The 144,179-nt window shown below is 41.7% G+C and overlaps 2 protein-coding genes and 1 long non-coding RNA gene across 16 annotated transcripts; 2 read left to right on the plus strand and 1 right to left on the minus strand.

Moving 5' to 3' along the window:
- The first annotated feature begins 11,350 nt into the window (after positions 1 to 11,350).
- On the plus strand, positions 11,351 to 47,502 carry NCAPG (non-SMC condensin I complex subunit G). 3 transcript variants are annotated; one of them, XM_083630191.1, is made up of 22 exons: positions 11,351 to 11,473; positions 13,930 to 14,036; positions 16,197 to 16,406; positions 17,290 to 17,518; positions 18,817 to 18,962; positions 20,153 to 20,237; positions 21,271 to 21,463; positions 22,490 to 22,630; positions 23,290 to 23,430; positions 25,184 to 25,307; positions 27,299 to 27,388; positions 33,700 to 33,879; positions 34,225 to 34,335; positions 36,021 to 36,140; positions 36,908 to 37,156; positions 38,361 to 38,542; positions 39,421 to 39,595; positions 40,948 to 41,109; positions 41,666 to 41,861; positions 44,001 to 44,087; positions 45,858 to 45,930; positions 46,937 to 47,502. In XM_083630191.1, exons 2-22 carry the CDS (start codon positions 13,932 to 13,934, stop codon positions 47,040 to 47,042), a joined length of 3,105 nt encoding a protein of 1,034 aa, XP_083486317.1. In that variant the 5' UTR covers positions 11,351 to 11,473; positions 13,930 to 13,931; the 3' UTR covers positions 47,043 to 47,502. The 3 variants fall into 3 exon arrangements, with proteins under 3 accessions (XP_083486317.1, XP_083486319.1, XP_083486318.1); XM_083630193.1 differs by having other exon boundaries at positions 44,004 to 44,087; XM_083630192.1 differs by having other exon boundaries at positions 11,455 to 11,493.
- A 797-nt stretch (positions 47,503 to 48,299) lies between these two features.
- On the minus strand, positions 48,300 to 111,138 carry LCORL (ligand dependent nuclear receptor corepressor like). 12 transcript variants are annotated; one of them, XR_014551925.1, is made up of 9 exons: positions 110,455 to 110,612; positions 91,953 to 92,018; positions 86,880 to 86,959; positions 84,836 to 84,965; positions 82,158 to 82,412; positions 78,175 to 78,265; positions 63,998 to 68,727; positions 53,618 to 54,493; positions 48,300 to 49,097 (listed from the first exon to the last, which is right to left on the minus strand). XR_014551925.1 is itself a non-coding variant. In XM_083629978.1 (9 exons), the coding sequence occupies exons 3-9, from the start codon at positions 86,925 to 86,927 to the stop codon at positions 60,237 to 60,239; spliced, it is 5,367 nt and encodes a 1,788-aa protein (XP_083486104.1). In that variant the 5' UTR covers positions 86,928 to 86,959; positions 91,953 to 92,018; positions 110,459 to 110,587; the 3' UTR covers positions 59,940 to 60,236. The 12 variants fall into 12 exon arrangements, 10 of the variants coding, with proteins under 10 accessions (XP_083486103.1, XP_083486100.1, XP_083486099.1 ...); XR_014551926.1 differs by having other exon boundaries at positions 53,096 to 54,493; XM_083629978.1 differs by lacking the exons at positions 48,300 to 49,097; positions 53,618 to 54,493 and adding exons at positions 59,940 to 60,296; positions 61,001 to 61,056 and having other exon boundaries at positions 78,175 to 78,262; positions 110,459 to 110,587.
- On the plus strand, positions 110,743 to 119,671 carry LOC310770329. The gene is made up of 3 exons (XR_014552076.1): positions 110,743 to 110,869; positions 115,970 to 116,032; positions 119,352 to 119,671. It is a non-coding gene; the product is annotated as an uncharacterized lncRNA (long non-coding RNA).
- Positions 119,672 to 144,179: the final 24,508 nt, after the last annotated feature.

Raw genomic sequence — 144,179 nt, forward strand, 5'->3', positions numbered from 1 at the left:
TGCACCTTGACGTGCTTTCGAACTGCTAGGTTGGCAGGAGCAGGGACCGAGCAACGGGAGCTCACCCCGTCGCGGGGATTCGAACCGCCAACCTTCAGATCGGCAAGTCCTAGGCTCTGTGGTTTAACCCACAGTGCCACCCACATCCCTTACCATTTGGTAGCCAAGCCCCAAACCAAAGTCCTGTTTCGATGCGTTTTGGCTTGCCTGCTGATGAAACTGAGTGTGTGATGATTGGTAATATTGTCATTTATCCATTTTAGACCCCCAAGTAGTTGCAGTTGCCAGGACATTGTCCTGTTCGCCTCTGTACAGTTCCATCCTTATTTCAGACATTGTCATAGATTGCAATATTGAACTGGTGATAACATTGCAGTGTTTATCTGGTGAGTTACCGCGATGTTGAAACCCAGATATTGCCTAGCCCTTACACACATTGTGATGCGCAATATATTGCCAGCTCAAATATTATGAATCAGTTATCATGATATGAACTTCAAACCGGTGTTGGACGATATATTGATATATTGCCCAGCATAGAATTGTGGCATTGGAAGGGACCCTGAGGGTCATCTAGTCCAGCCCCCTGCAATGCAGGAGTCTTTTGCTTGAACCCACAACCAACTGAGCTACCCTGGAAATGAATGTTGTTTAGAAAAAGAGAGAAGGTTGCACGTGTTTGAGAATTTAACTCTTCTAAAAAATAAAAATGCTAACCGTCCTCTTAAGCAAAAAGGGCTTTATTTATTTTGGAGGCGGGCTGGATTTTCCACAATAAGGAACTCAGGTGTGCTGGAAAAACACCCCCCCCCACATACACCAAGACTGGAGGATGTGAAGGTTAATGTCCATGCATCACTTTTGTCTGCAGTTGTTCAGCAGTCAATGGATTCCAACAGAGGTCCCAATGAAAAATGGGCTGTCCAATCCACGGCTGCCACATTGTCAAGTTCTTACCAGCATTGTGGACGGTTGCAGTCCCCTGTGCATCTACGTGAGCAATCTACCTGAAATATACTCAGAGTCGCAAAGTGATTTCATGCTCTTTATTCAGCTCATAGTGGTGAGGAGGAATGAATGAATGTCCCCTCAAAGTATCTGCTTTATATACATTATTTACACAATGGGCTGCACATGATTGGCTAATTCCGGAATTCTACTGTAAGCCAATCAGGTTGTGGATTCACTTCTATCTGGAGCATGATTGGGTGGTTCCTGCCAACCAATCATACTGCTGCATTGTTCTAGGACCAATCAGACTGCTGCATTCTGAATCCTATTGTTCTAGGACCAATCAGACTGCTGCAGTTTGGATCCTATTCAACTCAGTACATAACACTACCGCAGTGACCTCAGTACAGTGGTACCTTGGGTTAAGAACTTAATTCGTTCTGGAGGTCTGTTCTTAACCTGAAAATGTTCTTAACTTGAAGCACCACTTTAGCTAATGGGGCCTCCTGCTGCCACTGCGCCACTGGAGAACGATTTCTGTTCTCATCCTGAAGCAAAATTCTTAACCCGAGGTAATATTTCTGGGTTAGTGGAGTCTGTAACCTGAAGCGTATGTAACCCGAGGTACCACTGTACAACTTATTCCCACTATACACACGTAGGATTGGGTGGCATAGTGACAGACCTGTACACCCACGCACCCACCTCATACAAATTTTCTCAGAAATAGTTTCCGAGTTCATTGAACACATGCTGTAGTAAATATGCACAGAACGTCAACTTCAAAGGAAGTTTTACCTGTCCCACGTTGCAGAAAGAACGAGAAAATTGGTCAGTGGGGTGGGTAAAGGGACCCCTAACCATTAGGTCCAGTCATGACCGACTCTGGGGTTGCGGCGCTCATCTCGCTTTATTGGCCAAGGGAGCCGGCGTACAGCTTCCGGGTCATGTGGCCAGCATGACTAAGCCGCTTCTGGCGAACCAGAGCAGCGCATGGAAAAGCAGGGTGGGTAAGTGGATCTAATGCCTAGCTGGAACCCTGTATAATAGAGGAGTGATTTAGCCTTTCAAACAATATAAATTTCAAGCAAAAAATGATTGGGCATATGGCACGCCCCTCCCCACTTGGGAGGAAGTGTTGCTCAATAGTACACATTTTCCAGGTGTTGCTCAAATAACGGCACCTTGGATCACATGTGGATTTTGGTCTTTCATGTTTAGCAAATCAGAGGTACGACTGAGAAGCGGCGAACCGCTTTGCAATAAATAATAGCACAGCCTTGCAAATGCCCATGATAATTGCTATCCCACATCACTTTTGTAAGCCTGCCTACATGCATGTATAATAGTCACTATGAATTTCCCCTATCCTATTCCCCGCTGGTGACCAAATGAATGCCAGTTTATAAGTCGGAAACAATATTTCAATTATTTTTATGCAGTTATACCATAATAACCATATATTATTTTCTAAAACGAAGTCCAAAACTATTGTTACAAGTTTTGAGGGGGTCAGTCTGGATGATGTCCTGAGTTCCTTCCAATCAAAATAGGAACTGAATAAAACAAGGAACCACCTTTTCAAACAGCATGAACTTTTAGCCAGTGAGCAGTGTGCAGTGGTATCTCACTGTCTGGCGCCCTTGTTGCTTTCACACTGTGTTGTATTCTTAATTTACTGTTATTAGATGCCCCTGAGAAAGACTTTTTGCTGAAATATGATGGGCAGTGCATTTGAATCCATAAACTATCCCTCTGGCAGTTGGGGGGCTTCCTTGCCTTTTGAATCTCTGGCCAAATTAGTTCTTCCCTTCCCACTTTATTCCTGTTTGATTTGGTTTACAGCTTCACACCTCAGCTCTTTTAACCATTACAAGATTTCCCTCCAAATATTTATCAATCTCCAAATATTTACACCCCAGTGCTGAGTAACTGACCTCTGCATACTTTGAATGACCAGGGAGGGTTTTATTTCAGAGCGCATAGCCCCATGCAGGTCTGCTTTTTGGCTTCGCCTGTATTTGACAGTGTTCTGTGAATGCAATCTAAAATATTATTTAAAACCTGTAAGGTTGTAGCTTGTAGTGATACTCCCACACCACTTTGTCCTTGGCTAGATTTACTCACTGTGGGCTGTAAAATGCATTAATTCTTGCAAAACTACGTGAAATCCAAACTGGATCCTAATTGGCTTCTTCAATGGGAAGCCAGGTGATTACAAGATCCAGAGTTTGTTTTGAATACGAAGGAGACTTCTTCTTCTTCTTCTTCTTCTTCTTCTTCTTCTTCTTCTTCTTCTACTGCTGCTGCTGCTGCTGCATGCATCTGCAACAGTGGAAAGAATAAATATAGCAGATAACCAGAGTCGAGGAATGTTGGCAGCAGTTTGCCATATCTTAGTATCAGAGGCACATATACATTCCTGAAAATTATGGCTCAATAACGGTAATGGAAACCCAGTTTGATTAAAGAGTAGAAAATTACATTTCATAAAGCTTCCCATTAACTGATTAACATTAGGACAGGCATAAAGCTACCACTGTTCCATAAGTAATTTAAATAATGTTAAGACGGGAAGGATGGAGAAATAATGAAAGGGAGACTGGCAAAGGAGGCGTAAGAAAGAGGTAAGCTGCAGGGAGGAAGTAAGAAAATTCTGGGAGTTTTTGACAGAGGGGTCACTCCTAAGAGATTAACAGAGCGTGTGGGGAGTGTTTGCAGCCCCTCAATGAGAGGGGGAGTGGAGGGGGAAATAGTTTACTGTGGTGGCAGTTTGGTTCAGCTGTTCTGAGATTACATGCTCTGATAACTGGACATTTGTGGTATAAGTGTAGGATGAGTGTGGTGTGGGGGTATTGGTATCATGTTGCAAGTTATTTCTGGGAGGGGAAGATGCAGCATGGTGAATGGCAGGGATCAGAAAAACCGGGGGGGGGGGGTAGCTGCAGGCCATTCTCTCTACTGATCCAAATTTGCAAGTGACTGGTGGCTACAGAGGCTGCAAGCCGGCTGGTGCTGGTGCTCAATGCCAGATCAGTACATAATAGGACCACCCAAACCCACGATTTAATTGCAGGTGAGGAAGCTGGCTTGCATAACTGAGACCTGGGTGGGTGAATTTGGTGGCACCTCCCTTTCATTGCCCAGTAACATAGCTGTCAACTTTTCCCTTTTTTAAAGGGAAATTCCCTTATTCCGAATAGGATTTCTCCCAAGAAAAGGGAAAAGTTGACAGCTATGCCCAGTAAGGACTTTAAAAAGGAAAAGAGACCCCTGACCATTAGGTCCAGTCGTGGCCGACTCTGGGGTTGCGGCGCTCATCGCACTTTATTGCGTAAAGGTCACAGCCCAAAATGTATCTGCCTGGGTTTGCATATTTGTGTCAATAAAAGGAGGCTCCACAGAGCTGGCCGGCAGCTTGCTTGCAGCTCACCTGCATTATCAATTCCTACCTCATCCCATTGTGCCAGAAGTGGCTTAGTCATGCTGGCCACATGACCCAGAAAGCTGTCTGTGGACAAACGCTGGATCCCTTGGCCTGAAAGCGAGATGAGCGCTGTAACCCCATAATCACCTTTGACCATCCAGGGGTCCTTTACCTTTTTTTTTTCCTTATCAGCTTGTAGTGACAGGAGCTTTTTTCACTGATGTTTGTCTGCTGAAATACAAGAGCCCCATCTGTATAGAACTATAATAGTTTTGAAGGCACACTCGTTTACACAAGCATTTGCTCAGTCTCCTGACCCACCTTTCCTGCTTTAATTGCTATGTTCTTTTTAATGGGAATGTTTTATTGCATATTTTAATCACAGAAGTTTACATTTTGCTTGTTTAATCGTGTATTTTAATTATGGTGTATTTTGTTGTTATTCTGTATTTTAACAATGTTGTGTCATTGGTTTTATGTTTTTGTAAACTGCTTAGGAGCCATCTGGGTATTAGTGGTATATACATTAATTAGTTAGTTAAAGGTAAAGGGACCCCTGACCGTTAGGTCCAGTCGCGGATGACTCTGGGGTTGCGGCACTCATCTCACTTTACTGGCCGAGGGAGCCGGCGTACAGCTTCCGGGTCATGTGGCCAACATGACTAAGCCACTTCTGGTGAACCAAAGCAGCGCACGGAAACGCCATTTACCTTCCCGCCAGAGCGGTACCTATTTATCTACTTGCACTTTGACATGCTTTTGAACTGCTAGGTTGGCAGGAGCAGGGACCGAGCAACGAGAGCTCAACCTGTTGCTGGGATTCGAACCACCGACCTTCTGATCGGCAAGCCCTAGGCTCAGTGGTTTAGACCACAGCGCCACCCACTTCACAATTAGTTAGTTAGTTAAAATAATATATGCATAGATTTGTACTTTTGATAGGAAGTTTGCCACAAAGCAATGATACTTATTTCATGTGATCCAAACATGCCTGATTGAGAGCTCTTAACATAGCATAAATATTATTTGTGCGTGTATGTAATTTGCCTGGATTGCTTCCTAATGCATATATGAACAGTCCATTCGGAAATGCTGTATCTAAAAAAAGAAGGGGGAAAAAGAGTGCACCAGGAGATATATTGCAGTATTCGGTAAGCCTGGCTTTGATCCACAGCTATTTCGTCTACCTGACTTGATTAAGAGGTCAGCAAACACTACTTTCTAGCAGGCAGGGCACTGGATGCAAATCTTCTGAAGACACTCTAATCAATGCTTCTTGAAGGCTGCAGCCAAGGAGTTGACTGATCAATTGAAACTAAGAGTATATACAGGGAACTTCCTGCATTCCCCCTTCCAGGTCTGTGTGAGGAGAGTCCTGGGGCATGTTAACCAACATATTTTTGCAGTAGCAAACAGCATAAAATCAACAATAATATCACATTCGTTACACATCACAAATCAGTAGATTGGCTTAATATGTCGACATAGCAGGATTGCCCCTCAGCGAAATTGGGAACACTGGGGTCTAGTGGATATTCAAGAGTGGTTCGTTTTTTTCCCTGCAGACAGGCCAGCACCAGTGTGAGAAGCCGGTCTACCCATGAGGCAAAGTGAGGCAACCACCTCAGGTGGCAGGATCCACAGGAGCTCCTTCCCTGACTAAACTGTTTCTGGTGCAACAGAACACCGTGACGGAAACCAGAGCGCATGGAAACACTGTTTACCTTCCCGCCGCAGTGGTACCTATTGATCTACTTGCACTGGTGTACTTTCGAACTGCTAGGTTGGCAGAAGCTGGCACAGACCAACAGGAGCTCACTCCATCATGTAGATTCGAACCGCTGACCTTCCGATTGGCAAGCCCAAGAGGCTCAGTGGTTTAGACCACACCACGGTTCCACCCGCTACCCTTGTGTATATATGTAAATTACTGAATGGTGGGATTTTGTGTAATTCTTCAGGATTTGTGGACACTTGGATTAATGGTGTGGAATTCAACAGAACATCGTATTTTGCATGTGTTTTGACAACAAATGGTTACAAAAAATAAGTATGTGCATGCCATGCCACATACTTCCTGCCCTTTTATGGCATATAAAGAAAAGCAAGTTGAATTGCTTTCTTTAAGTGTTTTTCTTTATGCATTAAAGGCAGTTCTGCATATAGCCACATCTTTCAGTGCTGCAACACACAAATAATAGTGGTGTTTTGACCACAGGAGCAATGCAAATCTGCAACTTGATTGTCCCCTAGTGGCTAGTTCTTAAAATATGTTTAAAATACATTCACTCAAAGCTTAGAATCTTTTCCACATAAGAAAATGGACTGGCACAGCATCTAATGCATGATCATCTTGTTCTCTTGCTTTGCTTTCATTCTGAACTTCAGTTAGGTGGTGACAGAAGCATCTTCCATGAGTGTTAATATATTACAGTTGGAGCAGGAGACACACACAGAACACAGAATACCTGAAATTGGATTTGACATGACTTGTTTGACATGCATAGGATTGCACTATAAGCATGCCTAGAATTTGTGCAGCACTTAAATGTTACTAAACTGGTAACTGGGTATCTCTCCTGCATTTGTCCATTTGGAATGGGGTTGCCAACAACACTATCACATGTAATAAACAGTCACATATTCCAGGCACAGGGCATGTCATTTTAGAAGGTGAAACTAATTACTTCACTGAGGAGTCTTTAAAATATTATTTTTATGACTGGACAACCTTTAGCTTGGTAAGTCTACATCTGATGAAGAAGCACATAAACTGCTATTGGTAAACGAAACTATTTTAAATTTATCTTCTGAAAATGTTAGGTAATGCTAAATAATAATAACAAAGATAAATAAAAATATTCATTTATAATATAACTGCAAGTACTTGAGGGAGTGGTTGTTGTTATTAAGTTGTTATTAAGTGCTTACTTAGAAGCAAATCCTCAACATTCAATGGGGCTTGTCTTTCAGGCACATGTGGTCAAAATGTGATGAAGATCCCAACACCCGCACAATCCCACTTGGCAGGGACATGGAAAAGGGCCTTCTCGGTGGTGGCTGCTTCCAGACTCTTCAATTCCCTCTATGGAGAAGCTGGACTGGCTCCCTCCTTGCTGTCCTTTCACCGGCAGGTGAAGGACCTTGTTCCAACAGGCTTCTGGGAACTGGCTGCTTTGAATGACAGGGCTGGCACCATGCTGTTTTTATTGTCATCGTTTGTATGTTTTAAACAGATTTTATAGATGTGTAACATTTTAATTCTCTTAATGCTCAATTGTTTTTAACATTTTGTTTTTTCTTATCTGTAATTGCCTTGAGTCCTGTCAAGGGAAAAAGGCAGAGTATAAATAAATATATCATATTGATAAAAATCCTAGTTTGTGTGTGATTAAGGGCAAAGGAGGGTTTAATAATAATAATAATAATAATAATAATAATAATAATAATATTTTTATTTATACCCCGTCCTTCTTGGTTTAAAAACCGGGCTCAGGGCAGCTAACAGTAAATATAAAACATTGATTAAAATGTGACTTAGAAACAGCATAAAATACAACATAAAATGCAGCATCAATATCAATAAAATTCAAAAGTGCAGGGGTCATTTTGGGGAATAAAAAAACAAAAACAACCCAGTCTGTAGACATCAAATGATCACCAGGGCTAACTGGCCAAGTTGGTCCTACTAGGGCCAGCAGGGAGACCAGGGAAGAATTTAAATGTGGGGTCCCAGAAAGGGTTTCTTCAAAGAAGAGGAAAGGGAAAAGGGAATAGAGGATCAGGCTAATTCAAATTGAAGGCCAGGCGGAATAGCTCTGTCTTGCAGGGCCCTAGTCTCGTGGGACAGAGCAATCCACCAAGACGGAGCCGTCACTGAAAAAGCCCTGGCCCTGGTGGAGGATAGTCTGGCTTCCTTGGGGCCCGGGACCTTTAAGCTATTATTATTTGTTATTATTATTTTTGTTGTTTAGTCGTGTCCGATTCTTCGTGATCCCATGGACCAGAGCACGCTAGGCACTCCTGTCTTCCACTGCCTCCCGCAGTTTGGTCAAACTCATGCTGGTAGCTTCGAGAACACTGTCCAACCATCTCGTCCTCTGTTGTCCCCTTCTCCTTGTGCCCTCCATCTTTCCCAACATCAGGGTCTTTTCCAGGGAGTCTTCTCTTCTCATGAGGTAGCCAAAGTATTGGAGTCTCAGCTTCAGGATCTGTCCTTCCAGTGAGCACTCAGGGCTGATTTCCTTCAGAATGGAGAAGTTTGATCTTCTTGCAGTCCATGGGACTCTCAAGAGTCTCCTCCAGCACCATAATTCAAAAGCATCAATTCTTCGGCGATCCGCCTTCTTTATAGTCTAGCTCTCACTTCCATACATCACTACTGGGAAAACCATAGCTTTAACTATACGGACCTTTGTTGGCAAGGTGATGTCTCACACAGAAGTAAATAAAATGCACATCATTGAATCAGCAATCAACTGCACTGTTCGTATATAAGAACATAAGAAGACCAATGGCCCATCTAGTCCAGCATTCTGTTCTCACAGTGGAATCCATGACAAGTCTCTTCTCCTCCATGAATTTGCCCAGCCCTCTTTTAAATCTGTCCAAGTTGGTGGCCCGATATTGCCACCTCCTGCAGGAGGGAGTTCCATAGATTAACTATATGGTTCCCTCACTGCAAGAAGTGAAGATACAGGGAACCAGGCAGAGGGCCTTCTCGGTAGTGGCGCCTGCCCTGTGGAATGCCCTCCCACCAGATGTGAAGGAAATAAGCAGCTATTTAGGGAAGTTTTTAATATTTTATGCTGTAATGTTTTTAACACTCGATTGGGAGCTGCCCAGAGTGGCTGGGGAAACTCAGCGAGATGAGTGGGGTATAAAAATATTATTATTATGCTGTTGTGAAGAAGTGCTTTTTCTGTCCTAAATCTTCCAACTTTCAGCTTCATCGGGTGACCACGAGTTCTGGTGTGAGAAGGGAGAAAAACTCCTCTCTTCCTGCTCTTTCTCCATGGCTGTGTACTTTTTAGAATCAATGACTTTGGAAGGGACCCTGAGGGTCATCTAGTCCAACCCCCTGCACTGCAGGAAACTCAAGGAAAACATCCACTCGCTCAATTTCTGCTGAAAAGCCTCCAAGGTTTCTACAAACTCATGCCCTGCAGCTTCTTCTACTGGCCTTTCCTCAAACCAGGCTTCCTGAACCTCGGCCCTGCAGATGTTTTTGAGACTACAATTCGCATTGAAGGAAGGTGAGGACAGGTGACCTCACCTAGGCCCGAAGTCACCCCCTACCAAAGCAGGCTCAAAGCTTTTCAAAGCTTTTCAAAATCATTTTCTCAGCAGCTAAGCATCAGAAACATTCCGCTCTGCTGTAACAAAGGTAGAGAACAGTCCATTGTTTCTCTCTTTTTTTTTAAAAGATATTTATTAGAGTTTTACAAAAAACAAAGATTTACAGAATAAAAGAAAAACCAAGAAAAAGAAAAATTTAAAAATACATAAAGAAGAAAAAATACAAAAATACAAAAAACAAATCCCTTTTTTGATGTTTTTAAGCTCATTTGCTTGTTTCCTTGACCTCCTCACACCTCCCCTTTTTGCATTCCCATTTACATAATCAATTCAGCAAATCCTTACCCTCTATCATTTATCTTAGCTCTATATCCTAACATATTATGGCTCTATCTTTTCATCCATTTATCAATTCATTTTTGCATATTCTTATTAACTTTTGTTGCTGAATACCACTTATTGCCAATCCGAACATAATTTTAACATTCATTAATTTTACAATATTTCTGAAGATAGTCTTTAAATTTCTTCCAGTAGTCCATTGTTTCTCAGGCCTTTCTGATGCCTTCTGGCCTTGCTAAAGAACCACATTGCAACTTGCTTTCTGTCCGGGAACCATGCCAGAACAAGAGATTGAAACATATCTGAACACTCTGAAACCCCTTTCCTGGGAAGGGTGCCAAGAGTCCACAATAGTCCCAAGACAGCTTTCTGTACATGCTCAGGAACCTCAACATGGGGCAGGACTCTGGAAGAAGGGAGGAGAAAGGAGGAGGGAACTGGAAAGGGGTATATATGCTTGTGCACATGACTGTGCATTTCGTGCATGCTTTTTGTGAGTTATCACACGCTCCTTCTACCAGTTCATGGATGGTAGAAATAAAAGCCTTTTCTCCGAAACTATTCCTTGAGTGTCTGTTGACTCCCACTTCCCTTTCCCAGGCGCAATATTTTTCCCACCCGAGAGCAAAGCCTCATAAGGCTACAGCATCATCCCTGACTGTTGGTCCTGCTCGCTAGGGATCATGGGAGTTGTAGGCCAAAAACATCTGGAGGGCCGAGGTTGAGGAAGCCTACGAATCTAAACCAGTCTTTCTCAGCTGGGAGGGAGCAGCCGCCAGGTATCTGCTGGACTACAACTCCCATCATCCTCGACTGCTGAACCTGCTAACCAGGCATGATGGGAGTTGTAGTTCAACATAACCTGAGCATTCCACCCCCTCCCACCAGAGTTGGGGGGGGAAAGGTTGCGTGTAACTCGTGTAACTTTTCCTCATGGCGAAGGGCTGGCGCCGTTTCGACCCTGAAAGACATTTATGCACGCGCCGTCACTGTGGCGCGAAAGGGCCGCCGGACAACCTGAGGTACCGTTAGCGCTGACGTCATTTCTTTGCCCCGCCCCTTTCCCCTCCCTCAGTCACAACCCGGGATTCTTAACCGCGCCCCTCCTCCGTTCCTTTCTCCGCCGCGCTCCTCTTCCGCCAGGATCTCGCGAGATTTGAAGCGGAGATTGAGAGAGAGAGCGCGCGGGAGCTCCGTGGACGCGCGATAAAAGATTTCGAAGTCTTTCAGCTTGCGGTTGGCTCTCGCGGCGGCGCCTTTCACGCCGAGATCTCGCGCGAATTAGGGTGAGGGAAGAGAGCGCGCGAAAAAGAGAGCGCTCCAGCTCGGCCCCGCCCCTCGCCTCTGTGGGCGTGGCCAAATTTTGAAGGCGACGGCGGGAAGAGGGAGGCGCGCGGCAGTTGGAGCGTCGTAGCGGCCGGGTCGGCTTCCGGTGTCCTGCGCTGAGTAGTTCAGGTGACACGGGTCTTTTGAGGGCATGTGAGGAGAGGGCTGGCTTGGGAGGGCGCCGCCGCCGCCACTTTCCCTTTTTTCTGGGTGGGGCTTTTATTGGGGTTATTATTATTATGTCTATACCGCTTTATCTTTTGCAAACCGCTTTGAGGTTTTTCCACAACAGAGCGGTGTATGAAGCTTTAGGGAGTGAAAGGAAATAAAGACATACGGTCATCAGTTTCCTGCGATAGAGAAAGGCGTGCCAAGTCTATTATTACCTGCAGGAGAGGAATGAGATTGTAAGCCGCCTTGGGCGAGACAAGGCGGCCTGCAAAGTCAATACACAAGAATATAAAAGGGAAAGAGAAAGGGGCCCCTGACCGTTAGGTCCAGTCGCGGCCGACTCTGGGGTTGCGGCGCTCATCTCGCTTTATTGGCCGAGGGAGCCGGCGTACAGCTTCCGGGTCATGTGGCCAGCGTGACTAAGCCGCTTCTGGCAAACCAGAGCAGCGCACGGAAACGCCGTTTATCTTCCCACCGGAGTGGTACCTATTTATCTACTTGCACTTTGATGTGCTTTCGAACTGCTAGGTTGGCAGGAGCAGGGACCGAACAACGGGAGCTTACCCCGTCGTGGGGATTCGAACCACCGACCTTCTGATCGGCAAGTCCTAGGCTCTGTGGTTTAGACCACAGCGCCACCTGCGTCCCTCACAAGAATATAGGTACCCATAAATGAATATATCGCGACACAGGTTTGGGATGAAGCTGCTTTTTAAGCGGTTTCTTCTCCCACAAGTTCTTACAGGAATTGGGCAGAGGAGGGGGGGGGAAGCGAATGGCAAACGCGGCCAAGGACCGGTTGAAATGCTATCGCTTCAAAATACAGTCATACCTCATAGTACGCTTGCTTCATGATACGTTTTTTCAGGTGGCGACCCGGAAGTACGGGAAAGGGTTACTTCTGGGTTTTGCTGCTTGCGCATGCACAAATGTGCAAAATGACGTCATGCACAGAAGTGGCGGATTTCAACCCGCGCATGTGCAGATGCACTGCTGCAGGTTGCGTTCTATTCATGTTGCGAACGGGCCTCCAGAACGGATCCTGTTTGCAACCAGAGGTATCACTGTCCATTCAATTTTAATAAACATGATGAGGTTACCAGACGTTAGGCTATCTTTATCCAGATAGGAATGCAGCTGGGCCATCAAGCAGTTTACAAAGATAAAAATAAAACAGAGAAAAATTCACAACCATACTAAAATAAATTAAAATTACAGTCATACCTCGGGTTGAAGTAGCTCCGGGATGAATATTTTTGGGTTGTGCTCTGCGGCGACCCGGAAGTAACGGAGTGCGTTACTTCTGAGTTTCACTGCTTGCGCATGTGCAGACACTCAAAATGACGTCACGCATGCGCCGAATGGCGACCCACGGACGTGGGTTGCGTTCGCTTCTGGATGCGAACGGGGCTCCGGAATGGATCCTGTTCGCATCCAAAGGTACCACTGTACCTCAATAAAATAGTCAAAAATCAACATGGATATTTATTGCAATAGATATGCTGACTCCTGTATTCAACCACAAATCCACGAACACATCATGGACCACTTGAATGATGTTTGTGGACCATTGTTGGTCCATGAACCACAGTTTGGGAACCCCTCTTCTAGGTTGAGTCCCTGGCATCTCTGACTCCCAGGTATGGATGAGAAAGCCTCCTATCTAAAACCTGGACAGATGTGGCACATCAGAGAAGACATTGGTTTAGAATGACAAGTAGTCTGAAATGATAGAAACGGACAGTTTGCTCTTTATGTTCTTTAGATTTGGCATCAGTATGTGTAGTATTAGTGGCTCTTGTAAGACTACTATCTTCTGAGGCAAAACCACATAACCTTTCTGCTCCCCTTTGAGGGCATTTTTCCAAGGGCTGCATGTTGACCGTGGGTGGCACAGAAGCCACTGTTTGGCATGGTACCTCCTTTTCTCTCTATTACCCCATATTGCCAGGTGTGGGAAGTCCAGTAATTTTTGCCGGAGGCCTGAACTGATCACTTTCATAGGGCTTCTGAAAATGGACTGCATATTGCCCACCTGTGTGCCCTAAAGAAATGAGAGGGCATGTGCTAAAATAAAAAAGTGACATTGATTTTGAAAATATTCCACCTCTGGAAACTGCAGGTGGTTTTCTGAAGTTTTGTGCTTGTTAACTACTATGGAGACCTTTGGTGGGAAGGCAGAATATAAGTGAAATATGAAATAATTTAGAACTAGCTTTCATATAAGACTAAGAATAAAAGGGTTCGCAAAGTAATACAGGTAGAAGCTTGTGTTTAGGCAAGTTGAAAAAACTTGAAAAACTCTGGTAACTAGGCATAATGGTTGATCCATGGTGATGCGAACACCTAGTGAAGTGGGTTCCATGAATGTTCAAGGTTCAGTTAAGTTTTTAAAATGACCCATTTCTTCGCAGCTATGAAAGGGAAGAAGTTCAATATTAAGGAGACCTTTGAAAAAGCTCAAAAAGCTCACCAAAATCATGCAAAACTTGTGGCATCTTTGAAGCACATGTATAATGAGGTAAATATTATTAATTTCATGCTTTTTGACTTTAACCTCCAGGGGTGGCTAACATTCATAAAATACATTGGTCTCACTGAAAACCTTTCCCTTTACACATCAAAACCATGCAATGGTTGCTTCAAGAAATATATTGGGTGGGAAGTAAAGAGAATATGTAACAGGAAAGCTTGAGCAACTGAGCATATCTAATAGCAGGCATGTGAAAGTACCTTCACCCGCCTGCCTTCCCTAAATAAATACAACTGCAGAATATCCATATGGATTTGCAAGTAGTGAACCATGTTCAGTTTACAACAGTATATTTTGTAGCAATGAACACAGTGCTTCACTTCCATATAACAGTTTTCCTGATTGTTTAAAGTGCTTCATGTTATGTCAGTACAGAACCCTTTCAGTATTATTGTATTGCCTAAGTGGAGGAAGAAAGCGGGTTTGAAAGGGGCCTACTTTAGGTCACCTATTGAGTTCAGGAGAGGTGACATTTGTCAATGAATCCATGAAACTATTAACTATAGGAAACATTAAGTCATTCTTTTGCACGGAATGATATTGTAATCGATTGCTATGCTCTTAATATGTTATATTTCCCCAGATTATTATATGCTTCAGTCTTATTTCAGACGTTGTGATGTATTGAGATATCACAATGTTTAGCTGATGATATATATCATGATACTGAAAACCAGATATCGCCCATACCGTCATAATATGTTTTGTTGATACTGTTATGAGAAAAAAACTGCTCCTTTTCCCTTATGGGGTACCCAAGAGCCCATATAGAGTCCTTTTGTAGGTTCTCTATTGGTAGGAGAAAATAACAGAGACCAACCAGAGAATATTGAGAAGCGAAGCAGCTAGTAAGCCTGATCTTTATTAAAGCTGTTGCAACAGGGTGCTCCCACACACACACACAAGGGGGGAAGGGACCCAGAACAAATGTGTGCCCGCCCTTATATAGACTTTGAAATTGCCCATTCTCAAACTCCAGACCACCCCCAGAAACATCATACATGCATCACAGAAGGGGTGTAGCCCAGGACCACCTCCCCCAATACATCATACATACATCACAGGAGGTCGTCTAAAACAGAATCCTGAGTTCCAGTTACAGATAGGTAGCCGTGTTGGTCTGCCATAGTCAAAACAAAACAAAAAAATTCCTTCCAGTAGCACCTTAAAGACCAACTAAGTTAGTTCTTGGTATGAGCTTTCGTGTGCATGCACACTTCTTCAGATACCAGTGTATCTGAAGAAGTGTGCATGCACACGAAAGCTCATACCAAGAACTAACTTAGTTGGTCTTTAAGGTGCTACTGGAAGGAAAAAAATTTTTTTGTTTAGAATCCTGAGTGTGTTGTTTATCTCCTGTCTGCCATTCACCTGATTGCATTATCTGGGTTTTGGCCACTCTTTTGTTATTATAACTACTTAATTCCTGAATCCAAGTCACAGGCTCACCCTATTCACACCTTAAATGTGCCCTTAAGGCAGGATTTGTGAGCACAAAGACAATGGGGAGATTTCCCATTTCCTTCAACCTTGCAGAGAAATATTTGAGGTCATTTTGGGAGAGAAAGTGGTTTCAGGACTTTTCTGTGGGTTTCACACATGTGGTTTACATGTGTTTGCTTGGTACATTTATGAACATTTTGTATATATAAGACCTTAAAATTCTTATAACAGTACTAAGTCTTCTCATGTCACAGTACAGTACAATGGAGCCTTGGTTCTTGAACAGCTTAGTTGATGAACCAATTGGCTCCCGAACGTCAAAAACCTAGAAGTAAGTTTTCCGTTTTTCAGAAGCTGAACGTCCGACGTGGCTTCCGCTTGAGTGCAGGAAGCTCCTGCAGCCAATTGGAAGCTACACCTTGGTTTTCAAATGGTTTCGGGAGTCAAATTGATTAAGTTTGAGAACCAAGGTTCCACTGTACTGTGACATGAGAAGACTGTAAGTATCAACAAAACATAGATTATGACTAGTATTTCAGATTTCAAGTCTTAATCTGGAATTTTCAAGCTCTGTCCAAAGAACCAGTTCTCAGTGGAAAGGATTTTAACATATTGAATTTGCCCATTTTTAAAATTAAGGTCTGTTCCACCATTGATCAATTTTGATACTGAAATTGCATTACTTACTGTGTAACTTTGTTCTAGTTGCAGGACAAAATCTCTTTTCATGAGGAATTTGTTCATTACCTTAAATTTGCCCTGATTGTCTACAAAAGAGAACCTGCAGTAGAACAAGTGATAAATTTTGCGGCCAAGTTTGTTGTTTCATTTTATGAGCCAGAAAAAGATGACACTGAAGAAGAGGAGCAAGTGGAAAATTCTCTTCTGAATTATTTGTTCAAGTTTCTGCTTGAGGTACCTTAGCAATAATGTAATGGTGAAAAAATAACATTGGATGCATAATGCTCCTCTTTATAGTGTGATCTAATGGACACCGTATGAATCTGCATATAAATGGGGTGTATATTCCTATGCTATTTTCTTAATGGTGATGTAAAAGCAATCTTGTTATATTGGGTAGAAATCACATTGAATGCAAGGGCTGTGTTATCTTTCCTGCTCTTAAAGACATAAAGCAGGCATACTCGGCCCTCCAGATGTTTTGGGACTACAGCTCCCATCATCCCTAGTTAACAGGATCAGTGGTCAGGGATGACGGGAGTTGTAGTCTCAAAAACATCTGGAGGGCCGCATTTGCCTATGCCTGACATAAAACAATGATAAGTGGGCTTAGATTTTGTCTGAACAATCTGTGCTGCTTACCAACATTCACCTAAGGCCAGAATTTCTGAAGTGCAATTATAGGGGTCTTGGATATGCAGTTGCTAAGGCTCCAGTTTGCTCAATTGATTTCTATGGGATATGGCTGTGTTTTGGTTATAATTACAGTCTGCATTTATGTTCTATAGTCTTGCATTCAGCCACAGCTGAAGACCAGCTTCATAATTGCTGTCTTAAGCACCAAGTTTATTTTGCACAGCCGTTCAGGTTTAAACCTGGGGTCATTCATTCATGGGTTGAAGATCCTTTAAATGGAAAAATAAATAAGATTAAGACTGACTGCCAGGATTGTAAGAATAAATGAAGGGGGTGTTATACCGAAGAATACATTTGGTACTTAAATATTGGGTGAATTTATGAGATTTTTATATGTAAATACTTGAAACTATTCATATTTTTTATACATAAGAACAATAATGCAGGAATACTAAAAATCAACTCCTTGCTTCTTTTTAAGTCTCACCAAGCAAACAGCAGTGCAGTACGATTTCGGGTGTGCCAAATTATTAATAAGCTTCTGGTAAGCCTGCCGGACAATGCTCAGATTGAAGATGAGCTATTTGATCAAATTAGCAATGCCATGTTGCTCAGAGTGAAAGATAAAGTTCCAAATGTGAGAATTCAAGCTGTGCTGGCATTGTCTAGACTTCAAGATCCAAAGGACAGTGGTTGTCCTGTGGTTAATGGTACGTTGTTACTGTATCAATGATATTTATTTTAATTTAAAGATGTATTTTTATCTTTTCAGTTCTTAAAAACTGGCTATAATAGTTAAGACATTAACATTAGTATTGAATTCTGCCTGGGAGACTTGAATGTAATTATTCAAGCAACTGTAAAGTAGTTGATACTTTATAATATTGGAAAATAGATATGTATGAATATAGAACATAGGGTACAAGAACAGTTTATGGTAACGGCCTAGTTGGGGAAAAGAAAAAGTTAGAAAACTGGCCTGGTTTGGAAGTACCGTACTTTTCCTGGCTTGTTATGGTATAGTCTTGCTTGCCTTCCCCCTTCATGAAACTGAAATCTACTGAATAACCATTTGTTTCAAAATCTAATTTTTAAAATCTGTTTTTCTTTATTTTTTAAAAAAGTTTTGAACAATACATTTTTTGGGAAATAACCTGGTTTAAAATGATATCTGAATATAATGCAAACAATCTCTTAAAACTGAACTTATGACCCTCTTATAAAAGGTTGCTTTATTTGCAGTGATAATATTTTTTTGGGGGGGGGGCGCGTTTCATCAGTCATCAAATAGTTCAGTTGTTTGTGTCAGTTTATTATGACTTGTTACTGGGTTCCGGGGACTGGAAAGTTAACACAAGTGTCATCCACAAGACGGCGACCTTGTACTCCTGTGTTATGCCTAAATCATTCTGTGTCTGCTGTCAGTTCTTGAGTCAATACTCTAATCAATGGTTTATATCCAATGCTGTGGCAATGGGGTTCTCCTGGTATAGCAGGATTTTTGTTTACTTCCCGTCCCTCTACATGCCCACAAATCCTCCAGAATGGATTTTGAAGAAGCATGGGGAACTGAAGAGGAAGAGGGCATGAAGCCAACACAGCTCTTCCTACTGTGGTTAGGTCGCAGGCTACTAGTTTCTGTATCATGTTTGCCTTGGTTTGTGTCAAGTTTGCTACACTAGTGTAACAATGTTTCCTGTATCAAATATGTGAAGTGTGACTGACATGTGCTCTGCCTTTTAAGAATCAGGGGCATGTGTTAGGAAGCCCTTTGCTTGTTGTCAATTCCAGCCTATTTCCCAGAGTATTTACATCTGGTGTGGAAAACCATTGTCATATATTGGCCCATCAACTAAATGTCTGCCAAAAATGTAGAAGTTGTGCATCTAACATGAGCACCATAAAATCTTAATGCAAAGGGCGTTGGCCACTTGTTATTCATGTACATTTTCTTTATGTACATTTCCCAGTCATTAACATACTCTGTGTAATACTGTTTTTTGTTTAGTTTACAGTAATTTAATTGAGAACGACTCCAATCCGGAAGTCAGGCGCACTGTGCTGTCATGTATTGGTCCATCAGCTGAAACCCTGCCCAAGATTATAGGTCGTACTATGGATGTAAAAGAGACGGTTAGGAAATTGGCATACCAGGTAAGTCAATATCTTACTACAATTACTTACATTGCTTCTTAGTAATATATGATGTAAACATTTGGAGAAATCAACTTTATTCTCTCTGGGGAGCAAAATTATGTTTGGGGTACAGGTGTAAATTTATGTATAGGTGCATCATAGCAGTTTTTCCAATTAATCTACTGTATTCTGGCTGCCATGTGTTTTTCATCAAGATGGTCCAGAAGCAATGAATGTACATGGCAATTAATAATGATGATTGTTGTTGTTGTTGTTGTTGTTGTTGTTGTTGTTGTTGTTGTTGTTATTATTATTATTATTATTGGAATGCTCTAAATCTGTCCTAGCCTGTTCAAAACATGAGCAGAATTGAACTGCAGAGGACCATTGGGATATGCCAGGCACAGTTTTTGGTCCATTTTAATACAGCTTTTTATTGAGGATTATATGGTTGAATTTTGTTTCAAGCTCTGGTTCAGTGTTTCGGTGTTTACTGTAACTAATGTAAATGTTAGTAAAGTGCATTATATTAACTGTTAAATATTGTGGCTCAGCTCTTATAGCATTCAGCTTGCCGTAAGAAGTAATGAGCTGCACAGTTGCATCAAATAATGGATGCAGCCAGTTCAGAGGTCTGGAGGAGCATGATGCAGATGTGCATTTGTATCCATATTAACCACTGAAGTATGCTTTTTATACATGGGTATTTATTGCTGGACTGGGATTTGTGTCGATAAAACATATCACCTCTTGTGGCCATAACAGGTTCTATGTCAGTGCAGTGAATGTCTCTTTGAAAGTCTTAAGGGTTTAGTTCTGGGACAAAAGCATAGTGACTATTTGGAAGTTTTCATGGGTTTCCTTTTAGAAGGAAAACAATATATAAACAAAACAAATACAGTGGCTCTTAATTTTCAGCCTGCTTACTTGCAAATCAATCCATTACATTTTATGATGGAATTAAAATGCCAAATTATATCTCTCATTCCACCTGCCCTAGTTCATTTATTCTGAGCTTTTAAAGTGTGTTTTAGACACAGAATTTGAGATTAACTCACAAAACTCAAGTTTTCCTTCTTGCTGTTTTATTACTTACTATGGCAAGATTCCCAGTATGTAGCTGTTGTGATAGGCACATAAAGTTGCTTGCACCAATTTGTCAAAAATCATTATTAGTAAAGCCCTAAAGTCTGTGTGCTCTTTAAAAGGTTTTGGCAGAAAAGGTTCATATGAAAGCTTTGACAATAGCCCAACGCGTAAAGCTTGTTCAGCAAGGGCTTAATGATAGATCAGGTAAGACATTTTTATTTTATTTTATAGTTGCCTATATTGTGTACTTGTTCAGTGTGCCAATTCCTTATTTTTTCATTGCTAGCGAAATGCCTGAGAGCCATCTTGCTAACAATGGTAAACGAAGGCTGCAGTCCTAGGCATTCTTGGGAGTAAGTCCCGTTGCAAACTAGTGGGACATACTTTTGAATAAACAAGTAAAGGCTTATATTGTAACAGTGGGCAATCTGGTTCTTCTGCTCCTCGTGTGTGACAACATATGTAGTTCTCATGTTGGTGACAGGCTCCATCTCTTCTGCCAGGCTTTAACAGACATACCTCTGCTTCCCACATTAGCTGAAAAGCCCTCTAAAAAGGTGAAGGAGGAGTTAGGCAGCAACAATGGATAGCATTATGCAAGTATATGCATGTTGCTCTGTTGGAGAAATCTGTCTGACAGCTAGGATCTACAAACAAGCTTCACAGTGACGTGAAGAGACAGTATAAATATAATAGAAGAATATACTAAAATACATTGCATCTGAAGTATTCTTTCTGGGAAGCCCTCGTTGTTTATAGTAGCACAGCTTTCATAAGGAAATCCTGATTTAGTGAGTCAACATAGACACACTAATGCAAAGTGCCTTCATTCCTCTCTTCCTGCAAGTAGGAAAAGTTGGCGTCTGAATCCTGGCTTGTTTGGAAGCCATTTACCATAACTCAGTTTGCATGTAACAGGAAGCTGTTGTTAACTGTAGCTTCCCAGCTTGAATCTTGACTCAAGTGAAGGGAGAAGCGAAACAGAAATGAAGGTGTGTACAAAATCTTGGCTTATCAAGTCAGGAGTTGATAATGTGAACACTGCCATATATAAGTAGCTTATATACTGTTGAATGTGATATGGCAGAGACAGTCAGCTTAATCACTAAATGTGTGTGTGTGTGTGTGTGTGTGTGTGTGTGTGTGTATGTATCATAGTCATTATTCTGTAAAGGGTTTTTTACAAAATATTTATTCAGAGAAATTATATCTCAATTTAAATTTCCCTGCTTAATAGAATCTGTAAAAGAAGTGGTGCAGAAGAAACTTCTTCAGGCCTGGCTACGGCTGGTTGAGGGAAATGTACTAGAACTCCTTCATCGGCTGGATGTGGAAAGTTGTCCCGAAGTTGGTATTCCAGCACTTAATGCCATGTTTTCGCTGTCACCAGTCAATGACTTGATTAAAAACTTCTCAGACCTTGATGAAAGGTATGTACGTATGTGTTTGTTTTTTTAAAAAAACTTTATACTTGAGAGTTGAACTTGGGAAAGTAAGTTAAAGGTTTCTGCCTCATTACTTGCCTAAACTTTATCACAAGGACAAGTGAAATAGCCATGTTGGTTTCTGAACATTTCTATGACATATTACTTTCTGAAAATAGTAAACTGAACTCATATTTGCTAACATACCTATAAATAGCTAAATATCTGTAAGTAGCAGCCAGAACTTCCCGTTTTTAGGCAAATCAAAAAAGCTACTAAAAGGCATCCTATTAACTAGTGAGGAATACTTTTTGGAAAAGCCATCAATGTATTAGTGGGCAAAGTAGCACCACTAAAGAGGATGTTTGTAGTGTGCATGCTGAGTGTTTGCAGACAGTTTTCGTGCTCCCTCCAACAACCCCTAAAGGTTTAGTCAGAATTGGTTGTACGTATGAGAAGAGAAATGTCCATTAAAATAACAGATGAGAGGTGGTAGGGTATATGCACTCTACCCCCACCCCCCGGCAGTAATACTTCGGAAGATATTACCCCTCCCTCAACCTGGGCGCAGATGGCAGCCCATTTATTTTGTTCAGTAGAATGCAATGCAATTCCAAGAAACTGGGGTTAGTCTCTTAATAATGCTAAAGAGTGACACTAGGAACCAACTTTCATATACAGATATTGCATTAATTTAGGATATAGTCCTCTGTTTACTAGTATTCGCCTAGCAACTAACTATGGAATAACATTTTGCATGGAACATAATTATATTTTGCTTCAGTGAGGCATTCCTGCTGGTTGCCATGAGATAATGATCCTTAAGTCATTTTTTAAATCAATGAAATTGTCTACAACATAATTCTTGTAACAGCTGCTCTGTCTTTTTGGCTTTTAATGTGTGTGGCTTAAAATGTGAATGTCAGCTTGTATATTTGTCAAATACTGTGATTGCCTTCTTAATTGACAAAGCAAGACTCCCCCCCCCCTCCACCCGGTTGAAAATGTAACGTGTATATATTTGTTTTCAAGGAAAGTAATTCCAATAGAAAAACTAACTGCTGAGAATGCTTTGTATTGGAAGACCCTTTGTGAGTACTTGAAATCTGAAGGGGAAGAATTCTTAGAGAACATTCTGCCAGAACCTGCCATATATGCAGATTATTTGCAAAGGTAAAGTAAACAAGAAAGTTAAAGCATTAGTCAGTGCTTTTTTCCAGAAAAAGAGCTGCCTGTACTCACCATGAAGTTGTTAGAGTAAGTGGTACACATTTTAACAACAAAAAGAGGTGCTGGTACTTGCGTACCCTTGAGTGCCCCCTGGGGAAAAAAATCACTGGCATTAGATTAATTTGCTACTGCTTTTGGTCTTCACAGTTATTCTTCTTTTCATCTCCAGTTACTGGATTTGGACTTACTTCTGTGTTGTTCACAAAACAGCAATTAAACTGGTTTGCTCGAACATAAAGATTACTGTTACTAATTTATGTATCCGACTCCTTGTAGAGTGTGCAGAAGTAGCTATGTAGGCCAAAACAGGTTTGTGTGAAAAAGAATCTTTTAGCACTGGAAAGTAGGACATGCTCTTGGGAGCCTCAACTAGACACCTTCTAACTGCCAGTTTTTCTTCATGTAAGGCCCAACAAAGGAATAAAATAAAAGCAGTGATAAATGCATAGTATTGTGAAGATTGACGAGGCAGCATTGTTGTCTGTGGGTAGACTCAGTCAAATTATATTTGTAAGCCCTTTAACTGGTACAGTAACCTAAAATTCAAATAAATATCAAGATGTTGCTTGCATCATACCGAATAACCATTTTTTAAAATTAAGTTACCTTCAGAATATGCCAGTTCTCAGTCAAGAAGAGAAAGAAGATATGGCTTGTGTTGAGCAACTGATGACGAAAGAGTTTATAGGTCAGCAGCTGATCCTTATGATAGGCTGCATGGATACCGCCGAAGAAGGAGGAAGGTAAGACTTAGTTTAGCAACAAAGAGATTTTTGATGTATATGTTATTCTGTTGACTTCGAATTGACTCGGAAATGTTTCAGTAGCTCAGTCCATTTTATTCAGCGTTCTAGTCACTTGGTTTCATGTCAAAGTTCCAACTAGTGACAGCATGTCTGCGCACGCGCGCATCGCTTTTCGGCGCTTCTGTGCATGCGCACGACGTCATTTTGAGCGTCTGCGCATGCGCAAGTGGCGAAACCCGGAAGTAACGTGCTCCGTTACTTCCGGGTTGCCATGGAGCACAACTCGAACGCGCTCAACATGAAGCATATTCAACCCGAGGTATGATTGTATTAGAAAAACTAACCAACAAACTGAAACTAACACGGGGACAGACAGAAGAAAGACCCCTTCACCCCAGTTGGGTTCCCCTTTATCACATACAAAGCCCAACAAGACAACAAGAAGAACCCACCAACAGGATTCAAATCAATATGGCTAACCTGATCCAAACACACACACCACACTCACACATGAAAACAAAGTTCACCACAGCCAATCACAAACAACCAACCAAACTCTAGGCCACGGGTTGACAATTTTTTTTTCAGCAGGGGGCTGGTCCACTGTCCCTCAGATCTTGTGGGGGGCCAGACTATATTTTTTTTGGGGGGGGGGGAATGAGGGACGATGAGCGGTGTGCGAAAGGGCTCCGGAGAGGGGCTGCTTTAAATGGTGGCCGCTCGAGATGGGCGCTCAGCCAATCGCGGGTCCTGTGTCTTGCGAGCGGCAGGGGCTGGTGGTGGCGGGGGGACGATGAGTGGCATGTGAAAGGGCTCCGGAGAGGGGCTAGCAGCAACAAAGCACAGCCCCCTTACTCTAGGCAGGGCAGGGAGAAGCCAGGAGAAGGCACCACCGCAGTGTGTGTGTGTGTGTGTGTGTGTGTGTGTGTGAGAGAGAGAGAGAGAGAGAGAGAGAGGGGTGGAAATGGTGCAGCCTGAGCAATCAGAATCAGATCTACGGGGCGATTCCCGGACCGTCCGCGGGCCGGATCCAGAAGGCAATTGGGCCGGATCCAGCCCCCAGGCCTTAGTTTGCCAACCCATGCCCTAGGCCAACCCCAACCTCTCTCACCACCAAAGGAATACAAGCAAATAGTAAAGAGAACCCACACAAGTTGACGCTGACACAAAACCCCACATATACAATAAGTAGAATTAAAACATTGCCACCTCACTCCACCCCACTCACCATTTCCCCCTCCCCCTCTTTTTCCCTTTTCTTCCTAATGTAACACTAACGTCTCAACAAATGAAACTGACCTGTAGAAAGTGTAACTTGAAAAAAGAGACATTGCACATACTTTTGTAAACCAATAAATCTTCAATAAAAATATATTTTTAAAAAATTATTTTTGCTATGTTGGTTGGTGTTCTAGATTTTCATCTCTGCCCTACTTGACTCTGGTCATGTCTGAATGTTTTGTTCCCCATCAGAAATTTTAGTAAAAGTTGTGCTTTGCTTTCCACTGTGGAAGAGATTTTGAAGAGATCCCAGTTGTAATAACCAGGATCTGCAAGTGTGATGGCTGGGAAGGGAGACAGTTAAACACTTACATGTATTGGAAACACCAACATAGCTTATTCAAAGAAACTGCCTCACTTCTGAAATAGCAGTTAATTGCCAGTTCTTGGATTTTAAACGAGAATAATATTACTCATTGTTTAGGGATCATTTTATTATTATATCATCAATGTTATTATTTTTCTTAAGGAAGAGACTGCTGACAGTGTTACAAAAAATCCTTAAGATGCCCACTACTTCAGCATCCCTTGTATCATCACTTACAGAGAATCTACTCCGCATTCTCAAAGATGACGACAGAAGAATCCAGACTGTAAGTTCTAATTGCTCTTTGTCAGTTTATATTCCAGGAAAAAAGCCATAAAAAGGGTGTGTGTGTGTGTGTGTGAGAGAGAGAGAGAGAGAGAGAGAGAGAGAGAGAATCACTCCCTGCTACGTCCTAAAAACTTTGAAAAAATCAGAGATTTCAGGGAACACTGAAAAAGCCTCATGAAAATTTTTTCGTCTAGAATGAGTGTAATACCTTCAAATATATTTTTATCTCAGACATTCTGCAATATTAGAGAATAATTCTGACGCAAGCAACACTCAGATTCATTTTTCCATTCAGTCACTTCCTATGAGATATCTCAAAGCGATTTAACAAAAGCATATATAAAACAATTTTGCAATGAAAATTATTTCAAATCCAGTACAGATATAGACTGGAAAAATACATTCTAAAGGCTTTTTATGACCTTTGTTTTAGTTTGGAGATACTAGAAGTATTGTGCTTGTGCTTTCTTTCTACTTTCCTCTTGGTCAGCCTTTTCACTATTCCCCCACAAACAACAACAGGAACACCCTGCTACAGACTGGGAAACAAATAGAATCTTGCCCTGCCTTGCTGTAGGATAAAAAGGTTAAAAGAAGTTGGGACAGAAACTTCAAAAGACCTTTTGTGGCTGCCAAAACTTCAGAGGAAAAATCTGAAAGATTTTGTGAGAACTGAGTTTTAAGCAAGATGCACAGATGGAAGTCGGCTGCAACTCATATTCACAATTTTGTTTGTACAAATTGTACAGATTTAATAAACATGCTAAGTAGGCTATAAAATTGTACTAAGTTAGAGGTTACCGAACTTTTTGGACCAATTGCCAGATTTGTAAATAGAAACTTGTAGACACACCTTCCCCTGCCACTGCAATCAAGTATATACCACAATATTACGGTGCTTTTTTCAAACCTATTTCCATTGGGATTTGGGGCAGAGTAGAGAATCCTGTAGGTGTCAGGGATGGCCTTTCGGTGACCTATGAACTAAGATAAATAAATTTTGCACTTTACGTTGTTAAAGCAGAAAGATAAATTCTGGCTTGATAAAATTTTGCTTTGATAAGTATTGCACATTTAAATATTTCTTTTTTAAAAAATCCCCAAAGCTTCATAAATTTGGACATTTCCAACATGCCAGATGAAGTGCTTTTGCACTCAGTACCTCCTTGCCTCCCACATTCCATGCCGGAGTGAGAGCCAGGTACCAAGATGAACTGCAAGTGAAGCCCATTTCCCATCCCCACCCCCCATCCCTAGGGGGAATTTGCCGACAATCCCCTGCTGTCATGGCGGCTGCCTCTATTAAGGCAGGCGGGACCGGAAACCCTCATTAAGTATTTTTTCCCACACATTACAAAGAAACCTAATATAATTGCACTTGATAGCTCAGTATAGGAGCAGAGAATTTTTTGTTTGTTTGTTTCAAATGCAGTACTGTATCCTTGCTTGCAGGAAGATGGCGTTTTTATTTATTAAAGCAATTTGATCAGACACTTGGCCTTTATGCAGAAAGTAATACAGCGGTTCATCCTAATCATGATATGAAAAAGGCAGCATATTATCTTCTATATCCTTAGTGTTTATCTAGTGGCATGTGAACTTTTTTGGGGGTGGTGATGTTAAGGATATATTTAAGATGAAAAACGGGCTTTAGGGGAAAATAAATGGTCCCTAAAATCTCACATGTGCTTGTTTACTTGGTTATGCGGTGGGATTACCATTGCTAGAAAGAAGACAGGTTTGGGAGTAAAGTTATGCTAAGCAGCAGCATTTAGGAATGTTAAGGATCCTCCATCTGAAGCTTTACTTCCGTGTTAAGTTTGGAGGGTTAAGGGCTTAATGAAAGGATGTTCTAGCACTGTAAACTGTTTTGCATCGTTCCAAAAATAACTGAAAAGGCAGTATGGTGTTTTTTTGGGGGGGGGATAGAAAATATTTGCAAAATTCTTCAAAATTTGAGCTGAGTACTAACTTTTTTTGCATCACCAGGTCGCTGAAATCATAACGGAGGTTCGTGATGAAATTATTACAGTAGACAAGCCCCCAGATGCAACTGAAATAAGAAAGCAGCAGCTTAAAGTAAGTGGTGATTGCACTACATTTTTGTTTTAAAGATTTGTCGTTCAATGTAACTGTAGCACCGCTTGAATATTTTAACAGCCCTCCCCAGCTTTACCATCGTCTACTAATACGAACAGAATTATTAGGAAGGGAGAGGGGTCAAGCCCTCAACAGCTTTGAGCTATTGCAAGACAATTGCCAGTTGTTGCAAGACAGTCCAAATTGCAGTAGAGCTACTAATGCAGTATTGTCGGTCTTGTGTGACATAGAATCATAGAATTGTGGCGTTGGAAGAGACCATGAGGGTCACCTAATCCTGTCCCTGCAATGCAGGAATCTTTTGTCCAATGTGGGGCTCAAATTCATAACCCTGAGGTTAAGAGTCATGTTCCTGTAGTGAGGAGAACATCATTCATAGACAGAAAGTAAGGCTTGTGCATTTATCAGCCAGGAAAGTCACAAGTGATGCACTGTTAACATCCAGGTAACCACTCTCCAACAGTTATAGTGTAACTGTTGGCTATTGGCTGTTTAGTAGTGCTGCAGAGAGCTTGCTGGGGAGACCATGCATAACAAGGAACTCAAAATAATTTTAACAAGGTTTTAATAACAAAAACAAACAAAACAAAAACTCCTTTTACACTAAAGGTAACAAACATGACCCAACCACCAACCCATCCCCCAGGGTAATGGGAGAGCTAGGTGCTGCTCCTTATATACTATATCCAATTGCTGACACAGCTTGATTAAAACAACTCAGCAGCACCTGCTATGTTTCACAGCTGTAAGACTGGGTCTCGTTATTTGCCCTGGCCCTGGCCCTTAAAGACATACACAACTTGTGAAATAATAATGAACCTTCACATTTTAAAGTGACCATTCAACAGTAACTCATTAAGTTTTAATATCTTTAATCATAAAGACTCATGACTGAAATGTAGGAATCAATTGTAGGATGAGACTCATGACTGGAATGTAGGAACTGAGAGGTATAATCTGTTCCAGAGGAAGGGAGCAGCATTATATGTAAAGGATGTGCACACTTGTGAAGAAATCTATGACCTGGAGCATGAAAAGCAAATCAAGAGTATATGGGTAAAAATTGTAGGAGAAACAACAGTGACCTTACTGTGGGTGTCTGCTATAGACCACCAAGCCAGACTGAAGACTTGGATGGTGCCTTACTAGAGCAGATTACCAAACATCCAAAGAGAAGAAATATAGTAATCATGGGGGATTCCCTGATATCTGTTGGGACTAAAACTCTGCTAAAAATGTAAGGTCTGACAAATTCCTCCAATATCTTGCCGACAATTTCATTTCCTAGAAGGTGGAAAATCCAACAAGGGGATCATCTATCTTGGACCTGGTCCTCACCAATAGGGAGGGACTGATCGACGAAGTGGAAGTATTTGGAAACTTGGGAGGGAAGTGATCATGTTCTCCTGGGTTTCAGGATACAGAGGCAAGGGAAAACTGAGCATAGTCAGACACACACTCTGGACTTTAAGAAGGCCAATTTCAACAATAAAAATGAATGCCCTTCTAAAGATGTTTTTATTCCAGACAGCACCAATAGCCAACGATGCACAATGCTTTAAAAGGAATGGCAAAAAGATATAACTAGGTTCATATGGCAGGCGAAAAAATCCAGAATAAAATATAAGATTATGTTTTATACTAAAGAAAGAGGTGGTTTCAGACTTAAAATTATACTTTGAGGCTTGTGTTGACTAAAGGAATGGATATTACTAAAGAATACTCAACTACAGTGGTACCTCGAGTTACAAATGCCTCAGGTTACAAACACTTCAGGTTACAAACTCCGCTAACCTGGAAGAGTTACCTCGAGTTGAGAACTTTGCCCCAGGGTGAGAACGGAAATCGTGTGCCGGCGGCGCAGCGGCAGCAAGAGGCCCCATTAGTGAAAGCACACCTCTAGTTAAGAACAGTTTCAGTTTAAGAACGGACCTCCGGAACTAATTAAGTTCGTAACTAGAGGTACCACTGGAAGGGCACGGCATCAAATTCGTTTGGAATGTGTGCCTGTGCTATGATAAAGTTAAAATACACAAGGGTTTCTCAAACCATGTGATCAGAAAAGAATTATACAGGGTCTGGGAAAAACATAAAAAAATGTTAGAAAGAAAAGCACTGTTGTGGCTGTCACCAATAGAAGAGTTAACAAGGAGCACTTGCAGAGGGATATTAGACTTCTTGGGGGTGGGGTGGGGGGAAACGTAAGAAAAAAATGGAAGAGAAAAAAACTTGGTGATGGACTAGTTACAATACCATCAGCTAAATGTATTATTTAAGACGGACAAAAAATAAGGACTTGTAGGTCAAAGTTTGCAGTTTGAAAGAAAGCTTTTAGGGGCAAGAGAAGAAACACTATGTAAGATGTATAATGTGTTGCTAGAGTGGGAAACGAAGGAAATCATCTATGATTAACTGGGCTAGAGATGTAGGGCACAATATTGACAGTATAGTATTATGGGTAAGACTTCGGAAAACAGATTTGAAATTCATTGCATGCTACACATTGAAGGAAAATTACATGAAGATGATTCCCAGATGGTATTTAACACCAAGCAGATTAGCAAAGTTGTTAAAATCAGAATTAGGTAAATTCTGGAAGTGTAAGGAGACAGAAGGAGCATTCTACCATACGTGGTGGACATGTGGTGTAGTTAAGGAATATCGGGTAACCTTTCCTAAGAAACCCATAAGCTTTTATTCTGGGGATTAATTACAACCGAAGTCCCTAATAGTCAGAACGAGCTCAGGATTGCAAGATAAGTTAAAAATATTAAAAAACGTTTCTTCGGCTATGTCCGAAGTAAGAGGAAGAACAAGCAAGTGGTAGGTCCTCTGCGTGGGGAAGATGAGAAATGCTATTGGGTGAAAGAGAAAAGGCAGAACTGTTCTTAACTACTTTGCCTCCGTCTTCACCCAAAAGGAAAGTGATGCCCAACCTGGTGATAACAAAATAAATGATGTAAGGAGGGAGCTGCAGCCCAAGATAGGGAAAGAGGTACTAAGAGAACACTTAGCTACTTTAAATGAATTCAAATCTCCAGGTCCTGATGAGTTGCATCCAAGGGTACTAAAGAAGCTTGCGGATGTAAATTCAGAGCCATTGTCTATTATCTTTGAGAATTCTTGTAGAACAGTTGAGGTCCCTACAGACTGGAGGCAGGCAAATATTGTTCCCATCTTCAAAAAGAGGGAAATGGAAGATTCAGGTAACTACTGACCGGCGAGCTTGACATCAATAGCAGGGAAGGTCCTAGAACAGATACCGTACTTTTCTCTCTATAACACGCAGATTTTTTCTCCTAAAAAGTAAGGGGAAATGTCTGTTATTGAGCGAATGTGTGGTCCCTGGAGCCGACTGGCCCGAGCACAGGGGCAAAAATCAGGCAAAAATCCAATCGCGCATGCCAGGGAGGAGGGAGCTCCGTGAGAGAGGAAGCTGTTGCTTTCCTGCATTCTGCCTCAGGGTCTTACTGCCCAACCTTTTCTGTTTCGGTTGCTGTTTGCTCAAATGGAACAAAGAGCAGGCAAATCCCCTTCCCTCCAGTCAAGCAGAGGGGAAAGGAAAGGATCGCGTCCTTCCTTCTAATTCCTCTCCGTGCTCCGGTGCTGCTGCGTCCAGGGAAGCATTTTAGGGACTCGCAGGCAGCCGGAAAACATGCAGGTGGGGGAGAGAGAGAGAGAGGGCTGGCTTGGGTGTGTGTGTGTGGGAAAACTTTTGCCTTCCTTTCCTCCCTCCCGTTAAACCCCTCTCCTGCATTCTTAGCCAGCTGCTTCTCTGCACACCCCTCTCATGCTCCTTGTCCCTTCTGTGTTTTTCCTTCCCTCCCCACTTAAAACGTGGTTACAAAGCACGGATCCACATGGATCCTCAGGATCTTTGCATTGGGTCACCCCAAATTCACCATCAGATCACATTACATGTCCATGGCTACAGCCTGCACCAAAAAAATCACGCACCCACTGTTGCCTGGGGCTGCAATGGTGCAAAAACGTGGTTACAAAGCATGGATCCACATGGATCCTCAGGATCTTTGCATTGGGTCACCCCAAATTCACCATCAGATCACATTACATGTCCATGGCTATAGCCTGCACCAAAAAAATCACGCACCCACTGTTGCCTGGGGCTGCAATGGTGCAAAAACGTGGTTACAAAGCACGGATCCACATGGATCCTCAGGATCTTTGCATTGGGCTACCCCAAACTCACTGTCAGATCACATGTCTGTGGCCACAGCATGAACCACAAAAATCATACATCCACTGTTTAATTCAGAATTCCCCCCCTTGTTTTCCTGCTCTAAAAACGACGTGTGTGATATGGTCAGGTGCGTGTTATAGAGCGAAAAATATGGTAATTTAACAAGTTCGTCTATGAGCATTTAGAAAAGGATGCTGCGATTACTAAGATCTAGCATGGGTTTCTCAAAAATAAGTCATGCCAGATCAATCTGATTTCTTTTTTTGATGGAATTACAAACTTGGTGGATCGGGGAAATGTTGTGAACACAGTGTATCTTGATTTCAGTAAGGCTTTTGACAAAACCCCCCATGATATTCTTGCAAGGAAGCTGATAAAATGTGAGTTGAACGAGGTAACTGTTAGGTGGATTTGTAGCTGGTTGACTGACAACCTGAAGAGTACTCATTAATAGCCATCATCCTGGAAAAAGTGACAAGTGGGATGCCGCAGGATTCTGTCCTGGGGCCGTTGTTGTTTAATGTCTTTTTAAACAACTATCAGACTTTTAGAAGACATCTGAAGGCAGCCCTGTTTACAGAAGTTTTTAATGTTTGATGTTTTATCATATACCGTATTTAATATTCTGTTGGAAGCTGCCCGGAGTGGCTGGGGAAGCCCAGCCAGATGGGCGGGGTATAAATGAATTTGTTGTTGTTAATGACTTGGATGAATGAATTGAGGGGATGCTTGTCAAATTTGCAGACTGCATCAAACTGGGAGGGGTAGCTAATGACGCAGAAGATAGAATTCAAAATGACCGTAACAGATTGGAGAACTGGGCACAAGCTAACAAAATGAATTTCAATAGAGACAAATGTAAGGTTCTGCACTTAGACAGGAAGAACCAGATGCACAAATATAGGATGGGAGACACCTGGCATACTAGCATTACATGTGAAAAGGATTTAAGAGACTTGGTAGATCACAAGCTTAACATGAGTCAACAGTGTGTAAAAAAAAGTTAATGCTATTCTAGGCTGCATCAACAGAAGTATAGTGTCCAGACCAAGGGAAGTAATAGTACCACTCTACATACGCTTCAGGTTACAGACTCCGCTAACCCAGAAATTGTGCTTCAGGTTAAGAACTTTGCTTCAGGATGAGAATAGAAATTGTGCTCCGGCGGCGTGGCAGCAGCAGGAGGCCCCATTAGCTAAAGTGGTGCTTCAGGTTAAGAACAGTTTCAGGTTAAGTACTGACCTCCGGAACAAATTAAGTACTTAACCTGAGGTAACACTGTATTCTGCCTTGGTCAGACCACGCCTGGAATACTGTGTCCAATTCTGGGCACCATAATTTAAGAAGGATGTTGACAAGCTGGAATGTGTACAGAGGAGAACAATCAAGAGGAGATATGATAGCCATCTTCAAATATCTCAAGGGCTGTCACATGGAAGAGGGAGGAAGCTTGTTTTCTCCTCAGGTGGTCAGGGAGAACGTTCTGACAGTAAGAGCTGTTCTACAGTGGAATGTTCTCCTTCAGGAGGTTGTGGGCTCTCCTTCGCTAGAGGTTTTTAAGCAGAGATTGGATGGCCATCTGTCTTGGATGCTTTAGTTGACACTCCTGCATTGCAGACGGTTTGCATTGCAGGACTAGATGACCCTCAGAGTCCTGCTCTGAAGGGTAGGACTCGAGGCTATGGCTTCAAGTTACAAGAAAGGAGATTACGACTAAACATTCAGAAAAACCTTCTGACAGTAAGAGCTGTTTGGCAGTGGAACAGACTCCCACGAGAGGTGGTGGACTCTCCTTCCTTGGAAGTTTTTTAACAGGTTGGATGGCCATCTGTCATGGATGGTTTAGCTGAGATTCCTGCATTACAGGGAGTTGGACTAGATGGCCCTTGAGGTCGCTTCCAACTCTTAAGATTCTATGATTCTGTAAGGTGTACCTGTCAATTATTAAGTAAACTTCAGTTCCAAAGCGGTCACAAGTTAGGCATTAGTCCCTCACGTTAGATGTGGCAAGTTGAAGGCCAGGCTGTAAAATCAATTTTAGAAATAATAGAAACTACTTGTGTATTATAATTTCTGGTTTTCCTTCCAGCTGGCTGAAATTAAAGTGAAACTTATGGAAGCAAAAGATGCACTGGAGAAAAGTGTGGCTTTGCAGGATTTCAGCCAGGCATCCCTGTTGAAAGAGAGAATAATGGAACTGGAAAGCATTAAAAGTGACCTGTTAAAAGAGGCAGAGGAGCCTCCAACCAAAGAAATATGCATGGAAAAGGTGCTGACCTTTACACCAGCTACTCGGGTTCAGTTACATCGTTTTTAAATAAGCATGAATGTATTTGTGTGATTTTTTAAATTGGTACGAAGTAAACCTTAAAGAAGTATACTTCTCATGTTGATGTGTTGTAATGCTGACATCAAATAACAGTTTCTGTGTGATTATTTAGGCTTTGTACACAGTGACTATTTCTCAGTTATGAAGGACTAGAAAAACCTTGGACCTCCCTAGTATCTTAAAGGGATGGAATTGGAGATACAGTTTGTGGGATGTGAAGGTGGCATTCTACAGTGTTCAAATAATTATTATTTTCTCTCCTCCCCCCCTTTTTTTTAAAAAAAGAGTGATCCTGAAACATTACTGAAATGTCTGATGATGTGCAATGAACTTCTCAAGCAGCTGTCCCTTTCGAAAGGATTAGGCCCAACAATGGACGCAATAATTGAATCTTTGGTAGGTAACAACAAAAGAAAAGTTAGACATACCTGGGAGCTGAGAATATGTATTCTGAGCTGCTTGAATATTAATATTCCATTTCTGAACTTTGTAAATCCATATTTGGACAACCAAGTTCAGAAATCAGATGGTTAGGCTGGGCCTCAGAGACTCTCACCTCATCTCTTTGCAGAAGAATATAATATGGAGGATGAAACAATCTGCTCCAGACCTGACATAGATTGCTAAGCATCATTTTTTTGTGCCAGTTTTTAAAATTAGTTTTCCAATAATTCCCCAATAATAGTCCAATCATAACAATATCAGTTAATAAATTGTTCAAATACCAATTAATTCCCAGTTAATACATTTTGGTTAAAGTGGTTCACCACGCAGTGGATTTAATGCATTCCTGATAAATTTTTTTGCATTCCATAATCTTATTAATTTCACTTACATTACAGTTAAAATAGTACCGTAACACTTTATACGACAACTGCATTCTTAATGATTTCTCATTGTGTTATTATATTACTTAACTTTATAAAACTTCAAGTGAGGAGCTGTAACTGTTATCATTGTTCTGTCCTGCATGTGAAAACTGTTATGTCCATGGAGATTCCTTCTGATCATATATGGCAAGGGTCAGCAACCTTTTTCAGCCGTGGGCCGGTCCACCATCCCTCAGACCATGTGGGGGGCCGGACTATATTTTGGGGAAAAAAATAATGAACGAATTCCTATGCCCCACAAATAACCCAGAGATGCATTTTAAATAAAAGGACACATTCTACTCATGTAAAAACATGCTGATTCCTGGACCGTCCGCAGGCCAGATTGAGACGGCGATTGGACCGCATCTGGCCCCTGGGCCTTAGGTTGCCTACCCCTGATATATGGTGTATCTTCCACTTTTTCGGCTGTTGTCTCCCATCATAGCTTGGGGCAGAACTGTATCTCTCAACCCCTTGATTCAATGTTTCAAAAGAGAACTAAAATCCACTCTGTCCCACTGATTAAACTGTATCAGATCTTTGCCGTTTCCCCCCCTCAGTTTGGGAAGAGTGGGCTATTTTCAAACATCCAGATGATTCAGTTCTCCTTTTGAACTCCTTAGACCTCTGCATTCCTTTTTCTCCCACAGCCCGCAGTTTCTTTTCATCCTTACAGCTGAGATTTATGGCCAATTATCCTTCAACTTAGATTACATTCTGAATCATCTCAGAATAGTGATATGGGAGGTTGGATTTGCTTTGGTACACACAGCCAATCTCCATCCTTAAGGAGCTTGTTGGTCAGTTCTGCTTAGCCTGGAATGCCTGACAGCCTATCTTCCTTGCTGCTACCAACCACTGAAAAGATAGAGCAGTGAAGATTTAGGGAGGAAGAAAAGTGATTCCATTTCTAATGTAAAACTTATGAAGAATTAGTTCTGTTCTTATGAAGAATTAGTTCTGCGCTTTCAAATAAATGCAAATTAATATTCCGGGGTGGGAGTGAGGTGTTAACTAGACAGATTGCCTGTTTGAATATTCCTATGATAAGTTCCGAAAGGGTGGAAGTCAGGTGTAGACGAGAATCACCTTTCATTTTCCTGTTTAGTTGTCTGAAGGAGATTCTTACTCGCCCCAGATAAGCAATTTAATGACTGTTTGGAAGATTATGTCAAGCTTTACATGAAATGTGCATTACTGTTTGTTTAGATCATTCCAGGAGTTACTAATATCCATCCAGCTGTAAGAAATTTGGCAGTTTTATGTTTGGGTGGCTGTGGTTTGCAGAGCGAAGAATTTGCCAGCCAGCACCTTGCATTGCTGTTGCAGGTAAATATTCTACATTGTGACCTTTCTAAATTATCTCATTTAAATTAAGAAACTTTATCGCTTTGAAAAGTGGTGGGGTGTAAAGGCTCGTTTAACTTGCATATCTTTCCATGGAAAGGTGCAATAGGAAGCGATTAGCTAATTGATGAACCTGGCATATCAACAATTGACCCCCATATTAGTAAACTTGGCTTTTTTGGCTCAGTACAAGAATGCACGGGCTCTTACTGTGTCATGATGAGGCAAGTTCTCTTGCATATTGAAATCTTTCCTTCCGGTTTCCCTAATGGGACGCGGGTGGCGCTGTGGGTTAAGCCACAGAGCCTAGGACTTGCCGATCAGAAGGTCGGCGGTTCGAATACCCGCGATGGGGTGAGCTCCCGTTGCTTGGTCCCTGCTCCTGCCAACCTAGCAGTTCGAAAGCACGTCAAAGTACAAGTAGATAAATAGGTACTGCTGTGGCGGGAAGGTAAACGGCGTTTCCGTGCGCTGCTCTGGTTCACCAGAAGCGGCTTAGTCATGCTGGCCACATGACCCGGAAGCTGTACACCGGCTCCCTTGGCCAATAAAGCGAGATGAGCGCCGCAACCCCAGAGTCGGCCACGACTGGACCTAATGGTCAGGGGTCCCTTTACCCTTTACCTTTATTAGCATTTTCAGGGAGGGGGGATTAAGAGACAATAGTGTGCAAAACCGACACTGAAGGCAAGGGATTAAATTGGTCACATTTATGAATTCAGATATCCTGTTCATCTTTCTAATGCCAGGTCTTGCAAATTGATGAAATAAAGGTAAAACTAAGCGCTTTAAAGGCAGTCTTTGACCAACTGATGATGTTTGGGATGGAACCTTTCAAAGCAAAAAAAGGAAAATGTGCCCAAAGTGAAAATGAAGAGAATGAAAATGAAAAGAATGAAAATGAAGAGAATGAAAATGAGGTGACTAAGGAAACTGAAGAAGAAACTGCAACTACCCACAATCTCCTTCAGCTTCTTTCTGGGTTCTTAGACAGTGAGGTAAGGTCATGAAATCAGCTAATATTAATACATGGGGTTTTATTGTATTTTTTTAAAACAAAAGGATAGAAGTATGTTGGTTATTAAATATGAAAGCAACAACTGGTATGTTTATATTCTTGCAGCTTATTATTTCAACAGAGCTAAGTATGTAAAACTGACTTACAAAAGACATTTTTGCTGCTGCTACATGTTGTTTGTTTACATAGATTCACTGCTTTTTCTTATTTCTTGGGCTCAGGAGGAGCTCACAGTCCTAGGTAACATTAGTACGTTAAAGAGTTTTGCTTCCAAGATAAGAGGTGGAAAGACCTCATAGTTTGGAATTATTGTTAGGGGGAAAAATTGATTTCATATATTTCCTCTGTGAACTAATTCAGGTCAGTGGAGATGAAGAAAGTTAGGATAAATGATAATGGACCTTCTCTGGGGAAGATAATGTAGTTTGCAGTGGGACAGCCCTTTCGGAGGTAGTGAGAAAGAACAATTGGTTCTTGTCTTGGAGGTGTTTTCTTGGAGGTGTTGAACACATGGTATGGTGCGTTATGCTGCCATCTTGCGGCTGAAGGCAGGAAATGCAGACTGGTCTTTGTCCATTGGCCATGCCTCCATCACCTCAGTCATTTGAATGGATCAGACTAAACTCATGTAAGGAAATTAGTGCTTGAAAAGCAGTAAAATAATCAACCAAACTACAGAAACTTAGTAAAAAGGGCATTGCAGCAAACACATAGGTCCACCCAGTTGGCTGCCTTTCTGTCTAGGCTGTCTCTTCAACACCTCTGAGGAATACCTGTCCAATGGACAAAGACCAGTCTGCTTTCCCCATCTTTAGCCACAGGAGGGCAGCATAACCCACCATGCTGGGTGCTCACCATCTCTGGAGAGAGAGAAAACATTTCAAAGGGTCATCCAGTGCAATTGCCTCCATCCCCTTTAAACTCTGTTTTAGAGGCTGTATAATACGTGTGAGAGGTTTTACTTTTGCAGATGTGCTAGGGCGTCACAATTTATGATTTCTTCTTTACATTGTTGCTTTTTATAGCTCTGATATATCTACTGTGTGAGTGATCCCAGATCACAGATGACTGAGGGCTGTCAAGTGCTGTTGTATTAATCCTACTGAACGAAACCCAAATAGCTCGCTCTTTTTCCTTTCTAGGCTAAATGAACAAATGCAACCCTAAGTAAAACCTTTTTCTAGATTTCAGAACTCAGGACCGTATCTGCTGAGGGCCTAGCCAAACTCATGTTCTCTGGGCGACTGATTAGTGCTAAGCTGCTTTCTCGACTTGTTTTGTTGTGGTATAATCCGGTGACTGAAGAAGATACCTGTCTCCGACATTCCCTAGGCGTTTTCTTCCCTTTATTTGCTTACTCAAATAGGTACGACTCTCGCCACTCCACTTTCCCCCTCCTTTTCCTGCATTTTAGCCAATTTGAATTTAGCATCATTGGACAACAGGAGGAAAGAAGTTAGTTTTCATGCTTTTATGAGAAAAGTAAGGTCCACTGAGTTCAGTGGGATTTATTCCCTGGTAAATGTGCATAGGAATGCAGTCTCATCTCATTCTTTCTAACCTTGCCCTCCAGATGCCTAGCTGCCGTGAGTAGCTTATCTTGGTTTAGTGCGCTGGGCAAGGCCACTCTACATTTTTAACTGTATCTCCCTATGGTTATCTATCCAATTTGCTTGGGCAGAACCCAATATTTCATTTGTTCCTCACTTGAGTTTGGAAGAACTTCCTATAGTTTTGGTTTATTTCAAGTTTCTAGAAGTAGAATTTTGATAACAAAGAGCCCGGTTTTACAAGACTAAAAAGGTACACCGTATTTTTTGCTCTGTAAGACTCACTTTTTCCCTCCTAAAAAGTAAGGGGAAATGTGTGTGCATCTTATGGAGCGAATGCAGGCTGCACAGCTATCCCAGAAGCCAGAACAGCAAGAGGGATTGCTGCTTTCACTGCGCAGCGATCCCTCTTGCTGTTCTCGCTTCTGAGATTCAGAATATTTTTTTTCTTGTTTTCCTCCTCAAAAACTAGGTACGTCTTGTGGTCTGGTGTGTCTTATAGAGCGAAAAATACGTATTTCTCCTTGTATTGGGAATGTGCATGGGAGGCATAGATGACTTGGTCCTCCATTAATGCATAGAAATTACAAGACAAACAAGTTCCCTTGAATGTGTATTACAAGATCTGGACATACTTTCTGTAATGTTTCTTGTAACACGTTATATTAACATCTACTCCATTTAAAAAATCCAGGACAAATCAGGAATGCTTCGGAGAAGCTTTTCTTCCAACTTTAAAAATATTGTTTAATGCTCCTGCATCTTCACCATTGTCTGAAGTTGATGCAGCAAATGTTTCTGAGTTGTTTGTGGACCTGACAAGACCAAGTGGGCTGGATCACAGAGCTAAGAATTCACGGAACTACCAGGTATGCAGAGTCCTATCCTGTTTTGCTGAAGCTGAGATTGAGCAGTGCCTCCTGATACCTGGTAAATGCTACAAGATGATTGTGGCACAGGAATTTTCAATATTTGATTCTTTCCCTGTCGGCCTTCCCCCTTCTGTTCGGCAGCTTGGGAGCCGCGGAGAGGATGGGCACCATTGCCCTGTGCTCCCTCTGGGGGGGGGGGGTAGCCACGTTGCTTTGCCAGCAACCTTCCCCCCCCATCCCCCTTTTTTTGGCAGCTTGAGAGCCGCAGTCGGGAGGGGCGCCGTTGTCCCACACCCCCGACGGCCCTTGTGTTGGCATCTTGCGGGGGGAGGGTGCTCTCCATTCCGGCCTTGGAAGGCAAGGCCAGTTTTTGTAAGGTTGTGCTGCTTTGGGGAGAGGGAGCATCGTCGCTTTGCCGGCTACCTTCCCACTTCTTTTAGGTGCTTTGGGAGCTGCAGACAGGACGGGTGCCTGTGATGGCCTGGGACTCGGACTTGGAGCCAGAGGAGTCTCAGTCTGCACCGGATCCTTTGCCCCAGGTGGCATCTGAACCTAGTCTGGGGCCTGATTCTGAAGAGCCCCAGTCTGCACAGGTTCCCCTGCAACAAGCACCAGCTGGGCTGAGTCAGGGGCCTGAGTCTGCCCTGGCTCCAGATGCGGGGATTACCTTGTTGCCTTCAGCTGGGCAATCACTTACAGCTGCTCCACTACCAATTGGGTCAGGGGAGGCTGAGGCGGCCTATGGGTCTAGTATGGGTCATTATGGTTATATAATAAATAGGTAAAGGTAAACTGACCATTAGGTTCAGTCACGGACGACTCTGTGGTTGCGGTGCTCAACTTGCTTTATTGGCCGAGAGAGCCGGCTTACAGCTTCCGGGTCATGTGGCCATCATGACTAAGCCGCTTCTGGCAAACAAGAGCAGCGCACGGAAACGCCGTTTACCTTCCCACCGGAGCGGTACCTATTTATCTACTTGCACTTTGACGTGCTTTCAAACGGCTAGGTTGGCAGGAGCAGGGACCGAGCAACGGGAGCTCACCCCGTCGTGGGGATTTGAACCACCGACCTTCTGATCGGCAAGCCCTAGGCTCTGTGGTTTAACCCACAGCGCCACCCGTGTCCCCTATATAATAAATAGATAAGGGTAAAAGAGGCAGTTAATTTAATCTTAAAGATGGAATGCATAGAGGAAGGGGAGGAGGTCTGAGGGTTCGAAAGAACTCTATTTTAATGTTGGAAATCGTTTTATTTTTATACAAGTTTTTCAAAAACTCAAATTATTTTAAAAAGGAAATTCTTAAACAATATGCAGTCAGATATTATGACGTACTATTACCTTTTCCAGGGGTTGACAGTTCATGATAATTTGGCAGTGAAAATATGCCATGAAATCTTGATGGATCCAAGTGCGCCTGATGTCCGTATCTATGTAAAAGCTTTGAGTTCCTTAGAACTTAATAAAGACTTCACAAAAGACCTGCTGGTTTTATTGGATGAGATCCTTGGGGTAGGTAATCACTTTTTAAATTTGGAGTGTGTGTGTGGAATAGTGCTTAAATGGTAGCCTCTTAGCTTCATTTGCCATAAGTAGAACTTAACTGAATAGGAGAGATCCTTTAAAACAAGAACTTCCTGACCATGTGAGATAACTTTGGTTTTTATGGTGCAAGTTGCCTCTGAGTCAAGCAATTAATAAATGACCCTGGAGAACTTCATTTTGGAAAACACATATTGTTGATGATAAGCCTTTATTTGCTTTTAGTTTGCAGATTCTAAAAAACCCATAGAATTAAAACGAGTGACTTTAAAACTTGGCATAAGTGTTTTCCAGCAACATTCCTATATCTCTCATGTTGCTGTTTGATTATTGGCAGTTATTAACGTAGGCTTTTTTTTGTTAATGTGTGTGTTCAAGCTGAAGTTAATTTAAACTGCTTCACATCTAAGATGGAGAAAAAGATGCATGTGTTGTTATGTTGATATATGCCCATTGCACAATTACTTTATAATTAATTCCCACCATTTAAGGTTGTATTAATATTCACCATTATCCTTCACTGCAGAAATTGAACGATAAAATGTGTTTACGAATGATAGAAAAAGTGAAGAGCAACATAAACGGGGAAAACAGTACTAATGGAGCCATCTCTGAAGGGGTACAGGAAACGGACCTTTCTCAAGTAGCTCAAGACACTGCTAGTCCCGACAAACACCACTATAATGACAGAACATCTAATTCCACTGACCAGAATGGAGAAGGTAATGTAGAAACAAACGAAAAAAGACTTGGTTGTTTTTTTAAAAAATTCTTTTCTTCTCTCTAGAATAGCTGTCTAATGTAAAGAGTGTCTGCTGTCTAATGCTGCAACCCTGTACCCACTTATGTGGAAATAAATCACAGGCATATTTCTAAGTAGACATATGCAAGATTGCAATATAAATCAAGTTAACCTGAGAGAAAACTGTTCAACTTTATGCCTGATTCTGTATTGCCTCTGCATCAAGGAGAGCATCCAATAAGGTTTTTCTGCCCAAGAGCCACTGAAATGAGTGGGGAGGCATTTATTATATGTACATCCTTTAAATATTTTTGTATTTTGCTATATTTATATCTTGCCTTTCCGTCAATGAATGCAAGGTGGAATACAGTGGAACCTTGTGTTACGGACAGGATCCGTTCCGGAGCCCCGCCCGTAACATGGAACTGACGCAAGCCAAAGGGCCGCATCTGTGCACAATCACGATGCGATTTAGCACTTCTGCGCATGCACGAGCGGCGAAACCCGGAAGTAACCTGTTCCGGTACTTCTGGGTTGCCGCAGGACGCAACACGAAGCGGACATAACATGAGGTATGACTACATGGTTCTTCTCTCCCCTTGTTGGATAGCTTGGCTTCGGAGATGATGATTGTTCCAAGGTTACCTCATTGAGCATCACAAATGAGTGAGGATTTGAACCTCAACAGTGCCAACATCCACCCGCCTCCACATTTTTACATGGCGATGTGCAGCAAAATTCTGGTTGAGGCTGCAGGTGCCTGCCATCTTCCTGGAAGTCGCCAGCCTTGACTTTGCTTTGCAAGGCAGCTGCTCTCGAAAGCATACGGATTGATATGGCTAACTTGACCCAACAATCTCTCTCTCTTCCACCACATACGCAAAGAACTCTCGCTGCAGTCAAATGTTGTTGTTGTTTAGTCGTGTCCGACTCTTTGTGACCCCATGGACCAGAGCATGCCAGGCACTCCTGTCTTCCACTGCCTCCCGCAGTTTGGTCAAACTCATGCTGGTAGCTTCGAGAACACTGTCCAACCATCTCGTCCTCTGTCGTCCCCTTCTCCTTGTGCCCTCCATCTTTCCCAACATCAGGGTCTTTTCCAGGGAGTATTCTCTTCTCATGAGGTGGCCAAAGTATTGGAGCCTCAGCTTCAGGATCTGTCCATCCAGTGAGCACTCAGGGCTGATTTCTTTAAGAATGGATACGTTTGATCTTCTTGCAGGCCATGGGACTCTCAAGAGTCTCCTCCAGCACTATAATTCAAAAGCATCAATTCTTCAGCGATCAGCCTTCTTTATGGTCCAGCTCTCACTTTCATACATCACTACTGGGAAAAAGACAACCAACTGTGCCCTGCCCCTGAGCCTCTCTCACTGCCAAGGAAAAATAATAAATGAATGGAAAGAGAACCTATCCAGGTGACACTGGCACCAACCCCCCCCCCCAACTAAAAGAATGTTAAGTTTTACCATCACACCCACCCCTTTCCCCCTCTCTTCTCTCCCAACCTTATATACTCATAGCTCACGTTGAATATGCTTCATGTTGAGCGCGTTCGAGCATGTGCTCAAAATGACGTCATGCGCAGAAGCGGCGAAAAGCGACGCGTGAGTGTGCAGATGTGCCATCGCTAGTTACGTTTGCTTCTGGATGCGAACGGGGCTCCGGAACTGATCCCGTTCGCATCCCGAGGTACCACTGTATTGTATACAACGCTAATGTTTCGCATCAAATGTAACTGATCTGTAGAAAAGATGTTGCAACCTGAAAGAGAGACAAAGTGCATACTTTTGTAACCAGAGAAAATCTTTAATAAAAATTAAGGAAGAAATGGAGGAAGGAAGAGGTACCTACTGGCCACTGTCTCGTAATCTTGCTTGGGAGCACTAGGGTGGCATGGAGTGATGGGGAACCCGCAGGCTGATTCAGGGCTCCCCCAGAGGGTACCGTGCCATTTTAGTGGGGACATGTGCAGTAAAACTTTCAATTGGATTTTTGCCCCCTAAATTCAGGGCCTGTGATCCTAAACATTTTGTGTGTGAAAAGGACTTCAAATCTCAGAAATGCGCTTAGGGATGCTTGGATACTAATTTCTGCTTTTGATATTCTTTGTGTTAAGTAGAAAATAAAGAAACCACTCAAATAACTGAAGAGAGAGAAAGCACAACTGCAATGTCAAGATCTTCAAGAAGGAAAACCACAAAAGGTATTTAATATTCTCCTGTAAATATATTAATAGTATTTGTTTTGTAAGGGCTTAGAAACATTTTTAAAAATATTTTTTTTAATTAAGATTTCCCCATAATACAGTAAAAGTAGAACTACAGAAGATACAAACCGAATGAGTAAAATATAAAGTTCTCTCTTTAAAGTAATTATTGGCTCATATAACCCACAGAGGACAGTGGCTCCTCCCAGCTCTCACCTGGGATCTTTCCTTTCTCCTACCTGCCTCTTACCTTGGAGACCAACATTTCCCTGTCTCTCCCAGGGTCCTCCATCAACCCTCTACCACACCCTCATGCGTATACAATCATTCCTCTTGTCTGTTTTAATTATACAGGCAGCAAGCAATTTACACAGTTCTTACAAGTGTAAGCCTATCTCACCCTGTTCCGCCGTGCCCCTTTTTGTGATCATTTCTGGGTTGAGCACATTTGTGTGGTCACGCGCATATCGGACTTGCCTAAAACAGTTGCTGCCTGTACATTTATCATTATCATCATTTTATTTTGCTGCTGTGGGCAGAAATATTTTATTTGTTTGTTTATTTATGGGCTTTTTCCAGTTTTATATTTACAGATCATATTTTCATCCTTGTACAATAATTCACATAGACTTCACCACCCAGCTTTCCATGGCAGTTCAGATACATCTTATCCACCTGCATATCCATTAATTTACCCATCCTCTTTCGCCCCCCTTCCATATCATTGTTATCAACTGTTGATCGTAAGATTACCCCTACTTGAACGTTAAATTTAACGCCATATCTTTGTAGATCTTCCCCGAAGTTTTCCCACTCACTCATTGTCTGTTTTTCATTTTGATTTCTTATTTTATGCTCGCTAATTCTGCATAGTCACTTCATCTCCAATTATGTCCAGAAGGAATGCTTCTGGTTTCTTAGGGAAAGTAAATTTAAAGATCTTTTTTAACTCAAAATTTCCAGGTGTATTTGCACTGCCACCACAGGTGGAGAAATGATCCCTCTGCTTCTAAGCATTTCCAGCAGAGCGTGGAACCTCTTTTACACATTTTGACCAATTTGACAGGCGTCAAATAAATCTTTTGCATGTTTTCTCTTATCTGATAACGGGCAGAAAAGTTCATTGTTTTATTCCATATTTTCCCCCAAGCTAAGATTTCAATGATATGCCCAGTGTCTATTGCTCATTTTGTCATTGCCTATTTGATGAGTTCATCTTTAGTCTCCCATTCTAATATTTTTATATATTTAGATTATTTTTTGTGCGTGTTCCCTGATACCAGTTTTTCAAATTCTGATCCTCCTTGTTGCTGCCTGTACATCTAAGCTGCTGTTAGTGTGTTGCTGTATGATCAAAATGTCTTCTTCTTTGGTGATCACTTGTAGCCGAGTAGGATTGTCTTCCATAAACACAGTTTTAACAATGAGTCTGTAAGTGACTCAAAATGTACAGAGACATTCACATAATTTTGCTATTACTGTAACACATATTGGATAAGATACATTTGTGGCTTTATAGTCCTTAAGGCCTTTACAAGCCCTCTAATATTGGCTTACAGAACTGTCCCTTAGATTAGAGAAGATTTCATTTTGACCCTGTTCAGCCTTTGAGTGTTGATGGAGCTGTAGTCTTGTCAGGAACTGCCAGTACAGTGAATGTGCTTGCAGGGACTCTGCGGGTGGAGCAGTGAAAATGGGTAGAGAAACTAGTTCTACAATTTTAAAGGCAGTCTTTGAGGGAGAAAAAAGTAATTTGTGGTCTTTTAGGTCTGAGAAAAACGGAAGAGAAGTCTGTGCCGAGAAGAGGAAATAACAGAATTGTGGAGTCCGAAAGTGAAAGGTAATTTGTGTGCAAACATGGAATGTTTATGCAGAAACTCCTGTTTCAATTGGACAAACATTTATAATTCCCACTCATCTCCCCACCAGCAGACATTCAGGTAAATTGATCTGTTTAGTCATTTGCTGATTTACATATATACAACAGGACTGCAGCTTTGGGTGACTTGACCCTGTGGCAGTTGAGCTGTGGGGCCCTGCAGGGCTACAAAGTTCCCTCAGTGCTTTGAAACATGTATACGAAGCTGTTTGGTGCTGCCATCATTTGGGACTTTGGGTCACCATTATGTAGGCGATACCTCGTTGTAAAGCCACCAAAGCAAGATCCGCTGATACGCTCTCCACGGCTCTTGCTCTAAAGCAAGAAAAGCGAGAGCTGCGCAGAGTGTGTCAGCGGCTCTTGCTCTACTTTACAGCGAGTGACGGACGGGAGCCATGGCTCCGGCTGCGGAGGCATCCCTCAGCTCGCGACTGCAGTGGCAGCCGAGGGATCCCTCTGCCATCCAGTGCATTCGCTCCATAAGACACACAGAGATTTCCCCTTACTTTTTAGGAGGGAAAAAGTTCGTCTCATGGAGTGAAAAATACGGTAGGTGTTACGTAACCGTGTACTGATCTTGCAGGATCCACACTTGCGGCTTATATTATATATTGTTAATTTGTTTTGCAACCGGCCCTTCCTCCCAAAAGAGCTCATGCATGTTATCAGACCCACTTAGAAAGTCCTGAACAATTTAGGGTCTAGGGTCTGACTTTATTGGGATACTTTCATGCTGGTCCCAGGCGAGTGCTGCTTGTTGTGTCGTGATGCAAGATATGGCCATCTCTGTAGTTTCACCCCAGCTGGGGATGGGAATGGGCAGATAAAGCAGAGGTGCATATGACCCAGAACAGAGAGGTAAAGAAGGCGGAATTTCACACAATAATTTGCAATAACTCAAATAAATGAGTGCTGCTTCTAGTTTAAAATGGTGGATTAATGATTCCTAAACCCTGTTACTTTGCAGTGAAGAAGATCAACAATCTGTTTCACTGGCAAGACCATCACGCCGAGCAAAAGCAACAGCTCTTGAAAAAACCAGAATGAATCTCTCCAAGCTTCTGGACAAATAATTCAACTGACCGAAAAGTAGACCAGTGCAGCTGGATGTAAACTCACTTTTAAATAATTGTATGTAAAAAACAAAGCAAAGCATACCTGCTCGGTAACTCATTTTCTGCTTAATCCTTTTTGTGTGTGCACATGCAGTAAATGGTTAGACTTGGGTGTGCAAAGACAAATACTTCCTTCTTTAATTTCGGAAGAGTTTTTTCTGACTTGCATTTTTTTTTTTAAGATTTGACAGTAGTGCACAATGTGGATGATTTGCGAATAGTACCACCTAATGAGGTTACATTGCATATCTGGCTTAATTGCAAGCTGTATTCTGTTTCCTGCATATGGTGCAGGTGCTAACCTATTTATGGATTATAGGTCAGTTTTTTTTACCATGCAAAATGTATAAATGTACTGTTGAAGTTACTCTTTTAAAAGATGAAATAAAGGACATTTACTGGATGTTGCTCATCTTTACCAGTTTGATGGCTGTGAGATTATTTTGGCTTCAAAGGTGGTGGTAAAAGCGGGATTATAAACATATTATGCAGAATTTTGGTAGATTGGACTGGCATAAAATTCTAGAAGTCTGAAACCTTAAAATTTCAGACTTACTGCCTTTATATTTGAGATGTATCTGAAACATAGGTCAGTTCAAGTTGCCCACTGTACCTTGCTATTATTATTATTATTAATAATAATATTATTATTATATTTATCCCGCCCATCTGACTAGGTTGCCCCAGCCACTCTGGGTGGCTTCCAGCATATATAAAAACATAGTAGGACATCAAACCTTTAAAAGCTTCTTTATACAGGGCTGCCTTCTGGTGTCTCATACTGTTGTTATTAAAAAGAAACCATTGGTGGTGGGAGTAGTGATAGAGATGGCTGATCCATTAGTCCTGGGTACACCTTGTGTGCTAGAATTCTCATCCACTAACTGTCACGTTTCGGTGGAAAAAAAGTTAGTGCTCATAATACTTAAAGCTGTGTAAAGGCATAAAATGCTGCTGTATTTTATTAGCAGTATTTTGGAAATGAGGTGGGTTTCTTTGAAATCTTGGTTGTAGAGTGACTATTGAATGGTTGATTTATTATATTGATTGATTGATTGATTGATTGATTAAACTGGCTGTAGGATATAATATGCTCCATATTTGAAAATATGGTGCCAGGACTGCCTTCTGTGTGTGTACTAGAAGTATCAAGTAATCTATTTTTAAAACAAACTATAGACAATGTAACCATTTTAAGACAGAAAATCCAGAATGTAGTTTATAACCAATTTAATCTTAGTTTGATGTAATTTCTACAAGTTTTCACCCCCATCACCAAACACTTAGCAAAATGTTGATAAAATGAAGGCTTAGGAAATGACTGAGTCTGTTTTCTCTACAATCAATGGCCCTTCAGATTATTATTTTTTTAAAAAATGACATACATTTCATAGAATAGGTGAAAATTATGATTTAGAAAGCATACCATACATTTTAATAATTATAATCTGTAAGATTTTTAAAACCCTTTGCATTTTTATACAGCTTTGCACCAAGGTAAACTATCTACTGAATGTATGAATAACTTTTACACATCACGTTACATAAATATATTAACATCTGTGCACGAAATAAAACCAGAGAATATATCATTAGCGGCAAAAGAATAGAAAGAAATACAGCATACTGTAAAAAAGACAGTATCTCATTCTTATGACCTATACTGAAGTTGTTTCGTATTTACATGCAAAGAGTCACAGCCAACTAACAATATTCATGGTTTACTATGAAGCCACAACCCCAGCATGTCATCTCATGATCAAAAATGCTTATTCAGCAGAAAAAAACAATTGCACACAATGTACAAAACAATAGTGCAAGAAGAGCTGCAAACTCCTTGTTCTCTTCATCTTTGAGCTTTTGGTTAAAAACTATACAGCTGACCAGAGATGCTGTTGTGAAACTTAGCTTCTACTCCATGGGTAGATTTAAGGCACATCATTATTTTCACAGGTTGGGTGCTTATCTTGTGTCAAATATGTTCCAGTTTTCTGTTTTTTTCATATGTAGAAACTGGTTAGAGGGAGGACAGGAATTAAATTTAGATTAAAAATTGAAACTATCATCTAAAGTAGATGCAGCAACCTGAATTTTATTGCACTGTCCAGAATATCAGGTTTCATTGGCTTTCTAAGTGCTGCCCTGTCCTATTGGATTGAGCTATTTGAGCATACACAGATCCCATCTCACAACTACTATGAAATTGGATTTCCCAATCAGGAACAAGAGTCTCCAAAGTGATTAGCAGTGTCCTACTTCTCTATCTGGAAAACGTCACGAGGGTGTAGTGGTTTCGAGCAAAGTTTTAATTAACGCTTCTAAAAATGGAAAACGTTGAAACCTCTTGGGCTTTGCAGAGGCAGAAACTGTCTGCTTCCAGCGCTGGAATATTCTACAAGCTACGGACTTATTCTACTACTCAGTACACCTAGAGACATGTATATAAAATAACTTAACAATGGTAAAGTTGTTTGGGCTTCTCAGTGCATGTATTGGAACTGCAATACATGTCTATCCCGCCTTCTAGTGCAGACGTCTAGTGCAGTCATGGGTGTGAATCTCTGTTTAGGAAAAGCTACAACTTTCTCAAGTCTGCTGCAAATTGCACAACACATGGTTCTCTGGCTTGTAGTAAGGCACAGATGTATGTATGCTCTTGCATAACCCTCTCCCAGTAATCGGGGAGATGAGGACAATTCTGGAATACATTTGGTTGGATCCTGAGAGCCACAAGCAGAATGACTTTTGCAGAATTTCTCTTCTCCCCCCACAAAAAAATAAAAGCTTCTGAGGGTGGGGGAACCCTTTCGTATAGGATTTGAGGGATTGCTTACACTTAAAGTTAATGAGTTCCAACCTTATTTTTGTTTTGCTATTATACATTAGGGTATTTGCTTGCTTTTAATGTAGAGCCTGTCCTGTATACTTCAAATTATTATACTTTCTATATCTTGTTTATTCTCTGGTGGCAGTGGTAGATGGAACAGGCAACTATTAGACCGTCTTTGCAGCTAATCTAAGTAGCATGGGTTGATGATCTGAGAGTGCAGTGCTTGAAAGTGATTTCTGCAAATATTTCAATGGGTATGTGGGAAGGACTTTTGTACCTCTGCACACTTACTGTTTTCAATAGACTTGGGTAACTGAAACTCAACTGGAACTAAGCTGGGTTTGTACAGGCTCTATATGCTATACTCAACAGTATTTTTAAACACACCTGTACATCTGCCAGCAAACATTTTCAATGTTTCACTAAAACCCGCACAAAATACAGAAATATTTTGTTAGGTAACTGGATGAAGTGCCCAGGTTTAGCGCTTTTCAGATGAACTTACTACCAGTTGCATAATTTTAGCTCACAAAGAAGAATGAAGGAATGCCCTTAGCCATTGAACACCATGATTCCAGGCCATGACATTCCCTTATAAAGAGCCTGGCTTTTCTGTGCAATTAAGCAGCAAGATATATTTTACTTCGTATGTTAAGTTGCACATATGTTGAAAGGTACAGTTACACTACATGTTATTTTCTCCTATAAATTGAGTGGCTGTTTCTTTTTTATGGAGAAATGTCAAGAGTTGCATTTGGGGACAGCTATAGTATAGGCTGCTGTGTTGTGCATCTACAAGATGGGTCACTAGCTATACACCACTGGTGCGACTAATTATGATCAAGACTTCTCTTAAGTAAGCCAGTGCCATCACTGAGATTTTAACTCATATAAGTCCTACGCTAGCTGCTACACCTAAAACCGTGTACATGTTCAGAACAGATTCAGATCAAACAGTATAGGAACTGGGCTGGTGGAATCCAAATGTCTAATATAACTGCACAAGTCTTACAGGAATGAGTCTGCATGTCTGCCGTTGGGAAAAAGGCTGAAGGGGTTCATCAGTTAATTCCAACTTTTAAAAACGGTGGCCTACATTCAAAACTCTTGGATGGGGTACCAGGTACTCATGAATTGAATGGTGGCACTGGAGGCTCAGGGGATTTGCGAGGACTAGGGGTGGGTTTTTTTTCTAGTTTTGGCTGATTCGCCAGTTAAGGTTCTGTTTGGATAGAAATGGCTTGGCCACTGTACTCCATGCTCTGGTAACTTCCAGATTGGATTATTGCAATGTGTGGGGCTGTCCCTGAAGACAACTTGGAAACTTCAATTGGTCTAAATGCAGTGCTACCAGTTCAGTTCAGATCTCATATTACCCCTGTTTTAAAACAGTTGCACTGGTTGCCAGCTCATTTCTAGGCCCAATCCAAGGTGCAAGGTGTTTAAAAGCCCTAAACTACTCAGGTCCCAAATACCTGAAATATCATTTCCTTCTCTACAGACCCTCTCAGGTGTTAAGGTCAGCAGAGGGGGTCTTTTTTGTTATTCCACTACCCTCAGAAGCTTGGGGGTGGCGACAGCCTGGGAGAGGGCATCTTCTATTGCATCTCCTAAGTTGTGGAACTCCATCCCCACACATCTAAATCATACCGCTCTAGCAAATGCTGTACACACCTCTTTTGATACCCAATATATATATTTTTAGGATCCATCTTATTTCTGAGATTGCAGAGAGTTTTACACTATTTTAAGAATTGTGTTTTAATGGTTGTGACCCACCCTGAAACCTTAGGGTGAAGGATAGGTAGTACCTACTACTACTATTATTAATAATAATAATAATTCAGAGCGTAGTTGCCAACACCAAGACCCAGAAAGCCATGGTTTGTAACTGCATAATATCCTGCTCTAATTAACATTCATGACAATCCAAATCTAAAGATCCCATGGAAAGCAAGCATCCTTTATGGCCAAATCAGCTTATTTACAAAAATACATAAGTGCAAGCTGTATTACTAATCTCCAAACATATGTATTACTCTATATTTGAGCTTTGTGCTTTTAATGCATCCTTGTAGGCCACTTCAAGCTCTCGCATGGCCAAATGCACAGGGTGTTATTCAACTTCATTTTACTCTTGAGAAGATCCAGTGAAATTAAGATACCTAACTTAGCCACTTCCTTTCATTTCCATAGGACTACACTGAGTAAAGTAACTGCATTCCACCCAATGATTTACTCTGCATACTTCTAGAGCCTATATATAAGCATGTGCATCCTGGTCTGTAAATATGAACTAGATTTAACCTCTCTCTTAGGCAGTACCTGACTTCTAAAAAAGATGGCGTAGTCCTGAAGAGGATAATTTGTGGACAGGTTTCTATGTGCACTGTGCAGACCATTCTACTATATCAAATGGCTGCTTTGGGGGAATGAAGTCCCCTATATCTATCAGCCATGCACATTCAGGGATCTGTGCATACTCTGCTCATGGAATCCCTTCGTCAACCTCTGCTGGGGAAAAAGAATTTCCTTCTCCCCATTGGGCTGGTGAGGGAAATAATGTAATTGGTGAACATTACTGTGCTTGAAGATTTATAACTTGGGCTGTCTGAGCAGAAATACCAGGGCAAAGACACAATGGGACCGACAACTTTCAAAAGGTATATAAGTGCCCTTTTCACTATAGATGGCATAACTATACCTTCTAGTGCAAAGGTTTACATAACTCTGTGGAAACAGATACTGTAAAAAGCAGCCTGTGATGGATTAACCCTATAGTTACTCTTGCCAAATCTAACAATCCTAATTCTACTTAGGTTGAAATCATTACAAAATGTTAAAATGTTCTGGCATTTTTATACATTTATTTAAAATATAATCTGCAAGATGAGTAGCTGAACACATGATTATTATTATTTTTTTAAAAAAGAAATGCCTACTGCGATTATACAATGTTGGATTGAACTTCCCCTCTCCCCCCAAAAATCTGAATTTATAATCAGTTTATCAAGCAAAGCTAAACCATAAACTGCAATGCTCAAGTACTAAAGAAACACCATCCAAGTCATATACATGTGCACAAACTCCTTGCTACACTGTTTCTTGGTGCTTCCATGCAGATACCTCAGACTGGGAAGAAAGAGCAGAGCTGCAGACTACAATATGAACCAAGCTATACATGATTGTCTGTTCTGCTTGATGAAAGCCTGGCAGGTCTAGCTCTGGGGAGGGGCGAGAGAGGGAAATAGTTTAGCCTCCATGGAAGTATATCTTTCCCCCCCCCCATTGAATCTATAGAACTCCCCCCTCCCACACACAAAGCTATGAACCTGGAGACTTTTGAAATCCATCAAAAGTACATGAAAATAATCGACAGCTCGGTGCAGAGGTAGATTTATTACTGGAATAATATCTAGGGACCCTACACATTTCAAGCTACACAAACTTCATCACCGTGGGGTAGCATCAGTCCTGATAGAGAACAAAACTGTTTCAAGTCACTCCCAGTTCCCTCTGTGCTCAGTATGTAGTCCTGGGCTGGGGGAATCTGTGCAGAGAAGCAAGCGTCTACTAGCAAGGCCAATGCAGGTGAGCACCTATTATGATGCTCACCTGAGTCCAGCTTAATGAGCTGGATTGGGTCAGAGATTGGGGAAAACCCTTTCCACCCTAAGGTAAATAAGGACACAACAATGCTAACCCCAGTCCTCCACATGACATCTAGTTAAAGTCCATAGCTTCCACAGTTACATTCCTGCTAGTCTGTCTCAGGTGAGGTAACAGTGCAGAAGTCCAAGTATCCAGTAAAGATCCCTTACCAACCAAACAACTTGTCAACCAAGTTGTCTGCCAAAGGGACAATTTTAAGGAAGCTCTGCAGACAAAAAAAGAGAGCTAATTTTAACACCAAGAAAAAATATACATAAAAATTGGGCTCATTACAGCAATCTCAACTTCGTCAGAGAGAGGTTTCTGAAGCTATTTTCGGCAGGGTTGCTTCCAAAGGTCTTTTTTTTAAAAAAAACACCACGCATACATCTTAAGATACACACAAAATGTCACATAAAAATACAGCAATGCAATTTCACTCTGCATTGGGGGGTGGGGTGGAATTTTAGGAAGCCAGTTTGCCCAGCATGCAACTCCTGGGCACCACGACCGAATGGCTAACCGTTTTAAAGAGATTTTGGCATGCATGTTCAGAAGTCAGTCATAAGAAGCTTACAAATAGGCACAGTCCCCCAGGCCACTTTCCGTGAAGACTATGCCTGACCGTCAGAAGAAGCTCTTACCCCAGGCAGCAACCCAAACAGCCCCCAGAAAGGTAGTGTCTAGCTCTTTAAAGCAGTTTTGCTTAGTTATTACAGCAATGGCTTGCTCAGTTTGGACAATCATTCACAGTATTGCATGCTTATCAGGGACTACAAGACAGATGGACTCATCTTGACGACTCATGGGTTTTGCTGTTAGACTTGGGAGCTTCCATGAAGAGGCAACTGAAATGGGATCATGGAGTATTCAACAGCTCTGCTTGCAAGTCCTCCGAGCAAAGGCAGTCCAACAGGTTTAAGAGGTCCTATAAAAAAGAGAAAATTAAGACCCGGACTTCACACATTTTCGTATGAATGGTGTGTGTGTTCGCAATATCCACAGATTTGGCAGAAGGTTCTGATGGTACAAAAACCCATTTAATCAGTACAAATATATTTATTCTTTGCAATTTTTGTCAAATGCTGCTTTTCTTTATAGTTCAGCTAAATTAAATAATCCGGCCTTAGTAATTTCAATGGAAAAGTTAAGCATGCATGCTCTTCAATCTTTTCCATTGAAGCCAATGGGATGTAAGGCCCGACCTTTGTCCAAAGCTTACAAATTCAGGATTTGTCTGTCAGTGATTTGCAAGGGAGCCACATACATAGTGTTGAAAGACTTTATATTATTGCCTCAATTATATTATTACCTAAATTATCAATTTAAGGTATTTACATCATCTAAGGAAGCGTATTCCTTTTATCTCTGTTTTGATAGCCACTTACACAGGGGTTATGTTCTGAACCCCAGTGTGCATCAGCGAAATCATGTAAAATGGGGAGCACCCTAGAGATTCCCAATGGCTTGCGAGGAGACCCACCCTCCTTGCAAGCCAGAGACTTGTTGAAAGCTTCCCTGCACCTCAGCTGAGCTGGTCAAGGCTCCCCTCTTGTCCCTCCGGCTTGTAGGAGCTGGAGACACATGGGAAGTGAGAGCTGGAGAGCAGCTGATCCGAGCAACCTCAACAAACCTCTGGCTCACAAGACGACCTTTCCCAGGGCCCAAAGAGGACTCCTTCGGAGTCGGAGGTGCAGTGGGGCTTTCCAGCTAACAGTAGTCGCTTTCCCATGTGTCAACTGTTAACCGGAAGGCTAAAGAGCCTCGGCAAAGCCCTGCTGCACCTCCTGCTCCCAAGAAGACCTTCCTCAGAACCCAAAGAAGTTGTCCCTTTTAGGCTCCAGGGAGGGTCTCCTTGCAAGCCAGAGGCTTTTTGCGGCTGCTTAGCAGATGTGCGGGAAAGTTTCCCCATATATCAGGTCAGCGGCTCAACAAAGCCCTGCTGCCCTTCCAGCTTCCACAGCTGACAAACAGAGAAGCATCTTCCCTGAGCATCAGCTGCGGTAGCCCCTAAATTCACCTTAATAACATCTTTGTCCATTAATCCATTTTTGAACATTCTATCAGGCGTCATTGCCCGTAAGGTAAGCCACAAAATCACAGCGCTGACTACCAAAATTAAGAAAGCGAGCTTTTCAAGTCATAGTTCTTCCTCCGCTTCCAATACACCTGTCTTCCCATTTGTACATGCCCATGCACATCTGGAGCTGAATTCTGGAGGTCTTTAGCTACACAGATCAATGTATGGTGACCAGTTAAAGAGACATCAAATCTGCTCCTAGTTTAGATAGGCAAAATTCAGGGCATTGCATCGCTAAAAGTAAGCATTTCAAAATCCTATGGATTTACTAACATGGCTCAGTTGGTAGAGTGTTGCAGGAGGTTGGACTAGATGACCCTCACCGTCCCTACAATTTTCTGATTATACTGCCCCACTGAGTAACTTTGGCTTGATTGTTCCCTTTCCACTTGATTTTGTATGTAGCCTATTTAACCCCCCAAAAACGGGTTTCAGTGTTAACAGAAATTATGTAGTTTTAGTATTTCATCTTAATATACAACCAGTGTTTGTTTTAGGATCTCATCTTAAGTAAATTCCAATATTTCACACTCAAAGCTAATGTATTTGAAATAAGGCCAATAGCTTCTATCTTTTCCTACAGCTGTAGAAAAATAACTGGCATTGAAACTTTTGAAAATGATTTTTGTCCCCAGTTCAGCAATGCATTCCGGGGCAGATTCAAGCCCCCAGCTAACAAAAAAACAGAATGAGAAAAAAAATAAAAATAGAATGAGATGAAAAGAGAAACAGTAGACAAGGCAAATAATCCAGTTAGGGATGCCTGTAGCTTTCTTTTGCAAGTCTTATCTAAAACTTTGCATATGAGCTGGGATTCTAATGCATGTTACATTAACAATGTGACAAGCAACCATGCTTATATTTAAACCAGGTTTTATATATATATATATATATTTTAGGAGGAGCAGGGAATTACCATTGCCTCCTCCCCACCCCAATCATGATCTTGGTAACCCCCTCTCCCCCTCGTGGTAAATAGCATTTGGAAAAACCTGTTACTGGAACAAATGGTGCTCTCCAGCTCTGCCCCCTCCAGAGAGGCACCATGTTAAGGGGTGCAGTGAGAAGGAAAACCTAGCTCCTCTCCAGGAGTGTCAGCAGCAGTGCTTTCAGGTGGCAGACATTTGGGTGCGGATCGTGTCCATTTTAGTTGACTATACTTGCTGCAGCCATTTTGTACATAAACCCTATTAATAATAAACCCTGATTTTGGTGGCATTCAAGGTCAAACTGTAAAGCAGCAGCGCATTTCGAAGTACCTATTGCTATTTTATTTTTAACGTCTTATAAACAGGTTTGCAGAAGACTAGATTTGCTGATATTGTACTCATCAGCAATTTATCAGTATTTGCTGGTATTTTTTAAAGACTAAGCTATAGTGTTTTGCATTGCCACTCTACTGTTTTTATGTGTTACTTCTTTCTAAAAGAAATAAAAACGAATGAACAACTATAGCAATGTTTTCGTTAAAGGACAGTAACCCCACCCCCAACCCTAATTAATTGATTAATCAACCAATCTGCACAATTAACATTTTGGTCTCAGATTAAGCATTGACCTATCACCTTCTGATCACAAAATGAAGTGCAAGTCGTTCTGCTTCTCTAATTCACACTAGAGGATGGTGGCAGAAAGCAGTTAAACATAATAGGAAAAGGTGCCTAGTGGAAGTCCACACCCAAAGCAGCACTGGTTACTTGGGCAATTGGCAGGTGCAGGTGTCAGGTCTGCCGGCATAAAATGTGTGATATTTCATAGCAGATAAACTCCAGATTAGGGCTGGGCGATAAATGGTTTTCAATCTCGCAATATATCACCAGCTAAACATCGCAATATATCACGATACCTCAAACTAGGAAGGAACTACCATATTGGCCTGAATATCAGCCACAATTTTCCAATTGTGAAAAGTTACGAGTGTGGCTTATATTCGCAACCTTACGGTATCACTGCTGAAACAGCTGGCCATGAGGGCCATCGGGGGTGCAGGACAACAGCGCCTGTTGCACCCATTCTGACTGCCTCTCCCAAGCCACCATAAGGAAGGGAGGGAGGCTACTGGCAATGCGGCGCGGCTCCCCCCCCCCCCAGTAGCAGCCCGGGAGCACGGGGCAAAGGCACATAGCCTCCCCGCCGCTCCCAAGCCTCCCCTGGCACCAGCCTGGGGAGGTAGTGCCAGGAGGCGGTAGTATCGGGAAGCAGGTGCGCAGCGTGCTTGGAACCAACTGCCAGCACTGGCCGCCCCCAGTTCTGGGCAGTAGTGCCAGGAGATGGACCGCACCCACAAATAAGCCTTGAATTTTTGATTTGCAGGTACATCTTTTATTCTGGCCAATATCTGACCCAATATTCTGGGTCTAAAACTGATAAATGATGATAGTGAATACAAATAATCTGGGACTGCCAGCAGGCCTACAAGGCAGCCCAAACGGCAGCAGCCTGGCAATGGCAGAAGCACTGGCAGCCTGGGCACAATAATCAGCCTGCGACGCATCATCATGGCAGTGGTGGCAGGAAACGGTGGCAGAAGCCACGAGGACTTGCAGGCCACCACTTATTGTGCTGCCACCATGAGGCCTTGCAGGTTGTCGCCGCTACTGTCAACACGTACTGTGGTCAGGGCAAGCTGTTTCTGCCACTGTTGTTTCTGCCTCCCAGCAGGCCTGCTGGCAGTCCCAGATTACCGTATTTTTCGCCCTATAGGATGCACTTTTCCCCCTCCAAAAATGAAGGGGAAATGTGTGTGCGTCCTATGGGGCGAATGCAGGCTTTTGCTGAAGCCTGGAGAGCGAGAGGGGTCGGTGCACACCGACCCCTCTCGCTCTCCAGGCTTCAGGAGAGCTGCAGCGCCAGCCCCACAAGGTCGGGGGACAGCGGGGAGGCGGAACGCCGCCATCCTGCTGTCTCCCGATGTGGTTTGGAGGCTGACGGCAGGGAGACGTGTGCTTCTCCCCGCCGCCAGCCCCGCAAGCTCCGGGGACAGCGGGGAGGCGCAGCATGTCTTCCCACTGTCCCCGGACCTGGTCTGCAGGCGGGCGGCGGGGAGAAGAGCGCTTCTCCCTGCTGCTGGCCCCACAAGTGCCTGGGGGGGGGTGGAAATAAATTTTTTTCCTTTATTTCCCCCCAAAAAAACTTGGTGCGTCCTATGGGCCGGTGCGTCCTATGGGGCGAAAAATACGGTATTTGTATTCACTATGACTTCTCGCCGTACTTTCGATTGTCCTGAATACCACCATTTGGTAGCCAAGCCCAAAACCAAAAGTCCGGTTGGGATCCATCTCTGCTTGCCTGCTGATGAAACTGAGTGTGTGGTGATTGATAATATTGTCATTTATCCATTTTAGACCCTTAAGTAGTAGCAGTTGCCAGGACATTGTCCTGTTTGCCTCTGTGTAGTTCCTTCCTTATTTCTGACATTGTGGTAGACTGCAATATTTAGCTGGTGATAACATTGCAGTATTTAGCTGCAATGAGCTACCAGGTATCGCCTAACCCTTACACACATTGTGATTCGTGATATATTGCCAGCTCAAATATTATGAAACAATTATCAAGATGTGAATTTCAAACCGGTGTTGGACGATATATTGATATATCACCCAGCCCTACTCCAGATATCTTGTAGGAGATGGGATGTCAGGGAAGAGGCTAAAACTTGTTCTATTTGCTAGAGATTAAGGGAGCAGACTGGTAAATGGTAAAACGGGGAGACTGGTAAAAACAAAGTTGAAAAGCACCTTCAAGTGTTAACTCTTTCCAAAACAACTGCTCAAAACTGCAAGAATAGAAGCTCACATAGATCAGGAACGGTAGCATCAAATCCTGGAGGATGTCAGTGTGGTTAGTGAGCAGAATCAAGGAAGCTATTACAGAAGCCTTCCTTCGGAAGATGGAAGCCTTGCCCATAGGAAGGCAAAAAAGGAACACAAACACTGGCAAGAGAAATGCAGGCAAACAAGAGAGCCGAAATAAGAATTTGAGCAGCATATTGCTAAAAACATTAAGAAAATGTAGTTAACTAACATCAGAACTAGGAAACCAGCCACAAAAGTGGTTGGACTGCTGGATAACAAGGGAGTGAAAGGGGCACCGAAAGAAGAAAAGGAGACTGCAGAGAGACTGAATTGATTCTTTGTTTACGTCTTCACTGTGGAAGATGTACAACAGCACCAGGTCCAAACTGGTATGTTCACAAAGATAGTGTGCAAAGCTAAGGCTGAGATCTATTTGCATCTACGAAGGGTGGTATACAAATTTAATAAAAATAATAAAATTAAAATAAAGCAAATAGTGGCAATGAGAGGAAGTTCTAGATCTTATTGGCCCATTAAAAATTAACCATTCACCAGGTGCAAATGTTATCCCTCCTGAGTCTTTTCAAGAACTCAAATGTTATTATTGCTGGTCTACTAAGAAAACTATGCAACTTGTCCCTAAAATCAGCTCCATACCTGAAGACTGGAAAACGGCCAAATGTAACATACATTTTTAAAAGAGATCCAGGAAAGAAGATGTCATTTAGCATGTGGACAGGGACAATACCATACAGACTATGAACTTTGACTTTGAATACTCTTTTGATAGTTCCTCCTCAAAGACTCCTTTGTGACCCCAATGTGACAAGTGGGCAAGTTGTCGGATGAAACAGTAGCTGGATAAAGAACAGGAAGCAAAAGAGTAGGAATAAATGTTCAGTTCTCAAATTGGAGAGAGAAGTTGGGTTCCCCCAGGAGCTATAGTAAAGGTAAAGGGACCCCTGACCATTAGGACCAGTCGTGGCCGACTCTGGGGTTGCGGCGCTCATCTTGCTTTATTGGCCAAGGGAGCCAGCGTACAGCTTCCGGGTCATGTGGCCAGCATGACTAAGCCACTTCTGGCGAACCAGAGCAGTGCACGGAAACGCCGTTTACCTTCCCGCCAGAGCGATACCTATTTATCTACTTGCACTATGACGTGCTTTCGAACTGCTAGGTTGGCAGGAGCAGGGACCGAGCAACGGGAGCTCACCCCGTCGTGGGGATTCAAACTGCTAACCTTCTGATCGGCAAGTCCTAGGCTCTGTGGTTTAACCCACAGCGCCACCCGGACCCAGATTATCTAGTTAGGTGAGATGATGACATTTTCTGAAAACACCAAATTATTTTGGGTGGTAAAGATGAAAGGGGATTTCCAAGCTCCAAAAAGATCTATCCAAACAGAGTGAATGGGCATTAATACGGCAAAGGCAATTCATTGTCAATAAGTTGAACATGATGCACATCGACAAGATCTGAACTGAGAAACAGCTCTTGGGGGTGTGGTGAAATAAAACTGCTAACAATGTCATTTCTTTAAACAAATCAATGGTGCACTCACCTTCAAAATACTGGATATAGTTCTGGCAGCTGTATCTCTAAAAGAATATTGTAGAGCTGGAAAAGGTGCAGAAAAGGGCACCCAAAATAATGGGGCTGGAACAAACACTTCTATGAGGAAAGGTTATTTACATTTGGCCCTTTCTATTTTTAATAAGGCGAGTAAAGGATAACGAGAAGGGCTTTATAGCTTTCTTTATACATGGGGTGAAGAAAATAGATAATACTGGAACATGGGGTCATCAAATGAAGCAGAATGGCAATTCAGAGGTCATTGAGGTCAATGAAAATTACTTTTAAGTAAAAAATATAGAGGCTTGTATTGTTAATTCCTTATAAAAAACAGACATTAATTGCATAGCAGCAATAAACTGTTCAAAAATAAAGGTGCCCTGAAAAATATTTGCACCGAAACACTCCCCTTTCCTAAAAGTACCACTGCATGAAACAGTTGGTGAAAATTTGATACTAGAACTTTGGCACTGCAATACAGATACTTTAAGTTGTATTACTGAAGTTTCACATTAATGCCATTGTACATCTATGTCATTCTCCCATTCTGCCCATTGATTAATATGTTCAGAGGAGGCCTTGTTAACTATGCCACTGCCTACAGACCTTCATTTGTGGAAACTTGGAGGAGGGTCTTCTCTATGTGACCTCTCAGTCTGTGGAATAAGTTCCCCACCGAGATATGGCTTCTGGAGAGCTTTTGCCAGCTGTTAAAGCCTATATAATTACTCACATTTCCCTGCGCCTCTGATGCAAGTTCAATGATTCCTGGTCTTGGTAATTGTAATATGGGGTTTTATTGAATATTTAATTGTTTCAGAATTGTTGTTTGGTTCTGAATTTGTTTTATTATTCACCAATTCGGTACTTTAAAAATAATAATACCAGAAAGAACATGAATATTCTAAATACATGACTATGTACTTAAAGTAAGGCATTTTCTTGCGGTCATTAGAAGAGGACACGCGGAATCTAATTATGTGCCTAAAATTAATACCACCAGAGCTTTGGATTACAAACGGAGGCAGATTTGACATGATGTCTGCTCTGGTTACAGCACTGTCCAGTGATCAATGGTTTGTTTCCTTTACATGCTAGTAAGTATGGAAAACCATGAACAACAGAGAAAGAACAAAAACAACACAACAGAAGTCTCAAGTGAAATAATGAAAGACTATGAAAAAGTTATCAGCTTCTTTTTCTTAAAAGGATATCACAAAGCTATGCCTGAAAAAGTAAGCAGAATTTTGTTGCCGCTGCCAATTTTAACACACCTGTGCTTTCTATGTAATTTGGATTTCCACCCCACCACAAGAATATATATATCTAAAGTTGCCAGATTACAACATAAGGTCTTGCCGGCCCCTTTACATGCAAAGTATGTGGCTACAATATCGTTTTGCCTCATTCCTGGTGCCTTCATTTTCCCCATAGCTGCTGTAATAGGTAAAGAGGATGGGCGTTGAGGGGCAGAAATTGCAGCAGTCCTGTTTTAGGATTTAAATAAACAGGCAAGATTTGGGGGGGTTGCAATCTGGCAAACTCTAGCCTACCAAGAAAACTGGCAGCCACGAGAGAGCTCTTTATACATACATTAATATAAAAATGGGCAGCTCATTTTATAACAATAACTTCATGCTATAGACAGTTCATTTATCTAACCCGTCTCCACCAGTGTGGTTCAAAGTGATTGCAAAAGGACACATTCAAGATAGAGTCCTCAAGAAATCAAAATATGCACGTTATCCCTCCACCGCCCCCCCACCCAGTATGTTTATATAGGCTTGGAAATAATACAGATAAATGAAAAAGGACATAAGCTAAGCAATTAAACATTTTAGCCTCTTCCCCAATTTAGCACAATTCTGAATTTTTAAATATAATTTGGTTGTGTCTCCCCTCCCTGCAATTTACAATTTGTCATTCTGAATAACTGGAAACTAGCCCCCCCAATTAGTCAAGATTTAAATTTTATCTTCCTTTTGTTTCTTATATACCCATGTTAAATGTTATTTTTAATTACACATCCAACCTTCTTTTCTAATTATGCCTTTATAATGAAAAGATTTCAGCTCTGTACTGTTAGTTCTCTGTCTGAATTCAGATTCCTTAGACTATTACACCAAGTAGTACTTGGTGTGTGCCCTGCTTTTTCCAAGAATGGACATGCATAGCTGCTAAAGTGGTCAGCAGTCTATTTTCATAATACTGGGCTCTATCAGAGTATGGAGGGGATATAGTTGTATCCCAGTGGATGCTTTTCCCATAGTATCTGTGTAAGGAAGTCTCATTGCTGCACATACATCAAGCTTCCTGGTTCAGGAAGACTGTGTGCTTTAAACTTTATTGAAAGGAAGCAGAATTTAGTATATGCCTAACTTCTTCAAGACTGTGCTCAAAATGCTTTAAAACATCCAACGTGAAAATTGCAGAGGGTCTTGGAAGACCACTTAATGATTTTCCTGCCTGTTGTAGCATTTCAAATGCAGTGTGTCAGATGTTGTATGGTTAGTAATTGCATTAGTAATGCTTCTTATATTACTTATATATTGTATTTTTATTATATTCCACAGAATTCAAATTGCAACGCAGTAAGAATACAATTGAAGAAATAAAAGAAGCAATTAACACAATTATAAATCAGTATATTTAAGGTGACAGATAGGCCATCTCCCATCCTTCAACCACAAATCCACAGACAGAACGCGGACCACCTCAATGAAGCTTGTAATCTGCAGACCAGTTTGGGAATTCCTGCTTGAAAATACTGTACTCTCAAAGCAAATGGGAAATTCAATTTTATACAGCAAAACATTAAGCAATGCTAAACACTTTTAGCATTGCATCGTTTAAAATGGTAGATTCCTGACTTTTGTAAAAATAATAAGAATGCTCTTCTGTACTGAGCATTCTCATTTGTCTCATTTTAATGGAAAGTTAATACAGATTTTGTATAGGGGTGAGGGGGAGATGAAATAAAACTTACCCAGTTGGTACTTTGAGTAACAACTTGATACTTGGCCAGTGCTGCATAATTGCCTCGTATTCCTTTCTCTGATATTCAGGTTGGTGAGTTTGTACTGTGTCCTCCTCCTCTTGCTTGTTTTCTTAGGGACCTCAGCAGGTCCATCTTCAAAAGTGACACGCTTGCTTGGTTTCTTGCAGTCTTGCTCAATATGCAGGTCTTTAACCAAGCTGAAATTCTTAGCTTCCTCAGCATCCTTTTCACATCTGTCAGACGTTCTCTGCTTAGCAGAATGGGACCTTAAAGTACAGTGCCTTTTCCCCTGAAAGTAGCCGCGACTGGCACTACGATCTACAGACTCCGGAGTGCAAACAACAGTGCTACTGAAAGAATGCTGCTCTTCAGCCGGGTTGATTTTCTTCAAAAATATTCTACAATCCTTAAAGGTTTTGTCTTTCCAGTCATCTTCACCAAAGGCATGTGATTTCCCGATATTTTTTTGGTTGTGATCTACGGATTGTGCGCTTGGTCTACAATTATTTGTCAAGCCAGGCTTTGTGCTGAGGTCAGTCAATTGTGTTTTCTGTTGATAAAATGCACCTGTGATTTCATTTCCAGTTGAAGTGCTACTCTGAGAGTCTACAAGAATTGCGGGCGATTTAGTGTCTACCGTACCATTCTCATGGCTTGTGCTCATTTTGTTGTTAATTTCCTGACTTGTGTTAGCAAAACACTGGCTTTGGCAGAAGAATCGCAAATGCTGCTTTTTCGATTTCCAGTCACTTGTTCCATGATTATACAGCTTTTTCACTTGTCTCCACCGATCATGCTGTAAATTCTCAAATTTGGTTCTCCTTAATTTAGCTAAAGTGAAGTTACGTTTCCTCTTTAAGACTCGAGACCTGACTATTTTATGTAGGATTTGTATCTTTCCCGCTGATTTTGATGGCGTGGATAGTGCAAATTTTTTTAAGTGCTTTCTCAAAGGACTAGTATTACAATCGCATTGTCTTGTTCCAATTTTAAATTGCCGGGTACTGATTACTTCAACAGGATTGCGAGCGTTCGCTTTTCTCACTAATGCCAGTGACTGTGTTTCCGTAGTTTGCATAAACCATGTGCACAGTTCATCTATATTACACTTTTTCTGGAAAAGCATTTTTATAGGAGAGTTTTCAAGCTGTAACATGCAGGAGTCCAAAGGCTTTGATACTTTAATGCTATAGTCTTGTTCAATATGACACCGCTCATCATAGAGACATTTTTCAAATTCTTCTCCGTTCACGTGCAACCAAGTATTTGTTATCTGTTCATATCTACTATTTAGTTCTTTTAACAAGGAATCATTAGAAATGGAAGGATCCCACCATCTGAGGGAAGAATTTGATGAAATGGTGGGATCTGATGACATTTCATTAACAAATCTAAACTTATTATTCTCTGAACTTTTTTTTGCTTTTTCTGGGGCCTTATTTCCTGAGGTATCTTTGGGTGCCATGTTTGAATGTTTTATTTTTTGATTCTTAGCATTTTTCAAACAGAGCTTATAGGATTTGTGTAGAAAGGCACGTCTACAAGACAGTGAGTTAGAGGATGCTAAGGACTGTAAAAAAGGCAGTGATGGTCTTCTATCTCTAAGAGATTGTCTCAAAGGGATTTCAGGTTTACTTGGCGCTATTGTAATAATTTCATCCGAAAAATCCTTACTTTTATCATTCCAATAGCTTTTTGAAACATCCAATTTATTGCATTGTTGATCAACCTTCTTAGGAGACCCACGTTTTTCTAACACGGTCTCCTGTTCTAAAGGAGGCAGGCAGCTGTTAATACTCACTATTCTTTCCTGAGATGAAATCTGGTTAACAGTCACTGATATGCCAGATATTTTTACTTTTGCTGGTCTACCAGGTTTTCTAATTATATTTAAAGGCTTCTGTTTTGGTCTTACGATATTGCTGCAATAGGATGGTAGCACTGGGCTGCTCTCTAAAGGCCTAACATACTCATAGCCAGATGCAGAGGTCTTGCGTTCAGTCGAGTTTTGCATACTTCTGTTTTTTGGCAAACTATGCCTTGTTTCTGAGTTCTGCTTCACTTGATCAGATTCACATACAACATGATTGTGAGGACTTGGTACCAAACTGACTACATTTAGGCTACTTTCAGAAACACACCTCTTAGTCCTTCGTGACCTCCCAAAGACAACTGTCACAGTAATGTTCTTGTTAATATTATTGTCCTCTAGAACTTCTGCATTGGAGCTCACGCTTTTTTCCCTAGCACTGATGGAATCGCTTATATTATTGGCATTTTCAGCATCTACCTTAGGCTTTGGCGGTCGACCAATTGGACGCTTAATCTGCTTCACAACTTGAGGACCTAATTTTTTGGGTCGGCCCGGTTTTCTTTTCAGAGAGGATCCATTGCCACTTTGTTCTACAGGATCTTCATTTGGCTTATGCTCACCCATGTTTGTTTCATGAGCAATTACTGTAGGAAAAACAGAATTTACTTCCTTTTTAGGACTGTTTTCAAGAGAGACAGTTTTACCAGGATCCGCAGCTTCCAATTGTTTTTCTGCCAGCACACTTGTTTTCCGCTGAAGAGAATAAAGGTCAATGTTTAATTTAGCGGAATCATTTACAGAGGTTAGTGTGTATTTCACTCCTTCGCTACTATTAATCTCTGAAAGGAACATAAGTTTTATAGGACTAGTGTAATTTAGTGCTGGAGAATTATCTCCCACATCAGAACTTGATTGCAAGTCCTCATTATGGTAAGTCAACGTATCTGAATTGAATGCTGATGATTTCAAAAGGCTTTTATATCCTTCATCAGACACTTTTTCTTCTTTTGTTGGCAGACATTCCTGTTTGCTATTATTGCTACATGGAGCATGAGCTTGTGACAGTACATATTGTCCCGAACTTCCACTTTCACTCATGCTAATAAGAAGGCCATTTTTAGCATTATTGTTGGCTTCATACTTGTGCGTATCTTTCAGTTTGCTGGATATTTTATAACTATTAAACAATGGCTTTTTAGTCTTTTGAGCCATATTTATTGTATCTTCCAAACGCTCTACAACAACGTGTAGATTTGTGTTTCGTACAATCTTATTTATATCTTCGTTGCTGCACGTTTGGGCCTGTAAATCTTTCAGCATTTTTTCTCTTTCCATGCAGTTAGGTTTTTTCCCGTTTGAGGATTTTTGAAATAAAAAATTGTTTGTCACATACACAGAGCACCACATAGGAGGAATTACATTATGTTTGGTCCTGTCCAACATCCTATCATCATCTCCCTTCACAGAGACTGGATCCATATGTAGTTCACAATTTCCATGTATTTTAGCCAAGCTGCTTTGGGATGCTGTAGAAGTATTTTCTGAAAATGCTACTAAGCCAGAATTGGTCTCTGAATTGTTCAGAAGTAGTTCTACTGTCTCTTCTTGACCTATTGGCAAAGACTTTGATTTAATGGGAGAAAATAGCTGATATTTATTTTCATTAATTTGTAAAGAATGATCTTTTGATGTGCTATGATTTTCATTTTTGTTTGGCGATAGTTTGTAATTTTTTTTCACATTTCTCTTTGAATTTGCCTTTTTCCTTATGAAGGTTTCATCCAGACTGGCTATCTCTCTCTTAATTTGCAATGATTGTCTTTTAAACAGTGATGAATCGGGGGAATTATGCAGTGCAAATAAGGTTTCTTGCCGTTTGCGAAATCGTGTTTGGATAATTTTATTTTCTGCTTCTTTGTCATGCTGGCTCAACAACTCCATAAAATTATAATCATTTGCCTTAGCATCATGTAAGAGAGAGGTTATGAAGCTCTGTAATTTAATATCAGATTCTGTTCTCCCATCACTCTTAGATAATTTTGCAAGATTTGCTGTATCAGTAGTTTCGATTGATTTTAATTTCTCATTAATTCGATCCATTAAGTCCTGAAAGGCGGCAGCATTTTCAACTTTTTCAAGCTTATCAGAATTTATAAGGCTAGTTTCTTGATTTGCACTTAGAAAAGTCTTATCCACGTTACCGGCCACTTCTGCAATGCATAATTTATTTTTCGGTTCACACACAGAACAACTTCTTTCAGCTCGCGACAGGGAAGGAGGCTGATTACGATTCATTTCAAGTCTATTTAGAGATCCTTCAACTGATTCCTCCAAATAATCATATTCATCAGCTTCCACAGGTGATAATGTAGGTGGCGAAGGGCTGTGGCCTCTGCTAGCTTTGTTAATCTTTTGCCCTGCTGAAATGAGATTTGTACAAAGTGCTGTTCTTGCCGCGTGGCTCTTAGACTCCTTTAACTGTTTGAGGCAGCACCTAGGAGGACTAGAAGGCACAGGATTCCCTTTGTTTACCACTGTGTTAACATATCCAACGGTCACAGACTGGCACGACAAACGATCTAAGTCTTTCACAGAGACTGACAGAGGTGGCAAACAAGTATTTGGTCTTTGATTTTGTAAACAGCACCTTTTCATTTGCATGTTGCCATCACAACTGCAGACTGGAATGTGCACATCATCTTCAGATGCTTCTGAATGTATAGTTTGCGGCAGTTGGCAACTGCCAACAGAATCAATACATGATTCTTGGATTAAAAATTTCAACATAGCTAAAATCTGATGCCCATGATAAGAGCATAAGGATTCCAAAACCTTGCTTAGAGCAGAATTTCCTCTTTCCAATTTAGATGTTTCCTCTGATTTTGAATCATCTGTTGCACTTGAACTGAAAACGAAAAGCAGATCAAAACAAAAAGGAAATTGCAGTTAAATATGGCACAATATGACTGAAGATTAATTCTGATAAGGTACCAAAACTCTTATTTCAAAAGTTACACTTCCACTGAGGTTCTGCATATACATTGTATGGAACACATACAACATTAATGAATCTGCTAACATTATGTGATACAACAGTAAGAAAAACTCAAGCTTGGCTAATAAATTATTTTTTAGTCAGATAGATTCTCCAATATAAAATATGCAACTGCAGCTTCCATAAAATAGTCTAACCACAGAAATAATAAGCCTTCATTTACTCCAGTGAGATAATATTTTAATTTAAACAATAGTCACGATATGGTTGTCATCCTAATCACATTTTAACTATAAGTAAATTACATTTAAATCAATAGGACTCTGGGCTGCTTCACACATGGCCAATTTCTAATACAAATATCATGTCTTAATAGCAAATTTCATGAGTTCTAAAAGTACATTTTGTGCTACAAAAGCACAAAGTGCAGGAAAAAAACCCTCAGTTGGTTGATGGTTTCCCCTAGTAGTACATGGAGCAAAACATACACATTTGAATCTATCAGACATGACTGTATATTTGTTTTTATTTTGATTATATATTTTGTGGTTTTATATTTTGATTTTGTTCTGTGAACCGCCCTGAGACCTCTGGGTATAGGGTGGTATATAAATTCCATAAATAATAATATATTCAAGATGTAATGAGCTTCTTACAAGAATGTCATATTTCCATACAGGAAATTAGCCATTTGGTAAGCAACCCTTACTCTGGAAAAAATGTGTTCTGGAAGTAAAACACTAATATTAAATTTCATTTGACGCTTATTTAGGTTAAGTTACCAGTTAAATGAGAAATGTAGTATTTCCTTTTTTATCTTGAATTTAAGAAATCAGTATTATTCAAAAAAGCTTTACTTGGGCCAGACTATTTCCAATCTCTTTCTAAACAGTCAGCAGTCTGCTAAACATAAAAAAATAAATAAAATAAAATTGAATGGATACTGTGTAAAAATGCTGGCTTTTCTTTTAAAATCTGCACTGCATATATGAATTTGGACCCTGTGTTGCTTTAGTTCACTCAAAACTTTACACGAATGGTTTTCCTCATTCCTTTCAAGGGCAGAGTCAACTCTTACTCTTTTAGAACTATGTTGTCCTTCATTTAAATAAATGGGAAAGCCCTTATGGGTGCCCACAACATGACAACTGTGTGTAGTGGGTACCATTTTTAAAGTCACTATACAACTGAGTCAATTAAAAGGAATCAAGTGCACATATATTTCAATTTATAGGACAAGTCTATCTATGGAAATCAATGTAGTTTTTATAGTTTAGAGTAAATCTATATGGATCTAAATAGATCTTCAACTAAAATAACCAGTTAAATATTTTCTCTAACTACATAATATTTAAAACTGTTACTACTTACCTAATCATTAATTCAAACTGAAAAGCTAACAGCTCATAGCAGAAAGTAAATACAGATTTAAGAACAACATTCCTCAATCATTAACATCTATTAATATTTTTTAAAGTACTGATTAAGAGAAGTTAACTTATATTAATATAATTCTGTTTCAGAAAAGTATGTATATTCAAACATATCACCAAACTCTGAACATGACACTAGCTGTCCATTTTTGTTTTCTAAAATCTAATGTTTATAGCTTTAACCTTATAGAATGTTTTTTTAAGATATCTTATCAGATCACATGTAGCATTAATATTGCTATTGATTCAGAAGTTGTAAAGCATAGTCTTGCTCTTGTCTAAAAATAATATAGAATTTCTCTAGATTTACACAATTCCAGTCCGTTACCAGATTAAAAGCTCCAATTTTACATGTCAAGTGTTCCTAGGTTACCAAGAGTATAGAGTATTCTTTTGATGGCTCAGGTAGCTCTGAATAGCAGTTGTGAAGTGGGCCCAAAGAAAGGAAGACCCAAAGCCCAGTGATAGAGAACATGCCTAGAAGCGTACATAAAATACAATATTTTATGTCTTTAGCTAAAATAACTGAGGCTATAGGGCTGGGAAAGACCTCTATTTGAGACTTTGGAAAACCACTGCTGGACAGGTTATGCAATGGTGGCCTAAAATGACCAATAAGCTAAATATTTACAATCGAAGTTCATTTATGTTTATGTGCAACTGTAGTGCATCAATTATAGTGTTGGTCGTGCAAAGTGGGTTTGGTACCATTGACTTCATATCAAATAAGTGTGGCACAGAAACAATAAAACTTCCTGTTATTGATCATGTATAAAAGTCTCACAGTACTCTGACTTTTCACTGATTTAGATGGGACTTTAAATCCCTTCAGCAGCCATAGTCTATCCATCTATGAATGGAGACGATCTCTAGAGGTCAGTAAGCAACTGATATAATAAAAACCCAAGATTTGCACTGGGTTACAGAAGACCCGTGTTCAGGCAATGTAGATAGGCTTCCCTCAAAACGCTGTCCTAAGGGTGGATTCACAGTATAAGTACTGCAAAGGAAACACAATTCCTGAACCATGTTTCTATCACAACACTAATGTAGGGGTATTTGAATGGGAGAACTAATGGACAGAGGGTTCATATCCCTTTAAACTATCCATTTGCACAAATACTAGTACAGCATGTGCAAGATTACCTCCTACTGAAAAGGCCATGGAAAAAGTCAAGCCATGCTTCCTAACAGCCAGGTTACAATGAGAAAAATGTCATCTTGCAAAATATTCAGTTTCAGAATGTGTTCTATAAACTTGAATAGTCAAGCACAATAATTTAGATTGGCATCATACCAGTCATTCACTTTTACAAAGTAAATAATCTCTGCAAGTAAATGTATGCATTAAAAATGTTTGTATGAATTTCTCAGACCTGTCCACTTCAAATATAAATGTCAGCCCCTAATTGTGAAAGAATGACATGCTTCATGTTATTAGGGCACCAAGAATGGCAGAGAAATAAACTATAAATGTATCTGAAGGTATGATTCCCATCAGTGATAAAGATTGTAGAAAAGGAAACAAGAGGTAGTACATACATATACCTTGAGGACACATATACATACATAGAATAGCTTAGCTTCTCTACTGAATTTCCAATACTGTTTCTCGCTGCACATATAGTGCCATGCATAGATTAGGCTACACAGTTAACAGTATTTTACTTTTGTTTTGACACTAAAGGGGAAATTGCAATGAGATTTACCACTAGTCCTATGCATTTTATTTTACCACAAAGTGCAGAAAAGTTTAAAAGCTATGTGTTGGCTTTAAATGGGCATTTAAAAGAGCATGTTATAATAATATGGATTTCCTCATCTGGTCTACAATTAAAATACAAGTATTTATGAAATACTGGAAATTGAAACTGATTATAAATGTGAAAATGAATTTGTAAAATTTGCAGATCAGAACTGATCGGTTTCCCTAACCATGGGGGGAAATCCAGCAAGAAGTTCTCCTGCACACATCCCATTTAAATAAATGGAATCTGCGCAAGAGGCAGTGGCCCATATATGAAAAATATTGCCCTGTGTCAATGTTTGTGCTAAGTGTGTAAAAAGTGCAATTGTCACTTATTGTAACTTTGCTCTTGTTATACCACTGTTGTCTTGCCCATGGATTAAATCAAATGAGGCAACATAAAAGTATTTTTCTTTTTACTGAATGAGCAAATCAATGACACATCAGTTTTGTAAATTTATGTGCAAAAGCATTGAAGTGCTTTACTAAAAATTACAACACAGAAACACATTAACAAATTCATACAATCAGATTTAGAAATATAACAACACAAAGAGGAAACAGAATTACAGTACATTTACAACACAAGACAAATACATGGAATTCATTAGAAAATATTGTAATAAATAATTCATGAATTATAGTGCAATTGATTTATGCATAAATAGAACTAATTGCCTAGAAATCAGTTATTAACAAAATCTGTCAAAAATCAAGGCAGCCACAGAGTTTTACTAAATTACTGCAACAATGGAAATACTGCAATTAAAAAAAACACACAAATACAGGTATTTGTACTGTAAACAACTAAAAAAAACACAGTATTACTAAAGTTAATATACAATTTAATTTAATATAAAATAGTCATTAGCTACCAGAAATGGTTTAAACAACTTTACTGAGCAGTAGTTCTAAAAACAGAGGCACTGTTTTTTTTTTAATATAAAATACTTGAGAAACATTCAAATAAGTAGAAAGCATGTAGGGCTTGCTTTCACCTTCATTTAAAAGTCTGCTGAAATATGTATTTTCAGAGACTTGTCAATTTCTAAGTAGCATCTGGTAACTGAATTTAAAAGTACTTCAAAATTATAACTTAAACAACCTTTTTAAAAGAACACATTAGGGATGGATAAGGGGAGTCTATGCATTTCCCTGGCTTTCCTCAGTTGTATAATCAAAGGTTCAGACCATTCATTAGAAATAATTACATTTCTTTTTTAAAACGTACAGGTTGAGCATTATCTACAAACTATCAAAAAATATTTTAATATACTATTTCTGACCAAAAATAAATACAAGTACTAAAATGCTGAAAATTAATATTACATATAAAACTACCACTGTTAAAAGTCAATAGCAAAATGATCCCTGATTTTATGAATCCTGTTACTTTTTTGGTCAGGCCACCTTTTAAAATGATATTAAAAGTGTACTGTAATGTCTTTGATATATATATCTCTGACTAAAGTCTAATATTGTCTGAGAAATTTAAAAAAAAAAAAGGCTGAGATCTAAGAAGTCGTGCATCAGTGGGAAATCCTCTCACAGTGGAATCCCCCCTTATGTCACGTAACACAGTGGTCCAGAGGTTCTTGACCCTCAGGAACCATTTTTCAGGGGGGACAAAGGAACTGTAGTGAGAAGGATGGAAATGATGGTGTCTAAGAAGGATCCCAGCTCATGTATTAAGCAGTAAACTAAGTCCCAATAGCTCTCCAAGTAAAATGTTCTAGAAAAGACAGTGAAACCTGTAATCTTTTTTTTTCTACTGGGAAAGACACAAGAAATCAATCATCTTAATCCTGACAAAAATATGGCTTAGTTCTTCAAAATGAAAGATGACCTGGACACCTGATGTTTGATGCTCTCTTAATTTCTCTAATACAGAATTTTGCTTTTAAAAGATTTCCTAATACGCAACAGAGCTGAAGAAGATTCAGCACGGAACTAAGAGGCCAGTTTTGTTACCTTTATTTTATATTGTCACTCCAGTTTTTAAAATATCAAAAAGAAAGGGTTGATTCCCCTCTCAATAGTTTATTATGAAATGTTACCAACTGAGGTGGATAGCATACTTTTAAAATATAATGGCATGTGAATTCAGATGGTATAATTCACAGAGTCGAAATAATATTACCTTACACAAAATGTTGCTTAGAACGTGTTCAGTCACACATGCATGGCAAAATGCAGTGTCTGAAAATTGTAAGCTTTCCCATAAAAATCTAGTTTTTCAATGAAAAAGGCCATGGGTGTCTCCATTAATATGAGATATGATTTGACAGTATACCCAGGTTACATAGTATAAAATCTAGTGGCTATGATCCTTCCCTTAGGGGGCACATTGCCAACACATAAGGAATTTCCATAGGGCTCAAAAGCAACTCTGTTGCTCTGCTTATGCCCTGAGCCCATGTGAACTCACAGGTAGCACAGTGGATGGTTTTCCGGGACTGGATGTGTACGTGTGTCCCAGACATTCACACAGCCCCACTTGGTCAAGTTACATAAGCTCTGGTGCTTGCAAAAATTGGAGGTGCACACAGGGATCCCATCTCCCAGGCTGCCTTAGTGCACTGCTTGCGTGCTTACTGGGAGAGCCAAGTGGAGCATGGTAAATCTATGAACACAAAGGGATTCTTCTTGCAGGGAAGGATCATGCCCAGTACGAATACTCTGAAATTCATTTAAAAAACTGTAATCTAAAGGTAACTGGTCCTCTGAGATTCTATGAAAAGTTATATATTTAAAATGAACTGCCCGGCTTCCAAACAGTAAATATACAAATAATCTCTAGTTACTGAAGATTCGAAACAGTTTCACTTTTTCATATCTGTAATTCTATAAGACCCTGAACTGTAAATTTGGTTATTAGCAAAGTGATGATGTATCGGCCCACCAAAATGAAAACCTGATGTTCATTTTGATAAAGTAAAAAGTTTTGAAATGTCACAGCAGCAAATACATTACTGTTACAAGTGAGGTTTTTCAGTAGGAGTGTTACACAATCCTTAAATAAAATGTAAGTAGTCATAACACCAACTAACTAATCAGCACACTTAAACCAAAATAACCATTCTCAAGCTCATTCTGTGCACATTATGAACATGCTCTAATCTGCATTCCAACTTTCATCTTTAACCCTTACAAGTTAGCTTATTTTCCACACTAAAGGAAAACAGTTAATTTTATGCCTTTAGTATTCCATCTTATTTAATAGTTAATCATTCTATAGCTACACTAAATTTGTCAGTTTTCACAAGTATATATTTTGTAAACACCAATTTCTTGCTAAACCAACAATAAAATGAAAAGAACCGAGTTTTATACCTAACACACGCTTTTAAAAATGAAACTTTATCTATATCAGATGTTTAGCCTTTATGTAGTTTCTCTTCCATAGAAAATTCTATATTCAGCTAATACTTCACATTAGTTTCCAAGTTAAGAAACTAGCACTGTCCCCTAAATTTCCCTTGATTTGTATTATTTTCAGCTACTTGCAACTTCTGAAAAATTCTGAGGCATAAATGTCTTCAAAGTATTAATCATGTATTTCCTTAATAAGATGGATTATTGAATGGCTAGGGTCACTCTTCATCAGTAAAAAAAAAATGCTTCACGTGACAAATACATGTTATTCCAAACATTTTATGCTATTGACTACTGAATAAAACCTGAATCTTTTTCACTTATTTGTACAAGGATTATATTAAATACAAACTATCACAATTGTGATCGATTCTATCATTTTGTCCACAGTGAAAACCCTGAATAAAGTTATTCTTCAAAAAGGCATGTATGTGGTTTCTGAACTGTAAAATTTGTCTTCTGTCTAAGTGAATTTTTCTGTTTCTCATGTGTGTATGTTGAACACAGCCGCATACACACACACGCACGCACGCACGCACACACACGCACACAGAGGTTTCTAACAAATGAAACTATATAGGCTTGCTGCTATTTTTGCAGGTGCCAGTCCCTGAATCCGTTATGTTAAATAACCCAGTGTCTTGCAATCGGAGTTTCTTTTTCGGCGGAGTCTTCAGCGTTCCAGATCTTTCTTTAACTTTGTATTCTAAAGTGCTGTGAGGTACCCCATATATTCCTTGTGCTTTGGAAACACTCATTTTTCCACTCATTACCATTGTGATAGCTTCCTCCATTATTTCATGATCATATTGTCGGTAGCGACCACGTTTTTTCCTTGGCTGTTTGTTATCCTTGCGATCTAAACCATCTTCTGTGGATTCAGAGGTGCCATCAACAATTCCATTCTTAGCATTAAGACACAAAGGAGAGAGGTCCCCATGCAGAAAGTATGAATCAACACTTGACTGAGTTACAGATGCAGAACATTCGATTTTGTTCTGTTTTGGGAGTATATTTTTCAATTTTTGAAGAGCTGATCCTTCTAAGACTGATGGGGTTTTGGAAACATGGTACATAACATCCAGAAGTCCAGCACTATCAGGCTGTTGTTTGGGCACAGCATTGATTCTTAGCTGTGGAATTTTTAACTGTACTGTTGGAGCTGAAGTTTCATATTGTACGTTTTCATTTTTTTCTTTAAACTGAGTGACCATTCTTTGTAGAGTTAACTGATGGAGGTAACTGGAAGCTGTTGGGAATCTTAATTCTGAGGTTTCAAGTAGAGTGAGTTTACTTTTTTCTGTGCGCTCTGCTTGAGCTTTTGCCCACAAGGCTACTTTTTGCAGCACTGCACAAGTTTCTCTACTGTCTTTGTAAGAGTAACTGTCATTGAAATCTCGAGTTTTGTTTCTAAAGGGTGCAGGCTTTCCTGCTGGTAAGGCTTCTAAGTGGAGAAGTAAAGTTTTTTGAGGTATGCCATAAAGTATGCCTGCTTTATTAATGTCCAGTGCTCCGGACTGAATGTCTTTCAACGCTTTTGAGAGCAAACCATCTGCAAACTCAGCACTTCTTTCCACATAGTCCTCTCTGTGTCTGTGGAGTCTCCTGGATGGATGGAATGAAACGATGGTGAACTGATGCATGAGAGACTCTCACACAGCTATGGAAGGGAAGGGTCCACTCCTTTATTATACTCCTTGCTTAGGTAACATCACTGCTTCTGATACTTTTAAGTCTTTGAGATGTGGTAGCTATTGATTACCATAGCAAAAGCTACAGTTCTGGTAGGACCATGTGTCAAAAATGATACCCCAGCTTCTACAGCAGCCCTTCCAAGAACTTTAAATCCTAGCTCAGTATTTGATAACTTTCGTATCTGCTTGCAATTCCCTTTTGACAGATGCTTGCAGAGTAACACTTAAAAACTTTACACAATTTAACATCCATTGAATGCCCCCATCCAAAAGGAGTTTTGTTAGTAGAAACGTGACGTTACCGCTAAACAAGTAATAAAAGAGTCAACCCCCTCATAGAAACTTCGTTGCAACTACTAACAGAAAACATATTAAGACATCCAACTAATTTTTCAGTTTTGCAATTAAGTCCTAATCTTACATCCTAATTGCTAATAAAATGATCTATTTTTTTCCACGACTATCTGAAAAAACAAGCAATTTTAAAACAACATGGAATAATTCTATTGAACTGTTAGTCTTTTAAAAAAAAGTTTGCAAAAAGCACAATTGACAAAAAGAGCCTGCTATTGATGGAAGGATACTAAAATTATAATATCTGTTATTTAACTATTATTTCAGTAAATAGTACATTTCAGCACATTAAACATCTAATAATAAATGGGTCTCTCAGCAGCATGACACAAGTGGTAGTATCAAAATGCAAGAATGGCCATCAAGAGCTCTCTCTTTCATTAGGAAACAATAAGGAATATAGCTGTTTCTTTAAAAAACTTTCTACTATTAAAATGTAAATATTTTTCTTTGTCTCTAAATCATGAAGAATAAATTTTCTTCAATAGCCTAGTTTCCTTATGTATGTAAGCATTCAGTAAAGTTTGGTGATTGTTCTGATAACTTTTCTTTAACAGAAAAATGTGAAAAACACAAAATGAAACATATGAGTTATATATGAACACACAATTATGAGTGACTCTTTGGCAAAAGCAAAACATGTGTCAGTAAACATTTTACAGAAATCGGTTACAAAAGAAATCTGTTTTCAAGCTTAAAATTTAATTTCCATTTATTACGTTTAACAAAACAAAAATAATGCTTATTTGCTTACCCAGACACAGAATTTTCAGAACAAGATCCATCATATGCTGACTGTTCCAAGCTTGTTTTCTTTGTAGAAAGATCTAGCACTCCATCCCCTATTGTAATAGCAAACAGTGTAAGGATTACTTAGGTAATAGGTTTCCTTTACAGTAACAAAATTCATTTTTGATTGTATCCCTCCCTCCTTACGCTGGTCTACGACAGTAATAAAGATTTGTTGTTGTTGCTATCTCTAACTTTACAAAACATCGAAGTACAATGGTCGGGTCGCTGTAGGTAAGATCTAACAAATTGTAGGTCTCAATTTGTAGGTTGTCAACATGATTAATTCTTCATTCACCAGTTCCTCAAAGTCACCCTTACCCTTCTACAATTAGGCTTGGCTCCAAGAGAAGGCTTTTTTCAAGCCTAGCTTTTGCTGAGGTGCATGTGATCTTCCTGTAGATTACAGCTGGGGAGTGAGGGTTAACCATGCCTTCCCCAACTGCACTCTCTAGGAAGATTACTCCCCATTAAGCTTGAAAAAGCTAAAACATTTCTTTCAAGCCTAATTACTGGCAGTGGAGAGAAATATGAGTGCCCTTGGAGCATGCATGTGCTGTAGTGGTGTGTGATGAGTGCCCATGACAGTTTATCGGGTTTTCAAAATGCGCTCCCAGATCTAGAAAGGTTGGTGACCTATGGTGCAGGTCATGTATGCCCCCAGCACTGTGACCAAATAGGGTTCCAAGTTCCACATATAAGCCTGATCTATACATGCAGCAGAATGAGAAAAGTGGTAAAATGTACTGTACTACTTCTGCCTGGAGATGAAGAATGCTTTTTTAATGCTCCCCTATCCATGCCACATGACCTGTCTGCGGACAAACACCGGCTCCCTCAGCCAGTAAAGCGAGATGAGCGCCGCAACCCCAGAGTCGTTCGCGACTAGACTTAACTGTCAGGGGTCTCTTTACCGATTTCCAGCAAGTTAAAACCTAGCATAGCAGAGAGAAAGGTACTAATCCAGTCTGTTTCACAATGTGCTAACCTTCTAATTGCAGGAAGATTTTACACACAGGAACATTTAAAAATGTGATTGCCCACCAGCAACCTGAAATGATACTGCCCATCCTACTATCTCATTCTGCTACATATATGTTTTACATTCAACTGATGGCAGATATATATAAATTATGCAATTAGACTATATACCATTAAGATGAGTAAATGAGCTACATAATGAGATGACAGAAAGCTACTTCTCATACTGCCATGTTCATAATTACATGGCAGTGGCACAATAGTGGGTAGTATTAAGCATATCTGGCGCCGTGGTGCAAAGCTCCCTCTGGCGGTGCCCCCCCCTTCCCCAGAGTTTTTAAGGGAGGATGGCACTGCCGGCGGGCTGGAGGAGGCGGGCAGCAGTTGGAGGGCGGCTCCTCCAGCGGGGAAGAGGCGGAGGGTGGACGTGGCATCTCCTGGCTCAGCTGGCCGCTTCGTGCCGCGGTGGCCATGGCAGACGGAGGCTCTGGGCGCAGCTTCGCCACGGCATGGAGGAGGCGGGCGAGGGCGACGAGCTGATGCTGGGAGGCGCCACGTCCAGCCTCTGCCTCTTCCCTGGCGCCCTCCAGAACTTGGTGCCCTGGCGCCCCTCTATGGGTAAGACGCCCCTGGGTGCATGCCATGTTTAACTTAGGAAAAATGCTGCAGCTTAGCACAAAAGCACTGGGAGGCATATCCTTAATTATATAGCTTTAAAGAGAATATATTGGCAGATAGTTACAGATACTCAGCCATTTCAAAGTACAGGTTGAACAAATGGGTTGGAAATTGGGGATTTCTCTTTAGCTTAAATTTCAGATATCAGAAATGAGTAAAAGTGTCTGTAACCCATCCTGAGAAGTGCCTGGTCATTAGTACTCTTTAGGTATTTGATAGGAAAAGTGGGGGAATAGCAAGGTCTGACCAAAGTAAGTGGTGAACAGGTGTATTTGCAATTCTGGGCACCTGTCAAAGTTGACCCACAGCCAGGAAGGAAATTAAGGATCCAGTACGATAGTTGGACCAAATCCCCACTCCTGAGGCCTATAGGACATCATCTTCATCTGCCTGGCTGAGCTGCAAGCTATTATTTCAATAAGTGTCTTTAATAACTACTTTTTATAACAGCCATCGTTAATATGATATATAAAATTTATACCTGTCAGCATTTTCAGCCATTTGACTTTGTTATATTGTACAACAGAAGTATCAATAACATGCTTACAACCCATTTCACTGCTCTTTGGCATTGTACACACCTGGAGGGTATTAGATTTTACTCCCTCAATCTTCATTGCTCAGTGCAGTCCTACCCCTCTTCTACTCATTAAGATATCTGAAATTTAGGCTAAAGAGAAATCCCCTGCTTCATGGCCCATTCGTTCAGCTGCTGCAACCCCCAACCCCATCATGCAACCCCCAACTCCATCATGCTGCTTGGAATAAAACTACACATTTTCAGAAAGGGCATTTTCTGAAAATGAAAACAGCAGCTGTAGAGAAGATGTATTAACACAGGTAAGTATGACTCCTACTACAAACCCCCACCCCCAATGTTGAAAGTCAAAAAGAGGCAAGTTTAAATGCTGGCTTCTAAAGTAAAACATACATATACAGAAAATTTATACAACAAAATAAATTAATTTTCACTAAATAAGTATATGTCTGTGAACAGTCTTATTCCTTCTATTTAAAGAGGCTATAGCAATGGAATAAAGACAAGACATTTATATACTACCAACAATTTATTTTGTGTCTGCAAAAGTCCATATATTAATCCATCCAACAAAAGGATAATTAAGACCTAAGGATGCTAACTTGCTCAGTATTAATTCTCTTTAATGGCATTTTGAAATTAAAATGGTTACTGCTAACTCTTTGTTCTGCATTTTTAAATAAATAACTTTAAAGAGGCACTAATTTACATGGAGAAGCTGCAATACTTAACTCTCTTTCACTGAAATCAGTGACCTGACTTTGGAAGAACTATCTCCTTATTTCTTTCATGAAGTCCTGGTTAGAACTAAATTACAAATGAACTTCATGTGAGCTGTCCCTTCCTGGTTTGATTTGGATATATGGTCAATTTAAGAGGGATTTTTAAAAAACAAAAACAGAGAACGATGCTTACAACTCTGAAAGAACATCAAGGTTAATCATTATGCCCAACTAACTATACTTTCAATCTTCATTTGTGGCTGACAGCACATTTAGCAGAAATACGCAATTCAGTCTTGTAATTTGCCACTTGCCTGCACTAAGTAGCTGGCAGCTTTCCATGGGTAAGCACCCAAGTGGCAAATTATATTGTCCTCTACAATTTTCACTGCAGGTGTAGCCAGCACATGCGATTTCAGGGGCAGTAAGCTAGGGCTGGCTACCCTTCCCATCAATCTGTTTTCTCTTTTTACAGGTCTTTAAAGGCAGAAGCCACAGAACCTGATACAGTGGCTGTGATTCTCTCACTGGACTTTCTCACTGGGCCTTTGTATCTAGGAGCTGCAGCAGGGGAAGAAAATCTGTGCTTTTCTTATGCTGTGTGTGGGACAATAAGCACAGTAATCTTGCTTCCCTCTTGCTTGCTTTCACTTGGATTCAGAGTCTATGGGAAGTGCTGGTGGCAAAGGAAGGATGTGGATGATTCCCACAGCAACTGGTTACAAACTGGTTACATTTTAATGGCCCTACTCCAGCAACTACTTAAGAGATATATTCCTAGAGGTTCTCAATTCATTTTAAAAACTCAATGTGAACAGGTGTGTTTAAAATCTGCTCATTTAAATATGGTGCGGCCATACGTGCAAGAGACTCATGTATGATCTGAGGACTGTGGCACCTATCTTTACAAATTATTTTGTATAGATAATAGTAATTGAAACTGTATTCAAGATAGCTTTCTTATTTATCATAAAACTCAATGAATTTCATTTCTAATCACATCAAACAAACAACAAAAAAGAAATTTACCTTGCTGAGTATTCTGCTCTTGTATTCGATTCACAGTGAGGTCTAGAGGGCTATCCTGTTCTTCCTGAAATGAATTTTCTGTTTGGTTCATTTGGATACCTTTACATATCAGACTTGTTTCATATGACGAACCGTTTCTATTTTCTTGCATTTTACTACTTTTTGAAATGTATTCAATTGCAAATTGACGGATCATCTTTTTCATTAATTCCTGAGCAACTAAGGGAATGTTAGGATCACAGTTCTGAGGAAGATCTGTAGGAAAATAATAGCAAATAAACATATGAATTAGAATAAACACATTTACTGCATTTGCTTTATCCGTCTGCATCAAGACTTAATACTCCAATGGAACATTTCTAAAGTTGTCCGTCTATGCCATGGGTAGGCAAACTAAGGCCCGGGGGCCGGATTCGGCCCAATCGCCTTCTAAATCAGGCCCGCGGACGGTCCAGGAATCAGCGTGTTTTTACATGAGTAGAATGTGTCCTTTTGTTTAAAATGCATCTCTGGGGTTATTTGTGGGGCATAGGAATTCGTTCACCCCCCCCCAATACAGTCCGCCCCCCCAAGGTCTGAGGGACAGTAGACCGGCCCCCTGCTGAAAAAGTTTGCTGACCCCTGATCTATGCTCTACAGATTTCACTTATTTAAATAATAGCAGTTAATTCAACATTTTCTGTAAGTCCTGTCGGCTCAACAAACTCAAGGGCTAAAATCCCGAAGAAAGAATACAAATATACACAAGAGAATCGCACTTGTAGTCAAATATTTATCTAGTTTCTGCTCTAAGATCTTCAATGCCGAAAAGGCAGCTGCTTCTTCAGCTCTCAAAATACAGAAAATCTGGGCTAGAAAGGCCTCAACTGCATAGAATTGGAAGGAACCAATTGGAAGAGTCGGCTAGCCCAACCCCCTGCATTGCAGGAATCTTGCAGGAGAAGCTTCCATGAATAGACAACCTTCACCCCTTACCCTAGTACCCAGCAGAAAGTACTTTGCCCATGCATTCTGAAATACTGCTATCATCTGAGCAGGACATTAATCTACAGTGGTAGCTTGGGATGCAAATGAGATCCGTTCCGGAGCCCCATTCGTATCCTGAACAGAACGTAAGACGCGCCTGCACGTCCCGCTGCTTCTACGCATGTGTGCGACGTCATTTTGACCGTCTGCGCATGCGTGAGCGGTGAACCCGGAAGTAATGCGCTCCGTTACTTCCAGGTCACCGCGGAGCGCAACCCGAAAATACTTATCCTGAAGCATATTTATCCTGAGGTATGACTCTACTTTTCAAAAAGTATTTATATCCCACCATTTTTTCCATTCAAGGTAGCTTACAAAAAAAAAGGTATTAATAAAGCGATATCCCTGACCCACTTGCAAGCTGATTTTAAGGATCGATGTTTGCTACTACAAAAATAGGCAGAAACATGTAATACTGTAGTAGGAAACGCTTAATTGACACTAGGGCTGAACAATGTCTGGCTTTCAACATTGTGATATACCAATATAACATGATGTCTGAAATAAGGATGTAACTATGTAGAGGTGAACAGGGTAATGTCCTGGAAACTGCTATTACTTGGCCCTCCAGCTGTTTTGGGACTACAACTCCCATCATACCTAGTTAACAGGACCAGTGGTCAGGGATGATGGGAATTGTAGTCCCAAAACAGCTGGAGGGCCAAGTTTGGCCATCACTGACTTAGGGGTATATTTACTTACCTTTAACATATTTTTACAAATGTTATTTTATGGTACAGAGCAACAGAGACAGAAGGCACCGTGATAACTGGCTTCACGGTTTTCCCCACACCACACACACACACTGTGATTCGCGATATATCACCACGTTGAAAATTATGAAAGTGTTACCACAACGTGAACTTCAAACTGATTTTTGACAATGTATCAATACATTGCCCAGCTCTAATTGGCACAAGAGTATATAGTCATGCATATATTACATGAAAGCTGACAAACTAAAATTGAAGACAACATGAAGATTATTAGATCTAGAAATTCCTGCAAAGTAAATGAGGTACCCACACTTGATTGGCTTTTGTTTAGCCCTACAGGATCTGATGCATAATCTTGGTATGCTCCAGAAGCTGTCATTACTCTTGGATTCTCAGGCAGAAAATCATGTACGTTGAAATATTGCAGTTATATATTATGTGCTAAACAATGCCTGGAAAGCAGAGGTGTACACCACCATGCATGCCCTTGACTGAAAAGCCTAGTGTATATATGCTCAAAAAGGCAAGAAATTATGGAAACAGTCACAGCCATGCAATCTATGAAATGTGTGTGTTCCAGCTGCGGACTACTGCTAACTACTCTCCCTTTGCTCTCCACAAGTAGCTCCAGCATAGATACAGGACCATCCTGCATACAGTTCTATGCCAACCAAAAGGGAGGCCCACTCCATAATCAGTTCCCACTTAAAGTAGCTTTAGCATAAGGTAAGTGAATCAGAAATGCTTACCATTAGAAAAGGTTTTAAATTTTTAAAGAAGAATATAAAGCTACCCTGGGACAGACTGGCAATGGCAGAACATAGGAAAATTGCAAAGGGATGGCAATATCCAATTGCAGGGTTGTGTGTTGAAAGTGATTCAAAAGAATTACTAGACAAATACAATCAATTATGACATCAATTGAAGTAATATTACCTTTCTTGCGAAAGAGTGCATTTAGGTAATTCTCTGCTTGGCACTCAATTTTATCAGTGTTGGACTGGCCCTGAGATGATAGTTCCTCTGTAGGTGTTGACTGCAAAGAACCAATAATTGTCGTATGATCCTAAAAGGTATAAAGAACACTTCTAAATATGGGTAAATTATGGCTCTAAAAGTTTACAAATAGTGACTAAGATTAAGAAGGCTTTCCATTTTATTTTTTTTTTTTAAATAATATTTATTAAAGTTTCCAAAATACAGAAAGAGAAGAAAAGAAATTATGAAGATACATTCAGAACCTTATTTTCAAACATCCACTTTCTGGGACTCCCCCCTTCCCCCACCCCTACCGTATTCCCCTTTCATATTGTTGTTTCCACAAGTTCTGTTTCTGATTTAAAGCACAATTTATATACCCCATTGTTCAAATTTAAATTTATACAAACCTTATGCAACACCCTTGATAAAAAAAAGCAAAAGATCTCTCCCCATAGCCCGCCCCCTTTTCTTTCCACAATGTCCCCCTTTTTTCCCATTAAAGTAAAAGCACACAGAATAAAAGTATAAAAAAATAAGAAATATATTAGAAAAAAGAAAACCAATTCAGAAAATAGTTGCAAGCCTTTGGATTCTAATTCTCCCTCCCCTTCCCCGGTTTAATTTCCCTTATCCTCCAATCTATGTTTCCAGCCTGAAAGTCTTAAGTCCATCAATCCCATTTTTCCCCCAACTCCTTGCAGAATTATTTCCCATTTTTAGGATTACTTTTTAAAAATTAATTCCTAAATCTTTAAAAATGTCAAATTATAAAATTCCCCCCATTGTTCTTTCAAGGTTATAGTCCAGCTTCCTCTTGTTCCGCTGCTAAAACTTTCTTATTCAGAAGTTTAGTAACTCTACATGGGTTGTTGTTATTCAGGAACAAAAACTTGCGTTCAGTCCCTTCCTTCTTCAGTAAAATATTCTGTTGTCTCCTTTTAGTCTAAACACCCTGTAGACGAGATTCAGTTTCAGTTTTGCAGCTTTCCCAGGAGATAACCAGTTCTGTGAAATTCCGAAGTGTTGTATTTTTCCCGGCTTACGCCCATCTTTGTAATGTCCCGAAGCTCCTCTAGGGGGGTTGTTGTAACTTTGTTTCCAAAAATCCGATTGTTCTCCGTATTTTCGCCATTTTGTATTCAAGTCTTAACAAATTATATCAAGTTGTAACAAATTTGACCAGCAAGGTCCTTGTAATAAAATCCTCTTTAAAATTCCGACTTTGACAGCTACTTTGACAGCTGTCAAAATCACCGGCTCTTTTCACCAGGCTCACTCCTCAATCGCCCCGGTTCCCAGGGAGGGGGGTGCATTTTCCTTCTCCTTCAATTCTTCCTCCAGCACAATTCTTGTACTTTCCCATCATGGAATTCTTGATTTTAGCAAAGATACCGTTCTTTTTGGGCCTTGGCTTCCCAATCCTTGTTTTAAAATGTCTACAATAGGGAGGGGGACTGACTTCCTTTTTAGATCCCCCCCCGCTCATCTCAAATCCAAAAAATTTTTCTTCTTTTAAACCCGATTTCCAATTTACTCACGGGTTGTTGTTAAAAGTCCAAATTCTCAATGGAAGAAGTCAGCGCTCTCCGCCGGATGGCATGCGGCTTCGCTCGGCAGGGATGGCAGAGGACTCAAAGCACCACGCTTCTCCCCGGCACCCGATCCGTAGCCTTTAAAAAGGCTCCTTCACGAGTCGGGAGGGCGCTAGCGGTGCTAGCCGAGTCTCCAAGTCCACGGCCCCCGTGGCCGTGGTTTCTAAGGGTCCCCGCATCGCCGGTGCGGTAAAACCCAGCCCCTGCCGAGCCGGCTCCCTCCGGAGCTCGGAGGGAGTCCGCCATTCGGCGATGGCGCCAACCCGGAAGTCTCTAAGAAGGCTTTCCATTTTAAAAATATGCATTCATCAGCTCTTTTATACTGTAAAATAATTTGTATTCAAATAAGATTTTAATAAATATATTAGAAACCATCTCTTTCAACAATTTATAGCACACATACTCACACTGACTGTGTCTTTATGTAAATTACAAAAGGAACATTTTTCATCCATAGACCAGTCAGCCACTTCTTCTGGTTCACAGTCTAGAGGGGGAAATTAAAATAAAATTATAAAAATAAAGTGTTAAAGAAACTTATAATTGACTACTACCAAAGCAATTATCTGTTTAACTATTCTTAAGAAGAGATACTTTTACAATGAGCTGTCACCATGAGAAGATTGCATATGTACACAGCACATTCTTTTCAAAAAGATATACTGTATTAGTTTGGAGCCCAAGGGGATTAGTGACTTTTTCTGTTTATTTCAATGGAGCCTAAGTGCAAGTAACTATGACAAAACTTAAATTCCAGATTTCAGTGGAAACTAAGAATGACTAAGGCTGCAATCCCAAACCCCAGGACGCCCTCATGTTGGCTACCTCTGCTACCTCTACCTAACTTGGGAGTATGCCCCATGAAACTTATTTTTGAATAAACATGCATAGGATTCCAATATAACGCACTCTATTGAACACACTGAGATGTATTCTCTCCTCTAATATGTGATATGTGAAACACAAGTTACAGTGGTACCTCTAGTTACGAGCTTAAATTGTTCCAGAGGTCTGTTCTTAACCTGAAACTGTTATTAACTAGAGGTGTGCTTTCGCTAATGGGGCCTCTTGCGGTCGCCAGCACACGATTTCCGTTCTCATCCTGGGGCAAAGTTCTTAACTTGAGGTACCGTATTTTTTGCCCTATAGGACGCACTTTTTCCCCTCCAAAAATGAAGGGGAAATGTGGGTGCGTCCTATGGGGCGAATACAGGCTTTCGCTGAAGCCTGGAGAGCGAGAGGCTGTGCCGGCCTCCGGAGGGTCGCGCACAGCTGCCTGCCCTCCCGGGCTCCGTGCAGCTCTGCGCGACCCTCCGGAGCCCGGCGCCAAGCCACGCCGGCCCCCGGAGGGTTGCGCAGAGCTACCTGCCCTCCCAGGGTCCGCGCAGCTCTGCGCGACCCTCCGGAGCCCGGAGCCAAGCCGCACTGGCCCCCGGAGGGTCGCACACAGCTGCCTGCCCTCCCGGGCTCCGTGCAGCTCTGCGCATCCCTCCAGAGCCCGGCGCCAAGCCGCGCCAGCCTCCGGAGGGTCGCGCAGAGCTACCTGCCCTCCCGGGGTCCGCGCAGCTCTGCGCGACACTCCGGAGCCCGGCGCCAAGGCACGCCGGCCTCCGGAGGGTCATGCAGAGCTGCCTGCCTCCCGGGGTCCGCGCAGCTCTGCGCGACCCTCCGGCGCCAAGCCGCGCCGGCCTCCGGAGGGTCGTGGAGAGCTGCCTGCCCTCCCGGGGTCCGCGCAGCTCTGCGCGACCCTCCAGAGCCCGGCGCCAAGCTGCGCCGGGCTCCGGAGGGTTGCGCAGAGCTGCCTGCATTAGGAAGCCTCAGCGCGCTCGGGCTTCGCACAGCTGTCCGCAAACCTGGGGAGACGGGTGTCGCTCCCTATGCTTGCGGATAGCAGGCTCTTCTGGGGGCTGGGGTCGGGGGAAGCTCGGGCTTCCCCTGCGCCAGCCCCGTGCCTGGGGGGGGGGATAATTTTTTTCCCTTTATTTCCTCCCCCCCCAAAAAACCCTAGGTGCGTCCTATAGGGCGGTGCGTCCTATGGGGCGAAAAATACGGTAGCTCTTCCAGGTTAGCAGAGTTTGTAACCTGAAGCGTTTGTAACTCGTGGTACCACTGTATTTGCTTTCAGGAACTTTGAATGTTTCTCCATACTTCATTCAGATTGGGTTGTGTTTGTTTACAAAATTTAACATACTAGCATAAAGACTAAGAGTCTAGCACTAGCCAATTCTGTTTCTAACACTAGGATTTTTTCTAGTACCTAGAAGGCAGAGTAGTACTCTGTTAAGGAGGTGATGAAAATGCCATTGTCAGCTCCTGCTTAGTCAACCAATTGGGGGAAGACAAGGGGCATGACAGTATAAGCAAGATAGCAGCAGATGCTGGTAGGGCAATGCAGCTGAGTTGCTACTAAAGAAAATGTTGGCTGTTTAAAGATCAAAACAAATGAACACAGCACTGTGTATTTTCTTCGCTGGAGTCTGCACTCCAATAAATAAAACAACATTTTCTAGCACCTATTAGTCTATAGAAATCCCAAAGGGACTAAATTCAACAGGTATATATGGTGGAAAAGCAACAAACTAGAAAATCCCATACTGTATCTATCTTAGGACGGGCAATTTAATTATAGAAAATAATTGTGTCACCATAAATTAGTTCCAACTGAATTATACAATATACCATACCTTACTGTCTTTAATTAGTAGCAGGAGAAAACTCTTAATAACACTAAATTCTATCATGTCAAATTTTTCAAGATCTCTCCATATAAAATCATCCTGATTTTATGAAACCTAAACATTTTGATATCTCATTTATCTCTTAAATATTTTTCACTGAAATAAATGGGGCTCTAAAATGTTTAGATGGCAGGATTGTATATCTTGCTAGACTAGTACGTAAAGTAAAATCTATGCTCCCTTAAGCAAATATTTACAGATTTTTTTTCTTTTTATATTATTTGTTACATTTTATTTATTTATTTATTTAAAACATTTATATATTGCCTTTCAATGCAGTTTACAAAGACTAAAAACAACACAAAGAACAATAAACTATTCAGCATATAGACAACAATTAAAAAAAAACCAGCAGGTAAAAGTGCAATAAATTGAGAGTTTAAAATGTGGGCAAATGAGAGTTGCTATTTAACATAGTAAAAATGTTTTAAATGATTGGGTCATCAATCTAATTTCTGCCTGGTGCCTAAAAGAAAACAAAGTTGGCATTAGGCATATCTCACCAGGACGGCATTTCAAAGAGGCAAGCCATTCCATTTGGAAAATGGGTATTGACAGATGACTACTGTGTACTGGCCAATTAGTATCTTCCTTTCCTTCAAGAAGAATGTCAGTGCAACTATATGAAAGTAATAATAATGCTTAGCATTTATAATGCTTTTTATGAGTGTTGAGTTCCACAAACATCAGGTATGCTGAATCAATGAGTCCTGCATTTTGCTGAACTACAACTCCTATCAGCCTTAGCTGGCATGGTCATAATGGGATAATGAGGACTGTAGTTCAGAATCCTCTGGAGCAGAAGAGGGGAAGACATGTTTGCCATCCTCATATACATTATCTCAGAGAACCTTTCCAATCTCCTAAACTAGGTCACTATTATGTTCTTCATATTGCTGTTCAAGATGTAGGTAAGTGGAGGTACTGTCTTGACTTCACAGCCAAGATGTGAAAATGCTATCAATATTTAAATTAAACAAACAACTTACAAAATGAAAGGAAACTTTAAATGGCTTTAGTCCGGTCTTTGGTGAAATGCCTCACTAATTTTCCTGTATTGTTCCTACCATTGTGTTTTCCAACAGGAGAGGATGCTCAGGAGTAATACAGCATCTTGGACTATTTCCTAATTCCAAAAATCACTATGTTTCAAGAGGAATGTCAGCTGTAATGGCATGAAAATCCCCTACAACTTTTAGGAAACCAGCTTGATTTGTCAGTCTCCGCAGGTGGCGTATTTAGGTAGGTAACCATATCTACAGAGGAGGGGAAGTCCACTAAGCCTAAACCCTACCAAGTAGCTTTGCAGCCATGACAAAAGAACCATAACAAGTTATTCCACCTTCGGATCACTGTCATCCCAATCAACACAAAACATGAAAGCAAGACTGTGTCCAGACACTTGAGTGGTGACAGATATTAACAGACAGACTCACAGCTGTCATGGAGTTCATGAAATACTAACATGACAAGTATCGGTAGATCTCAGCATGGATGACATCCCTCAGAAAACAATCCTAGGAAACTGAGACCGTCCAGCTAACTTAGGTAGCAATACTGTTGGACTGTAGAATGGGTGATACATCCACCGGAAGCCCAGTTTTGTCTCTAACACTGACCCTTAAGAACATTCAAAATGACTGCCAGAGAACTTTTAAATGGTGAAATTGCAACAGACAACACTACCAGCATTCTTCACTACCCGTCTTCTAGGTTTAATAGGTTTAATATACTGCAACACAGAAAAATCCAGTGGGTAAAGCTGACTTTTAACTCAGCATCATCTGACCAGGCTTCTGTGATAAACGCTAGCTTAGTATGTTAATCAAGAATGAAATCTATTAATGGACCTGAATTGAGAAACAGAAGCTTAAAAACAAAAGGGATGCTGCTACGACAATGAGATGGGGAAGGGGAGATAACCCTCAAATGTCTACCAGCATTCTGCCCATAAGTCTATCTCACTGCCCCGGCCCTACCTGCTCCTGCCTTGGAATATGCATACCAAGGCCACTTCTATTCCTCTCTGCCCTGTCCAGACAACTCATTTCCAAGCAGTTTCCAATCACAGTAGAGAAAAATCAACAAATCCCAACACAGAGAACAAGTAGACTGATGTGCAAGGCACCCAAAAAGTAGTCTTCCTGACTTCTTTGAAGTCTCTTGTTATTTTCCCTGTTAACATCTTTTTTAATGGCAGAAGCAATAGCGTTGAAGCCATAAACATGGGAAAAGCTTTACTACTTGATTCTGACGACTCTGGAATCTAGTCCTCAGCCACTGCACCAACTCTCTTTTAAAAAGTTTTTTTTTAATTAAACAATAATTTGTTAAAAGAAATATATTTTTACAAATATACATTTGCACAGGATTCAGAAAAGTGAGACTTTATTCAGTTATGATAATAGTGCAAAATCATTACTCTTATCATATTTAATTAGTTCAAAAATAATCTTAGCAGTACACCGATTCCTGTTATTCCTTTCATAAGGTAACACCCCAAAAAGAAACTAAAAGTGTCAATATTCTAAAGTGAACAAAGTATCAGGAACACTTATGTTAAATCAAGGATGTTAAACTAATCTTAAATGAAGGTTAAAAGAAATGGAAAAGCACTTGTAGAGAACAGAACAAAGACAACAAACACTAAAATTCCCCAGCACAATTACTTATTTTTCAAAACATGCTTCAAATTGTCACATTATTTAAAGGTAGCCTTTAAGCACTTCAAACTTTTTTTACCTTCAAATAAACTGAGGTCTCTTCGTAGCCTTGGTCCATAAAGCCCTTCTAAAATACTTTCAAAACCTACCAAAAAGAAAAATTGAAACATTTTACAATTACATCAAAAAGTTATTTACACAAATGTAGCAGCGGGAAAAGTATATCATTGCATTTGGGGACAAGACACTAAATGGAGTTTCTTCTCAGTGATAATTGGTTAGTGGGTATCTTCTTTTTCCCTTCCAATGTCTTCTTCCAAGTGGTATTTTTTGGGGGAGTGAAGTTATTGATAGAATCGCACCATCCACGTTATTGATAACCTTGTACATAATCTCCCCCAGTCCACAAATGCATCTCAGAATACAGCATTTAGGGGTGGGGTGGGGAGAGATCATGGCTTGTGTGAGAACTCCAGTGAATTGCACCCCCTTAAAACTGTGTGCCCCAGCCCACCAAATCTCTGAAATCCCTTCACACAATGTTGTGGCTTGTAGGATCAAGAAATAGAATTTCCAGAGCTTTGTTCCCAAGATATCTACTAGATATTTTGGAAAAAGGTTTGTCTGTCCATTTGGTTGTTCACTATACATTTAGATACCTGTGTAGGTAACACTGCCATACTTGGCAGAGGGTTTCTAAGGTGGGGACAGTGCTGTTTGTCGAAGTCTGGATGTCATTGAAACTTGTCTTTGCCCTTTATTTGACATAGTTTTGCTTGCATCTTGAAATATCATTACCAAAACCAGTCATTGTACTCCAGTGGTGGGGATGGAAGACTTCATCACCACCAAGATGCCATTTGGATGTTTGATTCATTTTTAATCAAGATGGTGGACTGAAACATGCTTTTGGAGCAACTAGACATAATTTTTGGCATGATGGGTCCAAACTCACAAATTGCACTAGCCATTTAAAATTCACAATATTTGTTGGTTTCTAAAAATATTCAGGCAGCGCTGGGCACATCCTAAAAGATAGTACTGCTAGGATTAACATATTATATGGATTGTTGGTTAATAAGAGAATCTCTTTATTGTTCAATTCTTCAATATTTACAAAGTTTATTTAAAAATTTTAAAAAAAATTAAAAGAGTTACTGTCTATATTTCTCTGAAGTAAAATTACAACCCAACCCTGTCTTACTACAGTACATTATCTCTCTTTTGTGTAATTTATATTTTACATTTTAATACTCTTAAGAATTCACAACCAGTTTGGTTTAATATTATGTGTTAACTGGACATCTGTATTATTATTTATTTTATAAATGTTTGGCAAAGTTTGCAAGATCAAAGTTAGTATGACAGCTATGATTTATATACAGAGTGGAATGAATTCTGCCTCCTCCTTTCTTGTTCTTCCCGCAAATGATAGTTAACTTGTGGACACACCAAAGCTATGCTGTTACTCATTCCACCTCTAAGATTTAAGTATTTTGGAACATGGTTTAATAGCTGATTTGGGCAAGGTACATAACTGGATGAGGAAGTTCCTTTGTTACACAAATAGCTTCTTCTCCAGCTCAGGAGCTCTGTGATTGTTGCCATACACAGTAAGTTTAAAATGCTAGTGTCACTGGCTTGGTATATAAGTGAAAGGCCAGTAGCTATCTTCCTATTTTACATGTGCAGAATGTGCAAAGCAGGGCTTCCCCAAACTTGGGTCTCCAGCTATTTTTGGACTACAATTATCATCCCTGACCACTGCTCCTGCTAGCTAGGGATAATGGGTGTTATAGTCCAAAAACAGCTAGAGATCCAAGTTTGTGAAACCCTGGTGTATAGCATATATTTACATTGCACATACATTTTGGATCACCAAACATTACCTATATTGCATATGCTAAAAGCCTAATGAATGGAGGAATCCAGAGGCCCCCTTCCGATATACCTTTGCTACTATGTATGGTCGTAATACATTGTAAAGGTAGTTTTCTTTACAAACTACCATTATGATAACATAGCCTCTTGGGATAGCCATCATTATTTGCATGGTTTATAAAGACAACAGGAAGTCAAATCAAAGAAGTTACAGCTTGCCCAAAATGGAGGCAATCTAGAAGGCAGCAATAACCACACCAGGGAAGGAAAATATAAATATCATTCAGTAGTCAAATACCATTCCTCTATTTTGCTTCTTGGAGCCCAGAGCTGAGCGCACAAACTACCCAGAAGGAACACATGTCCCACACCAGAGATACTGCCCCTTCCCATACTAGAATGATATATGCAAGACAGTAAACATTGAAGAAGTAGGCAAAATTTCAAAAGCTCTAATTTCCATTCATATGCTGCTTGTTGCAGAGAACACAACTATAACTTTGTTTGAAATTAGATCTAGACTGAAAACAGTTTAAAGGGCAAGTCTTTTAGCACACAACTGCTTACAGTTTTATTATTTACGTACAGTAAATGTTTTAAAACAGAAAGCATATTTAATATTTGCATAGTTTTACTAACCTTCCCTTCTAGCTAGCTACCTATAGAAAAGAGGCATTTTGGGATACATGATGGTAAACTAACAGAAACTTAATCAATAAATTCATGACCAGTTTCAATAAATCTGGTCTTTGATGGTGTCACACGGCCTCTGAAGTTTTGCAGCTTAAGTTGGGGACATTACTGGATGCTGCTCCACCTGAGTAAAAGGTGGCAGCAATGGCCAAGATCATTTTTAGTTACCAGTTTATGAAAGAAATTGGGGGCAGGGGGACTTGTGGATCTTCAGATGTTGCTAGACTACAACTCCCATCATTCCTGACCACTGGCCATGCCAACTGCACACAGTCCGAAATTACTGGTCACTTTTCCTTTTTTTGCGACTTAAGATCACCATCTAGTGACCAAGTTAAGAATTGCAGTCACCTCATTTGCCCATGAAAGTAATCTCCACTGCAGAACAGCAAGGGCAGTTGTTAACAACTATTGTTGATATGCTAGCCTAGCATGGGTAGGCAAACTAAGGCCGGGGGGGGGGGCGGGGGCGGATCCGGCCCAATAGTCTTCTAAATCCGGCCTGTGGATGGTCCAGGAATCAGTGTTTCTACATGAGTAGAATGTGTCTTTTTATTTAAAATGCATCTCTGGGTTATTTGTGGGGCATAGGAATTTGTTCATTCCCCCCCAAAATAAAAATATAGTCCGGCTCCCCACAAGGTCTGAGGGACAGCAGACCGGCCCCCTGCTGAAAAAGTTTGCTGACCCCTGTGCTAAAGACACTCCATTGTGGAACTTTTTGCATAAGTAAACAATCCACCTGTGAATGAAGCTACTTCACCTGCTTAAATGGATTACTTATCTCTTGTGGGTAGGAGGGAAGCTTTGAATCCAACTTTATAGGAGACAAAGCAAACTGTCCTTCTGTGGTGGGCTGCTCCCAACCTCCTGAGACTGAGCCCCATTTATGTTTGTGGTATCCAATTAAGAGCTGCTCTTAAAAATATGATAGTAGCAAACTGTTACTGATGTAAAATGTGTATTAGTTCATGCGTTTCAAAAAAAATAAACAAAAAGTGTTGCTGCATTGGGGGGGGGGATGGTGACTTGCCATTTTGTTTTTGCGCCTGTAACCCAGGTTCTGGGATCCTTTGGCTCCTAGCTTTTCCATCTCTGTTTCTAACACTAACTGCAGATGATGGAAGGAGCCCAAAAATGTTTGGAAGGATACAGACTTCTCATTACTAAAATAAAGCAGCAGGTCTCAAAATGAATATTGATTTTTGTTCTGTCTCACATTTTTCAAACATATCATTCAGTGCTGAACTGGGTTTTTAACAAACCAGAGGGCAGAAGGGGCTGGTGGAGAAAAGCAGGGGCCAACATCACATAATGATCTTCTTGGCCAAATCAAACTCTAAACCGATGTTTCTCAAGCTTGGGTACCTAACTGTTGTTGGACTACAACTCCCATCATCCCTAACTAGCAAGGCCAGTGGTCAGGGATGATGGGAGTTATAGTTCAACAGCAGTCAGGGACCAAGTTTGAGAAACACTGCTCTAAACCAAAGTCTCTGTGATCCTAGTTAGACATACTGTGCACTCAACATTGCCACTGATGAATGCTTATGTTCCTGTGTAAAGATAGCTCCAGCTTTATCAGTGAGACAGTAGCAGATCTGCCTTGGACTGTTACAGGATTTGCAGTTCTCATGCCTTTGCTGCCCTCACTCCCACTCTTGCTAACAAATTTTACCATTAATGAGTTTTTAAAAAGGTATGCTATTTCGTTCTTTGAATATTTAACCATATTTGACCAAGATCAAATACTAAGCAATCAATTGACCATATTTGACAATTGTGCCAACTCTAACTCACTTCTAATAATACTTTATAAGATCATAAAGTGTTCACATGCACTCCACCTTTATTTGCCAACTTCTAGTCCCCAATGAAAGATGTAGAAGACATATGAAAGAAAGAAAGAAAGAAAGAAAGAAAGAAAGAAAGAAAGAAAGAATACAGAGTGGCGACTTCAAATGTAGTTTTATTTTTGAGATGCTGTGGAAGAGATATTTGGACTTTTTTTTAAAGAGTTATACTAATGGAGGAAGTGCCAAAGAACTTTTAAAGCTTATTGTGTCATAAAGTCATATTCTGTGGACTCAGTGATCTAAACATCAATGTGGCTCCATCACATCTTTCAGTTTCTGAGAGAACCTCATCACAGAAATAATAATGCTATATAGTATGGAGAAAAAAATCAAGGTAACATTGTACATCAACTTAGTTATGCATCTAATACCTAATGTTCAGCACAGTATCTTGTTTTGAGTTCATGGTGGCGCTAGAGTAACACTAGAAGATGTAAAGGCTTGTTTTAAGAAACTCAAATGCCCTCACCACCAAATTCAAGAAAAGTTTAAATACAGAGTTTTCTTTTCTGGTTCCCCCAAACTTAAAGTCATAAAAGTACTTTCAAATATTAAAAGAATATAGAACATCTTCAGGTCTAAGAATATAATCTGGAAATCTGCCACAGATTTCTTACGGCTGTAAAACAATGGCAAGGTCACACATGGCCTCAGATTTCTCCTCCTCTGCTACAGATTTCTCCATCTTCTGCGTATTATGAAAGAAACTTGCCAATGTATTGGAAATACACCACACATACATTTCCAAGACATAAAGTTCATGAAGATATAAATCTGAAGCTGTGACTCCTCTGTATATTACATACACATATGGAAAAATGTTGAGCTATGGTTACTGTTTCAACATGTAGAGTTAATCTGAATCAGTACATTTTTGCACAGATTACAGTATTGGATTTGGATTTGATATCCTGATTTATCACTACCCGAAGGAGTCTCAAAGCGGCTAACATTCTCCTTTCCCTTCCGCCCCCACAACAAACACTCTGTGAGGTGAGTGGGGCTGAGAGACTTCAAAGAAGTGTGACTGGCCCAAGGTCACCCAGCAGCTGCATGTGGAGGAGCGGGGAAGCGAACCCGGTTCCCCAGATTATGAGACTACCGCTCTTAACCACTACACCACACTGACTTCTCAGAGCGGCAACTGCCATACCTGGTGACACCAAAGATTGACCTTAAGAAACCTGATAGAACTTTTATCAACACTTGAACTGAAATCCAAATGTGAGAACCATATAAAGCTTAGCATGTGTTTTAGCACTAAAAACTTGCAATATGGAGGGGTTTATTAAGGAGAGGGAATCGAACCCGGTTCCCCAGATTACGAGTCTATCACCCTTAACCACTACACCACACTGGCTATGGTATTGGCTATGGCCCATGGCAGGGGACAGAAAAGGAAAGCAGGAAGCAGATACCGTAAGCATGTTCCAGTCTGCTAACTATGGTATAGAAATTGGGTACCCATGATGTATGAACAGGGTGATTATGATACTATAAGAAAACTCTTATAATGTCTGGCTGAATAACCAATAAACAACCTAAAGTATTATATCTCAGTTCTGTGACATGTTAATTATAGGGACATTCATTTTCTAATCCGTTTGACTTGGAAAACAAGTAGCAAGGGTTAATAATTGTGAATTTTTAAAATCTTCTGATATCTGAAGCATCTCTTTAAGATATTCCGTCTTAATTTTATATAATAAACATGTTAAAATCTGCACCTGTAGGGTTGTATTCAGCATGAACCTCTGCAAACTGCATGTTCCTACAGGTGGGATGTGATTTTCTGCTGATTTCCATTTTTTCTGCTCTCTATGCATCATGAAAAGTCTGTTCTGGATAGCAGAACCCTTTGAATAAATTGGAAGATGGTGCTGGGGGTAAACAATATTTCCTCCTGCTGCTCTTGTAGCAAGAAGCCCCTACTGGGAAAAAAAAAATATTCCACTGATGGAAATCATCCATAGGAGTACTGTCTGCAGTGTCCTATGCTGTGGAGCACTATTCCAGCAGAGATTTAGCAGGCATCCTCATTTTTTTTACTTTCAGGTGCCTCAAATACTTTTTTAATGCTGCAGGCCTTTGCAGCAGTTTAATCTGAATTAAGTAGCACCTGTATGATCATCTATAATGACACAAGATGTCTACCAGCAGGACAGCACACCAAATGGCAATCAGACCAGAAGAGGGATGAAGCACAACCCATGAACAACCAACACTCAAAAAGGATCTGAATGGTAAGGGTGACAAAACTCTAACCCTCCACTGCTTAGGAAGAGCTACCTGCTCCAATGCTCAGGGAAATATGTAAGTTTTATGTGCAGAAAACGTGAGGCAGAGAGCTATCAGCAGCAAGCCCAATTTAGGAATAGTGAGCCAATGATTCTCAAGCTATGGAACATATTACTATTAAGAATATAATAACAGCCTGCTGGATCAGGCCAGTAATCCATCAGTTCAGCATCCTGTTTCCCACAGGAGTCCCACAAGCAGGACCCAAGAACAAGAACACTCTCCCCTCCTGCTGTTTCCAGCAACTTGTATTTAGAAGCATACTGTCTCTGACAGTGGAGGCAGAGCATAGCCCAGGGTGGTCCAACCTGCAGCCCACGGGCCACATGTGGCTCACGAAGTCTTTTTTGACATTCAAGAAAACAACTTAAAGCCTTGAAAAAGGGTCATGCACTGTTAACGAAAGCGGATACATCTGTTTGTGTATTAAATCTGTTTACAGAGCCTAGGGCTTGCCGATCAGAAGGTCAGTGGTTCGAATCCCCATGATGGGGTGAGCTCCCGTTGTTCGGTCCCAGCTCCTGCCCAACTAGCAGTTCGAAAGCATGTCAAAATGCAAGTAGATAAATAGGTCCCGCTCCAGCGGTAAGGTAAACGGCGTTTCCGTGCGCTGCTCTGGTTCGCCAGAAGCGGCTTAGTCATGCTGGCCACATGACCCGGAAACTGTCTGCAGACAAACACTGGCTTCCTCAGCCTATAGAGCGAGATAAGTGCGCAACCCCAGAATCATCCATAACTGGACCTAACAGTCAGGGGTACCTTTACCATGTACCGTATTTTTCACTCTAGAAGATGCCCTTCTCCCTCCTCGGAGAAAAGCCCCCAAGTGCTGCACACACATTCCGTGCGCTCTTTAAAGGGAGCACGGCTCTTGGGGGAGCCTTAGCCGCGTGCAGCCTCTCCCAGGCAGGGGATGAAGACTCCCCTTGCCTGGGAGAGACTGCACGTGGCTAAGCCAGAACAGTCTCTCCCGGGCAGGGGATGAAGACTCCCCTTGGCCGGGAGAGGCTGTGCGTGGCTATCCCATAAGCCAGGACAGCAAGCGGGATCACTGCGCAGCCTCTCCCGGGCAGCGATTGAGAATTTTTTTTTCTTGTTTTCCTCTTCCAAAAACTATGTGCGTCTTATAGAGTGAAAAATAGGGTATATTAAATAATTTTATTATTTTGCAAACACTTTAATTTATGATATGGAAATTTTATTCAGTGTGTGGCTCACAGGCTCAGTGTCAAAATATTCTTGCAACCTACTGGGCATGGAAAGTTGGACTGCCCTGGCATAGCCATTAAAGCGAGAAGCTATTGATAGCCTTGCAGGATATGGAATACCTGAAAGGGGCAGCAGCGGCAAAGACAAGTGCCTATGTGCATCTCCACATATGAGATGCGAATGCAGCAAACCTGGAAGTATTTTTCCAGCTTTCACCATGCGCACATGTGCAGATCCGCAGCTCCAGAACAGATCCCGTGCGCAACCGGAGGTACCACTGTATTTCAGAGAACACTGAATCCTAAATATGTTACCTAAGTAAAATCAGCAGCTGAAATGCTGCTCAAGACATTAAGACTCATTAGATGCATTGGTAGGATCTTCCCACTAATGGTTTCATGGGCTGGACTCCTTACTCAACCCCCAATACATAACAAATGTAAATCCAAGTTCATGGAAGATCTTTGACATCATCATGTCTTCTCATGTCTGTCACTCTATCTGACTGGTTTTCCAATTCCATATAGTATTTTATTGAAAGATATGCCAGTATTCTTTTTGCCAGCACCTAATTAATCTTTTATAGGTCTACAGGTCCTCGTGTGTCTGTAGTGAAGATGCTGGACACGGTCACTCAGAAGAGTGACAGAACACAGCAGAAGGGTTGAGGCTTAAGATTAGCAAGGAACACCAAAAGAGCAAGAGCCTTTATTTGTTTATAGAAGACATACAGCGCCCCAAAATTTTTGAGCAAAACTCAGAGCTCATCTAGTTTATTATGGTACCTATACATAGTCAGGAAATAATGAAAACAGATCAAAGGTCAACTTTTGGACAAGGTGTATGCACACTCTGACCTACACATCCTCTAAGCCAGCGGTCCCCAGACGTCAGGGGATCTCTGTAACTCACCCAGGGTGTGTGTGGCACCATTCACATAACAAAAACGACCATAGTGTAGGCCTGGGCGATATATCAATATATCACCCAGGATCGGTATGGAGGGAGACCACGATAACAGCTTCACTCAGTGGTATATCGCTGGTGGAACAGTCACCGCTCAAGTCCCTCGGCCTCCAGCGCCCAGCGTGCTGAGGGAGAAACAAACTAGCCAGGAGCTGGAGGCAGAGGAACCCAAGCAGTGGCACTTTCACCAGTGATATACCACTGGTGAAACCGCCATCGCACTCTGCGCAGGCAGAGGGAGAAACAAGCTGCACTGGCGAATTGCCGATAAGGCTTGTTCTTCCCTCCACTTCCTTAAACTGCTTGGCTGAGGAGCGTGCTGCTGCCCTCCCCTCAGCAAAGCAGTTTACGGAGCCCCTGACCCGCCACCGGTTTGCAGAACCCAGAGGCGGAATGGGGGCTCTGTTAAAATGTTCCCCCTCCTCAGATGAGAGTCCCGTCTCCGCTCCTGCTTGCACAAGAGTAGGAGTGGGATCGGGGCTGCTTAGCTGGGAAACATAAAGCCTGTCCTTCCCAGCTGAGAGAGCCCTGACCCCACTCCTTGCAGACTTCACCTGGGAGGGTGGGCTGTGTTTTTCCTCCTCGGGTGAAAGAAAAAGGCAGCACACCTGCACAAGTAAAGGCTAAGGTAAACACAAGTAAACACACGGAGCCTGCCCAAGGAGCCCAGAGTCCCTTGCCGGTCGCGCACAAGTATTGGCCACAACCCGCAAGGCGCTGGGGTGAAAGCACCTCAGCTCACATGGTGAGAGCTGCGGCAGTTTCACCCGGCACCCTGCCGGCTGGGGCCAATGCAGTTTTTTTCAACATCACAGTTTAACCAACATCGCCCAACCCTACCCCAGAGCTAACAAAATTTTCAGAAGTATTGAGGCCATGGCTTGGCTTTTGAAAAAGGGGGTCAACAGCACTTAGCTAAGAGGGAACCAGTGCTCTAAGCTTAATACACTTATCCAGAACCCTTTCAGTAGCAGAAGTGACTTCAATTTTCTCTCTGGGATCCTTTCAGCGGCCGACTGGACTTGGGACAACAGTACCCAGCAAAGTTAGAAATTTGAATAGGCTGATAGGAAATAAGTGAGATACACCTCAGCAGGAAAGAACAGCACACAGGTGAATTCCAAAGGGGGTGGCAAGGAGAATTTGTTTTTTGGCGGGGTGGGAGAGTTGAAATTAACTTGAACAAATTCCTTAACCAAAATTATAGATTTGGGAATGGAGGAAAATTGAGGGACTTGGGCTGTAATCTATGTACACTTACTTAGAAGCAAGTTCCTCTGAAGTCGGACTTCAACAAGCAAGTGACTTCCTTTTCCCTAGGATCCAGGCACAACAAAAATGGTAAGAAAAGGAGGGGGGAGCAGAATGAGAGGAGTAAGTAGGTAGAAAAACCTAGAGCAGGCAAGCTGGAAAGGAGAGAAGATCAAGAAGTGAAGAGCTTCTACCTACACACTTTTAATACATTCTGAATGGTTTAATTACTATTTTGCAAAGATCCTTCAATTTCTGCAGAATTAATTTTAATTTTTAAGTATTATTAATCAATTTAGGCCCTAAATAAACAAAGGAGATTTATGCCAGGTAAACTGTGAAAGATAGCAAAGATAATATTAAGGGTATAAAATGTTGTTACATTCTCAACCAAGAGGATGGCAAATATCCAGCCTTGCTGCAAATATAATGGGGGGGGGGAATGGAAGCTGGGGTACTGTATTTGGTTAAATTAGTTAAAAATAAACTATGATTTAAAATGAATCAGCAGTGTGCTGCCGTATGCTGCTCAAAAATCTCTGCTTCACTCTTGTCCTGCTCCTGCTGTTGACATGCTGGGGAGGAAACAAGAGACTTTGTTTGCATTATGTGCAAACCAATGCTCATGGTTATCCCCATCCACCTCCAAAAACAAAACCCATGAGCGGCAAGCCTGGCACATTGCCAGATTAGATACCTGAAAATGTTGGCTTTGCAATGTGAAACTCATTTTCCATATCCAATTTCAGAGGTAAATACAGTAAGAAACACTCCAAATCTCCCAGATCTTCACATTCCTCAAGCGCTTTACTAGCAAACCACACCAGTGAATGAATTCCAAAACACAGCCCAAGACTTCTTTTCCTTACAGGAATAGTTTGATATACCTGACAGTTATCTCACAATTAAAACAAAACAGAACAGTCTTTAACAAAATTACTGTTACTTGAAACAGAATACTATAGCCGAGTACAACAGTTCAATAAAAGCAGACAAAATACAGATTTTGATAAGAGTGGAGTAGCACCTATTACAAGACATCAAATATGACAAATTTTATTTTTTTACTTTATTTTTCTCTTTTTTTTTAATATTACACTTTCAGCTTTCTGACAGAATTGCATGGCTTGAAAAATAAATAAAAAAGCCAGTGTTAAAGTGAAGTATTAAGTATCAGAATAGTTGAGCATTCTTCCAAATGCTATCATCCCTGCCCACAAAAGTTTTATCCACTTTCCCCAAGATAAGTGGAACTCAACAACACAGCTTCTATCTATCCCCCCCCCCAACCAACCCCCGCCCCCAAGCTACTTACATTAAGAAACAGGCAACGTTCAAGAACTTTAAAGCATATATATGCATGTCTGGGAATTAGAAAGCCTACCTGTTCTGGGAGCAGTTGCACTGCCCCAAAGAAGCAGGTATGTAGCTTGTGGGTATTTCTTAATTCCAAACTGTGACTTGAAGACCAGGTGGCTTGGGTAAACAAAAATATCTTTACTCTAGTGCCGATAATGTAGGGGACAGAATTACCTGCCTGGGGAAAGTTCTACACATGGGGCACCACTGCAAACAAGATAATCTCTTGAGTCTATCTACACTCAGTTCTTGTTGGGGGCACCACCATCAAGGCTTCTTTTGCAGATCTCAGAAGCACAGGTTGACAGGTCAATGTTTCCCAAACTTGGGTCTCCAGCTGTCTTTGGACTGCAGTTCCCATCATCCCTGACCCCTGGTCCTGCTAGCTAGGCATGATGGGAGTTGTTGTCCAAAAACAGCTGGAGACCCAAGTTTGGGAAACAAGAAGGAGGGGTAAACAGGGCTGGCCCCAAGACATTTTGCTGCATAAGGCAAAGGAAAATACCCCCCCCCAATTATTCTGTATGTATGCTTTTGTTGAGATTCCTGCATTGCAGGGGGTAGGGCTAGTTGATCCTCGGGGTCCCTTTCAATTCTACAAATCTTACTACAGACTCTTAGTATAGAGGGCAATTATAATGGCATTTTCTTTAACACTGGCCATGGGACAGCATCCTCCACTACACTAAACTAGCTTAGGAGATGCAGGGCAGATTGCTTGGCACACATAGCTCTGTCTGTTCCATGCCCCAAGCACCTGCCACCTGAGGAAGCTGTCCCACTCAGCCTAAAGGCTGGAGGTGTGTGATGGGGATGCAGTAAAAAAAGGGGGGGTACTACATGGTACAGAGAAAACACTCCGGATCAGAGGGAGAGAGGATTTTAGAGGGTTTTTTAAAAAAACAAAACCCTGCAGTGATGCAAGGAAGAGAGAGCGTAATTCTTCATATGTGGAATATTTACTTCCAGGCTAACAATTTCAAGTTATAATTAAGCAGTCGGACTGTGAGCACTTAGAAAAGGATGTTATGATTACTAAGAGCCAGCAAGGGTTTTTCAAAAACATGACATATGAATCTCATTTTTTTTGAGAGATACAAGCTTGATGGATCAGGGAATGCTGTGGATGTAGTATATCTTGATTTCAGTAAGGGTTTTGACAAAGTCTACCATGTTATTCTTGCTGAAAAGCTGTATTATTATTATTATTATTATTATTATTATTATTATTATTATTTATACCCCACCCATTTGGCTAGGTTTCCCCAGCCACTCTGGGTGGCTTCCAACAAAATATTAAAAATACAATGAAAATAAAAAATCAACCATTAAAAACTTCCCTAAACAGGGCTGCCTTCAGATGTCTTCTAAAAGACAGGAAGTTGCTTATTTCCTTGACATCTGATGGGAGGGCGTTCCACAAAAGCAGGTGCCACTACTGAGAAGGCCCTCTGTCTGGTTCCCTGTAACTTCACTTCTCGCAGTGAGGGAACCGCCAGAAGGCCCTCGGCGCTGGACCACAGTGTCTGGGTTGAACAATGGGGGTGGAGACGCTCCTTCAGGCATACTGGGCCGAGGCGGTTTAGGGCTTTAAAGGTCAGCACCAACACTTTGAATTGTGCTCAGAAACATACTGGGAGCCAATGTAGGTCTTTCAGGATTGGTGTTATGTGGTCTCAGCGGCCACTCCTAATCACCAGTCTAGCTGCCACATTCTGGATTAGTTGTAGTTTCTAGGTCACCTTCAAAGGTAGCCCCACGTAGAGCGCATTGCACTAGTCCAAGCAGGAGATAACTAAAATGTGGACTGGACAAGATAACTGTGAGATGGATTCGTAGCAGGTTGACTGACCAAACCCAGAGTTCTCACTACTGGTTTCTCATCATTCTAGAAATAAGTGACACGTCGGGTGCCACAGGGTTCCCTTCCAGGCCCATAATGACTTGGATGACGGAATTGAGGGGATGCTCATCAAATCTCAAATGACACCAAACTGGGAGGGGTAGTCAATGCCACAAAATACAGAAACAGGATTCAAGACAACCTTAACAGATTGGAGAACTGGGCCAGAACTACGAAAATGAATGTCAATAGGGACAAATTTAAGGTTCTGCATTTAAGCAGGAATAATCAGCTGCACAAATATAAGATGGAGGACAAGTGGCTTGCCAGATCTAAATGTGAAAAGAATCTAGGGGGCCTTAGTAGGCCATAAGCTTAACACGAGTCAACAATAACAACAACAAAAGCTAATGTTATGCTAGGCAGAGTGGATAAAAATCAATGATTTAAAAATAAATAAATTTTAAAAATCATTTTTTAATTTAAATTGGATTTTTAAAATGCTTTTGGAGGAAAAATCTTTCTAAAGATAGTTTTCTATTTAAGTTACATTACAGTACAAAGGTTATTCATCAGGAAATAAGGATTTGTTGTAAGTTTTTCATGTGTGCTAACACTCAGTCTAAGTTTTTGTTTGTTTGTTTAACCACATCACTTAACAAACATGGATACATATGCTATAATGTTATTGTTTTAGTTGTTTAAATTGTTATTAAGGAAGTTATTTTTTCCTTCCAATAAAGTACAACAGAAAAGTTGTCCAAATATAAACAGTTAACTTATTAAACTTCACAATAATTTCAAAATTATCTGTCTATGTATTTCTAATAGTATAACAAAATCAGTAATTTTTGATATAACTGTAAAAACTACTCTGAAAATTTATTATTCCAAAAATAAAACTATCTGGTTGTAAATATTAAGATTATACCAGCAAGAATGAGTATTTCTGTAAAAAAAATGATTTAAATCAAGTCTTACTGACTAGTGGGTTAAATCGAATTGATTTAAATCAAATCTACCCTGATTCTAGACTTCATCAACTGTCCCAGTCAAGGGAAGTAATAGTACCACACTATTCTGCCTTGGTGAGACCACACCTGGAGTACTGTTTTCAGTTCTGGGGGCCACAATTTAAGAAGAATATAAAGAAGCTGGAACATGTGAACAGGAGAGAGACCAAGGTGATCAGTGGTCTGGAAACCAAGCTGATAAGGAACAGTTGAGTGAGTTGGGCATGTTTAGCCTGAAAAAGAGGAGACTGAGAAGATCAGTGTTAGAAACTGATAAAAGCTAGGAGCCAAATGGCACCTTAAACCTAGATTTCAGTCCAGGGACTTTTTTACACGATTACAAAGCACATGAAGACAAGATGGGGGATCTAGCTAAAGATGGATAAATGCTGTGCACAAATGACAACTTAAAAAGAAACCGCACAGAAGCAATCAAGTAGAAAAGCTCTCTAGAAAAGATGTGACTGCAGTTTCATTCTAGCAAAAGTAAAAACCAAACCTCTTTTACTCAATTAGAGGGGGTAGTTTGCCAAAACTTGTATCTTTATAAACTTGTGAACAACTTTACAGACAGAATTTAATTGGTTCTTTTTTCAATTTTTAGTATCTGGAGGGTTGCAACCAGCCACAGCAAAACAGGTCATACAGAGAACACACTAGACTAGGGCTGGGCGATATCTGGTTTTCAATATCATGATGTATCACTAGCTAAACATCACAATATCTTGATATATCATAATATATACCTGTGGTGGCAGAGGGCCTCGCCAGACCTCCCCACGGTGGAGGAAGGCCCCGCGGTATCCTCTGCCGACACAGGGAAGAGTGCCACACCCTCCACCGCTGCGGGGAGGTACGGGGGGACCCTTTACCCCTGCAGGGAGGCCCAGCAAGGCCCTCCACCACAGCAGATATATATTGTGATATATCAAGATATCGTGATATTTAGCTAGTGATATATCGTGAAGTTGAAATCCAAATATCACCCAACCATACCTGGAATCAGTTTTCTAACAGTAAGAAAATTTCAGAACAACATCCCCAATTGCACATCATTAACTGTTCAAATTTATGTGACACACAGTGAACTTCTTTCTGAATTCAAGTTTTCTGCTCTCATAACTTCCTGTCAAAGAAATTCTGCAGGACAATTTCAAGAGTTTGGTTCTTTGTGCATATTACTGACTGGTCCTGCAAGAGACATATTCCAAATTACTTGTTCCATAAAGTTTACAACCGAGGTACCCAATACTACATGAAAGATGATTCAGGATCTTGTCCATGTTATCTTTCAAATACATATGGCAGTTGTGCAACACAGTAGCTGGATACTAAAATATTGATTCTGCGCTTCCAAAAATATTGAATTAAAGTGTGGCGGGGGGAGAAATGTTTGTCAGGGAAAAATAGCCAACATGTGAGTCATGAGCCATTGAGGAGAGGGCTACTAGCCATGATGGATATGATCGTTCTCCATGGACTCAGAGGCAATAATCCTTCTGAATACCATTACTGGAAACCATAGAAGGGGAGAGAACTTTTGTGCTTAGGTCCTGCTTCCAGGTTTCCTGCAGGCATTTATTCAGCTACTGTGAGAACAGGATGCCACTGGCCTTATCCGGCAGGCTCTTCTGTTCTTAATCAAGACATAACAATTGCTTTACAAACAATAAGCACTGCTTCTGAATTCTTCACATTTTTGTAAACTAGCAATACTATGCAATTTCTAGGGATAAAGAGGGGGGGGGAGGAAAGATGCCCAACTATAAAATTGTATTGCCAATACATTAGACAGAAGGGGGGGCAACCTGAAGGCTGCGCTTCTACCATTTTTAAGTAGGCTCTATAGACAATTCAAGTCCCCCACTTTCAATAGTAAATTTTAATATGAAACCACCACCTGAACTAGATCATATGAATGCCCATACTGTACTTTATTTTTGCTTCCCCATCATTTTTCTTATCTGAGTGAAAGAGCTTTCGATCTGCAAGCAGCAATGCAGTGTAGGGAATAATGAGGTGCCAGAACTTGCAAGTTCTCAGCTGCTTATGCAACTCCACACTAATAATAGTAATAGTAATAATATTTTATTATTTATACGCCACCCATCTAATTGGGTTACCTCAGCCACTCTGGGTGACTTCCAACAAATTAAAACACCAAACTCAAACACTGCATAAAGCTAACAGAATGGCTAAAGTCCATTTGACAGAGGCCCCAAATAATAAAAAGCAATCCTTCAGCTTAATGCTATCCAAACATAATTCATACATCAGTATCTCTCCAAATCAGTGTTTGAAATTAGCCAGGGGGCAGGCTTTCGGCCACTTGAGACCAAGTGAAGATGCCTGAGTGCCAGGAGGGCACCTGACAATCTCTGCCATCTGGAGGTGGATGCCTGGGGATAATTGGATCTTGACTGTTTTCACACACTAAAACCACACCCTGTAGAATTCTGTTACATTTTAGATGCACAATTGGAAAGAATTTCTGTAACCAAAATGCTTTTCCTGTGCAGCCTGAGAAGGAGCAGTCAACATTAAGAATAAGAGGTTGAAATAGGCCAATGTATGTGACTGTATATGTGTGCATGTGTATGTATATGTATGTGACTGTGACTTTTCTTAAGCTCTCAAAGCTCTTAACCTAGCTGAAGGTTATCATCTGAACTAGCCAGATGTTTAACTGAGAATCAATCAGTCAGTCCATCATTTGACAGATAAGTCTTTAGAGCATCTTGCACGAAAATGGCAACCAGACATTCTGTTTTGGCAACTGTAACCTTGGGTTAAGGAGCCATTTTGCACCTAGTTTATACAGCTTGAGTTTCCAACACTGCTCCAAACTACTTTCATTTTATTCTTAGCTACATAATGAACAGAAGCCAGCATACTACTGACTTCAAGAGATTCAACCGATGATTGCAAGACAATGTGCTTCATGTAAATTTAAATGATGCCAACCTAGATGCCCCACACTGTCAGAGAGAAAATGCCTTCTTGAAGCCTAAGACTGGAAGACACAGTTCTGAACAAAAATGCTATCTGGAGGTAGTTCAACAATCATATCCAAAGATCTTCATTTAGCAGCACTAGACAGAGGAAGGACCAACCCAAGTCACTTTGCTACTGGAACTACTGTACTGTATAAAAATCAAATGGCATTTCCTTCCTCCATCCCCATCTCTAACATGGGGCACGACCCACTTGGAAATGTCCCTGCAAGAAACGGGAGCTGCACGTTTTGATCGTGCTTGTACAACTTGGGTACGATCTGCTCATCTTATGTTAACGGTTCCACCCGAATGGGATAAGGCCAACAGCAGGAGTACACACCTGGATAAAGGCCTGCAGGAAAAAGCAAACCTAAGGAGCGAGAAATCGAGAGTCGCGCCACCAACCCGCGCTACACGAAAATCTCTCTTACTCCCCACACATGAATCTGAAGAAGTGTGCATGCACACGAAAGCTCATACCAAGAACTAACTTAGTTGGTCTTTAAGGTGCTACTGGAAGGAAAAAATTTTTTTTTGTTTTGACTATGGCAGACCAACACGGCTACCTATCTGTCCCCACACATGTGCACGCATGCACACACACTCGGCCACCAAATCCACAGCTAATACGTGGTTTTTGCAGCCAACGGAGCTGTCGAAAAGTTTTCCAAGAACGGAGAGGGAGAGAGAGAGAAGAACAACGGTGTCCGACCCGACCCTCTAAGCCGCCCTGGACACAGGATAGCCGGGGATGGGGGAGAGGAGGAGGAGGAGGAGGAGGGGGAGAAAGGAGCGAGAACTGCCGTTGTTATGACAACCCCGGGAGGGAGGGAGGGAGGGAGGCTGGCGGGCGCAGGCCAGCGCGAGCGAGCGAGCGAGGGAGGGGGAAACTTCAAATCCCAACCGTCAACGCACGAGCGGCTTCCCGTCTTAAAGGGGCGGGCGCGCACAGGGACGGACCCTCTGAGGAGGGAACCCGGGACAAAAGGAGCCGCCGCTCACCCACCCGCCTCAACGCGGCTGTGGCGGAGCTAAAATCGGCGGGCAAGTGCCCCACCCCGCCCCTCCAGGCCTTTCCCTGAGGGGGAGTTGGCGGCCGGCATTCGGCGCTTCCCTCACGGCGGAGGCTCCTCTCCGCCGGCCGACCCCCCGCCCCGCGCACACCACACCCCCACACCCCCCCTCCCTCAGCCCCTTTCCCCTCCGCCTTCCTTACCCACACAGTGCATGAGCCGGTGCCGCCAGGAGTCGAGTTCGCGGCGGACTCCCCTGCGCTCCGCCGTGCAGCGGGGGCTCCGGCACTGCGAGGCGCCAGGAGCGGGAGCCGCGGCGGCCATTCTGCCTCTTCCCTTTCCCGTCTGCCTCTGACCTCACGCCCGCTCATTTGCATACGGGAGGGAGGGAGCCCGCGCGAGCGGGAGGGCGCCCGACGCGACACGCCCGCTCATTTGCATACGAGGGAGCGCGCGCTCGCCACGCCTACTCTCTCTCGCTCCCCCCCCGCCTCAGATTCTCCTCAGGCTCCTTCGCTCGCGGCTGTCTCTTTTTCCCGCTCAGGTTTCCGCGAGAGCGAAGAGGAGGCCGGGGAGAAGCAAAGCGCCTGAGCGGATAGTATCGGAGAGAGGCAGGAAGTACAGCCGTTCCGTTCTGCCAGCGGCGGGCGAGCGGGTGCGGGGCCGGTAATGCGCTGTGTGGAAAGCCGTTAAACAGAAGGGCGGGCCTCCTCCCTGCGGACTACAAACCCCACAAGCCCTTGCGCCAAAGGGCGGGCCTCCTGCCTGTAGCAGCTGCGAGGTGGGCGGACCTAGAGGTTCGCGAGCCTTGTCAGCTTCGCGAACTGCATAAATCTGGTTGCTGTTTGCTGCTCTTCAAGCTATTACCTTTGTCTACATCTGTGCATCTCAGGGATAAATAATAATAATTATTTTATTATTTATACCCCGCCCATCTGGCTGGGTTTCCGCAGCCACTCTGGGCGGCTTCCAGCATCTCTCAAAACAAGGCTCACCGCATAAAAATACAAGATAAAAACGCAAATTACAGAATAAAAGCCAGAATAAAACACAAACCAATGACCCCCATCCCTCCCACAAATTTTTAAAGGCCATAGATTGAATAGCCAAAGGCCTGGGAGAAGAAAAAGGTTTTCGCCTGGCCGCTAAAGTATATGTAGTGAAGCCACCAGGTGAGCCTCCCTGGGGAGAGGATTCCAAAAATGGGGAACCACTGCAGAACAGGCCAATTCCTGTGTTGCCACCCTCCGGTCCTCTTGTGGAGGAGGCACACAAAGGGTCAGATGATGATCACGGGGTCTGGGTAGGATTTTGCACACGCGCACACCAGTCTACCACAATACCACCATAACGTTAAGTGGTGTAGAAATAAAACAAACCAGTTGATCAACACAAATTACAGACATTCAGCTGCCCACAAATTTGTGCCCAAAGTGCTAGTATATTACTCGTCCCCCAGTGATCTGCTTTTTCTTACTCATGTCACGCATCATTATTTATGCATGTACAATTTTGTAAAAAAGAAAGAAAAACAATTTTAAAAATATATACATAACCAAAGCTACTGGGAAATTAACAGCACACCATAGAGGACAAATCAGTAGGAAGGGGGGAAAGAGCAATACAAAACTAATGAAACTAGGAGCTTCATGGCTATCCTCCCCCCCCCCCCCACCGCTGATTTATGTTTAGGTAAAGGTAAAGGGACCTGACCATTAGGTCCACTCGTGACCGACTCTGGGGTTGCGGTGCTCATCTCGCTTTATTGGCTGAGGGAGCTGGCGTTTGTCCACAGACGGCTTTCGGGTCATGTGGCCAGCATGACTATGCCGCTTCTGACGAACCAGAGCAGCGCATGGAAATGCCGTTTACCTTCCCGCCGGAGTGGTACCTATTTATCTACTTGCACTTTGACGTGCTTTCGAACTGCTATGTTGGCAGGAGCAGGGACCGAGCAACGGGAGCTCACCCTGTCGCGGGGATTCGAACCACCGACCTTCTGATCAGCAAGTCCTAGGCTCTGTGGCTTAACCCACAATGCCACCCGCGTCCCGATTTATGCCTAGTTGCTTAAAAAATGTGGATTCATTTCAAATGCATTATAAATGAGAAGTACCCTTAATCTTCCCCCCCCCCCCACAGCTGTAGGAGTTGCCAATAGTTTTCAAACAGCATTCCAAGGGACACTTGAAGGCAGAAGGGGGTCCTTAAAATCATCTCAGTGAGCGCCATGAAACATAACTTATATATGCACTAATGATCTTCATTGCAGTGTACTGACAAAAGGGGAACATTCCGACTTCTAGGGGGTATTTTCATGGTGATATGTGTGAAATATGAAGTGAGTGCACACCTAAGAACATGTCCCAGAATCTTTTGTGATGTGTAACAGCTGTTCATTAACAGACACTGTGGTAGGAAAGTGTAGTTTGGAGGCCAATACAACATTCTGTCCACACATACTTATTCCTCTCTAGGAAGGATGTTAACCAATCCTTTCCTTAAACCAAAGCATTCTACTATCACTAATAGTAGTAAATTATTACCCGCCTTTTACCCTAAGGTTACAACAATTAAACAACTGACAATCACAAAAATAAGGTGCGTCACATGTGACTGCAATTTTCTACATTATCTTATTGGACAGTTGATCACAACAAACACCTGACATATGCTGTGGAGTAGTTATCAGTTCCAGCCAGCTACAATCAAGGACACAAGATCCTCCTCCTAATTGACATCTCAGTTAAGTTATGGGAGGTCAGCAGGGACCGACCAGGGGAGAATTGCCAGAGTACGCTTTTGCCATAAGCATCTGTGAAACAAAAGTTTGCAATGCAGTTATTTCAGTTCATATTACAAAAAAATACTTAGTAAGAGGTTTCGAATGAAATAAATAATAGAAGCAAGTTGAAAATTCAATTCTCAACAGACTGTGCAGATCAATGCCATCACCCTGGGCAAGATGCCCTCTAGTCCCCACCCTCAGTGCAGTCCTAATGCCATTCCATGCTCACATAAGCTTGTTAAGTAGTGGCAGTGGTAACTGCAGAAATGAACATCCCTACCTGCCTTTTTATTTACAAATTTATAAAGAGCACTTTCATTAAAAAACGTAACAAGCTGTTATACAATATTTAACAACAAAAACAAAGATACATAAAACAACATTAAAACATTATTTGAAGCATCAAATAGTGATTGGATTAAAAAGAAATTCATGTTACAAAGGCCTGTCTGAGCAAGACAGTCGTCAAGAGGCATGTGACTAAAGGGAGGAATGGTTCCCGCTGAACTGCAAATAAGGAGTTCCATAGGGTAGGGTCTACCACACTATAGCCTTGGTCCCTAGTGATGGCCAGCCAAATCTCAGGGACTTTGAGAACTGCCAGAAGTCCCCCATAAGGGGGTCTTGGTGATCAAGGTAGGACATAAGGAATCAGACACTCCTTGAGCAAAGTGGAAACGAGTGCTGTTTTACTAGACTGTAAGTACGCAGTCCGGCCCTGATCAGTAAATTGCTGGGTGAGACTACAGACACCCACCGTCTTCATTTTCTCAGAGTGGTTCTGGACTTTGCTGCAAGTGGCTGCAGCACATCACAGTTCCCCTGAGTACCACAAGCCCCTCTTCCTTCAAACAAATGTTTTAGAAATGGCCATGGCTCATAATATTTATCCCAATATATGTTAGCTCTGCTGTAGTGATTCAATTCATAGTCAATAGTAAGGTTAACTGTGTTGTTTGCAAAGTATCTTTAACAGCTGGATGTAGGCAGAAATTCAGCAAGCACCACCCCACCCCTTCATGGAAAAAACATTATCCTACTAGCTAGGCATTAATGGCCATTAGATTGCAATGAGGGAAACAAGATTTGCTGTGATACCTACACATTATGCAGGTCTTCTCCACTTACATTTAGGCCACTAAACTTTTTCTAAAAGTTGAGCTTCATATTCCTCCAGGATTTGGAAGCAAGTATTCCTGCTTTGCAACAATGTACCGAAGATTCATAGTAGAATACTTCCATGTGGTATGGTTTGGGAAGAGGTGTGAACACAATGTTAGCTGCAATCCATATCTATTCTGCTGTTTCTTCGGAAACACAGTGTTTTGATGCAGTTTTCCTCAAACCAGTTTTGATCTGAATTGAGAAAAAGAATGACCTTGCTGTGTTTTAAGCCAGTAATGTGCACACATCGTCAGTTTTCAATTAAATATACAGGGATAGATATTCCTTCCAGGAACCACCAACTTAATCAATTTTGGTTTCTTCTAGTACTCATAACAGCATGTTAGGGGGTCAAGTGTTATAAGAGATCCTCTTACAACCCAATTTCTAACTTGTTCATTTGAAGAGGCTACTCAAGATCTTGCTTAAAACCCTTACCAGGCAGATGTTGTAAAGACTGTTTATGACTACTATGTTAGGCTAGAGAAAAGGCAACACAAAGACACAAGATGTTCAATCAAACTGCCTAATAAGATTAAATACTCTTGTTTTTAGTTTGCATACATCAGTGGTTGACTCTTCTGGGATTATTCCTTGACAAGTACAAATTACATTTTCCTGTTTACTTACCTGACAAGTGTTTTCCCCTTTGCTCTCGAGGTCCAGCTACCTGTCGCAGGAACCATGGCTTGTCACTGCTCCAGATGCATGCTAGTAATATCTATCTATCTATCTATCTATCTATCATCTGTCTGTCTGTCTGTCTGTCTGTCTGTCTGTCTATCTATAATGGCTTTTCTCTCCCCCAACCTTCAAACTATACTTTGGTTATAGCAGGGGATTAGCAGCAGCCAGATACTAGCTGCCTGTTACAGGGAACATGATAAGTGTAGAACATTGCAACATAAAACAAATGAAGATGGCTTATTTCAGAAACAGAGAAACAACAAACTGTAGAAAGCTGTTTGAGGCACATACAGTAAGCCTGTAGCCTGACTTGGAAGAAAACACCACAGTTTATAATGGGATGTGCCTTATTCCCGATATATGGGATTTCAGCCTTAGTAATCTACTGACCTTTGTCTCAGCATTGCATTTCAACCCATTCTTCCTTTAAATATGATTTGATGAACAAGAACAGCTTTGCACGTTGCAAGTAGGTTAGTTGATTTTGTGTCTCATAGATTCTGCATGAACATTCTATACTATATCTAGTGCATGTTGGTGATGTTATTTAAATATTAAACTATATGAATTAAAAAGGGCAGCGAGAAGATCACAAGGTCTAATCCCAGGAGGAATATCAGTTACCACATTTGCTAGCTACTGAGTAAAACCTAGGACTGAACCAGTTTTTCTGCTGTTTGTTAGCATTAATTGGCCAATTATTTCTTCTTTTTTAAATCAAAAACAGCCCCATTTTTTGGTACCTCTACCTACTTTGGAGGAGATTATGGAAGTTTTAAAAAAAGTTTTGTTATGAGAATTGCTACCCTTACTATTTCAATCCCTGTTTCAGTCTCCTCTTCCCCATTCCAGTCTCTAAAAGTTACATCTCTACCTTGGTGGAAGGGGGAAGGTACATTTCCTTTCTGGTGCACAAGCCTGAATACTAAATTAACCAGGTAGTGTGCTTGCTGTTATTTCACATGTTGTGAAGGAGTTGAAGCGCTGCTATCCTTCCCTGCTGTCTACCTCCTCATTCTAGTAATTGGACCTTATTTACAGGTTTGTAACTACACATTTGACTATGTCTTTTTTAAAAGCAGGAGCCACCAGCCTTTGGGGGCCCATGGGCACGCTTGCAAACCTGAAGAACTCACTTAAAAGTATGTGTATCCTACCCTCTCTGTATAGAACACTCAATGGCAGTATTCTGTCAGCATGTTCCTTTAGCAATGTTTTCATAGACAAGGCCTACACTATGGGTGCATCTATACTACAAACTTAAAACGGGCTTTATAACTATTCCATAGACCTGTTGAGGAATTTCTGCCGTGTAAGTCTAAATGTGTGGAGGAGGGGGAGAGAGACATGTCAGCTGGTTCTTTCCTACCATCATATTCCTATTAGACTTGCCACCCACTCCTACCACCCATGGGGGGGCATCTATAGACGCAGGTATCTTCTATGCATATAGGATCTTCACACTCCCTTATGTTCCACATTACAAAGGGAGCCTATATGCTTGGAGCAGGATCCCCTCTGCAGGTGTTCCTGTAGGCATGGTCCAGCTCTTCCCTTCTGAAATTCCTCACCCACCACATTGACTGAATGCCTGAATATATCTCATACCTCTAGGGCACCCTGGGGTCTGGGAGGGGAACTAGGGATTCGAGACAGTTCTCATCACTGTAAACTAGGATTCTTTGGGGAGGGTGTGAACAAAGAGAGAAGAATCAGGATAGCAAATCTGGTATAACATATAAATTTGTAGTACAATTATGCCTCCTACAACTTTGTGATAGAGTAGTCCAATGTGAGTCACAGGTTTAGTATCTTACAGTTATGTTCACCATGGTAAATGTCAGTTCAGATGATAGCACCATTCGTGGTATTTGGTACTGGTGGTAGATTTAGTTCATTTCAGACAATATGGTTTGAAATAGGACCACTATGTGGTTCTTGCAAAGGGGCTGTATAACTAAGTATGTCATCACCACAGCAACTCGGCAGCAGACAATATATTGAGGCAAGCCCTACAGAGGATACACTACTAATTGCACTTTAATATTAGATATCCAAACAGGACCCAAAGCAGAGAAACATGAGTCTGTGCACAGAAGGAATGTTTGATAGCTAGATAGCCATATATTATTTTTAATTCTCCTGAGCTGCCCTGGAAGCATTTTGTGTTAAAGTGCTTGGAAAAAAAATCACAAAATAAATAGAAGTAATGGATATAAGAGACTTCCTATTGACCCCCCCCATCCCCAGGGGAAAAAAACTCTCAACTATGGTAGCAGAGCACCCAGGGAGTAGCCTTTCTCCCCTACAGCAGCCAGTTTGACAGCAAAGCTAACAGCCAGCCCAGAGCAACATCAGACCAATATGTACTGGAGCTCTTGTTTAGGCTGTCTATACATGTTACTTGTTTCAGCAACATAAGGTAAAGGTAAAGGGACCCCTGACTGTTAGGTCCAGTCACAGACGACTCTGGGGTTGTGGCGCTCGTCTCGCTTTACTGGCCGAGGGAGCCGGCGTTTGTCCGCAGACAGGTTCCGTGTCATGTGGCCAGCATGACTAAGCTGCTTCTGGCGAACCAGAGCAGCACACGGAAACACCGTTTACCTTCCTGCCGGAGTGGTACCTATTTATCTACTTGTACTTCGTGCTTTCGAACTAAGTTGGCAGGAGCAAGGACCGAGCAACAGGAGCTCACCCCGTCACGGGGATTCAAACCGCCAACCTTCTGATTGGCAAGCCCTAGGCTCTGTGGTTTAACCCACAGCGCCACCCACATCCCTGCCAATACATAAAGGAAATGTCAAATTAGTCAACTAGAGTAATGTAGCATTATTGACTATTTGACAATGGATTTCATCATCACAGACTGTTTCACAGACTGCTGTAATTAAAAGCCTGGCAGGATCTTGCCCATTTTAGAACAGCAATTAATTCAGACTTCAGTATCACTTACCTAGCCACCTATATTCCCAGAAGCCCAAGCCTACAGCGATCACACTTTGGTCCCGTATTTCACTGCAGGATCAGAACCGTCTAAGGAGTAGGCAACAACTGGATTTTCCAGAGGAAGAAAATCAGGCCAAGGTAGCTAGTTTGAAGGAATGGTGTAAAGAGAGCTAAGCCAAGGTTAGTTACAGGAATCTTAGCAGAGCAAGGACACCTAGGCTTGCAAGCTTGCGGCTAGAAAGGGAAAGCTATACAAGGACAGAAAAGTTCAGTGAAATTGATGAACTATGCAGAAATGGCTAAATTGACATACAAACTGAGAGATAAGGACAACTGTGACTTTAAAGAAGAATGGGAACTTTTCACATATTACTTAAAAAGACAACAAAACAAATTGGACTCCTTGGGAGGTTTTGAATAAACATACACAAATCTATTGATTGTTAACGTAGTAGTTAGATAATACTAGGATTTATACAATTTTACAGTATGCAGAGAACAATATGAGTTGAGAAATCAGAGAGAGGAGCTGAGCGAAGTCTTGAATGATGAATATTGTTAATAAAATATATTTTTTTTTTAAAAAAAGAAAAGTTCAGTGACCAATCAGAGGGGAGACAAGTGGTGCAAGGTGCAGAGTGGTGAAATTAAGGGGGTACAGTTTCAGTCCAGTACTAATTGTTGTTGGCATTCATCTGTCTCAAGAGAGAATAGAATGCACCTCCAGGGGTGAAGTCAGACCGCTGGAGAATCACAGCACCTACTGTGCAGAGACCAGTAACTTGTAACTGTTGCCTTCTGCATTGTTTTTGCTGTGTTAGCAGCACCGAAGGGACATCTCTTGGGCCAAGCCTGGGCAGTGTGTGTGGAGGCCCTGGGCTGCCGAGATGACAAGACCTCACTGATGCGGTCGAAAGGAAAGCAGAGCAATAGGTTTGGCACCAGCTTGGCTACAGGAGTTGCCAGAAGGAGGCTTACAAGACACTATCCAACCATGTTAGGGACTCCACTCAGGATCTGTGTAGGGTTTACTCCTTAGCCTTTTATTCTTCTGAAGATGTCCCACAAGGCAGCAGGTATGGCTTGTTCCTTGGGGTTTAACCCCGAAGCCATTCTCATGAATGAGTATAGCTGCAAGTCAGTGGAGGTTTAGGATCAGAGTTGTCCTTCTCCAAAACTAATTGACATTTTCAGTTTTAAATTAACTTGCTGCAATGCTAATTAACTCATTGCATGGTATATGGGGTTTTACTGGAGATGAATTGATAGAGCAATTCCCCCCTGAATGATAGAGCATTACAGCTGATGGCATATCTCCATTTAATGCAAAACAATTCTGGCTGCTCTTACCTCTCTCTTTAAAAACAATATTTATGGATTAAGCTGCTTAGGAGCTAGGGTGTCCATTTCTGAGGCAGGAATAATGGATAAACTCCAGCTCCCAGAAGGTCTGTAGTTCAAGATTCACCATGGCACTGATGTAAGCTTGCTCACCGCCTTTGTTTTTTTATATAGGCCAAGAGAACGGAATAGATAAGAGGCTAATAGTATAGCTGCTCCAGAACAATTGCAGAAATCAATCAGACCTACTTTTTTGTAAAGTAAATCTGCATTGTAGCTGGCAAAGTAAATGGGCAGTTTACAGTCTCATTCATTTTATTTTGGTAGAGAAGCGGGTAGAGGAATCAGGTTACCTTTACAGAGTTATCAAATGCAACAGTTACATCATCATGTTGTGGGATTTAGCCTGCTATAACCAGATGTTTTCCGGTGCACCTGTACCTTTGGAACAGGCTTGCTTTAGCACCTGCTCTTTCTCAATAGATGTGTTCTCACTTGGAGCAGAGCAGTCCCAATAGTTTAAAAATTGTCCAGGTTTTAGTATCTGATGTGGACTCCTGAACACAGAGGTCTATTGTCTTTTTTTGTTTTGTTTTTGAAGGGTTGGTGTTCTCATAGATTAATATATGTTCTAGTGGAAAGCATGTGTATATATGAGAATAGGGCATTTAACATGACCATTCACTTAAGCCTCCCACCCCAGGTGTTTTGTAGGCTGCTCTGGAAATACATATACAGTGGTACCTCTGGTTACGTACTTAATTTGTTCCGGAGGTCCGTTCTTAACCTGAAACTGTTCTTAACCTGAAGCACCACTTTAGCTAATGGGGCCTCCCGCTGCTGCCGCTGTGCAATTTCTGTTCTCATCCTGAAGCAAAGTTCTTAACCCGAGGTACTGTTTCTGGGTTAGCAGAGTCTGTAACCTGAAGCGTCTGTAACCTGAAGCATATGTAACCCAAGGTACCACTGTACTGAAGAGCAGAATACAGATAGGTAGCCAAATAAATAAACTGCATATTAACCAGTGCATTGGTTACCAATACATTTCTAGGCAAAATTTAAGGTGTTGGGTCATTATTTTCCCCCACGGGGAGGAAAAATAGAATATAAAGTGTGTGTGTGTGTGTGTGTGTGTGACATATATACAGATGATTCTCAACTTATGTGGGAGTTTCATTCCAGGGATAGCATGTAATGCCAAAAATGCATATAGTGAAAAATTGCATTGGGTTCAATGGCAGGTAGGATTGCCAAAGTCCTTTTCCCCCAGACAACCACCCTTTTTCTGCTCATACTTTATTGTTTTTCTAAATTTGCTGAGCACATAAAGCAAGTTAAATGTGCATAAGTTGCAAATTACCTGTGTACACATATATACACAAACACACGTACACATAATACAATGCTGAATGGTTTAGGACCAGGGTGCTTGGACTCCTTTTTCCCATGTGAAATGGCCACATGCTTCAGCATTCACCATAACACTTTGGATGTGACTGGTCTAAATAAGTCAAGTGAAGGAGTCTTTGAATAATATAGCCTCCAACAGGGACATTTGCATTTGTCACACCTATCCTAACCCCAAGGATCACGGTCAAAATCTGTTCCCGCTGCAACTAAAGGCTCTGCCCTGCCTGGTACATTGCATTCATTTTATTCTGCAACAGCTTGTTCTGCCCTGACTTACACTGAAAGTGTGTGTGTTTAAACTGGCCATAACAGTTTCCTTTTAAAAAAAGAAAACATGTTTAATCTCAAAATGGATCCACTGTTTCTCCTAAGGCTCCAGATGGCCTTTCTTACTAGGAACAGTCCATATTTCCTGGCTGATATGTTTGGTAAAATTGTGACATTTTGCCCCCAGTTTTTGAGTGTGAGACTGCAATTGCAAATCTATATAATTTATCTTTCTACCCAATTACAATATAGCTTTATTAGTAGAGTGAATCGTAAGTGTGCGGAACTGGGCGTGTACTTAATGTGCCCTGCAGTATTTGGAATCAAAGGAAATAACTTTCCATGTTATATTACACATGTTTATGATATCTATTGCAGCGAATGTCCAAAGGTTGACAAAAGCTAGCATTTATTAGCAAATCATAGCATTTACAAGGAGAGGGGGAAATGTCAGAACATTCTGTCATTTACTACTAGTAACTAGAAAAGTACTTGTACTCCCAGTAAATGTTGACATTTACTTAGCCAGATGGGATAATTTCCAAATTCAACCAAATAACATGTTCAGTGATGACATTTACTAGTAAATCCCATTTATTGCAGAGTGCCCTGGATAAATGACAGATACCCAGATCCAACTGTGCATGCTTATAGCATCTGGGGCTATATGCACAGAGCCCTCTTCAAATGATAGTAATGCAGCTCCAATAAGCTGCTCAGTAGTAAGGATAATTCAGGCCGTACTTCCTGGTTGGCCAATGGGCTTGGTTAGTGCTTGTGTGCAGGGCCAATGGGAGCAAACAGTGGCTCTGGCGAAAGAAGGGCCAGTGAAGCAATGACCCATGGTACATGAGTCAGTTGTTATGGCAGCAGAGGCATGCTCCTGCTGGACTCTGGAGGCTGGTATGGAGCATGTACAAGAGGAGAGACTGTATGCAAGGACTGGAATTCCTCCAAGGAGTAGCTACCGTATTTTTCACTCCATAAGGCACATTTGACCATAAGGCGCATCTACTTTTTTTTTTGGAGGGGGGGATTCAAGAAAAAAAATATATGCGGCTCTTGGGGGCTTTTGCGGGAGGTGGGGGAAGTGAGAGAGCCTCACTCTGTCCCTTCCCCCACCTCCCGCAAAAGCCAGGGATAGCTGCGCGAAACCTCCTCAGGGCAGCGGGATGAAGGCTCCCCGCTGCCCTGCGGAGGCTTCGCGGGCTACCCCAGAGCTGCTCAACCCAAAGAGCAGGTCAGGGAGCCGCAGAAAGGCTGTGCGCAGCCTTCCCGCTGCTCCCCGAGCTTGTGGGGCTGGTGGTGGGAAAGCCGAGCTTCCCTCACCGCCAGCCCTGGGTGGCAGTGGGAAGGCCGCGCGAAAGCTGCACACAGCCTTTCTGCTGCTCCCTGCAGCTTGTGGGGCTGGCGGGGGGGGGGGGGAGCCAAGCTTCCCTCACCACCAGCCCTGGAGAGCCTTTCCACTGCTCTCCGCGCTTCTGGGGCTGGCGAGGGAAGCCTGGGTCCCCCCCCCCCCAGCCCCAGAGACCACACATTCGCTCCATAAGACGCACAGACATTAGATTTTAAGAGGAAAAAAGTGTGTCTTATGGAGCGAAAAATACCGTAAACAAATTCAGGTTTAGAAGAGAAGGAAGAAGATGGGAGTAGGCACACGCAAACATCCTTTCTGTTTGCAGCAGTGCTGGGGAGGGAAATCCACAACTGCTCAACAGCTCTTGCTGCTTTTAAAAAGGGATCCACTCGTGTAGCCCCATCAACTGGATTATGCAGAGGAACTCCATGTCTGCCATTCACACGGTTCCTTATCTAGATGGGGATTTGCACATGGATTTGCCTGTTTAGGCAAGCATACAGCCTCCAAGTTGGTGTGAAGACGTCTTTCTAATCCTCTTGGTTCATTGCGACGATTTCAATATTGACCAAGTAAAATCAAAACTGTTTAGAATAAACAATGCTACAGAGGTGCTGGAATTCAGTTCTGGCTGAAAAAAAAACCCTGCTTTCTACACATAAACCATGTTGTATGGTACCTGCATACAATTTCCCATTAATTGGACAAACAGGTAGCTTACAGTACTATATGTGTGGTGTTGTCCATTCTGATTTTCTGCAGCCCTATTGCCTGCAAGCCCTTTTCCAACCAGAGGGCTGCATTGAAAGTTGGTCAACCACTCACCTGTATGCACAGCCCACACCATACACAGAGTCTCAGACAGCAGGTTTTGAACCCAAGGCTCTTTGCATACAAAAGCCTGTGCTATACCCACTGAGCTACAGTTCCACCACACGTCTGTGACATGTAAGGATCTTACATATGGCATTCATATCATGTATGGGGGAAAAATTCCTTCAATGTTAATCTATTTAGGATGTCATGACACATCATGTTTAACAAATCATAAATATAACAAAAGCTTCCAAATTTAAGTGCTGGATAATATTATATACCTCAGTTATCTGAGACTCCTCTTCCAATCAATGAGAGAAAATGTTACCGGATTTACTCGAATGTAATGTGCACCTTTTTTGGCTAAATAATGTCATGAAAATTAGAGCACACATTAGATTTGATGGCCCCAGCAAATAATTTTTTGGTTTCAAGGTTTTGACAATTGAGGTGCTCATTAGATTTGATGGCGCATTAGATTAATGTAAATATGGTATGTTAGGAAGATTTTGAGCAATCTTTGATCACGTACAGAAGAGCTGCTGTGTAGTTATTCCTTCAAGGTTCTGGTGCTTTTATGTGTTCCTGGAGGTTCCCTATTGTAGATGGTTTCCTTGTCTATTTTAGTGGGCAGAACCTATCTGTGCACACAGTGGAATTCAAACATAAATTAGCTCATTTAAAAAACAACAACAACGATCCCTTGCATATGCAAGAAGTACTGAATAAACACGCATCTCTGAAGCAGGTTGTCACAGAGTGCAGGATTCAAGCTGAATGAAAAGTTGCTCTGATGAGGAACCTTAGGTAAAGATAAAGGGACCCCTGACCGTTAAGTCCAGTTGCAGATGACTCTGGGGTTGCGGCGCTCATCTCGCTTTACTGGCCGAGGGAGCTGGCGTTTGTCTGCAGACAGCTTCCGGGTCATGTGGCCAGCATGACTAAGCTGCTTCTGGCGAACCAGAGCAGCGCACGGAAACGCTGTTTACCTTCCCGCCGGAGCGGTACCTATTTATCTACTTGCACTTTGACGTGCTTTTGAACTGCTAGGTTGGCAGGAGCAGGGAATGAGCAACGGGAGCTCACCTCTTCGTGGGGATTCGAACCGCCGACCTTCTGATCGGCAAGCCCTAGGCTCTGTGGATTAGACAACAGCGCCACCCGCGTTCCATTGAATTCAGGAACCTTAAGAAGATCACAATAGCCTGCTGGATCATCCCACAGGCCCATCTTGTCTAGCATCCTGTTCTCACAGTGGCCAACCAGATGCCTGTGGGAAACCGGGGAACAGAACATGAGCGCAAAAGCATCCTCTCCACCCTTTGTGCGGTTTCCAGCAACTGATATTCAGAAGCATTATTGCCTCAAACCTTATAATGGGCCAGGCAGAATCCTATTGGCAAATCCTACTGACAAATCCTCTCGGACCTGTGCTTTTTAGGTATGGAGCAAGCGGAGGTGTGGGCAAACCCTAAGTTTTCAGAAAGAGAAAATGGTAAAGAGGAGTGGCAAAGAGCTCCCCTGGGCGCCCCAACATTATGAATGCTTGAAGAACTATTGGAAACATTGCAAATCTATCCCCCAAAAAAGAAAAAGAAAAAGCTTGGAAATGAGCTGGAGGAAAACTAATAAATTTCTGTTGTTTTTTCAGCATGTCAGTCTTCAAAATGTAGAGCAGAAACAGTTGTGTTTCTCCCATATTAGCTCACACACACACACAACACGCACACTTATTTTAAGATGACAGTTTATGCAACACTGGAAAAGTACCTTTGCTCTGGAGGACTTTAAGATAAACAATTTACCCGAGGATTGAATTCAGATTATTAATTCTCATAAACAAAGCCTTATATGTCTAAGTGAACTGGGGCATATGGGTGCTGTCCAAGGAAAGTTTTTTTTTAAAAAAATCCAATATCAAGGCAAGTTATTAAACATTCCTTTGGCTCATTCATGTTTCCTCACGTTACAGATGAAAGCTTTCCAGACACGTATAGAGGATATTGTTGACTTAGCAAATGTACATCGTAACAGAGAAAAGGAATTTTAACTCTAAAGTGATGGATTTTGTTTTTTTAAAGGGCTAAAAGCAGTCTTCTTAAAAGAAAAAAAATTGCACAAGCATGGTGAAAGGAAGATGTCACAAGAATTTATTCAAAAGCTGTTCTTGTCCTTTCACTTTAGGAAACCTTTATTTAAAACATCTCCTTTGTTTAATTAAACCTTTGCCTGTGTTTTGACACTATTGATGAATGCTATCCTCCTCTTGCCCATCTTTATAAGCGGGATGGTATAAGTTAATGTGTGTGCAAGTGTGCGCACACCCACACCCACACCCCAGTATGGGGTTAATGTCTGGAATCATTTGCATCTAGGTGCATGTGTGTGTCAATTATTTTTAATCTTTCTCCACTGCCTTTCCATAAAAAAAACAAAAACAACATTTCCAGGGTGATTTGCAGCAGAGCAAATAAAACTGCATGCAAAAGCAGCATTTGACCACTAGCAGAAATCATTAATGCAACTATGAAAAACAGTTTAGTGCCAGGATCTGCAAAATACAGCAGGAGTCTCCGAAGCAAAGGTAGAAAGCCACAATGAACTCAGTGCCATCTGCTGGAGAATGTCAATGCACCCTTCAGTGTTTTTTTTAATCTCTATTTTTATTGTTTTTAAAGTGGTACCTCTGATTACGAACTTGATTCGTTCCAGAGGTCCGTTCTTAACCTGAGGTACCACTTTAGCTAATAGGGCCTCCTGCTGCCGCCACGCAATTTCTGTTCTCATCCTGAGGTAAAGTTCTTAACCCGAGGTACTGCTTCCGGGTTAGCGGAGTCTGTAACCCGAAGTGTTTGTAACCTGAGGTACCACTGTAATAGAAACAGTAGAAAATAAAACTGGTAGCACAGGGTCAGCAGTCAGTAATTAAGCACGTGTAAACAGAATGTGGCATATCTCATCAAGAGGGACTTAATTGCACATGAAATATCCCCTCCATTGTGAGGCTTGAGTTGCTGGCGGATGTTACGGTAGTTGTATTTGGTCATATATGAAATGTAGTTAAGGACGCATAAGCAGGGCTACAGTGGGACAGCTATCCAGGCATCCAAACTAGAACCTCAGGTTTTCCTGGCTGGGGACTTGAGTATAAAAGAAGGAAAATAGCTCCCAGAACAGGGTTAAGAAGCCTATGATTCTCCATAGGTTGTTGGACTCCCAACTGGGGAAAGTGGGTTGGTGCTGATCAGAGACGACCCAAGGGTTATACTGTTGTAGGCATCCATCTTTCTCAAGAGACAAGGGAGTGCACCTCCAGGGGTGAAGTCAAACCACTGTGTTAGCAGCACCAAAATGACACTCCCAGGGTACAAGCCAGCGCAGTGTGTAGGGAGGTCCTGAGCTGCCCAGGTGACAAGACTCCACTCTTGGCCTCACAGATGTGGTCCAAAAGAAAGTAGAGAAACACATTTGGCACCAGCTTAGTTGCAGGAGTTACCAGAAGGAGGCATACAAGATGCAATCCAACCATCTTAAGGATTCCACTACAAATTATTGTAAGATTTACTCCTTAGCCATTTCTTCTCCTGAAGTTATCCCACAAGACAGTGGAGGTTTAGGATCAGAGTTTTTCTTCTCCTAGATGGGCTACCTTCCCAGGTTGATGAGTCATTTTACCTCTACAGCATGGGTAGGCAAACTAAGGCCCGGGGGCTGGATCCGGCCCAATCGCCTTCTAAATCCGGCCCGTGGACGGTCTGGGAATCAGCGTGTTTTTGCATGAGTAGAATGTGTCCTTTTATTTAAAATGCATCTCTGGGTTATTTGTGGGGCCTGCCTGCTGTTTCTACATGAGTAGAATGTGTCCTTTTATTTAAAATGCATCTCTGGGTTATTTGTGGGGCATAGGAATTTGTTCATTCCCCCCCCCCCAAAAAAAAATAGTCCGGCCCCCCGCAAGGTCTGAGGGACGGTGGATCAGCCTATGGTTGAAAAAGTTTGCTGACCCCTGCAGAAATCACTTTACAGTGGTACCTCGGGTTACATACGCTTCAGGTTACAGACGCTTCAGGTTACAGACTCCTCTAACCCAGAAATAGTACCTCGGGTTAAGAACTTTGCTTCAGGATGAGAACAGAAATCGTGCTCTGGTGGCGCGGCGGCAGCGGGAAGCCCCATTAGCTAAAGTAGTGCTTCAGGTTAAGAACAGTTTCAGGTTAAGAACGGACCTCCAGAACGAATTAAGTACTTAACCCGAGGTACCACTGTATTGACTTTTGGACCCACCATTGGTCTTGTCCGCTCAGTTGGCTGGAGCCTATTGTCGCATGCAGAGGAAGTCCCTAACTCACTGAGGGTTTGAGATCCATCCGCTACTCACGCTACATTATTAAGAATAAGCTGGCACATTGCTGTATTACTGAGATTCTTGCTGGCATCTGGAAGCCTGCAACAGGAAAGTGGAGGTTTAACCAGTAACTCTGTTGCAGAACTGCTTGGAACTAATGCAAGCTGACCCAGGAACGGGAAGGATGTTAACGCTAGCGTAAAAAGGCAGAAGAAATCTTCCAGAAGCCTGCAATGGAATGGGCTCTGGAGGGTTGCCAAACAAGGCAAGGCAAACAAGGCCTGTTCTCTCCTTCTGCTCGTCCTCTGAAAGTTGTGGTTACATGGACCAGGCAGGAATGACCCCTTAATCAGCACCATAGTTCTCATTACATCACAAAGAGAGGCTTGCCTTGGCTCTTAGTCAAAAGCACAGTGAGCGGCCTATTGCAGAAGGGAGAAGAGGCATTGGACAGTGATGGGATAGACAAAGGGTGATTCCAGCCTGTCACTATTTCCTTAGAATCATAGAATTGTAAAGGTGCAAGGGACTGTGAGCGTAATCTAGTCTCACTCCCTGTAATACATGAAATACATACGCCCCCCTATCCAATTTGAAACCATACCAGACCTAGCTTAGTTTTGCACATCTGCTACTAGTTTTATTGCTGAACCACTAGGAGGTTTTGTGGGAGGGGTTCAAGTACATAACAGAACTCTAGGTTGGATCAAAAGTGCTTTGTCAACCTAGCACAAGAAATCCCCTTTAAAACTTTTCTTTGCTGTTAAGAAAGTGATGGGGATTCTTTAAATCTCTTAAAATCTCTGGAGATTTAAAGAATCTCAAAGAGAAGGTTTGTGAAAAGCTATTTGTTTTTATTTGTAAAGATGTAACTGTGAGAAACTAATAAAAATTTATTTGCAAAAGAAAGAAAGAAAGAAAGAAAGAAAGAAAGAAAGAAAGAAAGAAAGAAAGAAAGAAAGTGATGGGGAAATACACTGATAAATTTGGGATGAACAAAGGACCAGAACTGGAAGACATGTAAGCACCCTTCAAGCAAAGCAGGATGGATGTCTATTGCTTTAAAATCACTCCATAAAAACCCCAGAACTTATGCTCCATAAAGTCTGAACAAGAGTCTAATCACCATATAAACTTTGTGCAAACAAATATACACACGGTACATTTAAATTACTGCGCCCCCCGCCAAGAACAATATTGGGAGTTTACAGAACCTTTGACAAAATACAAATTCCAAAATTCATTGTGTGGGAAAATATGCTTTAAATGCATGGTGCGGACACAGCCTTAGGACAAATGCTAAATAAACATAGCATTTGTAGGATTCAAAGATGGTTTTGTGTTGCTTCTATTTGAAGAAAGATTACTAGTATGTAAGATCTTCTAAATCTGGCACCTGTAACGGCTCAAGGGCCATGTTAATGAAGGTGATGTTTTGACCCAAGCAAATTATAATGTACTTCCAATAACATCACATATTTAAGAGGTAAAATTTGGCCTAGAATAAAACCGTTAAATGCTTTACATTTCATTTGTGTTTGTGTCAAAAACAATTTTAATGCTAAGGGACAGCTGTAGATTACTAATGACTCAAATACAGTTTGGCTGTTTTCATGAAGTGCTCTGTGGGATGTCAGAATATTTAATTCAAGATGTTAAAAACATCCCCAAATGTCACAATAATTATATCACAGCAGGCAATTAAAACACTAGAAAATGCCAACTGACTAAGAGGGTTCCTTGTTATTTAGAAAACTAATGAGTGACTGACACCTAAAAGCAGAAAATATTAATTATAACCACAAATTCCAATACACACTATAATTAATTTTAATAGAAAAAATTATATTAAAATTAAACAGCCTTATTGAATCCAACAAAACATAGCAAATGGCTACACGAGCCTTGAGGTCTAGTAAAATTTAGGCACCAATACACAAACAGACACGGTGGAGTGTGGACTCAAGGAACGAACGAGGCCAGAACAGTACAGGGTAAGGAGAGAGGGGATTGCTCCACCTGCAATGTTTGTATAGACAGATTTTTTGTCATAGAACAGTGTTGAATTTCACCCAGTATATCTACTGGCATCTCTCTCTGTAACCCCAAACTACAGAAACTGTAATCCTGTACATACTGGGAGTAATTCTCAAAGCATTAAATGGGATTTAACTCCATACACATTTAAGGATTGTACTGTAAAACACATGGGACGTGGTGGCGCTGTGGGTTAAACCACAGAGCCTAGGACTTGCTGATCAGAAGGTTGGCGGTTCGAATCCCCGCGACGGGGTGAGCTCCCATTGCTCTGTCCCAGCTCCTGCCAACCTAGCAGTTTAAAAGCATGTCAAAATGCAAGTAGATAAATAGGTACCGCTCCGGCGGAAAGGTAAACGGTGTTTCCGTGTGCTGCTCTTGTTTGCCAGAAGCGGCTTAGTCATGCTGGCCACATGACCCAGAAGCTGTACGCCGGCTCCCTTGGCCAATAAAGCGAGATGAGCACTGCAACCCCAGAGTCGGCCATGACTGGACCTAATGGTCAGGGGTCCCTTTACCTTTACCTTTACCTTTACTGTAAAACACTCCATCAAATGTCTCATGGGCTTGAAAGACACTCAAACTCAGGATGCAAGGGAGAAACGTTCTAGGAGGAAGGCATGCTTGGCAAATCCACACTGTGATCAACTCCCACCTGGAAACCAATGTCCCCACTGTGGAAGGACGTGTGGATCCAGAATTGACCTCCACAGTCACTTACAGACTCATTGTTAAAACCGTGTTTGTGGAAGACAATCTTACTTGGCTACGAGTGATCGCCAAAGAAAAGAAGAAGGTGATGACTGTTCTGGGGGCTATCCTGACCTTCAGAGCCAATTTGGGGGGCTCACAGATAGCAGGGAAAAGATCTTGCTCTAATGGGGCTACCCATGGAGCCAAAACTATATGAAATGTAGAACACTGACTAAATCTGTAGATTCTTTTCTTTAAAAAATTGTAGTTCATGGTACACTGAAATGTAGAACTAATAAATCTGCTGCTTTGGGAGATAGTTTTAGTTTTCATGCTATTTGAATCAGTCTTTTCTTCAGTGGCTGAATATTATTAAATGCTATTTTGTTTTTACTGTCTTTTATTTTATAGATTTGGTGTATTTGGGAAATTACCACGGGAGTAGTGAAAAGCCAGTCTTCTGTTTCCAGTCATATAGGTAGGGGAGATGAGGAACAAGAGAAGGAGGAAGTACTTGGAGAAACAAAATGACTTAACAATTTGTGATACCTCTGAGAATATCTCGACACACTCATTATGAAGCTGTTCTAAGCCCTAGTGGTATTAGAGTGAGAAATCTACAGCTGACCTTTCAAGGTTCATAACTCCTTTCAGCAAAGAACTAGAGGATTTTAAATCAGATTCTTATAGCTGAAGACATATTTTATTATGTACAATAAAAAAACAACAGTATTCACTTCTGGTTGCCTTTACCAAATCACACACATGCAAATATTTAATAAACACATTTCATCAGCAATATACCTTTCAAATTTAATGCAGAAAGGGCTCCCTTAGTAGTCATCCTCAGTCATCAAATATGTGTTAGTTACATATTTTATTTTTATTTTGGAAAGGGTCCCTTTGTCAGGACGTATTGGTAGGGGCAGGGGTGACACAAAACTCAGTTTTATCATTTGCTACTGCACTGGGAAAAGTCTTTAGGGATTTTTTTTGCCACTGCTTTGATTGTACACTGGTGGTCCCCAAATCCACATCAAGCAGATAGGAAAACATGATTCTGCTTTTTTGGATATGACTTTTACACGTATCTTCATTACTTTCAACAGGATTCTAGCTATAGCCTCTGTACACCAATGAATAAAAGTGTAATGTTAAGATGATCTTCCAGAATATGGCAGAATATGGCCACTGGCTTATTGCAGAGGTTTTCAACCTTTTTGAGTCCATGGCTCCTTGACCAACTACATTCTTTCTGTGGCTCCCCTGTGGGGAAACGCGCTCCATGCCTCAGAAGCCCAGTTATGTCACACCTATGGGCAAAACCTATTTGGTGTTTCACAACTTTCTGACTAGTTGCAGGACCTTAGCAGAGTACATGCAGAATCCATGGAAGCAATTGGCAACTTGGCTGCAGACAGGATAGACGAAGCAGGAACCAGGAACTTGTAGTTAGGTGTTTATTATACACAGTGGACTACTTACAGGAACAGAACGCGGATCTTTTGCTAGCTCCTCTGACACGACTCACAACTCCTACACTGACACACTGAACTACTGAACTCACGAAATAACGCATTCCAGTTAGTAGGCCATTAATTATCACTCCCTTGAGAGAGCTTGACCAATCAGGGAGCGGTCTCCATGTCTCTGTTATCACCAGGCAGGCTTACTCCTTCAGATTGTCTACCAAACCTTATTTGACTCTGTGTGAGTAGTTTCCCAACAACCCCTTGCCAGCAGAGTCGGCAGCCCCTCACCCCTTTTTGAACACTCTCCCTTGTGGAGCATTCCCTCAGCCTCCTCTCCCCTCTCCTTGGGAGTCCTCTAGGCAGCTGTCCTCTGGGCAGCTGTAGCCACCACTCCTTGTCTCTAAGCTGCTCTCTCACCCCAAAGAGTGGTACCTTCTTTTGCTGCTCCACAGGGGCCTGGGAAGAGGATGTCCCCAGAATTAGTGGCCTGATGGAGTCTGGCCAAAGGGTGAGCATGGGGCCAGCAACATACCTTGGGAGGCAGCAATGGCAGCAGTGGTCACTGCCAGGCCTGCATAGTAGAAAGCCTCCCCTTTGGCACTAGGCACTAAGCTCCTAGGCAGGCGTTGCACAGAGCCAGCACAAGAAGGGTCAGTACGGCACCTTCCTGCCTGGTCTCCCACTTGTCCGTTCTTTCTCAACGGCAAGGGCTGGTGGGCTGGCTTGCTGGCATCCCTCAGCCACATGCTTGCTTACTCTGAGACCACCTTAGCTCCTGTGATGGCCTGGGACTCGGGCTCGGGCTCGGAACCAGAGCAGACTCAGTCTGCACCGGATCCTTAGCCTCAGGCACCATCTGAACCAAGTCTGGGGCCTGATCCTGAAGAGTCCCAGTCTGCGCAGGTTCCTCTGCAACAAACACCAGCTGGGCCGAGTCAGGGGCCTGAGCCTGCTCTGGCTCCAGATGCGGGGATTACCTCGTTGCCTTCAGCTGGGCCATCACTTACAGGTGCTCCACTACCGGTTTGGTCAGGGGAGGCTGAGGCAGCCCCTGGGTCTAGTAACTCACTGACGTCTCCTGAGCTGCAGAGACTGAGGTCTGAGAGAAGGAGAGACCTGAGTACTTGCAGGAGGAGTGCTTGCATTCGGGTGAAACAGGGAGGTGAGTCGCCAGGGGATCAGGACCGGCCGCTACCCCGACAAAGACAAAAGGCTGTTGGACCCTGCTCCAGGTTGTGGGAGTAACATTGCTGTATGCTAGATCCTGCCTGAGATCCTGTACCTGTCCTTGACTGGTTTCCTGCCTCGTGTCCTGCCTTGGCTCTGTCGGACTGACTCCCAGCGGAACCTTTGGATTCTGGACCAGTCCTGGACCGTGTTTCACGGGTTACCCCTGGGCCCAGCACAGCTCCTGGCCACCAGCACCCCCTGGCCAGACCCTTGGGGAGGCAGAGACAAGAGAGGGCATCAGAGGAGGGAGGGAAAGAGGGGCAGAGGCTAGTGTTGCCTGCTTGCATCCCCGACTCTCATTCAAGAAACTCCGGGGTACCACAGCACATTGGTTAAAACCACTGGCTTATTCAACTCTTTCCAGAGATATCAATAAAATTACGGCATAATAAGACATGGCTTACTGTTGCAATTACTTCTGAACCACTGGGAAATAACCTAATAAAATAGGGTCCCTCCCTAAGTCTCCTCTCCAAAAGAACTGAGGGTATGATGATGAAACATACAAGAGAATGCCTTTGTATATTTCTGAATGCTTAAGTAATGCAAACATTTGCTTTGAGAGTTTAATAGAAGTATGGTTAATGCCAAATGGCAAAGGTGATCTACCGACAGTCTATCAAAGCCACAGACTTTCGAAATTGTTTCTTTGATAGACTGAATAGCACAACATCTAGCCTTGTCAGGACCATATGAAAAAAGCTACAATAGAGAGAAACCCAGAATATAAATTTTGTAATTTAGTGACTTTGTCCATGAGCTTATATACCGATCTAAATGAATACATAACTATGAGAGGGAGGGAGAAAGGAACATTAAACAAAGTTAAAGCTTTAGTCCATGTGTACGCAAACTAAGGCCCAGGGACCGGATCCGGCCCAATCGCCTTCTAAATCCGGCCTGCGGATGGCACGGGAACCAGTGTGTTTTGACATAAGTAGAATGTGTGCTTTTATTTAAAATGCATCTCTGGGTTATTTGTGGGGCATAGGAATTCGTTCACCCCCCCTTCAAAATATAGTCCGCCCCCCCCAAGGTTTGAGGGACAATGGACCAGCCCCCTGCTGAAAAAGTTTGCTGACCCCTGCTTCAGTCCAAGAAGAAGAAGAGGAAGAAGAAGAAGAGTTTGGATTTGATATCCTGCTTTATCACTACCCGAAGGAGTCTCAAAGTGGCTAACATTCTCCTTTCCCTTCCTCCCCCACAACAAACACTCTGTGAGGTGAGTGGGGCTGAGAGACTTCAGAGAAGTGTGACTAGCCCAAGGTCACCCAGCAGCTGCATGTGGAGGAGCGGGGAAGCGAACCCGGTTCCCCAGATTATGAGACTACCGCTCTTAACCACTACACCACACTGACTTCTCAGAGCGGCAACTGCCATACCTGGTGACACCAAAGATTGACCTTAAGAAACCTGATAGAACTTTTATCAACACTTGAACTGAAATCCAAATGTGAGAACCATATAAAGCTTAGCATGTGTTTTAGCACTAAAAACTTGCAATATGGAGGGGTTTATTAAGACCCTCCTCTAAGTGTCAGGGGAGCAGGGAATGCTGAGTAGCAACCATATTAGAGTTTCAATTAACAAAATTCCCATGAGATGTCCAAGATAATGAAGAATAAAACAAAATGCCTAGATACTTGCATGTGGAAACTTGTACAAGTCCATCAAAAGGCCAATTATAGTTTTTGTTACGTCTTGAGCCTATGGGTAATACTTGAGTCCTGTCATAGTTATTTACGGGAGCTCCATTTTTGCAAATGTTAGGACAATTCCTTTAATAAACATTTTAGACCTATTTGTGTCTGAGTAGAATGGCATCGCCTGCAATGAGGAACAGAGGCATCCCTTGCTTCTGCAAAACTTGGTGTATGGAATTTGGGGGAGTTAAGACAAGGTGGACGCGGGTGGCGCTGTGGGTAAAACCTCAGTGCCTAGGACTTGCTGATCGTAAGGTTGGCGGTTCGAATCCCCGCGGCGGGGTGAGCTCCCGTCGTTCGGTCCCAGCTCCTGCCAACCTAGCAGTTCGAAAGCACCCCTAAGTGCAAGTAGATAAATAGGGACCGCTTTATAGCGGGAAGGTAAATGGCGTTTCTGTGTGCGGTGCTGGTGCAGGCTCGCCAGATGCAGCTTCGTCACGCTGGCCACGTGACCCGGAAGTGTCTTCGGACAGTGCCGGCTCCCGGCCTCTTGAGCGAGATGAGCGCGCAACCCTAGAGTCGGTCACGACTGGCCCTGTCGGGCAGGGGTACCTTTACCTTTACCTTTACCTTTACCTTTACCTAAGACAAGGTGCAAGCTCCTCAGCATAAAAGTTTGAACTAAAGAACAGATAGACTACATGCTGGTGGAATCTAAACACATTTAAAAAAACACTGTGAAAAGCTTTTTAAAAGTTTTGAAAAATATATTGAAATTGTCATAGCTCAACATCGCCATCTAGTGTCACATTTGTATAATGCACTTTACAACACACTTAAAATGTTTTATTTGCACTTGTATAGCTGAGTATGTTGTCTAGCTTCCCTAGATGTTGCAGTGCAACAGCTGCATTCAGTCCCTGCCAGGGAAAAAGGTGGGAGAAGCCAAGTTACAGGGAACCAGGCAGAGGGCCTTCTTGGTAGTGGCACCCGCCCTGTGGAATGCCCTCCCACCAGATGTCAAAGAGAAAAACAACTACCAGACTTTTAGAAGACATCTGAAGGCAGCCCTGTTTAGGGAAGCTTTTAATGTTTAATAGAGTATTGTATTTTAATATTTTGCTGGAATATTTTGTATTAAATAATAATAATAATAATTAACAACAATAACAGGGATATGGTAGATGGCGTTACACACACAACTTCTGATTTGCACTGAAGCTTCCAAATATAATAGTTTCATGAGATGAAGCTGCCTCTTTATCAACTGAGATGTCTTATCAACTGTTCCCATAATTGCTCTCTAGGCATCAAATCAAAGTCCGATTTGAGAAATGCAAAGGCTGCCTTCTTCCCCATCTCCACCCACTCATTTCAAGTCAAAAGTTCACCATAGAAAACATGTGGCTGAGGTATACTTTTAACACACATTGAAGGCTATGAACACTGTTATGTACTGAGTTGAATAGGATCCAAATTGCAGCAGTCTGATTGGTCCTAGAACAATAGGATCCAGAATGCAGCAGTCTGATTGGCCCTAGAACAATAGGATCCAGAATGCAGCAGTCTGATTGGCCCTAGAACAATAGGATCCAGAATGCAGCAGTCTGGTTGGCCCTAGAACAATAGGATCCAGAATGCAGCAGTCTGATTGGCCCTAGAACAATAGGATCCAGAATGCAGCAGTCTGGTTGGCCCTAGAACAATAGGATTCAGAATGCAGCAGTCTGATTGGCCCTAGAACAATAGGATCCAGAATGCAGCAGTCTGATTGGTCCGCAGGAGCCACCCAATCCAACTCCAGGTGGAAGTGAATCTGATTGGCTTACAGGAGAATCCCGGAATTAGCCAATTACGTGGGGCCCATTGTGTAAATAATGTATATAAAGCAGACATTTCGGGGGAACTACCATTCCTCACTACTATGAGCTGAATAAAGAGCATGAAATCCACACTCGACTCCAAGTATATTTCAGACACACTATTGGTTTAAAATATAGCAAGGTAATTTCTGCCTGCTGCAAATTCTCACTTGCTGTAAACACCAAATGGGTGTGTGTGTATGTGTGTTTATTCTGATGCACATTAACCAATTTGCAACCCTCCGCCCCAATTCCTATTCAAGAAAGTTGTCATCTGCACATGAGCAATGGCTGTCTGAACTGTACACAGCTCAGGTTGACCCCAGCTCCCATTTTCAAATTGGATAGAAGCAGGTTTGAGGGAAAACCTCACATCAAACAGCAGTATTTCTCATGGATTGTGGCTAATGTCATATGTACTCTGCATCAAATACCAGCGGTGGGAACTCACTCAGGCTGGAGTAAATGGTAATGTGGAAACAACTTAAGAACCATTTTAAACCTGCCGTGGTTTCCTTTGGAGAGGGAAAAAGAAAGACTTTAAGGCTGCATCTTGCTTGTTAATAATATTACTATTGACTAACACCTAATATGATGTGAAGGGCCTGTGCTATCCTGTTAGTGTCATATTTACGATTGAAATGGCTGAATTATTAACAATGGAAAGCTATCTAAGAGAAACATTTAATTTCCAAGGTATTTGTCAGGGAGACAGAAGAATATGGGCTGCGCACAATTCCCATTTCTGGTTTCCATTTGAGCACTGCGAAATGCAAGGCAGGAGCAAAATGCAGAAGGGGGAAAGCATTATAATAATAATAATATCTTTATTGTCAATGTACAACCTGTGTACAATGAAATTAACTGAGCCTCCCCCCGCAATCACTCAATCTCATTGCAATCTGTGTGCTTGTCGCACAACACACCAACCCCGAAAGTCAGTTGCACTTTATTATTTTCCGTTCAGCAACCTAACAGCCCACGGATAGAAACTGTTTTTAGCCTGTTGGTACGACTAATTATACTTCTATACAGTGGGACCTCTGGATACGAATGGGATCCTGAGCAGAATGCAACCCACGTCTGCGCGTGCCGCGATTCACCGCTTCTGCGCATGCGCGTGATGTCATTTTGATCGTCTGCGCATGCGCGAGTGGCAAAACCCGGAAGTAACGCGTTCTGTTACTTATGGGTCGCCGCGGAGCGCAACCCGAAAATGCTCAACCTGAAGCAATTTCAACCCGAGATATGACTGTATCTCCTGTCCAAGGGTAGAAGATTAAAGAGGTGCTGGCCGGGATGTGAATTGTCCCTGAGAATTTTTCTCGCTCTCCTAAGGCATCGATCCCTTGCAATGTCATCTAGCGGGCTCAGGGGACAGCCCATGATATCATGTGCTGTGTTCACCACCCTCTGTAAATACTTTCTATCCGTGTACACTGTGGTACAATATGAGAGGACACTTTCTATTGTGGGCCGGTAGAAGGAGGCCATCAATTGTTGTTTAACATTGTTCTTTCACAAGAGCCTGAGAAAATGGAGTCTCTGCTGGGCCTTCCTAACCACCTGAGTTATATTGTTTTTCCAAGTCAGGTCTTCACTAAGGTAAACTCCCAGGAATTTAAAGGAAGAGACACTCTCCACACAACACCACCAATATACAATGGGGCTAGTTCCCCTCTCTTCCTCCAAAAGTCCAACACCATCTCCTTTGTCTTGCTACTATTTAGGTGCAAGTTATTCTTTAGGCACCATGTAGATACTTTTTGAACCTCCCCCCGTACGCTGATTCATCTCCACCTGTCCTTAGACCCTTTATCGTAGTATCATCTGCAAACTTAATAATTGCAGTGGATGGATCTGATGAAATACAGTCATATGGGCCTCTGTGCTATTTTATCTGGATTGTTCCCCATGCACATTCAGATGGGGACTGGCAGGGTCGCTATAATATAACTGAGTTGGTGAGCCCTTATGTCTCAGTTTCCCCAAGAAATGTTTCAACCATAATGATATGGCTATTCTTCATACAATTTGCATTAAATTCGACTTTAGGGATGGGATTCTTAATCCAGAGCAAGTGTGTATGAAATATATATCTCAAACTGTCCTTGCTCCTAAAATACGTGGTTGCAAACAGCTGGAGTTCCCAAAGTGTCTCTTCAGAAGAAACTGCAATAGAAAACAACTTTTCTTTCTGTCTCAGCAGGCAACACATAGTGAAAAGGGAACCTGCCAGTTCACCTATATTCAGAGCAATCATGTCAGGTGCAAAGGCAAATGTTTAGCAGAGAAACAGAAGCTCATCACAGACGTGCTGTCAAAACTGCCCCCAATTTTTAGTTTTCCCATATGTGAAATATTTGTGCACTTAACCTTTTTGCAAAACTTTATTTTATAAATGAAATATGCCACTTGCTGTCTTTACTTCTTCATGCAAGACACACTAGTCCCAATACAAAAATAACCAACACTTGCTAAATAAATTCATTTTGTTTTATTAAAAAATACCCTACAGGATTTTACTGAACTTGCCGAAAGCAAAGGCAACTTGTTGTTTAGTCGTTTAGTCGTGTCCGACTCTTCGTGACCCCATGGACCAGAGCATGCCAGGCACTCCTGCCTTCCACTGCCTCCTGCAGTTTGGTCAAACTCATGCTGGTAGCTTCGAGAACACTGTCCAGCCATCTCGTCCTCTGTCGTCCCCTTCTCCTTGTACCCTCCATCTTTCCCAACATCAGGGTCTTTTCCAGGGAGTCTTCTCTTCTCATGAGGTGCCCAAAGTATTGGAGCCTCAGCTTCAGGATCTGTCCTTCCAGTGAGCACTCAGGGCTGATTTCCTTCAGAATGGATAGGTTTGACCTTCTTGCAGTCCATGGGACTCTCAAGAGTCTCCTCCAGCACCAGAATTCAAACGCATCAATTCGTTGGTGATCAGGCAACTACTACTGATCAAAATAACTGAGTTTATCAGGCTGGTTTTTAAACGTAATATATATACAATTATGGTTTCTTTCACCTTCAAGTGACTGGACTTCATGGTGTTAAAATTATGATTGGAATATATTAGCAACATATGCAAGCAAAATCTAGGTGCAATCCAGATTAGGATTGTTTTGCTTCCTTGTGAGGCGCATGACACATTCACCAACCTGTAGCTATTCTGCTATTTCTGCCCTTTTATTATGGGGTTTTCCAGATTAAGTTTTATGAGTTTTAAAAAAATTTATTGTGGTGTCCTTGTGCTATTGATTTCTGTGAGAACCAACTGCACAGTCTCATTGCTATTATCAGTGGGAGTGACTTTGAGTCTGTATAACCTGTTTGGCAGCCTTTGCCCTAACCTCCTTGGCTTTTTCAGTGTTAACCTCAGCAGGGGTGGAGTGAATATGTGGCGTGAAAATTTTATCCTCCATTTTACTCTCAACAGCCGGATCATGATTAAAGCATAACAAAGAAAGACAATACCATTCACTTGACTTAAGAACCTCCCACATTTTAATTGCACCTCCTGTAATATACAATGCATGGAAATGCAGTATAAGCAAGGTAGTCACAGGATGGTATACAGTCACCCTAAGTGGCAACTGCATTTACAAAAAAAATTACCAATAATCAATGCCCAGCAAATAAGGATACTTCAGATGACTTGTTTATTGAGAATTACCGTATTTTTCGCTCTATAGGACGCACCAGACCACAAGACGCACCTAGTTTTTGGAGGAGGAAAACAAGAAAAAAAAAATATTCTGAATCTCAGAAGCCAGAACAGCAAGAGGGATCGCTACACAGTGAAAGCAGTGATCCCTCTTGCTGTTCTGGTTTCTGGGATAGGTGCGCAGCCTGCATTCGCTCCATAAGACGCACACACATTTCCCCTTACTTTTTAGAAGGGAAAAAGTGAGTCTTATAGAGCAAAAAATACGGTAACTCGGAATTGTTTGCTGGGAGGCTAGATGATGTTGTGTCAAAGCAAGTGTTGTCACATAATTTCCACTGAAATTTCCACTGAAAATCCACATAATTCCCACCTGGAAGCATCGAAGGAGCTGAGCTGGTGCACACATGAATTGGGGATAGGAGTTTCGCTAAACATTTTTGCAACCATTGGAAAAGCCAGCTCAACAGGACAGTTGGTCTAGATGAGCTTTGGGTTCCCTTCCATCTGTAATACAATTCTGTGATTCTGTGTAAAGAACATTAAATGCAAAGAGGTGTTTAATGTCATGTGTAATTTGGCCCTAATAATCCTGTTCTCACACCAAAGATTTCTGCCTGATGCCATGTAACATAGTCTTTAATAAAAAAAAACTAGGGCTTTTTTAATTCAAAAAATATGTTCAAAATTGTGGATCGTCTTATACACGGATAGATCCCCCATTTTCTTAAATCTGCATCCCCCAAAATAGGGGGCGTCTTATACATGGGGGTGTGTTATACACGGAAAAATATGGTATGTACTTTGAGAAGGCTGCATTTTGTTAAATTTAGGAATTCATAATAAAATGTTCCTTTCACAATGGATCTAGGTTGAAATTACTGCAGACTCACAGCAACTCAGATAAATTCAGCAAAATTTACTATCTGATTAAGCAATTTTGGGGTGGGAAAGAAATGAATGTAATCTTGTGTATCTGTGCAGAAACTAACTTAAGAAATAAACACACACCACCCTAGCAATTTCTTCAAAAGGCAAAATACAGGCAGCTGTTTATGTGGAACAGCTAAAAGAAAACAGGGAGAGTGATAGCTGGTGTGTATGTTAATGCTAAACTTAATACACCTAAGATTTACATATTTTTACTTGCTTTAAGTTGCTGGTACGCAAACAAACAATCCCTCATTCTCCAGTTGTTTGGCAATCCACATTCAAATGTATTGAACAATTCTATGTATAGTGCCATATCTGGGAGACTGTAGCTTTAAATAGCTGGCATTGTATATAGCCTCCTCTTTATATGAATCATGAGTCTCTGCAAAATGACATGCCTTTGTTTCCTTCGTTTCACAACTGTCACTTTAAATCACGGGGGATGCACAGTGCTTAGCCGCGCAGCTCGAGCAGGATAGCCGTTTTTGTCGAAACCATTGTGCGGTGTTTACAGAACTGAACTCTGAACTGGAAGCATGACCATATCACACATTACGCAGCAACAAAGTTGGGTTTGCCACTAGGGCTGTAATTCCCAATGCAGTTACTGGAAAGTAAGTCTAAATGAATTTGGAAGGGCTAACTTCAGGATAAACGTGGTTACAGTAAGATTGTGCTATTTGGCTCCCCAGCAGGGAGCTACAGTGGTACCTCAGGTTAAGTACTTAATTCATTCCGGAGGTCCGTTCTTAACCTGAAACTGTTCTTAACCTGAAGCACCACTTTAGCTAATGGGGCCTCCTGCTGCCGCTGCGCCGCCAGAGCACAATTTCTGTTCTTATCCTGAAGCAAAGTTCTTAACCTGAAGCACTATTTCTGGGTTAGCGGAGTCTGTAACCTGAAGCGTATGTAACCTGAAGTATATGTAACCCGAGGTACCACTGTATAGCCAAATCAGCCAAAAACAGTGTGCAACTACAGTTTCCAGTGCAAATTTGCCTCCCAAGGATAGAACAACACGCTGTTCTGGCTTCTAGTTTAATGTTTCCCCTCTCTTTACGCAGGAAATCTAAGACTTGGATCACACCAAATGTTTAAGATTAGTATTAATACTACCACTATTACTACTGCTACTACACTACTACTACTAGCTTGATGTGGCGCCTACCACCAGGAAACATAGGAACCGAAAGGAAGGAAGTAGATCACACACTGTGTAAGACTTGAAAACAAACCATCAGCACTTTTAATTCTCTCTTGAACCAAACTGGAGACTCATGCAGTTGAGTCAAATATTGAGGTGTTGTGCTCCCTTGAACCTGTCCTCATCAGAAAGCTAGGAACAGCATTCTGCATTCAGTGAAGCTTCAAAGCCAGCCCCACATAATCAGGGCCAGATTAAGGTTTGATGAGGCCCTAAGCTACTGAAGGTAATGGGGCCCTTTATATGTCCAGCTGTCCTTTGTCAGCAACAAATTGCCGCTGTTTTTTGTGTTGAATACAGTAGTACCTCGGGTTACATGTGCTTCAGGTTACATACGCTTCAGGTTACAGACTCCTCTAACCCAGAAATAGTACCTCGGGTTAAGAACTTTGCTTCAGGATGAGAACAGAAATCGTGCTCTGGCGGCGCGGCGGCAGCGGGAAGCCCCATTAGCTAAAGTGGTGCTTCAGGTTAAGAACAGTTTCAGGTTAAGAACAGACCACCGGAACGAATTAAGTACTTAACCCGAGGCACCACTGTATATACTACATGGTAATTTATGGACCTAATAGGTATCTGAAGCCATTTGCACATGTTGCCATGCAACCAGTCCATGCAGAATGTAGCCACCCTATAAAGTGGTACCTCTAGTTGTGGACACGATCCGTTCCGGGGTGCCATTCGCACCCCGAAAAGTCTGCAACTAGAGTGGCGCTTCTGTGCACGCGCGGAGCGTGATAGAGTGCTTCTGCGTATGTGCGAAGCAAGCAGAACGCTTCTGTGCATGCGCAAAGCGTGCAAAACGCTTCTGCAGGCACACACATGGCAAAACCTGGAAGTATACACTTCTGGGTTTGCCACGTTTGCAAGCCAAAAAGATGCAACATGAACCTAACACAACACGTGGTATGACTGTATATAGAAATGAGCAAACCAGTGATATTTTATGGAGAAGGCTAGCAGGCGGGGCCCATTACTGACACCATAGGCGCCTACACAACACAAAACACTGTTGCTGTATGTAGGTTTTATTTTATTTGTTTTTTATCTTATATTTTGGAAATGTACACCCAGTTTATTCCCCTTTAAATTTTTTTTGGGCCCCCACCAAGCTATAGCTTGTTTAGTTTATATGTATATCTGGCACTGCACATAATGTTCACTATGGTAGTTGCTCACTTCATAAGGAATGATCGTATCCAAACTTTTGTCTGAGAAGAGGGCCCACACTGGCTGAACAGTCAAAGTTTATGAAAGTCTCCCCTCACCACCGCCAGAATTTAATCCTATAGTAATGTAGGGTTGAGGAATGCATGCAAATAATGCACCTTGCCTTTTAGGATGAATGTAACCCTATTCAAGACAGACGATAACGTCTCCCCTGAGGCTGGCCTATTATGATGGTTACCTTTGTCTCTTGTCCCGGTTACATTTCAGCTTGTTTACTCTCATCTCGAAACTGCCCTCAGACATTTCAGTCAGGGATGGAACTTCTGCTACCAGCTCTGAAGAAATGAATGGTAAAATTGCTGGGTCTCGTTGGCATTTTGATGACACTGCATTCCATATCCCTGGACAATCTTTCTCAGGTTTCACGTAGATGTCAAAACCACGGGGGAAGGGTGAGCTCTGGAAGACTCCACAGGGCAAATTCCAGAAGACGGAGCACTCCAACCAACCAGGTAGGAGCCCACCTAATTATAGGTCATCTAGGAGGGATGGTAAAAAAAGGTAAAGGTAAAGGACCCCTGTTGTCTTTGTCTTTGGAGTTTTCTTGGCAGGGATACTGGAGTGGCTTGCTGGTTCCTGCTCCAGGTGGATCACGTTTGTCAAAACTCTCCACTATGACCTGTCCATCTTGGGTGGCCCTGCACAGCATAGCTCATAGCTTCTCTGAGTTATTCAAGCCCTTTCGCCATGACAAGGCAGTGATCCATGAAGGAGTGCTCACTGGAAGGACAGATCCTGAAGCTGAGGCTCCAATACTTTGGCCTCATTATGAGAAGAGAAGACTCCCTGGAAAAGACGCTGATGCTGGGAAAGACCAAGCAACGGGAGCTCACCCTGTCACGGGG

The sequence above is a fragment of the Podarcis filfolensis genome (assembly GCF_964270895.1).
Source record: "Podarcis filfolensis genome assembly, chromosome: 9".
Classification (NCBI taxonomy): Eukaryota; Metazoa; Chordata; class Lepidosauria; order Squamata; family Lacertidae; genus Podarcis; species Podarcis filfolensis.

Excerpts from the sequence above, each read along its gene's own strand:
- NCAPG (XM_083630191.1), top strand. The coding sequence starts at position 13,932 with ATGAAAGGGAAGAAGTTCAATATTAAGGAGACCTTTGAAAAAGCTCAA. Across the intron at positions 23,431-25,183 it reads ACCGCCGAAGAAGGAGGAAG|GAAGAGACTGCTGACAGTGT; the intron begins GTAAGACTTAGT and ends ATTTTTCTTAAG. Across the intron at positions 39,596-40,947 it reads AGAATTCACGGAACTACCAG|GGGTTGACAGTTCATGATAA; the intron begins GTATGCAGAGTC and ends TACCTTTTCCAG.
- LCORL (XM_083629972.1), bottom strand. The coding sequence starts at position 110,575 with ATGGCCGCCGCGGCTCCCGCTCCTGGCGCCTCGCAGTGCCGGAGCCCC. Across the intron at positions 92,019-110,454 it reads CCGGCTCATGCACTGTGTGG|GTTTTGAAAGTATTTTAGAA; the intron begins GTAAGGAAGGCG and ends TCTTTTTGGTAG. Across the intron at positions 61,057-63,997 it reads TTACTCAAAGTACCAACTGG|CTCTACAATATTCTTTTAGA; the intron begins GTAAGTTTTATT and ends CACCTTTTCCAG.